This window comes from Balaenoptera borealis (assembly GCF_965194805.1).
Source record: "Balaenoptera borealis genome assembly, chromosome: 12".
In the NCBI taxonomy this organism is placed as follows: Eukaryota; Metazoa; Chordata; class Mammalia; order Artiodactyla; family Balaenopteridae; genus Balaenoptera; species Balaenoptera borealis.
Genome location: NC_138869.1, coordinates 100,679,897 through 100,824,075, shown reverse-complemented (window position 1 = coordinate 100,824,075; position 144,179 = coordinate 100,679,897). Strand labels below are relative to the sequence as shown.

The window sequence follows — 144,179 nt, the reverse complement described above, 5'->3', positions numbered from 1 at the left end:
AATTCAAGGGTAGCCCTATTCAGATCTCTGAAGCATTTTCTCTTTGTAGCTCTGATTTCTCCAATACTTTGTCCCATATGTTCTAACCACTTTAGCCTCCCTGGATTCAGATGTCTGTATTCGCAATTCATTGAGACTGCCATGCTCTGCTTGGGTTCCCTTGTCCTGTGTCAAGGTCCAGAAACTGCCTGCAGGAAGAAAGCTGGCCAAATTGTCGTGCTCGCCATACTTGCTTTTGTTCTTTGAGTGATTACAGTTTTGCACTGCCTATTTTCCAGTAACTAAAAACACTTGTTTCATACATTTTTGTCTAGGTTTATATTTGTTTACAGTGGAAGAACAAGTGTAGTACTAGATAATTAAACTTGGATGGAAGTGAAAGTCCTCTGAGTCTATTTCTTATTCAGTAAATTATAGGTTCTAACAATATTTGCCTGGCCTATTTCACTAGATAGTTGTGAAGATAAACTGAGATAATGTACATGAAATTGCTTTGTACACTGTAAAGTATTATACAAGCCGGAGGTATAATAATAACAATAACAACAACAATAACAATCATGATTAAATAAATCAGGAAGCACTTCAGTAAGACACAGCTCTTGGTGATTAAAGAATTACAAAGAAATACCTCCAATCTAGGGAGTTACGATATATACCTTGAAAGTCCACAACAAAACAAGATGGCAAATAGTATGTGCCATATAATAACATTATAGCTACTCTACATTGAATACTTAAGACATGCTAGCTAAGTTGTTTATAAACATTACTTCATGTAACCCTTGAGAATCTTGAGAGGTAGATATTAGTATCTCTTCTCCACAGATCAGGAAACAAGGTTCAGGAAGGTTAAGTAACTGAGAAAGTTTACGTAGAATGTGCTAGAGCTGGAATTTAGACATATAGTTGTATCTTGACTCTCCATTAGGAGATTAGACCATGAGTTTTATGAATTTGGAAGATAAAAAGAGATGTGTTGGCTTGAAGGCTGCGTGAATGCTTTATACAGGAAGTGGGAGTTTAGATGGATCATCGAAGAAAATTTAAATAAGAGTAAATAGGAATCCAATTTTAGAAGAAAGGGATTACAGAAGCAAAGAAATAAAGATAATGTGTTTCAGAGACAGTAACTAGAGTAATTTTACTAGTTTGTAGGAGTAGGAGTAGGAGCTAAGGTTGCAGCCACATTGAGTAAGATGGTGATAAATTAAGTTTAAGATATTAATCCATTACTTCGATCTTAACATATCTTCAAATGTAATGCAAGTGTTGGTTGTTATTCTTGTTACTTAAAAAAATAGTAACCAGTGCCAACATATTTGACTATTAAGTGCTTTCCACAGACATTATTCCATAATCTCGTAGTCTTACATAATATCCATTCGTTTTTTAATATCTATGACTGTCTACTCTGTAGTACGTGTTGCACTAGGCATGGAGGATATAAAATTAAATCTGATATTGCTCCTGCTTTCAAGGAATTCACAGTTAATTTTCAAGTGGGAAGGTCTGTCAAGCAGATAGAAATTTAGGGGTAGAATTCTGGAGAGAAGTCAAGGCTGAAAATGTAAATTTTGGAGTTGCTGACATGTGCATAGGGAACCTGTGCATCTAGAAAGAAAAACAGTGGTGAGATTTAAGGGAGCAAACAAGAGCAGCTGGAACCTTTAAAAAAGTCTCTGAGTCATACACACACACACACACACACACACACACACACACACACACACACCTATTTTAGATAATCTTGCACTAAGGAGGTAGTGAGAAATGTTACTTTGCGGTCACAGAGTAATTATTACAATATGCACATTTCCTTGAATCGGTGGAGTAGGGAAATGTGAATCATTTTCTCAGGACTCTCACTCTTGGGGTAGAAGAAGATAGCTCATTTCCAGAGGTAGAGCTGAACTGTACTCAGTGTATTTGGGACTCATCTCCATTTCTTCAGGAAAAGATTTTATGGGGAATTAATAGCAATAAAATCTTACCATCCACATATGACATACCCAGGGATTTCTTTATCCAACCCTATATTACGATGGAGCAGACTGTGGGAGGGTTCTGAATAAAAGGACTTGGGAGATCCAGGGGCCCTGAAACCCGCTGCAGAACTTGGCCCCTAGCCAGGGATCCTGGAGGTCATAATCATTAAGAGTAGCCAGTGAGGGAGTTATCCCCACAGGGATGCTGGGTGAAGAGATGTTCAGTCTGGGACAGAAAAAGTGAGGCGAGGCAAAGGTGAGGGCCAGAACACTGGGGAAGGCCTGTGATTAGGATGTGGGAAAGACAAAGGGATGGAGTGAAACAGAAGATGAGAGCAGTTTCAGGAAAGTGTTGAATCAGAAGATGAGGAAAAGAGATTTCATCAGAATCAAATACGGCTAAGTGAAAGAACACAACAGGTTTATAAAGATCTTAGATCCGGCTTTTCAAAGTCATTAGCAAAATTTTGGAATATAGTTTCTGATCTTAACTTTCTGAGATCACCAAGGTGTTTTGTTAGCTGCCTTTTTGTTTCAGAAAGCTGATCCTACAGATCAAATCAATTTATATATATATATACATATAAACTAGTAATAAGCATATTTGCTACTTAAAGATCATCTTACAGAGATCAATATGGGAGAAAAGAGGTTAAATATTAATGCATATGTAAGTTTATAACAATTGATAAAAGCAAGTTCAGGTGCCTTCTGTGTCCAGAAGCCAGTGGCTCCCCTTTGTCTGTAAGCCAGAGCACTCCTTCTTCCATCTGAAAATCAAAACCCTGCCATTTGAGCTTTGTCTCCCAGGACAATGACCCTGAACCCACTTATTCTTCCCACATGTGTACCTTTGCTTACCCCTCCGCTTAGACTTTCTTTGACACGTTCATTCAACAAGTATTTAGATGCCTTCTGTTTACCAGGTAAGGGGATTACTATGGAAACTAAGATGGCAGTGGTCTCTGTCCGTGTGAAGCTTGACATCTTGTGGGAGAGGAAGACATTAAATAACACATATAAGCTGTGTACAGAGGAAATTGATATAAAACTATGAAGGTTAAATAAAAAGAGCTGGACTCAATTTGGAGTAGAGGGGGAACCCTAAGCTGAGATCTGAAGGGTATGTAGTAGTTAATTTGGTAAAAGGTGGGGGAGATGTTGGAGGTAGAGAGAACAGTGTGAAGGGGCACAGAAGAAAAGAAGAAAACAGCACAAGATGAGATAGTGAGGAAGGCAGGGGCCAGGTTTTGCCACAACCTGGGCCAGAATGAGGCTTTGATCTTTTTCCAGCTGGTAATTGGAAGTAACTCAAGGATATAAGCAGAGTGATTACACAGTCATATTTATGTTTTAAAAGATCATTCTGGGGCAGTATGCATGAATAATAAAATTACTTTTGTATAACAGCAATGGTAAATGAAATTTAGAAGAATTATATACCATGACCAACAGGGGTTTGTTCTGTGATGAAAGCCTGGTTCAATATGAAAACTAGTCAGTGTAATCCACCATGTTAACAGGTTAAAGGAGAAAAGTCTCATGATCATATCAATCAATGGAGGATAAGTACTTGCCAAAATCCGACACCCATTCATCATAAAAACTATCAGCAAAATAGGAAAAGAGGGGAACTTCCTCAATCTAGTAAAGAATGTTCATAAAAAAGCCTATAGCTAACATCAGACAATGGTGAGAAGCTGAATATTTTCCTTCTAGGATGGGGGACAAGCAAGGATATCCACTCTGACAACTGCTGTTCAACATAGAACTGGAAGCTCTAGCCAGCGCAGTAAGGAAGAAAAGGAACTAAAAGGCGTATGGATTGGAAAGGAAGAAATAAAACTGTCCCTATTTTCAGATTACATGTTGTTCCACATGGAAATCCCAAGGAACGTACAGAATAACTCCTGCAGCTATTTAGTGAGTTCAGTATAGATACAAGGTCAACATAAGAAACCTATTGTATTTCTATATACTAGCAATTAACACGTGGAACCTGAAATTAAAAATACAATACTATTTACAATTTCTAAAAAAAATAAATAAATTACTTAGATGTAAATCTAACAAGGCATGTACAAGATTCATATGCTCAAAACTACCAGACAGTGATGAAAGAAATCAAAGGAAATCTAGATAAATGGAGAGATATTCCATGTTAATGAATTGAAAGACTCAACATAGTAAAGATGTGAATTCTCTCCAAATTGATATACAGATTAAATACAATTCCTATCAAAATTACAGCAAGAATTTTTGTAGATAGAGACAATATTTTTCTAAAATGTTCATGGAAAGGCAAAGGAACTAGAACGTGTAAGACAACTTTAAAGAGAAAAAATAGGCTTATACCCAACAGGCCCCATAAGAATTAGGGCTTCCAGGCCCCTATCTGCAGGGCAGCCCGAGGCAACAGGTCAGGCGTCTGTTCTGTGCTACTGTTATGGCATCTAGTGAGACCAGTGGTGGTGGCTCTAAAGAAGAACTGAGTTTTCTTGAGGAGCTGTAGGCTGAAGAGAATCAGTTCTGTTTTTCCCTTCATCTTGGATTTGTGCTTTGAAATCTGCCTGAAATTTTAAATATTTATAACATTCTTTGCATAGAAATTGTCTCTCTCTTTGGATGTAGTAATCTGTTTGTGTTTTTTGTTTATTAATTCATTTGGGGTATGTTTTAAACACTTTACCATGAAATAATTTTAGTCCTATAACCAAATTGTAAAAATAGTCCCAAAAGTTTTCACATGCTCTTCTTCTAGCTTCCACAAATGTAACCATAGTACAATGACCAAAACCAGGAAAATTAAAACAGTACACACAATATCTTTGATTAGTTGACAGACCTTATTCAAACTTTACGAGTTGTCACACTAATGTTCTTTCTAAGATCTCGGATCCAAGACAGCATCAACAATTGTGTTTAGTTGTTATGGCTCCAGTCTGGAACAGTTCATCAGTGTCTTTTTGTCTTTCATGACCTTGATACTTTTGAGACCTGTCTCTCAATTTGAGTTTTATCTGATTTTTACTCATGGCTAAATTCAGTTTTGCATGCTTCTCCCTTTTAGGCACTGGGTCTTACAAGCTTGGGAACAGGAATGTATATACTATTCAGTCATTATGAGCCTGTGTTCTTAGTGAAGGGCACATTCATTTAGAGGAAGAAGAATCTGCTTCTGGTTCCACCTCTAGAGCTATGAAATTAATTCTCAATGCAACTAATACAACACTTATAGTTCACCTCCTGGGTTTTCATAAAATATTTTTTAAGGCACATGAACTTTAAGTGTTATATTGTTTAATGTGCTATTTAAAACAGCTAAATACCTGGGGTGTCAGTTCTAAATCCCTATCATTAGTCAACATTAATTCACAAAGAACACAGCTAAATCATCAAAAACTAATGCTTAGACCAGTTATTGGATCCACTGAAATTCCTAAAGACTAGAGTCACCCATAAATAACCTCAGAGCATAACAGTTCTTTAGGCCAAATGCACCAGCAACTAATCATGGGACATGGAAGGACTGACTCTTTAAGAGATTTACAGGCTGGGTATCATTACTGACATCTCCAAAACAGATACGAGAGGCTGACAGCAGTTAAGAAGTTCTTTCAAGCTTTTAATTCAAATGCCACATGAAACCTATAACTGGGCCAGGAATCAGAAGCCCAATTCCAGTTTCCCAACTTATTGCCATGTCACCGTAGTCAAGGAACTTAACCTAGCTCATTCATTTATTCATTTTTGGAAAATATGGAGTGTCTTCTGTGTGCTCAACTCTATGCCAGGTGCTGGGTATCTTATGTTGAGTCAAAATAGATAAAGAATCGCCCCAAAGGGGTAAGGAATAGTGCTCTAGGTGGGGGGAACAGCGTGAATAAGAGCCTTTGGCAGAAGAGAGCAAGGGTTCTGAAAAAAGTCTACTGTAGCTGGATGGCAGAGAAAGAGGCAAGCAGGGTTGAAGCTGGGTGGGGAAGGGCAAGGCCTTGGGGAGCACTGCAGGCATTTTAAGGAGTTTTGTCTCACCTATCTACCTATCTATCTATCTATCTATCCAAACTTACACTATTACTATTAAAAAGATGTTTAAGTGATAAAACTGACAGGACCAGGAAATAAATTGAGTATATGAGATAAGCAAGAGGTACATGTGTATGTGTTTGAATTCTTATTTGCGAACAATAGATAGTGCCTCTGTCATATTTAAGTTGAAAGGAATTGACAAGAAGGGTATTGGCAGAATGAAGTTCTCCTTGGAGCCAAAATGGAGTAATAGCGACAAGATTTCCCCTCCTGCCTGAAACAACTAAGAAATTAGAAAAAATATATGAAGCAATGGATTTCAAGATGTTGGACATTAAGCAATGAAGGACAGTTATCCCTGAAAGATGATAAAAAGAAAATAGGAGATAAGCCTTACAAATGCCCCACCTTGCTGCCTTGAGAGTTTCTAGGCTACAGCGCAAGGAGGAGGAGCCACCTGGACACCCTGAGTTGAGGAGGTGGAGCTTCTAGGGAGTCCAAGGTAGCTAGAGTTTTCAGGTTGCAGTACCAGAACGGAGAGAGCTGTACAGAAAGATAACTCTGGAGGTATGCATAAGGGCCCCTTGAGTATTCAGATGAGTACTGAGCAGCACTCATGGTTACAAACATTACCTGAGGCCAGAGAATGAACTCCTCAAAGGTTAAAGGGTGGTTAGAGGAAACAATATCTAGAGCTCATAGAATGCCGCAAATAGTTCCTGTGTTCAGCCTGACTGGAAAATGGGTCATTGAATAGATTGCTTAGAAGGGTCTTACCTCAGTAGGAGGGAAAATAATTAGCCCTAGACTAAATTACTAAAAAGTAGACTGTGATAAGTTTAAGATGTATACTGTATACTATAAATGCCAAAGTACTGCTAAAATAACAAAACAAAGAGATCTAGCTAAGATGCCAACACAGGAGATAATGTAGAATTATAAAAATGTTCAATTAATTCAAAAGAACACAGAAAAATAGGAGCTATGTAACAAAGAATAGGTAGAAAACAAATAGCAAGATGATGGCTTTAAACCTAATCATATCAGTCATCACATTAACTGTCTGAATACCTCAATTTAAAAACAGAAATTGTCCAATTGTCTGCTGCCTACAAATATAATGATACAAATAGATTAAAAATAAAATCATGGAAAAAGATATACCATACTAACATTAATTAAAAGAAAGCTAGAGTGATAATGTTAAATAAAGTAGATTTCACAGCAAAGAATAATCAAGAAATAAAGTCATTTTCTAATGAAAAAATGTCAATTTATGAAGAGAACATAATAATCCTAAACTTTTATGCCAATAGTAACAAATTTTCAAAATGCAAAAGCAAGGAGAAATAGACAAATCCACATTTTTAGTTGCAGATTTCAATACCCAACTCTCAATATTTGACAGAACAAGAAGAGAGATAATCAGTAAAGGTATAGAAAGTGAGAAAGCCACTATCAACCCACTTGACATATTTAACGTTGATAGAAGACCCACTATACAACAGTAGAATAGACATTCTTTTAAAATGCATGTGGAATCTACCAAGATAGGCAATATTCTGGGCAATAAAACAAGTGTCAATTTTCAAAGGATTCAGGTAATGCAGAGTATGTTATTTTGCTCAAAAGAGTTAAATTAGAAATCAATAAGAGAAAGAAATCTGAAAACTGTGCAAATATTTGGAAATAAAGTAGTACTTCTAAGTAAACCATGAGTCAAAGAAAAATTAAAAAATGTGTTAAACTAAATGAAAATGAAAACACAATATATCAAAATTAGTAGGATGCCACTGTAGTAGTACTTGAAGGGAAAGTTATGGTACTAAATGCCTTTATAAGTAAAGAGAAAGGTCTTTACTTACTTTAAAGCTAGAGTGATAAAAATTGTCATGAAGATAGATAAAAGTGTCAGTGAAGCAGAATAGAGTCCAGAAATGGACCTACACATATTTAGACACCTGATTTTTTATCAAGGTACAAAGGAGAAAGAATAGTGTTTTCAGCAAATGCTACTAGAACAGTCAAATACCCAAATACTTGTGTGCACACACACACTCAGAAGAACTTCATATCTCACACCATATACAAAAATTTACTCCAAAAGGATCATAGAGCTAAATGTAACACCTTAGATTATAAAACTTTTAGAAGTTAATATAGGAGAAAATCTTTGAGACCTTGAGTTAGGCAAAGATTTCTTGGATGTGATACTAAAAGCAATTTATAATGGAAAAAATTATAAAGTAAATTTCATCAAAATTAAAAACTTCTGATTTTTAAAAGAAATTCTTAAGATAATAAAATGGCAAGTCACAGGCTGGAGAAAATGTGAAAATATTTGTATCCTGAATATGTAAAGAGCTCTCAAAACTCAATCATAAGGAAGCAGACAACTCAATTAAAAATGGGCAAATATTGGAACAGATACTTCAGCAAAGAATATATATGGATAGTAAATAAGCACATGAAAAGATACTCAACATCATTAGTCATTAGGGAAGTACAAATTAAACCACAATGAGATATCATTTAATACCTATTAGAAAGGCTAAAATTTAAGAAGACTTATCATACCAAATGTTGCAGAGAATATGAAGAAACTGGAACTCTCTTATTGCTGGCGGGAATGTAAAATGGTACAGTCACTTTGGAAAGTTCTTTGCAGTTTCTTAAGGTAAATATTATCTACCATATTATCCAGCCATTCCACCCTAGGTATGTACTCAGAGGAAACAAAAGCATATGCTCCTATAAAGACTTATATGTGAGTCTTCATAGAAGCTTTATTTATAATAGCCGAAACCTGGAAACAACCCAAATGCCCGTCAGCAGATGAATAGATGAATTGTGGTCTCTCTTTACAATGGAATACTACTCGGCAATAAGAAGGAATTAATTATTGATACCTGCAACAAGCTGAATCACAGAATAATTATGCTGGGTGAAAAAAGCCAGACAAAAAGTGTGTACTTTGAAACAGAGGCTGGGAACAGAGACATACTTACCTTATAAGATGGAGGATTCTCCACATGCTACAAGGGTAATCAGATGCTGCGTAGACAAGAGGAAGAATGGCCAACATCAAGAGTCAGGAAAAAAAAAAAAAGAGTCAGGGATGCCCTTCAGTTTACCCTCAATGTCCTAGTTTCCTTAGCCAATAAAGGAGTATTTAAGATTTCTGTAACAATCAAACGAGGTCATATATATGGAAATACTTGGCAATTTTCAGTATAATGTAAAATGTTATTTTTAAAAAACCCAAAAACTTTGGAACTGAACCTTTCTGGGGGCCAACTAAAGCCTTTTTTTTAAAGGAATAAGCAAGAGTTAAATGGCTGAGGGAGGCGGCCCAGTGAACAAATAGCAGGAGACTCCAGGAGATAGAGGAAGGCCTAGATAACAGGGTGTGGTAAGAAAATCACAGAGGTAAAGTGCCATTTTCATCACATCATATCAAGCACACATGTTATCAACATGAGTTATCACAGTTGATATGAACCTTGGTCACCCAAGTTAGATATGTTCTGTAATTTGTGTTGTTTACTCTGTGCTATAGCCATTCTGTCTGCCATTTATTTTTTCATTGTTTTCCAATATTTTGAGAATTTGAAAACATACAGAAAAGTTGAAGTTTTAAGTTTTTAAAATAGTTTTTTACATACACCCCCAACCTAGATTCTACTGTTGGTCTTTTACCACACTCACTTTATCACATACTTGTCTGTTCATTCTGCCATCTATCACATCAATCCACCTTGTTTTTCTGATGCTGTCATTTATTTTAGATTCTGCCAGTTTTGCCCTTTAACATAATAGGGAATAGAATCAGCCTTGTTGCAAAGAAACAAAGGAAGAGAATCATGCTGGATTTTAAAATCCAAGTTTTATAGATGAGAGGGAAGGGGCACATTTAAAAGAATGTGAAGGATAAAAATTAGCCTGCAATTTAAGAACTGGTAGAAGTCCTTTGACATTGTGAAGGGTGTCAGAAATATCACTGCAACCGCAAAGATTGCCAAACATTTGCATGGAAAGAAGCTAAAGGAAACTGTGGTCCAAAGCATGCATGCCCTTAGGACATTTGAAAAGAATGGAAGAGCAGTTGCCAGTTTTAGATACCCAGGAGCATGTCTCCAAAGGGATAATGCCAGGGAGACCTGGATTTGCATTCCCATTTCCAGGAAACCATTCCCGGCACTAAACAGGGAATGCTGGGATACTGCATTTTAATTATCCATTCCCCTAATGCAAAGAATGAAGCAGTAATGTCCCTTTATATTTCTCCTTGTCTACAAGTGAGAGAGTTTCTCCAGGAGAGTGGTCTTTGTATATGGTTTGCTAGGGCTGCTATAAGAAAGTATCACAGACTGGAAGGCTTATACAACAGAAATTTATTTCCCACAGTTTTGGAGGGTAGAAGCCAAAATCAAGGTGTTAGCAAGGATGGTTCCTTCTCAGGGTTATTAGGGAAAATCTGTTCTAGGCCTTTCTCCTCGGCTTGTTGATGGCTGTTTTATCCCTGTGTCTCTTCATATTGTCATTCCTGTCTATCTCTGTGTCCAAATTTTCCTTTTTATAAGGACACCAGTCATATTGGATTTGGGCCCACCCTAATGACCTCATTTTAACTTGATTGCCTCTATAAAGGCCTTATCTTCAAATAAGGTCACATTCTGAAGTACTGGGATTAGGATTTAAATGCATGAATTTGGTGGGGTGACACAATTCAACCTATAAGTCTGCAAATTTATTTTTTGTATAACCCTTAAAAGAATTTAGAAAAACTATGTGCCCCTCACACAGTTTAACATTGACATTTAAGGATTTAAATCATAGGTTTAAAAAGTTCCAAAGAATAAAGTTTCTGGCATTTTGTAAATATTAACACTTTAAAATAAAACGGTTACCTGTTTAAGTGTATCTAAAGGAATCTGAATACCATAACAATTTGACTCAGTAACCATAATTCATTATGAAAAATGCATGCGTAATTTCCTGTGGAAAGTTTCTTTCTTTCCATTTTCTCCTTTCTATTCCAATTCTCCCACAGAACTTTATCTGCATGTAATATATTTTCATGCCAGAAAGTCTCTTTTTGAACCACCCTATCATACTTCTCCTTGACAAAATTGTAGATAGAAACTGAAATTTTAAAATATGTTTTATTTCCTGGATCATAAGGCTGTGTTTAAACTTTCTTGTAGATTGAGTTGTTGCAATTGTTATTGTTACACAATTGATCAAGATAAAATTTTTTTACAATATTGTAATTTGTTAAACAGAAAAAATAAAATATCATTGAAAATGCTTCTCTTGAAATGGTGCTCCTCTCTCTAATTAGTTCTTGTATCCATTGTTGAGTGGCATAATGCTAGAACAATACAGATTTCTGCACTGATTTTATTTCTGCCCCAACCCCATTTTTATAGCTGAGAATTGGAAAGACTTGGGCCCTTTGCACTAGAAGGTGAAGTGAACTCACAGGTGGGCCATTAGGATACACAGCGGGATATCAGTAATTCCTGAACTAGCTGAAAAATAAAAAAGTTAACTTTATTACTGATAAAAATATTTCTCTTACTATGTTTTAAAATATATTTTCATCAAACCTGAAGCTGCAGATTTATCTAATTTAATTTACAAAACAGTATCCTCCCCATGTAAACAAAACCAATACCCTTTTTAAACCTATCATCAAAATAAGGCTTATTTTCTGACGGAAATAGTTTAACTTCATTTTTAATTCAAATGTTAATACTGGATTCAAAATCTCATTAAGTATTCCTTGAATTTAATTTGCATCTAATATTGAATAAATATTAAATGCTACTAAAACTACTAAGAAATAAATTTCAAAATGCGTATTGTAAAGAGATTTAAGTGATGCAGATGTACTATAATTAATTTATTTACCTTATAGTAAGTTATACAAACAAGAAAATGTATTGAGATATTATTTCTCATTATTTAATTTATAATAATGTAACATACTATTTAGCAAAAATCATAAGTTATTTTTGAAGTGAGGTATATGATAAAAAGCATGGTGTTTCTTTAACAGACGTGTTCGTGTGCATATATTGATTGTTGGTATTCTGCTATGAGAATAATTAAATTAGAACCAACTATAAATATCATAAATAATGCTATTAATTTCTAGACCTCAGGATAAAACTTTTCCTAGTATTTAAAGGAAGAGAAAGCTACCTACTGCTAAAACTCATTGGTCTAGAAGCAAACATATAATTTTATTATTTTTTGTTACAGGAGTAGAAAGCATTAAGTGTTTTATAAGTAAAATTAGATGAGAATTAACTTCAACTGGAATACATGTTTAATGATACGCTTTTATCATGTGAATTTTAACTGCTTTAGTGAAGCACACACAGCAGATAAGAAATTATGAACATGTTTCATATGTGAATTTTATTCAGTTTACTTTGGGCAGTTTGGTAGTTCCAGGAAAACATTTCAAGTGCATTTAAAAAAATCAGAGTCACTAACATATACTCCTTTGGCTAGTCAAAGCTGCTTTTCTTTCCAGCTGAGGATACATTTTAGACATAAATATTGAGGATAGCCTAAAGGAATTGCCTACCCCTGAAATTGCCTATACATGAAAAAGTTAGAGTATTAAAAATATCTTACCCATTATTTGTTCTTATGAACTGCCCCTACCCCACCACTGCCAATAGTGTTGCAATTTTTGACATTAGTCTAGGAATAATAGAGGCAAAATAATAGAGGTAAAAAAGAATAGAAGTTATCACTTCCATGCCTCTCTACTACGTAAGAGAGTATCCCATTTTAATTCCAAACTTCACTCTTAACAGAAATGTGTGTTACATAGGAAAGACTGGAAGACCGAAGGCTTTATGGTGCTCTTAAGTAATCATTAAAGGAGGCTTCTCTTTTGTTTAGTTAACAAAAGGTTTTGGAACTCAGGAGCAGTGCACTGAAGATTTGGGATGGATGTGGAAAGGGCTTTTGCGAACATTTGCAGGCTCTTAGGCCAATTCAGTAAAACTCTCTATATTTGTGAACTCTTTGAATAGCTCTGGTGTGAAGACCACCAAATTCTTGGATATGCACATGCTCAATTTTAATAAATATTGCCAAATTGCCCTGCAAGGTGTTTGGCCAATTTACACTTCCACCACCTGTGTATGGGCATTCCCATCACCCTAGATGCTTGCCAACATCTGATATCATCAGACTGAAATTTTTGCCACCTTAATAGGTGAGAAATGTTATTTCATGGATTTTGCTTTACATTTTCCAAATTATTAATAAGCTTGGGTTTAAACATTTGTTGGCTATTTGAGTTTCTACTGCAATGAATTGCCTTTTATTTCTTTTCCTCATTTTTTGATATTATTTTTTAAAATTGAAGTTTGAAGTTCTTTATGTATATATATTTTATATGCTATTCCTTTGTTTCATACGTTGCAACTATTGTATTCCAGTATGTCACTGTCTTATAACTTCAGTTAGAGTCATTGTCATCATCATCATTATCACATCATCATCAGCATCATTTTAATGCTATTAATAATAACCATATAGTTAAAATATATTGAGTGCTTACCTTGTGCCGGGCCCGCTTAAGTACTGTATGTGTATTACCTCATTTAATTTTCACAGTAGCCCTATGAAATTCATGCTTATTATATATCACCATCTTAATAGATACAAAAACTGAGGTATGAAAAGGCCTAAGGAAATTGATCAAGGTTGTTCAGCCAGTAAGTGGCAGAAGCAGGATTAGCACCAAGGCCGACTCATTCCAGAGCACTCATCCTTAATCACGATACTGTCTCATGTAACTTCACCTCAATACAATACAAATAGTATTGCAGTCTTCAAGTAACTTCATTTTGTTATAGTATAAATGTTGTTAAAAGCTATTGTCCACTTCATTTTGAGAGTTGACATGAAGTTCCCACAATGGGTTATATATTATGCTAGACATGTGGATTACAAATAAAAAGAAAAAAGACAGTCCCCACCCTCAGAGAATTTACAGTGTACTAGGGAAGATAGACAATTGCAGTACTGTGTGATGAGCATTGTAATAGGGTTCAGCCCAAAGCACTGAGAGAACCCATAGCAGGGGTCCCTAACATGCAATCATGTGTGATCATATAAATAACCATGTCATATGAATGATTCATATTGACTCTTCAGTCAATAAAACTGCCTCATCTGTATCACATGTGCCCACCTTCCTTTATTTTACACATTAGTTTGGACCTGAATGTCCTAATTAATCTTGTTGATCTGCTCGTTGAGATCTTTTTGGACTCTCATTTGCCCATGGAAAGTTTTAGCTAGCATTTCTACCAATTGCCATTTACAGGTGCTTAGAACATTATTGACATCCTTATTCAAGTCATTTAACCCTGAAAAATTGATAAGAGCCCTAGGGTAGATTTCTCAGACAACTCTGGGGGCAACAACCAGGCTGCTGATCCGCATTCTGAAGGTTGTTCATCAGTTTTCCATCTACTTCTAGAGCACAGAAAGGTGGTGAGGGGGAGGGGAGCACAGCGCAAGGCGGAGCTCACCTGGTAAGCAACTCAGGCAGCAGTGTCAGTCGCTGCTGCTGCTTTTATTTTTCCTTTTTCTTTACACACCGCCCCCCCCAAAAGCTGCATAATCTCTTCAAGAAATTAATGAAGCTTTAAGTTTTCATTTGAGCTGAAAATTATGAGATTTACACTAAAACTGCTGGCACCTCAGTGTATTCCTCTTTCAAATGGAATAAGTAATGCTGGACACTAAGTGAAAAATTTTAATTGCTCAGTGTGTTTTGGAGAGAAGGAAGATTAAGGAATGCAGGAGATTATTTTTGCTTTTAAATATTTGTGGTACCATCAGGAAAAAGTGCATCCAGCAGTAAAGTTACTTGTGACTTCATAGCAGGGCAATTGTTGTTTTATCTGGATTTTTCCAATTATGTCATTCCAGATTGGTTATTTTTAAGCACACAAGCACAAATATTTAGTTCTTGGCTGCTAGTTTTTCGTCTCACCTCAGTTGCTGTTTTAGCGATTGTTCTATACACAGACAGTGCTGTGATCTCACAGTGCTGAAAAAGGGAGAGAAGAAAGGGAAGAGGCAAGCATGATGACATGACTGGAAGGAGAGCAGCGTGTTTGCCGTGAGTGCTGTTAGCGAGCAAAAGTGAACAGGAGAGCAAGCGATGAAGATGCTGCCCCACGGGGATGGGCTCTTTGCCATTTATGGGAGAGTTAGGTTCTTTAGAATTACCAAGAAGTGAGGCTGGGTGACACTGACACCAATGGTAAACAAACAAGGAGCAAGTCCCTTGTTATTCTATTATGCCCTAATGGAAGAGGCAGACTTGAAGGGAATGGCAAAGCAGAAATGGAGTTTGCAGAGTCAGTGCCAGAATCACAAAGCCAAGTATGGAAGGATGGATTTGACGTAGAGAGAGAGTAGCTTAAGCACTGGCTCACTAGCAAAGTGCACTAGGATGAAATCCTAGCCATTTATCATTAGTACACTTATAGACATGATGAGAGTCAGGACAGTAATTAGGCAAGTAGGAGAGGACATATACCTTCCCTAGGAAGGAAAATATTAGTTTCCCTGTGAAAATGTTTATTTCTGAAATAGCCTCCATGAGATTACTCACTTATACTATGAACATTATTTATTAGCTCATGCATTTATTTAACACATGTCAAGATGTACCTTCTAGGTTTACGGTGTTGCTTCCTGGGGATTGTCTCCCGAAAAGAAGGCTCATTTAAAGTTGAGATTTCCACTGTGGCAGTAGCAAATTTGTGTGAAGCCAAGCAGTTTGTTTTGTTTTTTTACCATGGCCCATTCTTTATCATCAGAAGGGGTGTGTGTGTGTGTGTTTGTGTGTGTGTGTGTGTGTGTGTGTGTGTATGAGAGAGAGAGAGAGATTGATTTTAAAATATTAAAAAATAGAAACACTACCTAATCCCTGCTACTTAATCCATTTTTGCAATCTCTCAGGAAATTTGAGAGAGGGAAGGAAGTTTGAGTCTCTCTCTTTAGGCACTGATTATATAGGGTGAGATTAATTCTCCCATATGGCGCGTGGAATCCAGCTCATTGCTTTGCAGTCATACTTCTGCCTCACTTAAGTCTGTTTGCATCTAGCTAAGCACACAGAATAGGGTGTAGCTTAGAATAGAAAAAAGGTGTTGGGAAGGTAAAAGGAGAAAGAAATGTGTGGAGGGCAAAGAGGGAGATAGTGGGTAATTTATTTCTAAGCTTATCTTTCAGAATGAGTTCAACCTATTCGGGTCCAGTCATTCATTCAGGCATGTACCGTTTATTAAACATTTACATGCCAAGTGTTGCAGGATACAAAGTCTGTAGACACCAGGCATACAAAGACAAATAAAACATGACCCTTACCCTCAAGAAGCTTTCTGTCCAGTGGAGAAGCTGCATGAGTGAAATAAGCCACAGTACGATGTGTCAAGAGCCCTGTAGAGGGTTGCACAGGGCACTGAGAAGAAGAAAGGGTTCAAAATCACGCTAAAAGTCTGGAAGCCTTCCTGGAGGAAATAGTGCTTTTAGCTGGTTGAAAACAAAGGAAATAAGATTTGGGGTAGAGAGACTAGCATCTTTCAAGGCACAGGGGCAGGAAATAGTTCAGTACAACTGGAGCATAGGACAAGAGATAGAACAAGAGACAGGAGGAGGTAGGGCTATCAAAAAGTGAAGGATATGGAATTTCCCCCTATTTGCAAGCTAATAAGTTAGCTTGGTACAGACTTGTGGATGCTGGCAGATGACACAAGGCTACTGACTCAGAGACAAAGGACTTCATTATTAATGGTATAGCAAGCATATCATGAGCATCAGCATATTTGCATTGGTTTCCCTTCCCCTCAATGTCCCACACGGGTGATGTGATGGACCTAGGTGGTTGCTACATATTCAGTGGGTTTGCATAGCAGCTGAGAAACCCAGAGCCAGGGGCACAGCACTTTTTATGCAAGCAGCCAGCTGTCCAGTCCCCCTCTCCAAGGGAGTGAGCAGTTACACACTAGTCATGCTGTGGTTGCCTTATGCGAAGACTAGCTATAGGAGCTGCTCAGGACCAGGAGATGGCTGAGTCTTGCAGTTTGGCATCCTCAGCAGAGGGCAGAGACACTTAGCACCCATGGTAGACTGTCTCTTCCAACAGGGGCTAGAGAGTTAAGCACGGGCTATACCATGAAGGGAATTTTAGGCAATGCTAAGGAATTTGAACGATGTTCGAAAGCATGAGGTGCCACTGAAGACTTCTGACCAGAGAACTGTGATGATGATAAGCAAAATTTGAAAAGATTACTCACATAGCTATGTGTGGAAAGGATTAGATAGATAGCTGAGAGAATGCAGAAAAACTAGTTAGGAGGCAATTCCAGTATACCGTGTGTGCAGTGAACTGCCCAAAACCAAGGTAGTAGAGATAGGCTAGGGCTGGGGAAAGTTTGCAAGTCAAAGAATATTATGTAAGGTAAGATCTCAAACATTTTTGTGGGGTTAGTAAAAAGAAGAAATTTAAGAAAAAGTGTGATAGGCAACATTACCGATAACTTACTTTGTGTCCTGTATTTTATTAGCATTTTACATGTATTGACTTATTTAATCTCATTCTCTGTGAAGTCGATACTGTTAGTATCCTTAGTTTACAGGTGAGAATACAGGCTTGGAGAACCTAGAAGGTGGCCCCCGGTTACCAGTTAGGCAACTGGGTGGGTGATGCTGTCCTGCATGGAGATGAGGCACAGCAGAGGCGGAGCATATGTAAGAGGGAAGGGTAAGGCATTTGGTTTTGGCCCATGTTATGGACTGAACGTTTGTGTCCCCTCCAAATTCATATGTTGAAGCCATCATCCCCAATGTGATGGTATTTAGAGATGGGGCCTCTGGGATGTGATTAGGGTTACATGAGGTCATGAGGGTGTGATGAGATCAGCGCTCTTGAAAGAAGAGGAAGACAAAAAATCTCTCTCTCTTTCTCCACACACACACACACACACACACACACACACACACCCCCAAGTAAAGGCCGTGTGAGCTTACAGCAAGAGGTGCCATCTACCAGCCAGGAAGAGGGCCCTCACTAGGAACTGAATCAGGTGGCAGTTGGATCTTAGACTTTCCAGCCTCCAGAACTGTGAGAAATAAATTTCTGTTGTTTAAGCCACCCATTCTGTGGTATTTTGTTATGACAGCCTGAGCACACTAAAACAGCCCAGTTGAGTGTGAGGTATCTGGGGAATATCTTAATGGTGATTTCTAGTAGGTATTTCAGTACATAATTGTGGACTCCAGAAGGGAGGTCTTTGTTGGAGAAATACATTTAGAAGCAGTCATTGAGTGGGTGGTAAGTGAAACCATGAGTTTGGATGTAATCCTGAAGAGTGTGAAGAATGAGAGGAGCAGAGGGCCATGGGATGGAGCTCTGAAGAATGCCTACATTTTCAGGGCAGGCGGAGGAAGAAAACCCCCCAAAAGACAGAAAAGGAGTGGTCAGGGTGGTAGAAGGGAAGAGAAGGAGAAGGCACCGAATCCAAAGGAGGAGAGAATTTCACAAAGGAGGCAGTGCTTAACAGTGACTTGACCTCAGACTGGGTAGTGAAAGCACATGTCCACTGAGTAAGGCAATTTGTAGGTAATTTCCGGCTGTGAAGAGAATAGTGTAAGATAGTACACAAGTAGGGCGTCATTGAAATTTGAATTATAGATCAAGTTGAAATACCATTTGTTAAGTGAGGAAGTTACCTCAATGAAAAAGACTTTACAGGATGTTCTGTCTGTGTTGGTTGGAGGAATATGTGAAGCAGAAATGACAACAAAATGGAAAGTCTATTTTTCTTTTCCTAAAAAATGTGTTTCCATATCTCTTTGGAAAAGAATACAGTTGGCTTTTAAGAAGGTCTTAGCAAGAATATGCATTCCTCTTGCATAGTTTGGAAAAACAAAATGGGCACAAATCCCAGATACTCCACTTATGTTTCAGACAGAGTTTGGACGCTGGTCTAGCATTCCTGTGCCTTGTTCTTCTGCAATAAAAATTGAACACGAGGGGTTAAGAGAAGAGAAGAGAGCTGGCTATCTTGTTGGTTATGCTAAAATGTACCACTGTTCATAAACGTGTTGGGAGTCTTTTAAGATAGTAGAGAGCAGACAGGCCAAAAAGACCATGTGATGGAGATCTTTAATCTTTCACTGCAGTTAATTAACAGCCTAAAGGAGGAAAGAAATGCTAAAAAAAAGTAAGTAAAACATAGGCATAGGGTCAAACAGTATACTTGTTGTAGAAGGAGATGATTGTTATAATTAATGGTGATGCATATGGATAATGTCAATTTGTGAAAGCTGTGTACTATTTCTTCTATTTTTCTCTCCTTCTGCAGATCTCTGCTAACTCAGCTACTCCTCTCTTCTACTCTGTTAACCTGGTCACTAACTGTCTTTATATTTCTGGTGTGTGTTGGCGTGGGGGGAATCCAGATAGCTAGATATATGGCTATGATAAGTATTTCTACAGTAGACAAATATCCCAAAATGATGAAAGGGACTGGAAAATGTTCTTAGCTGAATATAATTCAAAATGTAACCAAGTTCATGGTCACCTGTGATTAAAGTGAACTAACATCCTTCCATCTAAAGATGGTCTTCCCCAAATATTGACTATTCCACATTATCTAGCCAATTGAAGAATTACCAAATTTTAAAGGTGGAAGGGCTTTTAGGAATCAAATTTTCTAACTTCTTACTTATTTTTACAGTAGAAAATTGAGGCCTAGATAGGTGAAATTATATCTCCAAGATCACACAGCTGGATGGTGGCAGGGTCCAAATTAGCACAGAGGTTTTCCAGTAACTTTATTGTTACTCATTGCATGTGGTATACATGTAACTAGAAGAGGTTAAATATGTTATGTGTTCAGACACATTTGAATATTTTTTTAAAACTGCTCTCTCTACACTTAGGTTTTTCATACAGAGACATGGGTTCAAAGACCTATTAAACTTCTACTTATATATCCTTAGACAACAAAATGTTGTTATTTGTAGAATATCAAACTAAATCATTGAGAACCTTACCCCTTGTATCCTTCTAAATCCTGCCTTTCAAAAGCTTCTTTGGTAACCTTTCACTATGATGATAAAGGAAATAACATCGTTAGCTTGACATAAACTCAAGTTCTCTTTGATAATCCTGCCCAAGGAGGGTTCCTTGGAACACAGGGTGGTCTCTGAACTGTAAAGGGGAGAACAGGAAGCAAAGAACACACAGAGGGGTAGAGCTGGTGAAAACTACAGGGCCTTGGCAGTGATCTCTCTAGCTCCTGCTTGGTCTTTTCTGGAGACTTTTGTCACCTTGAATATTCACTTTTGAAACTTGCTCTCAATTGCTGCTTATAAAAATAGCAGTCATGTCACAGATGCATGTCATTCTCTCTAACATCAGACAGACAGCTTATGTTCTTTGTTGGCATTGTTTCCTGTAGCTGAAGGACGGCCTCCCCTAGCAGGCCATGGGCTCGTTAGTCATAATTCTCCATTTTTATTCTTCCTTTCTTATTTCCATCAGAACTTGTAGCATCAATTGTCAAATCATTTATTTTCATGAATGTTTATATTTACTGCTATTGTTTCCATTTGTCTTTGAAGAAAGCACTGTCAAAAGTTTGGATGTCACGTTCCAGTTTAGCTACTTCTTAATAGCTCCGTGGCTACAACCAAATCACCTGACTTCTCAGAGTCTTATTTTTTTCCTCTATAAAATTAGAAAATTTATGCCTGACTTGCTGCTCCAATGAAATGAAGTGGGATAGTTCTTGTCATTTTCTGGTAACTATGATAAACAGAATGCAAAGATGGACCCCGAGATTCCAACCCCTGGTATACACACCCTGTGTAACCCCCTCTTCTTGAGTGTGGGTGACCACCTGTGAATATGATGGGATTTCACTCCTATGAATGGGTTAATAATCAGTTGACTATGAGTTAATCGAAAGGGAGATTATCCTGGGTGGCCTTGCCCTAATCAAGTGAACTCTTAAAAGAGGAACTGGGGCCTTCCTGAAGGGAGATATGAAGCCTGAGATACCCTGATGGCCCAGACGAAGCAAGCAGCCTTGCTGTGAACTTCCCATGAGGGATGGACCTGTGGACATGGCAAGAACCTGAGTGTGGCATCTAGGAGCTGAGAATGGTCCCCACCTGACAGTTGGCAAGAAATCAGGGACCTCAGACACACAGCTGCAAATGAATGAATTGTGCCTCCACCTGTGGGAGCTAGGAAACAGATTCTTCTCCAGTTGACCCTCCAGATAAGAATGCAGCCTAGCTGACACCTTGATTACAGCCTTATGAGACCCTGAGTGGAAAGCCCAGCTGAGGCTATGCCAGAATTCCTGGCCCACAGAAACTGTGAGATAATCAATTTGTGTCATTTTACTAACTGCTAAGTCTGTGGTAATTTACTGTGCAGCAATAGAAACTAACATACTCAGTACCAAACACCAAGAGGTGAGGGCTGAAGGAAGTGCGTGTTGTCTTTTCTTACCCCCTAACGGCTAGGGCTCAGGCTTGGCCAATCAGACATGCCCACCTGGAACTTTGAATCTGGAGGGAAGAATACAAAGACTCAGGTGCTCTAAGAGGTCAGCCCCAGGGAATGGCAGCAGTGGTGGCAGATTCCCAGTGGTGGCAGAGTCTGGGGCAGCTTTCAGACCAGAAGTGACTGTGGCATGACTTTGGTTGTGCCACAAAGTCCCTTAAGTTCCTGACTGTTCTCCATGCTTTGGTGTTTATGTAAATTCTGTGAACTAGTCTTTATCCTTCTAATACATTTATTTCCACTGCAATTAGCCAGAAATAGCTTCTGTTACTTGCCACCAAGTATTTGGATTATTATACATCATATATGTAAAAGTGCTTTGTAAACTTTGACAAATAATATAAGTATAACTATCATTTTAATTATTTCTCTGCTTTCACTTTCCTTCAGGCTCATATGTTTGACTTTTGGCTCTCTTTGAGCTATTATAATTCTTGGTGTCAATCTGCATGCTGATATTCCAATAAATAAAGGTGCCTTTACTCCAAAAAAAAATGGAAGTAATATGTAAGTCTGTGTGAAAATGAGACTATTAGCAAAAAAAAAAAAAAAGAGTCAACATTTAGGAGCTCATAAGAGGGACTGTTTTCTGGGAATTTGTAGGGCTTATTTCGGCTTAAGTCACACTGAAGGGTCAGATGGAGCAATCTCTGCCTGCCTTAAACCATTTAGAAAACATGTGTCTGCTACTGTGAGGATCTCCAGGCAAGATGCTTCCTTGACCGTTCTTCTGAATGGGTTTGAGTCTTGGAAGCATATGTTGCAATTGATTCAGATTGACATCTTCACTTGCAGTGAACCACAAATCTGTACATATCTTCACAGACTTCCTGTATCCCTGCCACTGAAAGGTGCAGATTGGGGAATAAATGCAATGGAAAAAATCATCTGTGAAAATAAATGATTGAAAAGCATGGCTTTAAAAAAGCACTGCATTTATCAGAGCCACCTCACGGGGGATAGGAGTTTGGGCAGCTAATTACACGCAGTCCTTGCAGCTATGCTCTTAGATTTACACGTTAGGGTTTTGAGGCTGTGAAAGTTTGAGAGCACCTGATGGCTGATCTATTCGTTTTGACTGTCTAAACCCAGGACCATTAGGTTAGTTCACGTATGGCCACTGGGGCTCCAGGAACCCTTTATGCAAAAAGGCCCCTGTATTTTAAGGGAAAAGACTATAACCCTGACTTTCTCCACTTAAGACATTTGCATTTAGTCTTCAGCAAAGGGAAATGAGGTTTTTGCCTCTGAGCCGTGGTCAGAGAGCTCTGGTGAAGTACAAGGCCAACTTGGGGCTGGAGGCAGTCAGAGAACAAGAGTTCTCTTTAGAGCACAGAGAACGTGGTAGGAGGAAGAGGAGTTGGGCTGTTGCGTGGAGCTTTTGCTGAATAGCTTCCCCTGTAAAACAAGCAGAGGACTTCATTGAAGAAGAGAAAAAGCTACCAACATGACCTCAATAGAGAAAGCTGGAAAAGTGAATAAACATAGCAACCTCGGGTAGCAGTTCACCTGTAGCAGTTGGAACAGAAATGATGATTGTATCAGAAAGCCAGCAACCAAGTGATAATCATTGGGGGTACCGAGTGCATTGGTGGTAAAAGCAGCAGCTGCAGGAAAAGCAGAGCAAGGGCAGGAGCCCTGCCCTCTGACCTCACTGGCATCAGACCCAAACTGAGGTGGGTGACAGGTTTAGAAGAGCAGTCTAGAGGCAGTCCCAGGCCTGGCCATATCTGTCCTGGAGGAACCTGTTACCCTGAGGTGCCTTATGTTGACTCGACATTAATGGTACATCCCCCAGCATGGGAGAAGACAGGGGGTGGCCAGGGGACTTGGCAGTGTTTAGAGTCCCATGGCATCTGTGTGGTCGCTTTATTTTGCAGGCGTAGGCTTCGCTGCGAATAACGGTTGTGTGCCAATTGATGCAGCAGAATCAACCTGGCAGTCAACCCCTCTGGTTGATGTGAGGTCAGGAGCTCTGTCTCTGTCCCTTCAGTTTGCGTTTATGAACATGGCCTGTGCTTTAGTGAGACTTGTAGCTTTTAAATTTCCTATGAAAATGATGCTTCCAGTTAAGGATAATATAATTTCAGTATTTCAAGGCTCAAAAGTTAACAAACAGCTAAACAAAGTTTAAATTATATTCCTTGGTTTATATAAAAATGAATGTGTCTATATGTGAGGCACTTTATGTTTAGAAAAATTGATCACTGATTTATACACACAGTTCACTTTATTCGCATTAGTGAAAAATCAGAACTGCAGTCTTTAAATTAAAGGTAATGAGAGAACAAAGGGCACTGATATTTGCAAATACTTTGATTATTGCTGGAACCTGATGTGATTGATAACAGACGCTTTTCTAACGGGTATTCTGATTGGTTGCTTTGGTCAAACCTTTAGTATGGCTGAGAGAGGGAGAATCATGCAGCCTGATGAGGAGCCCTCCTACCTACCAGGGAGTGACGAGTTGGCCAGGAACGAAAATATGAACAAGAACCATGGTGTGAACAAGCCAAGGCGGGCATCAGCAACAGCTCTGTATTGAGCAGTTATTCAGTGCCAGCTACTGCACTGTGCTTCATGCATGTTACATCTTCTAATCGTCATGATGCGATGTAGGCGTTATTATCCCCTTTTTGTAAGCTAACAGTAACATATCTAAGGACACGCGGTTGGTAAGTGGTCAAAAGATGATGATGATGATGGCGACGATGACGACGACAATGAAGATGAGAATTTATCTGTTTATCATGCTTTTCTGTTTAGAGAATGAATTACTACTAAATAAATGACCTCATTGGATCCCTGTAGTACATAGGTGATGCAGTTTTATTATTATCATTCCAGTTTTTGTGTAGAAAAACTTGGACTGAAACTGTTTTCAAAAGTAATACTTACTAACATAATAAGACAAAACTTCTTCATATTCATTGCAGATCCGCCAATTTTTAGCTGTGTGACGTTAAGCAAGTTACTTAATTTCTGTAAGCCTTGGTTCCTTGTACCTACTTTTTGGAGCACAAGGAATGAATGTGATGATTATTGTAAATTGTTTAGTATTGTTAGGGGTCAGTAAATATTAGTCATTTAAAAATAGTTATCACTACAAGTTCAAAATTCCTTGGGCCTTTTTCATGGGATTTATTTTACAAAATTGTCAAAAGGACTTTTTTTTCTTTTTCTTTAATTTATTTTATTGAAGTATAGTTGATTTACAATGTTGTGTTAATTTCTACTGTGCAGCAAAATGATTCAGTTACAATAAGGTGTTCATATCCTTGAAACAGTACCAAGGTGTAACCAAGACAAGCTGGATTGAAGATATATTGTCTGCTTATATTTTTTGTGTTTTTAAATACTTTTTCCTCAATATGTTGACTCAAGAGCTACATGGTTAATGCCTCTTGTGTGCCCTTTACAGTGCAAGACATTGGAGATAAGCCAATGCACCAAACCTGGTCCTACTTTCAAAGAGCTTGCAGTTCAGTGGGGCAGCCATTTATGTGGATAATTACAATACGGTGTGGTGAGTGCATTTTGACCCCGAAGTTGCACTTCTAAGTATTTCCCTAAGAGAAAGGAGAACATATGTCCACAAGAGTACTTGTACGGGACTGTTCATAGCAAATTTATAATGGTTCAAACTGAAGTTCACCCAAATGTCTACAGTAGGAAAATGGATAAACAGATTATGATATATGCATACATACTAAAGGCAATAAAAAGAATGAAACACGGACGCAAAGACATGGATAACCTCAAAAACATCATGCCCATGCTGAGGGAAAGAAGCCAGACACAAAAGAATACATACCATCTGATATAATTTCTATGAAATTCTGTAGTAGACAACACTATGGTGAAAGGAGTCAGAAACGTGGTTGCCTGGAGTTGGAGGTGGAGCACAGGTTGACTGGGAGGGGCAGGAGGGAGCTTTCTGCAGTGAGAAAAATGTTTTGTATCTTGATTGGGGACAGGAGTTGTGGGATAACATATGCAGGTGTATGCATTTGTCAGAACTCATCAAACTGAACACTTAAATGCATTTCACTGTATATAAATCCTACCTTAATTTTAAAAAATTCTAAATACTTTGTTTTTATACTACTGTAAATAATATTTTTGAACATTTTATTTTCTGAATTTTGCTATTATTAAATAGCAAGATAATTTATCAATATTTCTAATATTGATAAATTCATTAATTAGTTCTGGTAGTGGGTTTTTTATATAATTTCCTCTGGGTTCTACATACGGTAGATCTCCTTTAATCTTCCATTTCCCTTAACTGCTGCCTTATGTTTTCCAATTTTGTCTCTCCATGCTACAGTTGGGATAATTTCTTTTGATCTGTAGTCTGTTTCTCTCTAGCTTTGTCGATTCTGCTCTCAAACCTATCAGTTGAGTTTTTAATTTATGTTTTTGTATTTTTCATTTCTAGATGTTCTATTTGATTCTTTTTCAAATCTGCTAGGTGATTTTTTCAAGTTCCTATTTGCTGCAGATTTTACGTTTTTATTTTTTTAAACATAGATATTTTATAACTTGCCTCTGATTATTCCAGGATCTGAAGTCTTTCAGGGTCTGTTTATACAGTTTTGTATTTTTCTTTTGCTGCTGTTTCTTTCTCATCATAACTTTTTTCCTGTGACTTGGTTGCCATTGACTTCTCACCGCTCACTCTCCATGAGACATCGTTTTTGGTGATTCCTGTGGCTTGGGTGAGGAGCCAGACAGTCTTGCATTTGCCTCTCCAGACATTTAGGATTCAATTCAAACTAAAGTAATAGCTTGAAGTTTTCTGAACCACTCCTGGGTTTTGAATTTATGCTATAAATTCTCAGAGGGCTGGTCACTGGGTAGAACTATGCGAGGACAGATTTTGTGTGTGTGTGTGTGTGTGTGTGTGTGTGTGTGTGTGTGTGTGTGTGTGTGTTCCCTTCTTTGCTCTATTAAGACATCTCTGTCTTTGGACTGTTGGGTTTTTTTGGGAAATGGGGAGTGAGGGGTAGGTAGTTTTACTTCTGGTTTACCTTTCTCCTGTAGGGTCTCCCTTTGGGATTCTAGGTTAACATAAGAGGTGGTGTCTAATATTAACTTTTCACCCTGGGTGGACCCTGAGCTTTGACTTGTCTCTCTTATTCTGTGAGATCTTCAAAACAGTAACACAAGTCCCCCAGCATATGTCCTCAGAGCAAAAGGTTTAGGTTGTTTTTCTTGCCTTTCTGGGTTCTTGGAGTCTCTTAGAACTTGGTCTCGTAATTCCTCATTATCTTGTCCTTCCTTTGATGCTTTTAAGGAGATTGGAAAATTATCTTATAAATTTTTAGGAAAATTATCTGACACATTTTTAGCAGGAGGGTTGGTGCAAATGGCCCAGCTCTTTATTATTGGAAAAGGGGGAAAAGGAAATTTGGAACATTTTTTAATGGTCTCTTTTTCACCATTTCTGAGTATAAAAGTATTCCCCTAAATTGGTAAATTTCACTATGTTTACATATGTCTACATAGTGAATTTTAAAAATTGTGCATGGCAGGAAAGAAAAGAAATAAAAAAGAAATCACAAAGAAGACCAGGAATAAACATTCAACAAATGGAGAGAAGTATTTGAAACTCATATAAATAAGCTCAAACTCAAAGGAAAGAAAGGACTGGTTTTTTAAAATATATTTAGAGCTCTACATTATTATTGATTGAAGTATAATAAATTACTTCAAAACTTAACAGCTTAGAACAACAAACATTTATTATCTCTCAGTTCCTGAGGATCAGGAATCTGGGAGCAGCTAGCTTAGCTGGGTGGCTCAGGCTCAGTGTTTCTCATGATGGGATTGCAGTCAAGCTGTTGGCTGGGGCTACAGTCTCATCTAAAAGCTCAGCTGGGGCTAGAGGACCCACTTCTAAGGTCATTCATGTGACTCTTGGCAGGAAACCTCAGTTCCTCACTGGCCACTTGCTGGAGGCCTAGGTTCCTCGGCACTGGCCTTCTCCATCAGCAGCTAGCTGAGATGGCAGCTTGTTTCCTTCAGAGTAAGGAACTCAAAAGAGGCGCACCTCCAAGAGAGAAGTACAGCATCTTTTACAAGCTCATCTTGAAAATGACATACCATCACTTCTGCCATATTGTATTGGTTCACTCAGACCAACCCTGGTACAGCACGAGCGGGGACTGCACAAGGATGTGAATATCAGGACGTGGGGGTCATCTGGGGCTATCTTGGAGGCTGCCTGCTACAAGTGCCTACAGTTCAATAAGGAAAAAAAACCCCTCAAAACAGAAAAATGGAAAAGAGATATAAAGTCTGTTCATAGAAATATATATAAATTATACATACTAAAATATCTTAAACATAAAAAGATGCTCATCCTCACTCAAAATAAGAATAATGTAAATTAAAACTATATTGAGATACTGTTTCTACCCATGAGATTGTATAACCCACTGTATTGTTGAGGATTTGGGGAAACAGGGTCTCATATCTTGTCAGTGAGTGTAGATATTGGTAAAACCTCTATGAAGAGTGATTTGGCAATAACTATCAATAGTAAAAAAAAAAACCACATTTCCTTTGATCCAACAATTCCACTTCTAGGAATTTATCCTAAATATATGCTGGCACATATGCAAAATGGTGTCTGTATGAAGATCTTTATTGCAGCATCCACTTATAATAGCAAAAGATTGGAAACCATCTGAATTTCCATCAATAGGGAACTGATTACATAAATTATGGTAGTATACATGTAATAGAATTCTTTTAATCTCTTAAAAAAGAATGAGGCAGCCCTCTTTACACACATTTATGATTTTCTCCAACATGAACTGAAAGATGTGAAAACAAGGTGCAGAACAGCATGTCACTACTGTGAAAAAAATATGTATATGCTTGCACATGAATATAGTATCTCTAGAAGCATACGCAAGAGATTGGAATTGTAGTTTGCTTTTGTAGAGGGGAACCGGGTGGCTAGGGAATTAAGGGTATGAGAGAGACTGACTTTCTATGCATTCCTGTTGTACTTTTTGAATTTTATAATATGTGCATGCATTAACCACTCAAAAATAATTAAAATATTTTAAAAAGTATATCGTAATAACCTGAAATGATGGTGCCCTAAGCTAAACTGGTGTCAGTAGAGACAAAGAGAAGTAGAATTGGCAGGACGTGGTGAGTAATTGGAGTGGTGAGTAGGAGAAGGAAGTGTCCAGAAAGGTGCTCAGATTCCTGCTACAGGCACCCAAGAGGATAGAAAGGTAGAGAACCTAAGGCTATAACTCTTAGAAGAAAAAATGTATATTTTATAAGACAATTAAGTTTTATAGAAAAACCGCATTTTAAAAAGCTAAAGGCTCTTGTTTTCTGTACTGTTCAATAAGCTTCTTGTAATTAGAGATTATATTTTAAATTTCCTTGTATCTCTTACAGTACATAGTATGGTCTTTGACTTGTTATAGATGCCCAATAGATATTTGTTAGATAAATGTCTGAAAATTAATTTTTAAAAATGTGTTTTAACTTTTCAGAAGGATTTATCTGCCCAAATATTTGCAGAGTGTGAGCATCAAATAAATTGAAAATAAAATATCTCATCTTCTCTTTATCCGAGGGTGAGGGGTCACAGGTGGAGAAAAGGTGAAGTTCATGCAGCAAGTTGCTCATGAGAACAATGCATAGGGCTTTCAAAACATAAGATAATTTGTTTTAATATCTCTAAGAAAAGGGAAGAGTAAATTTAGCCAGCAGAGGGCTCTCATCATTGCATTTAATTGTAGGCCTAGAACTATTCATGAGATAGAGAAAAGTGCAGTTGAAGACCAGAAGAGGGTATATCTCCTTTCCCACTCCATTAACTTTATACACTACCATTGTAAGGACATCCTGCCAAGTCATCTTATTACAAGATGAGAGAATTGAAACTAGCAAACTTGTTTTAAATACTCCATCTCCAAATGGCAAGGAGGGGCTCCTTGTCTTTTGTTAATTGAAAAATGAATTTATCTCTCATGCCCTATAATAAGGCAAGGACTGCTTGGGAGGTATTCCCATATGTCAGGTGGAAAGAAGTGGGGAGTTACAGTGAGGCCTAATGTAAGCCTACCTGAAGTGGTGATGTTTGCTGAAATTTTAGTGCTTTGTGAAGACTTAGAGGGTTCTAAAACCTAGGATTGCTGGAGTCTATGGCATTTACGATTTTTCATTGCCTTCTCTCATTTTTATATTGTTGGGTCATTTGTAATGGTCTTCTGTTTGTATTTTAAGTTAGGGAATGATTGGGACCCTTTTGTGGATTTTGTGAAGTCATGCAGACAATAAGTTAGATTTCCCATTAAAATCTTCTGACTCCTGGTACCCCCATTGACTGCTTTGTGCTCTGTGATTTGACACTGAATCCACCAAGGTCACAAGTGACAACCTATAAATATATCCCTCCTTGGATTAATAGAGCCTTTGAGTTAAGAGAGCAGAGAAGGAAATGGATGTTTGTTGAGTGCCACACACTGGGCTGTGTTCTAGGTTCATTATTATAGTCCATCCCTAAAGTAACTCTAACACAAGGTAAGTATTGCTCCCCCAACTTACATAGGAGGAAACCCAGACCCGAAAGGTGGAATGAGTCACCCAAGATGGTAAATGCTGTGGGCGAACTGAATTTTGCCTACCCGTGAAGCTCATCTTCTTTCTGACATTGCAGTAGCCCTCATAATATGAGCTTATACCTTGGGTTTTCTTTATCCTCTGGCTGCCCAAGGATTCCTCTCCCCAGGCCATTCAGGGGTCTTTGGAAGTGTGCTCATTGGTTGGGCAGCGTGTTCCATAGCCTCTGCAGTGTGTGCCGAGCGTGTGGTTTAAGGGTGATTGCAGCAACATCACAAGGCCCCTCCACACAGGTGGTGGGAAAGGGAGGGGTAGTGTCCCCCAGTGCTCCGTCATCCGGAGTGCAGGGGGCAGTGACAATGCCCTTGCAGGTCTCTTGCAGTAACCGCCATGGTCTGGCCATGGCTATTCTCATCCCAGACACTAACGTTCTCTGACCGTGGGATGGTCTGCAGGTAAACACAGGCAGGGTTGATGAGCCACCAGAATGATTGCACGTATTGATCATTTGTGTTGAGCTTGTGTAAGAATGGGCTTTGCCCCCAGGAGGAAGGCAAGAGGACATATGCTTATGGATTTGTCCTGACCCCTTTACACCTTCTCACCCAGTTCATCTGGTAAATAGTGTCACATGAGCAGGAGGGTAATGTGAGGTTGGTTGTAAAATCTGTAGCCATGGAGGGCAGTGGCCTTCAGCACCTCAGTCCGGAAGCCACACCCAAGACCATGGCCTCGTGAGCATCATTAGCACGTGTGAAGATGTGCCAAAGACAAACCTCTGCAGTGCAGACCCAGCCTCTTGCAGCCTGGCCCCTAAAGCAGAGAATTTTGAAACACCAAGTCCCCTTATGGTCATGTGTGCAACAGTCTCAGAATTTAATTTTCAAAGCAAAACTCATACTATTAGATTTTTTTCAGAAATCTGTTCCACTGAATGGACTCATCTGAGGGAGGACAGACTGTTGTTTCCTTGATTGGATGATGTGGGATTTTGGGAGACTCTTGAATGAAGAGACGGGGGAGAGAGTTTGTCACACGGAAGCTGAGGGCTTATTACAGGCCTGTGAGTCACAGGGGCTGCAGGCAGGTGATGGGGAGAGGGGTGAGTGAGTGCGGGCCAGCGTGGAGCAGAGCCTGGGAAGGGTGGGGTGCAGACAGGGAGGGAGGGAGCGAGGCCAGGGAAGAGGAAAGGCAGAGGAGTGAATGAGGCTAGCCAGGATGCTCCAGAGAAGCAGAACCAAGAGGGCTCTGTGTGTGTGTGGAGAGAAGGAGGGAGGGAGATCGAGAGGGAGAGGTTTCAGGGAGGTTGGTTCACGCTGTTGTGGAGGTTGGCAAGACCTAAATCTGCAGGGAGGGCCGCCGGGCTGGAGACCCAGGAGAGCCCGTGCAGCAGTCAAGGCCAAAGGCGGACTGCTGGCGGAGTTCCCCGCAGGAGCGGCGGCTGCGGCTGTGTTCTAGCAGTCTGGAGTTTGTCACCGCTAGGGAGCTGCGCTGAGATCGACGGATAGACGGATAGACGTGAGAAAGCCCAACCAGGACGCTCCGGAGAGGACTGTGAACCATCCTCAGAGCCTGGCCACACTCTGCCTCGGGGTCACCTCTGATGCTGCGTGCGAAGCGAGCAGACAGTCAATTATGCCACCAGGTCTGCCGAGCACTAGGATGGCGGGGTTTCAGAAGGCAGCTAGGGTAGAAGGCGGTGGCTCTCCCAGGCGATGTGTAAAGCAACTGCAACTTCTTATATTCAATCAGACCTCAGCTGCTGCCATTTCCAAATAATATTCGATCAGAGTTCCCATATATCAGTGCTTCCAACTTTGGCTGCACATTGGAATGACCTAGAAGTGTTTTTAAAACTCCCAATGCCTAATCCATAGCCTAGAACAATTCAGAATTTCTGGAGGAGGGATCTGGGCATAAGTACTTTTATAAGCTCCCCAGGTGACTCCAGATATACAGGCAAGGCTGAATAGCTCTGCCATATACAGCTCCAGCAGCTTTGTTCTACGGTTGACCCTGCGTAACACAGATTTGAACTGCACATGTCCACGTTTATATGGATGTTTTTCTGTAGTAAATACTACAGTACTACATGATCTGCTGTTGGTTGAATCTGTGGATGTGGAATAGTGAATACAGAGGAACCTTGGATACAGAGTGCTGACTATAAGTGATATACAGATTTTCCACTGTGTGGAGTGTCGGCGCCCCTAATCCCTGCATTGTTCAAGGGTCAGCTGCATTTCCTTTCCCACCTCCCCTATGTGAGGCTCCCCCAATGTCCATTTAACCCGTTTCCATGGCCATTCGAGCTGCTAGGGCTCTGGAAAGGGAGTTTTCCACAATAATGTGATTTTCTTGGGGCCTGCACTTTCTCACATTGTATCAGAGGGTTTAAAATGAAAATGTTTAACGTTTTGACCTTGAGGAGCCAGCAGGAAGGGTTCATCTTGTAGACATCATGAAGGAACCAGAAGCAAAATTTGGTAGAAGTTACGTGGTATAAAGAAAAGGGGGCATCTGAACTGACCAGACTGGGCTTGGGCTCCATTTTTCTGGGGTAATTCTTCCTTGGGCAAATTCATCAGCCTCACTGAGCCTGTTTCTTTATCCTTAACATTGGGATGATAATGTCTGCTTTTCAGATAGGGAAGGACTAGAGATAATGAATAAGTAAATGGCTATCCTGTAGTGGGCGTTCAATAGATGGTATAAACTGTTGGTGACTGCTTGACTTAAGACAGACAAGACAGAGGAATTAAAAGCCAAAATTTGATGTCCAATGACCTCTGACCCTCAGTTCTCTCATTTGTAAAACTGGGATAATGTGTTGGGTTGAATAGCATCCCCCCAGTATTAATGTCCACTTGGAACCTCAGAATGTGACCTTATTAGGAAATGGGGTCTTTGCAGGTGTGATTAGTGAAGGATCTCGAAATGGAATCATCCTAGATTTAGGGTGGGCCCTAAAACCAATGACTGATGTCTTTATACGAGAAAGGAGAGGGGAATTTGGACACAGATTCCAGATTTCCTCTAAGGTAAGAGACACAAAGACATACAAAGTAGAATGCCATATGAAGATGGAAGCAGAGGAGTGATGTGGCCACAGGTCAAGGATTATTAGAAGCCACCAGAAGGAAGGATTCTTCCCTAGAGCTTTCAGAGGGCACATGGTGCTGCTGACACCTTAATTTCAGACTGTTAGCCTCTGGAACTGTGAGAGGATAAACTTCTGGGGTTTTTAATCCACCTGGTTTGTGGTCCTTTGTTATGGTAGCTCTAGGAAACCAATTCAGGTAGTAATATAGTACTTCTGGGCTATTGCAACTATACCTGAATTTATACTGTAAATATTAAATTTAGAAATGGTAAAGTTTTAGCTAACTGTTAATTAGGATTATTTAGATATTGGATAAACAGCCTAGTCTGATGATATTCTGTGCTAGGAGCCAAGGCCGCTGGTGCTTGGAGGGTCTTTCAAGGGTGACCGTTTGAGAGATGGAGTGAAATAACGAGTGTTGCATGTAGCAGGGGGCCACGTGAGAGGCAGTAAGGCAATAAGTAAAAATCAAATTGCGGCCTGCCCTGGGCACATCCACCCACCAATCAGGGGAAAAGGGCTCCCTGCCCTTTGATCTCAGGAGCACAAGCACAGCCCCTTGTGACGCACACATAAACACACGCACGCTCAACTAGTTTAGACTTTGCTGGCTCTCATCCTTGGACACCCGCTCCTGGAGTTGTGATTTCAATCTCTGTCCCAATAAGCAGCCACAGAACAGAGATTCATGTGCACATGACATTTTTGTTAAACCCACTGGAATGTACAGCAGAGTCTCCCTTTATCATTGTTGATACAGTCACACAAGTAAGCCCTGCAAATACTCCATGCCTAGGGTCTAATGTGGCGCCCAGGTGGGCCCAGGAGAGGTTCATCTGTATGTTGGAAGAATATTTTGCAACAGGTCTTTTCTTTCTCTTGACGTGAAGCTTACCCGGAAATCCACTTTGCTGGGCGTGGAGACTGTGACTGAATTGGTTGCAGGTAGATATCTTGGCCTCTTCCTCTGAGTTGGGTGATATAAGGGCACTAAAAGGTCACGATGGCAGGAAGTCTAGCAGAGGAAAATATAGGCAGTGCCAATGCAATTTATTTTACAGTAAAAAGAATATTATTTAACCCCATGACTTTAAAAATTGGCAAAGTTGAGTTAATGCATGTACATAAAATGTCAACACGAGTGCATTTTAGAATTTAGTTAGAAAATTTTTCAAATGGAATAAAACGTGCCTAGATTGAGAGTTTTCAGAACACTGTACCAGATTCCTGGCAAAGTAGAAGTCGTATAGCATTTGTTTCCCTAACTCTACGTCATCTAACTTCATAATTTGAATCTTAATAAAATTAAGTGTTGAGTGAAAACAAATCCCAAAAGTATAACCAAATATATTGGCTCAGGCCGGATTAAGCCTCAGCGGAAGGTTTTGTAAGCTCTTGTAGTGGAAGTGTTTTTTCTCTTCTTCCTGTCAGCATCTCAGAGGAGCTGAGTCTGGCAGAGCAGCTGCTAACAGAATGAGCTGGAAAAACAAGGCTTGGTTCTGCATTCCCAAAGGTGCTGCACGATGAAAGGATACAAATCCCAAACCCTAATGCAAGTGGCCTGGCTGATGGCCACCATGTTCCTGTCCTCAGGCCATGACGTGCATATGGCCAGGGCCATACACGTAGTAGGCACTTTACCATTACTTGTTCAGTGAGTGAATGAATCCTACAGTACGGTGGAGTACAGTGTTGATCAACTTATTGGTTGCAACCCTATTGTTGTTGTATTAAGAAATCAGTTTAAAGGACTTCCCTGGTGGCGCAGTGGTTAAGAATCCGCCTGCCAATGCAGGGGACACGGGTTCAAGCCCTGGTCCGGGAAGATCCCACATGCCGTGGAGTAACTAAGCCTGTGCGCCACAACTACTGAGCCTGCGTGCTGCAACTACTGAAGCCCGTGCACCTAGAGCCCGTGCTCCACAACAAGAGAAGCCGCCGCAATGAGAAGCCCGTGCACCGCAACAAAGAGTAGCCCCGGCTCACCGCAACTAGAGAAAGCCCACACGCAGCAATGAAGACCCAACGCAGCCAAAAAAAAAAAAATCAATTTAATGGTCACAATATCTTTCTTTTTAAAAATTTTTATTTATTTATTTATTTTTGGCTGCGTTGGGTCTTTGTTGCTGCACGCGGGCTTTCTCTAGCTGCGGTGAGCCGGGGCTACTCTTTGTTGCAGTGCACGGGCTTCCCATTGCGGCAGCTTCTCTATTGCGGAGCACGGGCTCTAGACGCACGGGCTTCAGTAGTTGTGGCACATGGGCTCAGTAGGTGTGGCTCACGGGCTCTAGAGCGCAGGCTCAGTAGTTGTGGCTCACGGGCTTAGTTGCTCCACGGCATGTGGGATCTTCCTGGACCAGGGCTCGAACCCGTTTTCCCCTGCATTGGCAGACGGATTCTTAACCAGTGCGCCACCAGGGAAGTCCCACAATATCTTTCAAACAATAGGATAGAAAATAATAGGATAGAAAATAAAGTGGTCTATCACACGTGTTAAAAGTGTGTGTGTGTGTGTGTGTGTGTTTCTACTAAGCCATGATGTAAAATGTATTTCTGAAGGCATCAGAAGCTCTTCAGGAGCCAATGGAATCTATTTTTCTCTTTGCTGTCTTCTCTCTTCTTAGGTATGGTGACAACCCAACAGTAACTTCTCTCCCCAGCCATAAAGCAGGTTTAAATTCTTGTAGTGCCAGCTAGTTAGTCAAGACTGGAATCATAAAGTGTGGCATGTCACAGCTGTGCCTCCTCTTTCCACTCCTTCAAAGGGATGCAGAATTTTGCTGACCCATCAGTGGCTAAGATCACTGTCTACTCTATATTGCGGTACTCTAACCATAGATTAGCTCTCTTAGGGAGGAGTGAGAGTCAAGACACACATACCTAGCCATTTCTTGGCAGCCACGTGGTAAAACACTGTGAACTCGGTAAGGTTTGTCCTCCAAGTCTGCAGCTGACCCTTTCTATACCGTTCCTTTTCTCACAATATCCCCATTTTTATTCTTCCAAGCATGCTTCCTCCCATGTTAAAACTTGCTTTTAAATAATCAAATAACAGGTATCATCTGTGAGGAAGGGGTTAGCAGGCACCTAAAGGAAAATAAATTCAGATCTAAACGAGATTTTAAAGATCAATCTCCCTGATTTTGGACCCTTGTGCCCTATAGGCTCTCCTTGGGGTAATCAGGGTCATTCTAATAGTCCAATCTGGAGTGTCACCTGCATGCAATCTTTATTCTGCAGGCCTTCCCTCATCTTTTTTTCTTTATCAAAATTTATTTGTCCTGTGTCTCATTCTATCAGTATGCTTTCCACTGCTGGATCACATGAAATTATAATTTGATCATCATTGTCAATAGGATTCTGGGATTTAAGATGGAGAGAGTATCTTAAATGAAACAGTGAGTCTCATGTTGGGAATCTCAGCTTCTGGGAAAGAAGGAAGGTATTTGGTGATTAAGCCTGTAAAATTAATAAGTTCTTAGTAATTCTCAAGTCAGTCTGTATGTATTTTCAGTGCTTCCTAATGGCACGGAGTTAGGCCTTATTGGGGAAACAGACAACTACCTGGCCTCAAGGAGTTTGCAGTTAAGCGAGTGGAATGGGGAGTCTTGGATCCCAAGCACTTGGATCCGTCACTTTAAATAATATTTAATCGCAGTAGGGATTATCTTATGACTTTAAGGAACCAAGGCTGAGAAAAATGAACTGCTTTCCCCAGGTTCTATATAAATAGTGAGTGGTGGAGTCAGGATTTAAATTCAGATCTGGTCTGGTTCTGATGCCTATGTTCTTTTCAGCATTCCATATTGTTATGGACACAGAAGCCGAGAGGGAGAGGTGAAGAGAGCTATAGAAGGCTGTATGGGGCGGATGTGGCCTGCTGTGGGAGTTTAGAGGAGGAAGCGCCCAATGCCCTGGACCAGTAAGAGAAAACTTTCTAGGAGAACTGGGAAGTGGCACTCAAATAGGGTCAGAAGCCATGAAGGACAACTTATTTGATAGTAGCTGGAAGAAGAGAGGTCTTTCCAGGTAGGATGACCAATAAAGGAAAGGCTTGGGAGTAAGAATAAAAATGTGCTGAAGGACAAAAGGGGGGAGATCTGATTAAGGGAATGAAAATTATTCCTGTGGGCTGCCTTCTCTTTTACTGCATCTTAATTCAGTTGAGAGAGGGGGAGTCATCGCAGGAGATGGTTTCCCTCTAAGGGACAAGAGCTCAGGAAGCTCAGCCTTCCACACAGTCTTACCTGGAACCACTGCCTCTGAGAGGATGTTCAGGGTCCCCAAGGAGAGGGGCCTTTCTCAAAAGTCCCTGATGATGTAAGTGGTGAGCTTCCAGGGAGCTAGGGCAAGGGAGCCAGGTGTTTCTCCCTTCCCTTTTTGGAATCCAGGCCAGTTTCAATTTACATTACACAGCTTAATCCACAGAAACAGGAGCCAGAGGCTGGTTCTTTCTCTCTCTTTTTTTTTTTTTTTTTCTCTCCAAGACACAGAAACCTTTATTTTCTCCCTACACCACAAACCAGTGCTGTTAAATAATATTGGATAATTGCACCTGTCGTACTCCCCATATTGTGCTGAAGAAAAATAATTGCCGGTTTTCTGCTTTGCAGTTTAGCTGTGACTCCGTCATTTGACTTGGAGCATGTCATTTTCTCCCATTTTAGACTGTGTACAGTCAAACTGTGTGAAAGGACTCATAGATAGCGGCCCTGGGTGTGTGAGTGGGCGCGGGCCTCATTCAGCAATGATTTCTAATTTATACAGCATTGAAAATCCACAGCTATAAATAAACAGTTCTGACTGGCTTTGCTGCCTACTCAAATGCTTTATTAAAAAAAAAAAAAAAAAGGAACCACCAACTGCATGAGAATGGAAAATAAGATCTGGCTATGGATTCTGGTTGCTGACACTTGTGCCCGCGGAGGGGGGGGTACCCAGACTTGGGATGGGTTCAGTGCTCATCCAGGCAGCCTTCTGGGAGGCCCAGCCTCCCCACTCTTTCCTTGCCCCGCCTCACACTCCCCATGTGCAGGCGCAGCGTGTTTGGGGATTACGGTATATGAAACTGACTTCCTGTTATGACAAGTATTGCAAGCGAGTAGGTGCAGAGGAGCCAAAAATAGCTTGAAAAATGTATGACCCATTTGCAGGGAGCATGGGGCTAATGTATTGTTTAGGCAAACAAGGTTAAGTCTTCTCCCCAAACTCAAAATTGGTGTCACATGTGAGATAGCAACTCCAGAATATAAGCACAGGTATGGACCAGTCCGTGAAGCAGTAATGTAGCTCCTCCCCCTGCCTGTATAGGTGAGCGTTTCCACCCAGTTGGGGTCCCTAACCCCTTCTTTTGTGTAACCTTGCAGATGTGCATACGTTTTTGCTTTTTAAAATAAAGGCTTCCAGATGCTCAGTTCCTGCTTTGTTCTGTAATAAAGAGGAAGGAAAGTTGGCTTGGGAATCAACCATCTGTGTGACCTTGGATCGGTTTTTTCCCTTTCTCTGAACCCAGTGGTGTGCTGGAGAGAGTTTGTACAGGCTCACAAGGATTCAGTGGTTCTGTGTCTCTCTTCCCAACTCTGCATTCAGTGACACGTTGGTAGCTTGAAAAAGGTCATGTTGGAGTGTTTACACCATGGCAATGGGCAAACTATAAATCAAGGCCTTAAAGTTTTCTTTTTTCCAGAGAGTTGGATTTTAAACATTTACAGAACACCAACATCAGAAACTCAGTTTGCTCGTTTGTAAAATGAGGACATAATGCATTTTCTACTTTTAAGACTTTTGTGAAGATAAAACGAGGTCGTGGAGGTGAGAGTGGCTCTAAATTACATGACACTGTACAAGTATTACTGCTGGTTTTCTCATCATTTGGTTTGTATTGTTGTTTTCTAACCACTAAGGGCCAAACACAGCCTTATGTAGGCAGCTAATACTGTCTCCCTTTTAATGAATGTTTAGTCAGTGTTCATTACAGGTGTTTTGTTGCTTCTCCTTTCTTAAGCTACACCAGCACCAAGGAAGCACTGTGTGCTTACGTATGTGCTCAATGGGGAATGGTTCTGGGGTATTTCTGGTGTTGGAATAGATATTGCACAGCGACCAGTCATGCAGCAATCCCAGTTTGATTTGGTCCTGGGGACAGTGAAACCACAAATAGAAATCTGCAGGCTCATCGCAGCCAAGAGCTTACTATGACTCCGAGAAGTATGCAGCCCGAGTCATCTTTGGGTGTGGAAAATCTGGGTGATCCCCTGCAGGCTTCACGTTTGGAGAATTTCCACTGTGACAACTGCTTCTGGGCTCCTGCTGAGACAGGTGCTAGGAGCAGTCAAGAAGCAGCAGGTGTGGGAAAAGAGGTGGTGTTCCCAACTTAATCCAAAAAGACTTGAGGCTCTTATTTGTATAACTGTAAGAGTAGGTTTCAAGCAGTTTTCTTGGTGCCTGTCCTAGTCTTCCCTTGGACTACCTGCCCTGTTGGGATAGTCTGCTCTCTTCTCTAACCCTATCAGACTGCCCTTGGTGTCCATTTCAACCAGATTTCTCCTCTATAATGTTAGATTGGGAAGCCCAAGTACAATTTACTCTGGTGCCCACACCCAACCCACATGGGCCTGTTGACCCATCGATGGACTTGAACATGTTTACCTACCACTAGTCATTTGTGTTCTTTACAAAATATGTCTGTAAATAAAGACCCAGAAAAATCCTCTAGGAAAATTAAAGCAGTGTTCATGAATGTGCTTGTTAATCATCTGACAATCAGCTTTGTTAAACCGTAAACTAATGCAGCAAAGTGCTTTGTACTTAAAGCAGTGTCAGCAGTCATCATAATCATATCACTTCCCATCCAGATTATTCCCCAAGTAAAATGTACATTTATTTGACAAATTAATCAGTATACCAATGGAAGAGATTTTGACAATATCAGTGTGTTCAGTGTTTACCTGCCCCAAATGCTTGCTCACAAGAGGGACAGATTTACCAGTATTTTTTATAACTTATTTTCTCATCGCCCCAGTTAATTTGCTATTATACTAGGTAGACAGACAACTTCAAAAGCAACCATCTCCCTACATTTCCATTTGGACTGAGAAAAAAATAGATGAGAAGTCCATGAAAATAACTAGCTTATGAAAGTGCCTCTGTTTAGGAAAATTGGGATTATTCAAAAATGGCCCAGGACTGGGAGTTAGAAGATATGGGAGACAAAAGCTTTTATTTTGGTTCTGATGCTAATTCTTTGGCCTCATGCAGGTGACTTCTCATCTAGGTCCTCAGCATCCTCCTCTGTAAAGTGAATAGTTTGGATGATCCTAAGTTTCTTTCTCTCTCTAAACATTCTCTAACACCACATTTACGTGAGTTTCTTTGGCTTTGGGCCAGATGTTGACCACAGACCATCCTCCACAGAGGTCAGACGGATGTAACAAATTCTGTGACAGCAGGAATTGTTTTGGGTGTGTCCAGTAAAAGTTTTAAAAAAACAAGAGTCCTCAAATTCAGCTACCTTCATGGCTGTCTTATTAAATTTAAATATCATTCCCTGTCCTTTTTACCTTCCTTTGTTGCTCCACCACCTCCCTGCACCAGGAAGAAAAAAGATGAAAAAAACTCTCATGTTTTCTTCTTCCTCGGTTCTTGGAAAATGTTGTCTAATCACTTCCTCTTCTTCCTCGGCTGCATCGTGTCACCTGCACAAACAAGAACAGAAAGAGACCTTAGCCTTCAGGCTTTCCCTAATGGGTATTCTTGTGTGGGTGGACATTCACCCTGACTTGGGACAGTGGAAAGTTGAGGAAGCTTTTCTGAAGGCAAGATGATGTATTTTAAAGAGTTCTGGGAAACCACCAGCACCGCCGCAAGGGCAAGAAGGGACATCTTGCTGTCCTACTTGGTGCCTGGCTCACAGCCGGCCAGCTGACCAGCGGTGCAGTTCATATCGCGTGGCTCTGAATACGTCCTGTGAACCACTGATGGCTGTTGCTTTTGGCCATGTGTTTGTAGGCTGCACACAGTTCATCAACAAACTTTGAGACTTTGCAGATGGAGATGAACAAACCACATCAAATGAGAGAGGAAAGAGAAGAATGGATATTCACCTAACTAGGGGCCATTCTGTGACCTCTCACCAAATCAGCTTATTGGCCTGGGTAGAAAAGTACTGGCATATTGATTTAGTTTTTAGTAAGCTTATTACTAATTGTAATAAGTAATAAGCTTACTACTAATTAGGAATTACTAATTACCAATCTAATTGTAGCATTAGATTTCTAGAATGACTTCCATTTAGCCAACCATGGGTACCCCCATATTTAATGATCACAAATCTTTACATAAACTTTGAAACTTTGAAAACTTCATTAACTCATTGTCCTTCCTGTCTGTTGCCAAATGCAGTCTTTTTTCAGCTCAGCCTCTTCTCATCCATTCTGGAAGTTAGAGCCCTATTACTTCCGGCTCGGTATTACCATAGCAATCTCAGCTCCCAATTCCATACTTTATGCTTCAGACCCTGCCCCCTCCATCAGTTATATCTTTAATAGTAAATTTTAAATATCTTATAATTTTATTTGCTGAAACTCCCCTTCTCAGAGGCTTTAGTGACTGATGACTTGAAGTCCTCCTGTGGTCCCCTCATCACACTGATTTTCTAGGGCAGACAGCTCCTAATCACACAGCCCTCGTGGCCACACTTGAATTCATGTCTCTCAACATTTTTAGGCACAGTCCTCTCCTTTCTTCTACTCCTCATCAATCCATACTATATCCAGTCACTCCGGTGAAGCCTAGCTGATTTATCCAGCTTTACATGCTTCATGTTCTTTTCATTTATGCTTCCACTTGTTTTTCATTTTTCCCCCTTTAGGTCTTCTCTACATTAGGTCTATAAGGACAAACACAGTATCTTCTCTTTTCTGAAATATACCCTTAGGGCCTTTAATGAATCAGTTTTCAGATAAATAACACGTTAATTCTCCTGTGTTCAAGAGCTTGGTCAGTATAAACTTCTCAAAGTTGTTCCCTCTGTGGTCACTCTGAGGGCACCTAAAACTTTGTTTATCCATGTTGTTACCAACCCTCAACACTTCGAATCTAACTGTAATCAAAACCTCGCTTCTTCAACCCAGGGTTCCAAGGATTGGAGATTCCTTCTCCAGTTAAGAAACACAACAGAGCATGATGGCTTAGAGAGAAACAGCAGAAGCAGCAACAGAAGTGGTGGTGGGAAGTTCCTCTGGGGGAGGAGGGCAGATGGCTTCTTCCAGTGGATCAGGGTCTCCCCTGTCCAACACCTTGAAGCTAGATAGAGCACCAGGAAATTCCCACATGCCCACCCGTGTGCTAGAGAAGGCACCATCCCCAGATGTGTCTCTGTGTGGAGCTCTAACAGTCATTTCATTCTGTAGAGACGTACACGGTGTGACTATCACAGAAATCACATTTTTCTTTTTGTTTCTAGCAGGTGGGGATGGTTCCTTAGTCCTGAATTCTTATGAGGCTGAGCAGTCTCTAGACTTCTTTGAGTCTTCAGAATTTATCTCTGACCGTGTTTCCACAGTGCATGGCTGGAGATAAGGGAAGTGTTGACTTAGTAATAGACCATATTATCTTACCCAAAGTTCACAAAATGGATTTCAAACTGGTTGAGAAATAATGTTCCTTGTTATCACTCTTTTCCTCATTGAAGGGAGTCTTTCCCAGTGGAACACCTCCTAGTTGGTGGTTAGGGGGTTAGGTCCACCCTGATTTCGTTTGTTTCAGTTTTTGTTTTACTGAAGTATATTTGATTTACAATGTTATATTAGTTTTAGGTATACAACATAGTGATTCAATATTTTTATAGATTATACTTCATTCAAAATTATTGTGAAATATTAGTTATATTTCCTGTGCTGTACACTACATCCTTGTATCTTATTTATTTTATACATAGTAGTTTGTACCTCTTAATCTCCTTCCCCTATCTTTCTCCTCCCCCACCCCTTTCCCCACTGGTAACCACTAGTTTGTTTTGTGTATCTATGAGTCTTTTTCTGTTTTATTATATTCATTCGTTTTATTTTTCAGATTCCACATATAAGTAAAAAGATACAGTATTTGTCTTTCTCTGTCTGACTTACTTCACTAAGTGTAATACCCTCCAGGTCCATCCATGTTGCTGTAAATGGCAAAATTTCATTCTTTTTTCTGGCTGAGTAATATTCATATGTTATCTTCTTTATCCATTCTTCTGATGATGGACACTTAGGTTGCTTCCATATCTTGGCTATTGTAAATAGTGCTTCTATAAATATTGGGGTGCATATATCTTTTCAAATTAGTGTTTTCCTTTTCTTTGGATGTATACCTAGGAGTGGAATTGCTGGGTCATATGGTAGTTCTATTTTTAATTTTTTGAGGAGCCAATTTACATTCCCACCAGTGTGTACTAGAGTTGCCTTGTCTCTCCATCCTTGCCAGCATTTATTATTATTTGTCTTTTTGACAATAATAGCTGTTCTAACAGGCGTGAGCTGATATCTCACTATGGTTTTGATTAGCATTCCCCTGATGATTAGTGATGCTGAGCATCTTTTCATGTGCTGGTTGGCCACCTGTATGACTTCTTTGGAAAAAAGTCTATTGAGGTCTTCTGCCCATTTTTTAATTGGATTGTTTGTTTTCTTGATATTGAGTCATATGAGCTCTTTAATATTTTGGATATTAACCTGTTATCAGACAAATCATTTGCAAATATCTTCTCTCATTCAGTAGGTTGTCTTTTCATGTTGTTGTTGGTTTCCTTCACTGTGCAAAAGCTTTCAAGTTTAATTTGATGTAGTCTTATTTACTTATTTTTGCTTTTGTTTCTCTTGCCTGAGGAGACAGATCCAAAGAAAATATTGCTAAGATTTATGTCAAGGAATGTACTGCCTGTGTTTTCTTCTAGGAGTTTTATGGTTTCCGGTCTTACATTTAGGTCTTTAATCCATTTTGAATTTATTTTTCTGTATGGTGTGAGAAAATGCTCTAATTTCATTCTTTCACATACACCTGTCCAGTTTTCCCAACACCACTTACTGAAGAGACTGTCTTTTTCCTGCTTTATATTTTTGCCTCCTTTGTTGTAGATTAATAGGCCATATGTGCATGGGCTTATTTCTGGGCTATTTATTCTGTTCCATTGATCTGTGTGTCTGTTTTTGTGCCAGTATCATACTGTTTTGATGACTATAGCTTTGTAGTATAGTCTAAAGTCTGGGCACATGATGCTTCCAGATTTGTTCTTTTTTCTCAAGATTACTTTGGCTCTTCAGGGACTTTTGTTCTTCCATACAAATTTTGGAAATTTTTGTTCTAGTTCTGTGAAAATGTCATGTGAGTGTTTCAATAGGGATTGTATTGAATTTGTAGATTGCTTTGGGCAGTATGGACATTTTAACAATATTAATCCATGAACACAGAATCTTTCCATTTAATAGTATCATCTTCAGTTTCTTTTATCAGTGCCTTATGTTTTTAGGGAATAGGTCTTTTCACTTCACTGGGTGAGTTTATTCCTAGATATTTTATTGTTTTTGATGTGATTGTAAATGGGATGATTTCTTACTTTCTCTGTCCGATAGTTCATTATTAGTGTATAGAAAAGCAATAGATTTCTGTATTCATCTTGTATCCTGAAACTTTAGTGAATTCATTTATTTGTTCTAATAGGTTTTTTTGGTGGAGACTTTAGTGTTTTCTATATATAGTATCATGTCTGCAAATAGTAACAGTTTGACTTCTTCCATTCCAATTTGAATGCCTTTTAATTCTTTTTCTTGTCTGAGTGCTGTGGCTAGGACTTCCAATACTATGTTAAATAGAAATGGTGAGAGTGGACATCCTTGTCTTGATCCTGATTGTAGAGGAAAAACTTTGCTTTTCACTGTTGTATATGATGTTAGCTGTGGGCCTTTATTATGTTGAGATATGTTCCCTCTGTACCAACTTTGTTGAGAGTTTTTATTATGAATGAGCGTTGAATTTTGTCAGATGCTTTTTTTTGCATCCATTGAGATTATCATGTGATTTTTATCCTTCATTTTGTTAATGTGGTATATCACATTGATTGATTTGCAGATATTGAATCATTCTTGCATCCCTGGAATAAATCCCACTTGATTATGGTGTGTGATCATTTGTATATGTTATTGAATTCAATTTGCTAATATTTTGTTGAGAGTTTTTGTGTCTATATTTATCAGGAATATTGGCCTGTAATTTTCTTTTTGTGTAGTGTCTTTGTCTAGTTTTGGTGTCAGAGTAATGGTGGCCTCATAGAATGAATTTGGGAGTGTTCTCTCCTCTTCAATTTTCTGGAATAGTTTGAGAAGGATAGGTATTGACTCTTGTTTATTTGTTTGGTAGAATTCCCCCTGTGAAGTTGTCCAGTCCTGGACTTTTGTTTGTTTTGGGAGTATTTTGATTACTGAGTCAATTACAATACTAGTAATCGGTCTGTTCAGATGATCTATTTCTTCCTGATTTTGTCTTGGAAGATTGCATGTTTCTAGGAATTTATCCATTTCTTCTACATTGTCCAATTTGTTGGCATACAACTGTTTGTAGTGATTTCTTATGATTTTTTGTATCTCTGTGATATAGTTTGTTATTTCTCCTCTTTGGTTTCTTATTTTATTTGGGTCCTTTCTTTTCTTCTTGATGAGCCTAGCTAAAAGCTTATAAATTTTGTTTATCTTTTCAAAAAACCATCTTTTGGTTTTATCGATCTCTTCTATTTTTTAATCTCTATTTTATTTTCTCTCTGATCTTTATTATTTCCTTCCTTCTGCTGATTTTGGGCTTTTTGTTCTTTGTCTAATCCCTTCAGATGGTAGATTAGGTTGTATGAGATTTTTTGCTTGTTTCTTTCTTGAGATGTGCCTGTATCACTGTTAACTTTCCTCTTAGGACTGCTTTTGCTGTGTCCCATAGATTTTGGAAAGTTGTGTTTTTATTTTCATTTGTCTCGAGGCATTTTCTGATTTCCTCTTCAATTTTTTTGTTGACCCCTTGGTTTTTCAGTAGCAGGTAGTTTAGCCTCCATGTGTTTGTGTTTTTCTAAGTTTTCTTCCTGTAATTGGTTTCTAGTTTCATACTGCTGTGGTCAGAAAGGATGCTTGATACAATTTCTATCCTCTTAAATTTTGTTGAGACTTGTTTTGTGGCCTGGAATGTGATCTATCCTGGAGTACACTCTATGTGCACTTAAAAAGAAAGTGTATTCTGCTTTTTTGGATGGAATGTCCTGTAGTTATAAGTCCAACTACTCTAATGTGTCACTTAAGTCTACTGTTTCCTCATTGATTTTCTTTCTGGATGATCTGTCCATTGATGTACATGGGGTGTTGAAGTCCCCTATTATTTTATTATTGTCAATTTCTCTTTTTATGTCTGTTAACATTTGCTTTATAAATTTAGGTGCTCCTATACTAGATGCATATATGTTTATGAACATTATAGCTTCTTCTTGTATTGATCCCTTTATCATTATGTAATGTTCTTCTTTGTCTTTTATTACAGACTTTGTTTTAAAGTCTACTTTGTCTGATATGAGCATTGCTACCCCAGCTTTCTATTCATTTCCATTTGCATGCAATATCTTTTTCCATCCCCTAACTTGCAGTCTGTGTTTCCTTAGCTCTGAAGTGAGTCTCTTGTAGGCAGCATGTTTTTTTATTCAGTCAGCTACTCTATGTCTTTTGATTGGAGCATTTAGTGCATTTTTATTTAAAGTGATTGTTGATAGGTATGTACTTAATGCCATTTTGTTATTTGTTTTCTGATTGTTTTTGTAGTTCTTCTCTATTCTTTTCTTCTTCCTATGGTCTCTTCCCTTGTGATTTGATGATTTTCTTTAATGTTATGTTTATGTTCCTTTCTAGTTTTTGTATATATATTGTAGTTTTTTGACTTGTGGTTATCATGCAGTTCATATATATTGATCTATAACTATATCTATTTATTTTAAACTGGTAGTCCTTTAAGTTCAAACACATTCTAAAAGGTCTACATTTTTTCTCCCCCCACACCATGTTTTGTATTTTTGATGTAATATTTTACATCTTCATGTCTGTCCCTTACCTGTTTATTATAGTTACAGTTGATTTTACATTTTTGTCTTTTAACCTTCATACAAACTTATTTCAGTGGTTGATCCACAGTCTTTATATTTGTCTTTACTAGTAGGATTTTCCCCTTCCTATAATTTCTTATCTCTTGATATAGCCTTTTCATTTTCATTTAAAGACTCCTTAACACTTCTTGTAATATTGGTTTAATATTGATGAATGTTAGTTTTTGCTTGTCTGAGAAACTCTTTCTCTCTCCTTCAATTCTGAATGATAACCTTGCTGGGAGGAGTATCCCAGGTTGTAAGTTTTTTCCTTTCAGCACTTTATCTATATCATGCCACTCCCTTCTAGCCTGCAAAGTTTCTGCTGCAAAATCAGTTGATAGCCTTATGGGGGTTCCCTTGTAGGTGACTCTTTGTTTTTCTCTTGCCACCTTTAGAATTCTCTTTTTATCTTTAACTTTTGCCATTTTAATTATGATATGTTTTGGTGTGGGTCTCTTTGAGTTCATCTTGTTTGGAACTCTCTGTGCTTCTTGTACCTGGATATCTGTTTCCTTCTTCAGGTTTGGGAAGTTTTGAGTCCCAGTTTTATCAGTTACATTTTCTACCCTTTTTTCTCTCTCTTCTCCTTTTGGGAACTCTATAAGTCAAATGTTAGTACGATTGATGTTGTCCCAGAGGTCCCTTAGACCATTCTCATTTTTAAAGATTTGTTCTCCTTTTTGCTGTTCTGATTGGGTGACTTCCATTATTCTATCTTTCAGATTGCTTATGCATTGTTCTATATCACCTAATCTCCTGTTCATGCCATCTAGTGTGTTTTTCATTTCAGTTATTGTATTCTTCAACTCTGACTGGTTCTTTCCTGTATTTTCTAGTTCTTTGTTGAATTCTCATTGTGTTCATCTGTTCTTTTCCCCAGTTCAGTTAATATTTTTATTACTATTTCTTTGTACTCTTTGTCAGATAAATTATTTATCTCTGTTTCATTAGCATTTTTTCAGGTATTTTTTTCTTGTTTCATATTGTCTTCCCATTTTGTTTAACTTTCTTCATCTGTGTGAAATCAGGTGAAACAGTTGCCTGTCCTAGTCTTGATGTCATGTCCTCGTGTGGGACCATTCCCGTGCAGTCTGTGTGAGCCCAGTGGCTTTGGTGGGACAGCTGGATTTGAGGTGAGCATCTGCATCTTCCCCCAGGGTGTGCTGGTAGCCACGGCCTTGGTGGGAGGTAGGCCTGGAGTTGGAGGGGCTAGAGCCAGAGCCAGGTGCAAGCCAGGGCTGCTTCTGTGCTCAATGACTGTCACTGCTCTGTTGGGGGTTGGGGTGAGGGCGGAGGGGCTGGAGCAGGAGCCCTGAGGGAGCTGGGTTTCTCTTGGGTATGATGGCAGTCTCCATCTTGGTTTGGGACAAGGTCAGGGCCTAAGGTCTTGGGGCCGCACTTCTGTGCTGGTTTTACTTTTTCCCCAGTGTGTGCCCTCAGTTAGAGGCTGGGTCAGGGCTGGAGGGGTTAGTGCCATGCCACTGAGCTGACCCCACCCCTCCTCCCCCCAGTGTGCACAGAGATCTGTGCTCCAGCGATGGCATTCTCCATCCGGAGTGTGGGCAGGGATTCGTGAGCTGGTAATGGTTGCCTCTACCCTGGGCAGAGGCAGGGCCAGGGTCCAAGCCAGCTCCATTCCCTCCAAGTGTGCACATTCTCGTGGGCAGTGGCAGCCTCTGCCTTAGTGGAGAGCAGTGCTGGAGCAAGAGGGGCTGGAGCAGGTGCCTGGTGCAGGCTCGGGGGCACACTGGGATGGTCCCTAGGCATTTTTCAATCAGCTGCCTCTTTGCTGTCACTGGGAGTAAGCAGATCTGTGCGTGTGCTCTTCAAGAGTGGAGTCTCAGTTTCTTACAGCCCTTATTAGTAAATCCCACTGGTTTTCAAGCCAGCCAAGGGGGCTCGTCTTCCCCATGTCAGACCCAAGGGCTGAGGTGCCTAATATATGGCTCGCACCCCTCGTTCCCCAGGGAGGCTCCCTTAGCTTGTGATAGCCCCCTCCTCCTCTGTGTCCCCCACCAGCGGTGCGGGTCCTGACCAGATGGCTTCTTCTCCCTTCCTACTCAACTGCGTGTGGACCTTTCTTTACAGCCTTGGTTGTAGAATAGCTATTCTGCTAGTCCCCAGGTCAGTTTCAGTGAGAGAAGCTCTATATGCAGTTGTAGTTTTGATGTGTTCATGAGGGAAGGTGAGCCCAGTGTCGTCCTACTACACCATTTTGATCTCCTCCCACCCTGGATTATTTTAGTCCTTTCTTTATCCTATGTTAGTACCAAGGAGTAGAGGTATTTTAGGCCAAACATTTAATGTTCGTCTTGTGCAAGATTCAAACATTTTCTGCTGGCGTGGTAAGGGAAACCATTCCTTTAGTCAACATCACTATGGATACATACGTAATTATATACCTTATTATTCCAATAGTTGGAACACAGGATAAGTAAAAGCTACTATTAAAAAAAAAGATTTACACCTATGTATCTACCATCACAAAAGCTACTGCTAGACTTTGAACTGAAAATTTGAAGAACATTTGCCTGGTTTTAGAGGCTTGGCTTGGAAAAGGGTGAGAAGGCAGATTGTGGGGGGGGATATGAGGTGTTAGAAGAATGAGATTTGAACATAGTACAAGTGAGTACAAGATTTGAATGTAGTTGAGTACAAGAACATGAGTACAAGTCACAGTGCAGAAGTAGTAGGAGGAGATGGAGTTGAGAGCTGGCTGGAGAAACCCTAGTGGGGAAAGAGGCTGCGGAAGAGGGAGAAGTAATGATCCCTAGTGGACTCTCTGAGCTTAGGGAGATGAAGTTAGGACAAGAAATGCAAAAAGGAGATGTATTTTTCTAATGGACTAAATGGTGCCCAGTGAGGCCATGCTTTATAAATACATGTGGAGTCAACTCATGATAAGATTTTTTTTAATGAAATGAGTAGGGACAACATGCAAGATAGACCTTATAATAAATTTCTTTATGGGTAAAACTAAGTAGGTAAACTAGATGGCCTCTAAGCAGCTTTCAACAATAAAATCTCTTTTAAATAAATCTGATCTGTAGGAAATAGTATTAAAGGAAGGTTTTAATATCATTCTATCCAAGGCACTGTCACAAGGTCACTTGGCCAGATTGGAATTTTCAGCTTATAAACTATCCTGGGTGAAAAGGATCTGTGGTCTTGGGCCCTGACAAAGGATACCCCTGGCATATATCCCTCAGTGAATGTAAGGAGAGGGGCTGTGGGCCACAGGTAAGCTGACTGCGTCTCCAGCTACACCTACATATAAGAGGCCGTCCATTTTGGCCTGGAGGCACTTAGTCCCTTTCAGTGCCTGGTATATCTTGTAGATTGGGTTTCTCTTCCTGATGGACTTGTGTCCTGGTGTCGGCATCCTTATGTCTTATCAAGAAGGAAAAAAAAAAGAGAGAAAATTAAGTAGTTAAGTGGCAGAGAAGGAGGCCTATACTGGGACCCCCTGACAGCCCCTTTCTCCCATTCAGAGTGGAAATAATCTGTCTGGAGTATCCCTAGATGCTCAGCCATGGTGAGCCAAGTTTTCAGTGATCTACCAAAGACTGCTTCCCCCTGCCGGCTTCCATCATTGTTTGAAATCAGTGTTTCACCTAGCTCTGCCTGAAAAGTAGAAATTGACTCTTTCCTGGTGGGTATCTGGTCCCAGTAATTGACTCAGTGTTTGTCCACCCTTCTGTTCCATGATACAGAAAAGCTAGCACAGGTCAGGAAATGAGATGGTGACAAGTCAAGCAGGGTGGCCCTCTGGAACCTTTTGAGAGCTTTTTGAAGGCCAGCAGGACCTTCCTGAGGGCTTGACAACAGTTGTCTCCCTGGCGCACAGGGTCAGCTCTCTGCATCTGTATACCCCTGGAGAATGTCACACACTTTCCAAGTTTACATTTGATTCCTGGTATCACTCCTTATTATTGCCCGTCTCAATCTCTTCTTCATTTTCACCCACTGACATGACACACGAGGAAGTATAAAGTGGGTAGACGTGACCATCATTTCCAACACCCTTCTCAGCCAAGCAGCTGACTTGGGAGAACACCACATTGGACAAGGAGGCTTGTAGACATAACTATTTAAACTGAAAGGAGTCCAGGGTCCTGTGGCACATAGGGCCTTGCTCTCGGACCAGCAGTGTCAGTCTCTCTGGGGCACATGTTAGAAGGACAGAATCCCAAGCTATCCTCCAGATCTACTGAATGAGAATCTACATTTTAACAAGATCCTAATTTTAACAAGATTTTCAGGCACATACAAGTTTGAGAAGCGCTGTTCTGTGACAGTGGTTCTTGACCCTGACTGCAAATTAAAATAACTGGGAAGTTTTTAAAAATACCAATGCTGAGTCCCCATCTCCATAGATAGATTTAATTGGTCTGGGGTGGACCTGGGAGTTAGTATTCTTAAAATTCCCCTAGTGATTTTGTAATGTGCAGTCAAGATCGAGCATTACTGCTAGAGAGATACTTGCATATTACCTGGGTCTTGACCGATACTTCTTGATCACTTGGTTAGTTGGCTGGCGACTCCCAACCAGGCCGCACTGTGGCTCAGAAATTTCAGAAGCAGAGATTCTAATCAATTCTAATCTCAATTAGCCCAGCCTCCTGCTTCACTCTGTAAGTTCTTCAGGAACTACACCCTCTCTGTCAGTTTGCATTCAGTTAGGTGGCTGTTACTTTTAATCACCTTCAGCTGGGGAAACTGATAATTTATGCATGAAGTTGAAGGGGATGATTGGAATATCCACATAGAAAAGAAGGTTACTGATTTTTCCTTGGAAAGAATGAAATTAACAGCAATAGTGACTAACCCTGTGTGCCAGACCCTATACTTGGCAGTTGACACGTCCCAAGTCATTTATTATCCTCCAGAATCCCACGAGGAGGGTACTAATATTGTCTCCATGATATGTAAGAGAAAACTGGAACATGAAGACATTGAGTGCCTCGCCCAGTGAAACAGGTCTATAAGTGGTAAGCCCAAGGTAGGAACCCAGGCAATCAGGCACAGAACTTTTCTCCAAACCACAGCTGCCCACTGCATCACTAAAGCACTCCTTTGAATTTCTGCTCTCATCCAAGGAAGCTCAGGCTGTGGGAAAAGGTGAGAAAGTAGAATTAGCCCTGAATTTGGACAGAGTAGGTGGCCACTTAACATGTTTCCATAGATCCAGAACAGAGGGTCTAGAGGCGGACTCAGAGATAGAGGGACCGCACAGTGTGTTGTCCAAGCCTAGACAATGTAAAATTCTATTCACACTGGCACAGCTGGCATTAACCAGGACTGTCCTAGGCAAACTGAGATGTGCAATTGCCTTTCTTATAGGTCGTCTCATCAGCGAGGAGTTGAAGTGCATTAATACAGGATACATGGTTGGTTTGTGGCCAGGTGAAGGACATATCCTAGTTTTCTTGATTCCTATTCCGATGCTCTTCTCCTGTTTTGTATTGCCTGCCCTAATTTTCATCTCTTTTTTGGCAACTCTCTAACCAGTATACTGTATCATACCCTCCTATTCTCCTTAAACTCCCTGTCCCACACTTTAATCTCCAACCAGTAGAGTCACTCCTTGACCACTGTCTCCAGAACAACTTTGCACAAAGTCCCATTTAATGCCTAGAGAGAAGAGGCCTTGAATATTCTCTATTTGTGTTGATTGATCCATTTAATATTGGGGAAGCTAATGGAAATGGGGGATTCAAAGATGGATAAGACATACTTCTACCCCTTAAGAAACTCAGGGTCTAGTGTAAAAACAAATCTTGGGGCAGACCAGGGTAGGCTTCCTAGAAGAGGTGAGTTGAAATGAATGAGTGGGTGTGAGACAGGCAAAGACTGGGGGAAGTGAGAGAGCCCATGGAGGTGAGAAACATCAATGTGTAGGGGAAACAAGCGGTTCCGTGCTGCTGGGGCACAAGTTTAGAAGAAGGAGAGTAAGAGTCAAGGCAGGGACTGGGTCACAGTGTGCCATTCCAAGGGCTTGGATTTTCATCTGATGAGGGAAGGCTGACAGTGCTTTCAGTGGAATAGGACACGGGAAAATGTGTTCACATATACAGCTCTGTTTAGTTTTAGGTGATTTAAGTGTTCACTGCCATTGGAATTTTAAATGATCTAATTTCTCTTTTTAATTTCTTATTTAACCATTTATAATTAAGATCAGTTCAGAATGTAACACATTTATGATCCTATTCTGATGCTATATAGAACTTTTTACCCATTCTATTCTTAAGGAGTTTAAAATCTAGAGAGAAGAGAGAGACACATAGCCACTGACGGTAGTGTCCATCGTTCACATGAACATTCACATATGCATGATGCAAATGAGGGTCCACACGTTGATGCCAGCCTGCTTGCTCATTGGGATTCAACTGTAGTAGACAATGGATGTAGCACTTAAACAATGAGGCTTATTAAAAAGAGCTTTGTGTTGAAAATAGTATTGATTTAAAAAGTTATTGTTCTCTAAGCACTGAGTAATCACTTTTTTCTCTGCACATTTTCTGCCAAGTTTTAAATGGATTAGTGTCTTGCTTTATTTCTTTTTTTTTTTTTAATATAGATTTGGGGAAGGCATCAACAATCTACCCAGAACTTCAAGGAGCCAAAACTAGTTAGAATTAGATGTCAGCACATCTGAAATGTCAACACATTTTTTTCTGGATAATTTCCTGTGATTTGAAATCCTGATTTTTTGAGTCATTTTTAGTATTCCATTTTTTAAGTGTTTGCTTTCAAGGAGGATATTGCCTCTGAGGCTTTCTCAACCAGTTAAATTCTCCAAGAGCAGAAAATATGTGAAAAAGCCAAGTTGCATGCTTATTTCTCCAGGGTCTCAGTCTCCTCTCAGAAGTACAGACTCTTATACTGAACCTTCTGAGACTGTCGTTTTTTTTGCATACACAGGCTTATGTTTTCACACCAGTTCATAGATTGGGCGGAAGATGCCACTTCTATTTTAATAGAACAGAATGGCATGTGGGTGTGTGATGTGGGGGACTGTGTGTGACTCTTGCCTTCCTTATATACAAAATCAGAGTGGAGTTCCTGCACTTCTCCTTGGATAGGTAAAAAATCCTGGCTATTTTGCAACCTGACTTTTTGGTGGTTACTTTTCCGACAGAAAATATTCTGGGAGGTGAGGGCAGTAGGGGAAGCAGGGAGAGAATAAAATCTTCCACTTTGAAATCAACTAAGTTAAGATTGCTTTTTTTCTATGAAGAAGCAACATGGTTCTGCCTACCTATAATTAGAAAGCTTAGCTTACGGGCATATTCACATTGCCTAAACCCCAAGTGAGAATTTCAGTCTCAAGTACAGGGTGTGATTCTACCTGGTAAACACTTTACTAAAGGTTGAGAAGCAACCTCATGAGAGAGGGATGGAAACACATCAGGGAAGGCACTGCTGAGGGTGGAAGAGCTAAGAGGGTCATCTGGATCCATTTCTTTCAAAGAGGAATTCTCGGTATTTAATAACTTGTGAACCTCAAGTCCTCACTTAAGGGAGGGAGACACCTTGAGTCGGTTTTTTCATGCAGGGGTTGGTGATACCCGTGCTCTCTGGGTCCTGAGCTCTCTAAACAAGATGATTTTTAGCCTTAAAGTTAAATGAGGTGTTGTTTGGAGGAGAAGGGGAGATAATTTGATGGGGTCCTTTGAGAAAGTATGAACTTCCCCCAGGCTTTTCCTTTGCCGGCTTTGGACAAAGGCATCAAACATCACTGCTTTCTGCGTTACTGGTTTCTCCTTTTGTTTCCAGGAGGAGTCAAGAGAGCATAAGGAAGAAGTGTTTCTGTAGGTAAGAGAGAGATGAACTGACCCCATTTCCAGTGGTTGAGCTTCTCTCCAAATAGGTAGATGCCGACGCTAAAGACGTAGCTGAGAGAGAAGAAGGCTGCTAGACCCACTGGGCTGAGTTTGGCAAACACGGGATACACCCATGTACCAGTCTCAGAGTAGATCCATAGAACCCTGCAGAAAAGGACAAATCACAATGATTAGGACAGCAGGGGAAAAAAGCCGTAGTCTCTCTTCAAGATCATTGGGGTTCTGGAGTCCAGGCAGAGGAAAAGAAGCCACAGGGGACATTTAACAGCCGAGGTGTTTCCCGAACCTACAGAAGTGAGTATTCTCTGGATAAATAGACTGATTCATTGAGACATTCTGTTTCAGGTGCTGGGCTTGGCTATTTTACCTAATCCATTAAAATTCAATGATGGTAAAAGACTATGGGAGAACACTGAACACATCATTAGCCAAACAAAATGTATAAGAACATGAATTATTTCTTTCTCTGAAAGATATGACCTGCTGAGACATTGAACTTGCTAAGATGGTGCCCATTTGCTCACTCTCAGCCAGACAAGTGGGGTTTGCTTTTCTGTGCCTAAGAGTTAAGTGTAGCTTTCCATTAGCTCTCCAAGCCTGTTGGGGTAGGAGAGGCAGAGATTGAGCATTATTACTATAATACAGTAGACCTGGGGTTTAATTGTGGGCCTAGATTTCAGCTCATGGAAATAGCCACGGATAGAGTATTAAGTAGGAATAGATGGATCTACAGGAGGCTCAGATCTTGCTCATGTGAGGATAGAATATAAATCATTTCTGTCAGCCAAGAGAAGGAAAAGAAATGCTAGGAGAGGAGCCACAATGTCTAAGTGAAGCCTAAAAATGCAGTTTGCTGGAAACAAACTGCACCGGAAGATGCCAAAGTCTGAAATAACTTTTAAAATTAAATACGGGGAAGATGATGTATCAGCTACAGTTTATAATCGGTTAAGAGTACGGAATATGGAACCAGGCTTCTGTGATTCGAATCCTAGTTGTGCTACCTGCTAGCTGTGTTACCGTCACTAATTTATTCAACTTTTCTCTCCCCCTACCCTCATGTATAAAGTAGGGGTACAAACAGCATACAGCTTACAAGGCTATTGTAAAGATTAAGGGAGTTAATTTAGCACATGTAAATTACATAGAACAGTGCCTGGCAGATTGTAATCATTTTATAAGAGTTTAAAAGCTTCTCTCCTCTGAGGGAATACACAGTGGGTGTCGCCTCAGCAATCTTTCTTTGAGGCTATTCATCTCTTGTAAAAATTAGGGTAGCCTAGGTTATGCTTCAGAAACAACGTTCATATGTGGATATCCCAAGTTGTCAAACGAGTTCAGATGGAAGAATGAAATTCTGTGCTTAATTAAACTTTCAGAACCCAAGTGCAATATTGGTTGTTTCAAATACTTTAAGTTTGTCAAATGCTTTGCTGGAAGAGAGGGGCTAACATCAGGGCCAGGACTAGGGTGAGGCAAGGGAGGCACCTATGGCATAAAATTTAAGAAGTCATCTCTGTGCATCAAAGGACACAGTCAACAGAATAAAAAGGCAACTTATAGAATGGGAAAAATATTTGCAAATCATGCATCTGATATGGGATTATTATCCAGAATATATAAAGAACTCCTAGAACTCAACAACAAAAAATAAACAATCCAATTAAAAATGGACACAGGACTTGAAGAGACATTTCTATGAAGAAGATATACAAATGGCCAACAAACACATGAAAAGATACTCAGTGTCACTAGTCATTAGGGAAATGTGAATCAAAACTATAATGAGATTCCACTTCACACCTATTAGGGTATCTTCTATCAAAAAACCCCCAGAGAATATCAAGTGTTGAAGAGGGTGTGGAGAAATTGGAACCCCTGTGCACTGTTGGTAGGAATGTAAGGTGGTGTAACTGCTGTGGAAAACAGTATAGCAGTTCCTCAAAAAATTAAACCTAGAATTACCATATGATCCAGCAATTCCATTTCTGGGTACATACTCCAAAGTATTAAAAGCAAGGACTCAAAGAGATATTTGTACTCTCATGTTCACAGCAGCATTATTTACAATCGGTAAAATATGGGAGCAACCCAAGTGTCCATTTAAGGACGAACAGATAAATAAAATGTGGTACAGTTATATACACACAATGGAATGTTATGCAACCTTTAAAAGGAAGGAAATCCTGGGACTTCCCTGGTGGTGCAGTGGTTAAGAATCGCCTGCCAATGCAGGGGACACGGGTTCGAGCCCTGGTCCAGGAAGATCCCACATGCCACGGAGCAACTAAGCCTGTGTGCCACAACTACTGAGGCTGTGCTCTAGGACCTGCGTGCCACAACTCCTGAGCCCGCATGCTGCAACTACTGAAGCCTGCGCGCCTAGAGCCCATGCTCAGCAGCAAGAGAAGCCAGCGCACCTCAACGAAGAGTAGCCCCCATTCGCCGCAACTAGAGAAAGCCCATGCGCAGCAACGAAGACCCAACGCAGCCAAAAATAAATTAAAAAAAAAAAAAAAGGAAGGAAATCCTGACATACGCTATAACTTGAATGAAACTTGAGGATATTATGTTAGGTAAAATAAGCCAGTCACAAAAGGACAAATACTGTATGATTTCACTTATATGAAGTACTTAGAGTCATCAAATTCATAGAGACAAAGTAGAATGGAGCTGGGGGGAAGGAGGAAATGGGGAGTTTGGGAAGAAAAGCATTCTGGAGAAGGATAGTGGTGATGGCTGCACAACCATGTTAATGTCCTTAATGCCACTAAACTGTATACTTAAAAATTGTAAATTTTGCGTTATGTGTATTTTACCACAATAAAAAAGAAAATTTAAGGAGGCATCAGTCTCAGGTTTCTGCATGTGTAGTATTGTCCCTTGGGCCCTAGTCCTGGCCCTGCTGGTATCACTCTGCTGCCCCAGACTTGTCTAGATGCTACTCTCATGTACTCAAAACTGCACTAGATTGAAAACAAGTAATAATTGTTATCATTGTTACTAATATTAGAATTCTGTGAGATGTGCATCCATGGATGCATTTTAGAAGGATATCTACAGCACTTCTTTCCTGTGTGCCTGTCTCTCCTGACAGGCCGGAGGAAGTATAAGGGACAGAAAGTAAATATCCTCAAGTAGCTAAGGCCAGAAGTTTGGCGTCAGCGAGGAGATCTAAATACACTCCAAACGGGTTGCATTAATTAGTTCACTTTGTTTTCTTTATGTACTTGAAATTAGGGCTTCCTAGTTTCCATGCACATTTATATTAGATAGTCTACAAATAAGGACATTCCTCTAGAAGCCTGGAAAGTTTCTGTTTATTTACTTCATTTTTGTTTCCTCCAGCATAAGGTTTGTAAAGGAAGGTTCCTGAAGTAAGCTAATGAAGTCTGCACTTTCACAGAGAAGGTGCAAAGAAAGTTATAGGTGTGTTAACTGACAGTGGGAAAAGTAATGCAAATACAATTAGAGCGTGAGGCATGATTGCAGTCATTTAATGAAGGGCAGTCAGCAGAGAGGCCTGAGTGCAGAGATAGTCATGGTCAGGTGCTATCACCTCTTTATGGCTTCTGGAATATATGTTAAAAGGGGGGAGAGAGAGAGAGGGAGGGAAGGGGAGAAGGAAGGAGGGGGGGAAAGAAGGAAGGGAGGGGGGGAGGGAGGGAAAGGCACTGAGCACGTGTGCAGCCGAATTGTCCTTGTCCTCCTCCTCAGTCAATGTCAGCTCTCCCCTAGCTGCCATATATGATCCCATGGAATCGTATGTAAATATTGCTGCAGTGCGCTCATTTCATGATCTCAATCCAGGCTCCTTCATCTCGTATACGTTTCTATAATTGTCTCCTCACTGGGCTTTCTTGCTCACGTCAATCCACTTTCCACAATGCAGTAACCCAATAATCTCTCTGAAAGAAAACACTCTGTTCATGGTGCTCCTGTGCTTCCAGTGGATCCATGTTGCTTTAGGAAAACACCCAAGCTCCTTCGCCTGGCCTGCCTGGCCCTGCCCTGCCTACCCATCCACCCATCCACCCTCAGCTCTGCAGTCTAAGCCTTTCTGTTTCTTGAATGAACCCAGCTCTACAGCTTCTGGTCTTCACACAGGCTATTGTCTCTGCTTGGAACACCTCTGCCTTTACCCTTCCTAGGACATACTTCTTGCTCTGTCCCTGGCTGAATCTTACTCATGCTTTGAATTTCAGCTTAAAAGTTAATTTCTCCAGAAAAAATTTCCTGACCATTCTTCCCACAACCCACATTTGGTTAGGTTGTTATGTGCTTCCCCTACCATGAATTTACCCTTGTTGCATATTTGACTGTCTTTCTCCAGAGCTTCTGGAAGCTTTGTAAGGACTGGGATTTTATCTATTATGTGCATCTGTTTCCCAAGTGCTAGGAACATGGCAGGTTCTTTATTTTTAAATAAATGGCTGTTTGGGTGGCACTACCAGCACCTTGGTTCCTTTTAACTGCTGTTAGCTGTGGCTTCTATAGACAGGTCTCAGCTGCCTGACCCACCGAGAACACTGCAGCCTCTGAAAACTGGAAAGTGTAACCGGTAGCCTTCCAAATGGTAGTTAATTGGGTGCTCACATTAATGGAATCACCATCTTCCCAATCCACCAGCTGAAAATTCTGAGAGTTATCCTTGATGTTTCCTTTTCATTTGCCCACTACACACCAATTAATCCATAAAACCTATTCTGTTACACCAATAGTGTGTCTCAGGTATGTCCCTCATTCCTAATCGTACAGCTATATCCCTCTTCAGGCTCTTCTTATTTCTAAGTTCTGTAACAGGCATTTTGGGTGAGCAGGAGCTGAGATTTGGACAGGAAGGATGAGAAGTGTAGATAATCATTTCCATTCTTAGCCCTCCACCTCCACCCGTCTTCAATTTGCATGCTGGCTGGCCTGGACCCCAGATGCTGATAATAGAGGAAGTTGTGTGGCATCTTCATATTTATTTTCATATATTAATTTACATGAGGGCTAGGGAGTCTTTCTGTGGAAAATGAGGCTGGGATTCTGATCCCCACTAAGATTTTAGGTTGTAAAACAATGGTGCCATCTAGATGGTCCCAGACTAAGGTCATATTTCAGGAAAGGGTAACAGTGGCTCTAGGAGTGAATTCACATAGTGCGCTAGTGGGAGTAGGAGAGGATTGTTGGTAGCGGGTATGACCAGGTGGCTGGTCCTGGAACTCAGCTTAGTCTGCCCCTCTGGCAGTTTCTGATGGCTTCTGGGGGTTAGATGTCTATATGTGTAAGTGTGCACGTGTAAACGGGTGCACGAATTTAGAGGGTTATTACGCTTGGGGTGTCCAGGCAGCTTTGCTCTGGGGCCTCACTTGAGTGAGCACAGAATAGAAGAAAGGAATCATCTCTCTTGCCCCATAGGAACTGCTATTGAGAGGTGACTTTAAAAGTATCTTTCCCCAGGCTGGGTTACAGCTGTATATCTGTATGACACTTGCACTTAGCATGCAGTACCCTACACGCTAGCAGAGACAAATACAGCATCAGCTGATTTCTGGTCTACCAAGAGCAAGGCGGTGGTGCCGTGCAGGCCAGCTGGGGCTGTTGCACTAGCCAGTAGCATTGTTCGACTTCCACCAGCATAGGAGACTAATGGGCAGTGGCATTGTTGGCAGTGACAGCAGCGGGGGAGGCGTGCTAACCTTAAAGCAAGCGCCGTGGAGGTGTTGGATCCAGGAGGCTGGGTATTGTGGCTTCACAGTCTGTGTGGGAGAGTGATTCTCAGGACTGTGCACTACCTGGGCATGTGTGAGCCCTCACTGGATTATTAAAATATTTTAGAGATGGAGGTCTTGGAGGACTGGACCCCCTGCAGAAGGGTGTTCCAAGCATCCAGACATGGGATGACACTGGAACTGTGAAATATCCGTGGATGAAGAATAAACCATTGTGATTGAACTAGATGACTTAAGAGTATTCCGGCTAACCTTTATTCGTATATTGCTTTATTCTGTTTTGCTTCCCATGTCTTGCCACTTCAATCCATTTTAAGCACTATAGTCAAGATAGTCATTTTAAAGCATAATTCTCTGTCCATGTTACTAAGAATTCTCACTCCTACCTCCATGGCAAACAAACACATCTCACATTGTCTGTACCGTGTCCAGCCTCCTCCAGCCTGCCGCCTGCAAGGCTCTGTGAGTGGGCAGTTTCAGGGTGATTTCCTGTTAGTCTCTTTCACTAGCAGGTCCAGCGAAAGTGAATTGCTAGCCATTGCTTTAACGTGATGTGTGCCCTCTTGGCTTTGCGACTGTGCAGTGTTCGCTTTCTCCCAGTTTTTGCTACTCCAATCCAGGCAGTCCTTCAGGGCCCAGATCCAACAACACCTTTCATGAAGTCCTTCCCACACTGCCCAGTCAGGTGTAACTGCTTCCTCCTCGTGTTCCCTTTGGCTCCTCGTTTTTGTAATGACATTTTATCACTTCCCATCTCGTGTTCTTATAATTTGTATGCATGGCTCATCTCCACTTATTAGGTACAAACTCCCTATGGGCTGGGGCCTGGCCTTATATAACTTTGCTTTTCCCAGCAGGACCAGCCCTGTGTTAGGGGAAATATTTGTTCAATAAAAGAATGAATAAGAGCCAGCAGTAGGAGCGTTTCTATTTTCCTGCTCCTTAGGAAGAGCTCGGTGATGTGTTTTGGGGTGAGAGAGAAGGGGGGAGTAAGTGAGCTGCCATATATATAGATGACTAATGCTTTCCAAAGGAAATGAAAGATTTACAGTTATTACTACTTTGCAAAGCTTTATTTTCCCGCTTAGGGGCCAGCCCTCCAATTTTGCAATCTGAAAAATAACAAAAAGCAAGTGCCACATATGAGGCAGTCCCCATGGTCTTGGTGGATATTTTTAGGTCATTGTAACATGGTTTCAGCAGTGAAATGCTTCTCCGGCTCAGGGTTATTGCCATTTTTTTGAGTCATGTTTGTTTCTCACGCTCTCTCTGGCCCGGGACCGTATTCTTTACCTCATTCCTCCTATGCTGTTTCCCTATTTGAGCATCCAAACTGGCACGCCTAACAGCTGACCTATAGCCGCTTCCCTAAAATATCTCCGTGGACATCCACAGTTTGTGGAACTTGTTGCTGACCATCCGTGGCCATGAAGGTGCATGTGCCCCCAGAGTGTTGTGTAAGGGTGGAGGCAGCTGGCAGCAAGGAGGCTGAGCTCCCCTAATCATGCAACGGGCGGGGAGGGAAGCTTCAATCAATAGGGCAGCATAAAATGCCTGCGTACACGTGTGTTTGCTTCACTCCAGCAAAAATGAGGCCTACTGGACAGAATGCTGATTCTGTACTTCATTAATGATAAGAAAGTCCAAATCCCAAACCACTTCAGCTCCCTGCCAGGGTCTACCCAGTCACATCCCTGCTAGCGATAGGTCTCCAGCCCTTCCCTTCATTTGCCCCATTACATCACTTTAACATACAGTCAGAGCACAGAGCTGGAAGGAACAACATCGTGAAAGCTTTTAGACTGTAGAGATGATGGTAAGCTTTTTTGTGTTCTCACCCCTTCAGCATTTAGCAGAGTGTGTTTTACACAAACAGGGAGCTGAACAAATACCTGACCATCTGAATACACTGAAAAGAGAACTGGATTTGGAAATAGAAGTCCTTGATTTAAGTCTCAGCTTTCATTTTCCCCAGCCACACGACCTTGGACATGTCATGTAGCCCACTGGGGCTTCAGGTCTCCAAAGCTGGATGATCTCTGAGTCTCCTTCCACCACCCACCCTCTCTGATTCTATTGGCAGATTGATATTGTCATCTGTGGGCCAACATCAACTCTCTTGAGTTACCACAAATGCCACCAACTGATCTCCCTGTCTGATTCCTCTTTAATTTCCATACTTCAGCCAGCATCATCTTTCTTTTTAATTTTTTTTTAATTTTTTTTTATTTTATGGCTGTGTTGGGTCTTCGTTTCTGTGCGAGGGCTTTCTCTAGTTGTGGCAAGCGGGGGCCACTCTTCATCGCGGTGCGCGGGCCTCTCACTATCGCGGCCCCTCCTGTTGCGGAGCACAGGCTCCAGACGCGCAGGCTCAGTAATTGTGGCTCACGGGCCCAGCTGTTCCGCAGCATGTGGGATCTTCCCAGACCAGGGCTCGAACCCGTGTCCCCTGCATTGGCAGGCAGACTCCCAACCACTGCGCCACCAGGGAAGCCCCAGCATCATCTTTCTAATCATCTTTCTTACATAAGCCATGTTATTTCACTTCTCTGCTTATAACTTTTGCAAAGAAAAGCCCTCATTTTAAAAGTCCAAATTCACTAACTTCTCCCTGTCCTACAGTTCAGCCACGCCCTCAGCTCCTCCAGCCTTTCACAGATGCTGTTCCCTCTGCCTGAAAGTCTTTTCCCTATCTCTTTTGCCTTATTTCTCCTTATTCTTTGCATCTCAGCTTAGACACCACCTCCTTTAAGAAGCCAGTCCTCCACATCCCCCAGCACCCCGTGCTTTTCCCTGTTAGAGTCTCACCACCCTGTCTTCCCGTTGTTTCTGTACTTTCCTCTCTCCCAGGCAGTCCCTAAAGGCAGCACGGTGTCTTGTACATCTCTATATCCTCATACCTTAGCACAGTGCCTGGCACTGAGGAACAATTGACTGGACGTGTGACGTGTTCACTCCTGACCATCTTGCTGCACCTCCTTTCTCCAGCACCCCAGTTCCCTGCATTGTCAGAGCTCATGCCCAGGCACCAGTGAGCCAAACCCTCTTGACCACTGCTTTTCATCCTTACGGGCACCACAATTTTCCCCAAATACCAGTCACCTTAGGTGCTCTATTACCTTCTTGGTTTCTGAGGAAGAAAAGAGCAAGGGTAGATATGAGGATTGATGATCAACTTCCAAGTCCTTAGGTAGAAGAAAATTAATAGACCAAAAGTACTATCTCATATATGAACTCTGAAAGTTATATTTGGCAAGAAAGAATAAATCAGATGAAAGTCCACCAAAAAAAACAGAGTATGGAAATTCATGTGCATAATCAACCAGCTACCACCCTGCTTCTCCTCAACACATAAAAGAAAAAAATATATCTTTTGTGTATACCTTACCCGACCCCAGGTCCTAGATATTCTGTCTTTAGCGATTTATTCCTTTGGGTTAAGCCAGACTTGGAATATACATGGCGCATGTCCCACCACTCTCCATTCACATGCTATAGGCAGATATTGCTAAATGATAGCACAGCTCTTTTGGTAGGGCCTCAGAATCCTTCTCAACACAGTGCTCCAGACCTCAACTACCAGTAGGTCCCCAACTTATGCCTTATTCTCTAAAAGTGTCCTTTGTTAAAATGCAAAGGCCCCAGGCTAGTGAACAGTGTAAATCAACTGAGTCTTGGGGTGGATTTACTGAACAAGTGCTTTCTTTAAGACAGGTGAAACATGAAAGACTTTAGGCACTCGGGGAAAGAAGGGTGCAGAAGGGTGGGAGGAACATACCTTGCAAAAGGGAAGGAAAGGCTAGGGAGGAACCGTCACCTGAGTTCTGGGCACAAAGGTTACTGGCTCTAAGACAAAGGCTGGTGAAGCACATGAAGCAGGCACTGCTGGAGACCAGTCCTTTGGAATGTGTTCTTTCCCTGGCTTCCGTCTCTGCCAGAGCACTGCCCTGAGTGAAACTACCCCTCACATAGGGATTGGGGGATTATCCGGATTGGCAGATGTGAAAAGCTTATGTGAGGCTAGGCTAGAGTAGGAACATCATGATTCGCTTCCAATCTGCAGGTATTATGCTTGGCATGCCCCTCCCGGTAGAACAAGAGCATGGCTGTGGGTGAGAAGGCTGTAGAATAGAAAGGGGGGTTTTTCCAGTTGCTAGGTGGAAGGCCAAGCACTTTGCCTTGATTACAGACATTGGGCAGAATTTCTGAGAATTAGTGTCACCAGGTGGTTGAATGATGAAATCTAGGCCAGCTACTTAAGTTATCTCTCATGCCTCCAGTTAGGCTGTTCTGCAGGCCCCTGGGCAATTGCCCAAATGCCCTTTCGGTGCTCCAGTGCCAGATGTTGATGCAGCTAAGCCCATAATAATACAGGCAACAGGAATGGACCAAACCTTGCCTGCTCAACCTGTCAAGCACCCTTTTAGATGGAATATATTTAGATGCCTTAGATCATTCAACCATTCAAACATTTTAATTACAAATGAAACCAAAGATTAATGTTTTCCTAGGGAAAGTAACATGTGTAGCTTTACAACAATTCTTCATGAGAGGGAGGGGGAGCTCATGACTTGCTGTGTGTGTGCACGCATACCTGTGTATTCTTGGGCATTTGATGTTTCCATGAGTATCAAAAGGAAACACTAAGATTCCTTTTTTCCTGAAATTTAAAGATGGTAAAATCCCTGTTAACCCAAGATAAAGGCACTCTTATAGAACAGTGTGCTTCTTCTGGAATATTCCTCTGAGTCTGGAATGACAAGTCTAAGTTGATTTTCTCTCTGCAACTCTTACCTGCTGACATAAACAAGGCTAGCAGCAGCCAACAAGGCGAGTCCTTTCTTCTTCAGTGGGTAGCAGTGTGGCCTGAGGATGACTTCAGCCAGAGAGAAGGGCAATATGGACGTGTGCTGCAGGAGAAAAGACGACAAATCATCAAGTCAAGTTGCCCCGGCTGCCTCCAGCACCCCTAATTCTCTCTTCCCCTCCAGTCTACCTTCTTACACAAGTACCAGATGAAACTTTCCAAAACTTGGCTTGAATCGTACTCCTTGGATGCCAAGGACCTACAGCAGGTCCCTACTGCCTACCATATTGATCCAGACTCCTTCATCTGGCTACCAAGGCTCTTTATAATATGCTGTCACCCCCTTCCTGACACACACACTCACACACTCACACACACACACACACACACTCCTTCATAGAACAAGGCTGTCTCCTTCATTCTTTGCACTTGGCATGCTTGCTCCCCCTTCACACTCCTGTTCATGCTTCAGCTGTGTGGAGTGTGTCTTTTCTCCCTGTATTTATATCGTCCATGGTGTTCACAGCCAGTGCAATCTTCCATGATGCTGTCTCTGTATTTTCCTCTTGCTAATTTCTCTCACTCAGTTCTGCTGCATTTATATCCTGTGCCATGTAGTCTAACACTTACGGTGTGTATTGGTAAGCTCGGTGCGGGGAGAGGCCGAGAACACATTTAGCAGTGCCCTTGGCACCGTGGAACTGTCCTGTCGACAGGTGATGGGTGCTGTAGGGGGTGTGAGAGTCTCCCTCTGAAACCTCTATATTCTCCCCCCTCCTTCCCTGCTTCACCTCCTTCTTTATAACCATCTGTTTTCTCACATCTTTCCAACTCTTAACACTAGATTTTTTCAAATGACATAATCAAGGAATAGTGGTGTTTTCAGGTATGAAGACTACTGAGTCCCACTCCTCTCTTGGTTATGGGAACTGATCTGGGAAAGGTGACTTGAGTGTCTTTGCAATGTCCTTTCATTTCTTAAACACATTTATTAAGTTCCTCTGCCACACTCTGTGCTTACTGGTAACATCTCACAGTGTTAGTATTTTATACTTTTTACATTGACATCATTCCTCTTTCATCCCTGCTCCCCAATTTCCTCAGCTCTTGGAAGCCTCTTGCATCCATAGCTTCCACTTGCAAGCTCCCTCCCAGTCCCATTCTTGAGCCCCGAGACAGCTGCGTCAGCACCTCAATTACAATAGGGGCTGGGGCTTAGGCATGTCACAGTGCCCATGCCACCATGCTCCCATGCCCAGCTGTGCTGCTGGAACCCTGGGTGCTGACTCTGGCTGGCCTTTGCTGTCAGTCATACCGGTCTTGTGCTCAGAAGCGTCCACAGGAGGTGGTAGCTTCTTCTTGCTCTACCTGTGCTGGCGTGGGTCCAGGCAGGAGATCAGAACCCTCTGATGACAAGACACATGACAGGTTTTAATGGAGCAGGGGTGGGATGAGGAAGAACAGGTCTTAAATATAGGGCCGTGCTGGGCAGAGGGAGCCTGCACTTCAGTGGCACAGAGCAGTCAGGCTTCTTGAAGGCCCTGGGTACCCACATTTTAGCTGCAGAGCTTGGAGGAAGAGCACTGTGGACAAACCACAGCTTTTATAGACTTTCTGCAAGGTTGGTCCTGAATATACTGACTGGTTGACCACACAATGGAAAGACTTCCAGGCCCACTGTCATATCCTGCATCTTTCTTTGGTCTAATTTTAGGGACCAAAATCTACAGTTTCTCTGTCTCTCCCTCCAGTAAAGGAGCGTGGTGTTTAAGGGCACGTATTTTCGAATCTGACCCTGGACTAGTTACTGAATCTGTCTGAGCTTCAGCTTCCTCGGTTATAAAACGTGACAGTAAATAGTACACATGTCATAGAGGTACTGCTCTGAGGATTGAGATTAGTGCACGTAAAGGGCTTAGTGCTTAGCCCAGGAGAGCTTCCAGTGAGCATTAGCTGTGATGATCACTGTTATCCTTGTGATTGTCACGCTTCCTCTCATTGGTGGCCCAGTGTGGAGTGGGGTGAGGCCAGCTTCTGGGGTGTCCACAGCACCAGGTGTCTGGATGCACCCTTGCCTGTGGCCTGCAGGCGGCTGGAGTGTGGTAGCAGGGCCATCCGTATGGCTGTCCCATGGGTCCCTCTCCACCCACAGCTGGTGCCTGCGCTCCCAGTGACGGCCACCTCAGAGCCCTGGCGATACTCTGTGACGGACACTGATGCTCCTTTAATCCAGAGGCCGCTTCAGGAGGCCAGAGATGGGGCTGTCTGCCCAGTACAGTTGCCTGCCTTTCTGCCCACCTTCGCTCTATCAGGAAGGTCCGACTTCTATCAGGAACCATTAACAGTCCCATTATACTGGCCATTGACCTGACAGGCTCTATTATCCCTGCTCACAGTCAGCAGCTTCTGTTCTCTACATTAATGATCATTTGGAACAGAATTCCTCTGGGATAGTGTAGCGCGTTTGCATTAGGAGCAAATGAGTTCACAGTGATTAATGCTTTTATAACAAATAACTCAGGAATGCATGACTGGTCACCTCTTCTAGGAGCCTGCCCTTTGCAAGTGACATTCAGTTGGGTTTCCAAATGAATTCTCCCTGATGGCTTCTGGGAAGTTTACTTCAGTGATGCCATTAGTGATGGGCCATATACTATGGCTTAATACCAGCTAAAAGGTCTCTAAAAGAACCACATCGTTTTGGCCAGGGCTGGGGGTATGAAAGAGGAAAGGAGGAAGATTGTATTCTGTGAGCTTTCTAAATATTGAGCTACTGTGAAGAGCCAAGCATGACACAGTAAACCTCCTGGTATTTCACCTCACGTTGATATAAATTATATAACCTTTGTCAGGCAGCACATATTTTTCAAAAAAGGAGAAAAAATTTAGTAAGAGAAAAATCAAATATGCTTTCTGCTTCCAAAAAATCTAATAATTAGGCTGGGATTGACACAAATTAGAATGCTGCCAAAAATTACTGAAAACAGTGACTCATTCTGTATTTCAGTTAACAGTTTTTCAGTTTCCCTTATAAACAGTGAAGCTGACAAAAATTAATTATCTCAGAGGGGGTAAAATATTTCCTTCCAAAGTAAACAAAACATCATGGGCTGAAACAATAGTATGTGTAAACAGAGGGGATGGAAGGAAGCTATCTTTCCTTGTTAACTGAGCCATCATTTTGGTAGATTTTTCTTTAAATACCTCATTCCAAAAGCATTGGTTAAAAGGAAAAGTGTTGTTCTTTTTTCATCCTTTTCTACTAAATTACACCTTTCCTCCTGTCCTTTGTGTGATGCCTACTTCCATCGGAATATCTTGGAGACAGAACTATAAGCATGAAAGATTGATTTAAGTGTTAGTATAATAGTTGCCCTGTAGATTCCTTGGTTGCAAAACAGCCTTGTAGATAAGTACTACAATTTACTAGCCCATAGAGAATTCCTATAAGGTTATATGAGTGGCAACATGGAAAGTAATGAGCACTTATTTTTACTAGCCTCATACCAGTAGATAAGTAGCTGCTCTAAACAGCTTCCCTATGTCTGAGGCTCAAATTAAAATGAGATGCATTTGCCTGACTCTTGAGAAAGAGCCAAGCCTCGATCACTCAGATAACCCATGGAGCCGACAGTCTTCCATCCTTGTTGTGCAGCCTCCAGAGACTGACTCCAGAAGGCGAGGACGGCCACACTCTTATCTCTAAGATTCTTGGAGGTCCAAGAGCACTTAATTGTCTTCAGTGAAAAAAATTCAGAGAGCCTACACATTGTAAAAATCAGACGATAACACTTTAAAATAAGTTCTCTGCCTCTCTCCTCTGTTTCATTTCCTTATTGCACCAGCTCTTATGTTGAGTGGACCAATATAAATACATCAGCCTTTGCCTTCTCAGGCTGGTCATTGAAAGGCTTTCTCCTTCATGTGCTGTTCCTAATCATGAGCTTATGTACTATTGCCCACTTCACATCTGCTTCAGTCTTCTCCTTCCTTCCTCTGTTCAGGCAACGCTTGGATCTGAGAATTCATTCCTTACACTGGCTCTTCCCAAACTGAGTTTCTTTCTCTCAAGTCTCTAAGATAATGTCTTTGGTTTGTTTATGGTGCTACTGGATAGATATTTTAAAATGAAGTTTTAGTGCACGGACAAGATTTTACTTCTGGGTACATTAAGGAGGATATTTTTGCTTACTGTATATTAAATATATCATTTTTAAAATTTATTTAAAAATGAAAGCCTTCACAAAACCTCCTCGGGGCAAACACATGGTCAAAACATCAATTAAAACTTAAACATAAATACAACAACAGACATGAAAATGGAGGCAAAACAAACCTTAATAGAACGCCATTGTACCCAGGCTTGTTATTACAATGGTGGATCATGTTCCTTAAGCTTGAAAACTACACACAGTTAAAACATGCAGTAATAGTTGTTTTGTAAATCCTAGTAAGGCAATCTCTGGTTTTGATAATATCCATTTACCAGCTAAAAAACTTTACCTCACTTCTCACCAACTTCCCCCACTGCAGTTTCTGCCTCTAACTCTTACAGTTTGGGACAGTGGTGATGGTCTTTCTGGGAATATTTTGTATCCAAAAGCAGAGACCATCTGTATTCTCTATGCCCCACCCCCATGTTACTAAAGGTGCAGTTTTGCTTTAAGTCAATCCAATATATGGTAATCTGGATATGTAGACACAGGTTATAATGCTTACATATCTAGGGGACCTGTTTTTTCACTCTTCCACCTGCACTACCTGCAGGAGTCTTTTCCATCTCAAATACTAGAGTTTAGAAGATAATTGGATTTGTAAAAACTTCCTTTTCTACTTTCTAGGAACTTAAGTGCACAGACTAAGCATCACTGTAATTAAAGAGTCAGGGCCTGGGGATGAGGGATTGGGAGGATAAACCACCCATAGATAGAGCCAAAGGCTTCTCTTTGATCTCCAGTCTACCTAGGTGGGCTGACACAGCCCAGTCAGGTAAAAATTCAGAGAACAGAAGTTAAAAACCAATAGTTTTATTTATTGCAGAAGAGTAGTAATGTTTGCAACTTCCTCTGATATGCACCACAAATAAGATGGTGGTTGGATGGATAGATGCATAGATTTGTGATAAAGCAAATACAGTAAACTATCAATAGCAGAACCTAAGTGGCAGGTAATACAGGTGTTCACTGTAAAATTCATTCAACTGTGCTTTATGTTTGAAAATGTTCATAATAAAATGTTGGGAGAAATATGAATAGTCTTACTGACCTGGAAAGAGAAACGAATGCTCCATTGGGCTGAGGAAGAAAAGCATGCCATTATTTATGAACTTGTATGTGAAATGAACAGGTGGTTAAATGATAACTTTCTGAATCTTTTATGGTTAAATGATAACTTTCTGAATCTCTGAACTTCCTATGTGATTTTTTACTTGCTACACTATTGTCCTTTGGGTTAATATGTAGTTTAGCCAACATTTCAAAGTAGCATTCTTCTAGGAAGCTAGTCGGCTTTGATGGTGTCCAGCCTGGTGAAGAAGTGGTTTAGATTCTATTCAGTTAAGGGTAAGACAAAAGAAAGATCTGGGCTCTTGAGAGCCTGCAGTCAGGAATATATCTGCCTCTTCCCATTCTCCTCCTCTCTGTCCCTGCCTCTCCAAAGCACCAAACCCCTTCCTCTAATTTAACTCTCTCCAGCAATAATAACACCCTAGACACCAGCTGTAATCAGTGACTCATTTCTTTCCTTCTCGATCCAAACTTGATTCACTTTCCTCCTCAGATGCTTCCCGTAGCTGTCTATTCTTTTATCTTCCCCAACATCACCTCCCTAGCTTTCTTCTATTTTGGTCCATACTCAACATGGCAATTAGACCAACCTTCTTCAAACAAGTTTTCATGTTACGACTCCCCCCAAAACCTTCTGTGGCTCCCTGTTGCCTCAGTCCGCTGTCTACTCCTCTAATCTTATCTCTCTCCCGTTTTCCACGGTATCTCCACAGGCTCCATCCCTTCCACTCAATCCAGTCTCCTCATTATTCCTGTGTTTCATTCTGTTTCCTTCCCTAGAACGCCTCCCTCTTTTCATACACCTAACTCTTTTCTTTAATTCTTCTCTCCCAGTCAGACCCACACACTTTTGAGATGCCTTCCAACCAAAAGCACACACATTAACATGAGGAGATGTAAAAGAACATCAGGACCCAGGAGAACACTGAAACAGAAACACGCCAACCAGAGGCTTGCTGGGTTGCTGCTGTCGAGATTTAAATTTAGCAATTTCTTTCCAGACAGCCAAAGTGAAAAGAGAGAAATGGAATGTATACAGTTCCTGTTTTTTTTTTTTTTTTAAGGGGAAATTAAGTTTTTCCACTAGTAAGTAGGCCTCAAAGAAATGTTCACTGTTGCATCTCATTTAGGGAACACTCAGTAATAGTAGGCAGTGCTCTTACCAGTGTCCCCATAGCAAAACATTTCAGAGATCTAAGTTCCATAAAATGATAATATCTGATAAAATTTGAAGACAAAATAATAAAACATATTTTGAAGGGGATTCTGCCAGTAAGGACATAACATTGTATGATTATGTAGGCTTCTGATGATCAGAGCATTAGAGGGACTCCAGAAATAACATTTCCCTCCACGAGAGTTTTTGTTTGTTTTTACTCTAATTGTGAGTCACAAAACAGCCAGTATTTTATTCTGTGTTTAGAGCCTAGAGTGTAGGTATTATACACTGTTGATGACATGGAGATATAAATGCTTGCAGGAATTCAGAGAGTCAGTGGTAATGTTGACACCCTTTCACTGCAGATCAGAAGCCTCACCAAGGAAACCATCCTGCCTCTAGGAGCTGAGCACCCAGCGCTTTCTGCAACCTCTGGGGCCCGTGTCACATGCATGTCACACTCGTGTCACATCCTGCCTTTGCATTAGATGCTGACTCTCTCCTGTCCTTCCTGCAGCTGTTTTGGTTTGCATTAAACTCTTCTGTGCTTAATTCCATTCAGTTTTCACTTTTACACTGTCAATTTTGTGTACTTTTTCTTCTATTCTCAGTTAGATTATAAACAATTTGAGGTCAAAGCTTTCATCTCCTATTTTTTCAGGATTCCCCTCCACCCTCTGATTAATAACTACTTTTCGACCAATTTTCTTCATTCAAACCTATGTGTTACACAGTATTATAGAATTAAGCCCTTAATATGGCCTGCAAAGCCCCTGGTGATCTGGTTACCTGTCCCATCTTTATTTCCATACCCTGCTCCGCATCCTGTGGCCTTCACCCAGCCCTCACCCCCTGATTACGCTGCCCTCCCCCCACAGTTCCCTTTCTCACCACTGGTACATTACACACACTTATGTCTCCCCGTCCTCAGCCCCCTCCACCTTCTTCTCACCTTATAGGGCTCAAGGTGGATACCCCTGCCTCCAGGGCAGCATCTGGACCTCCGGCAGGTGCCCTTCCTTGGCACGGCTGGACCTCCCTGTGCTCGTCCCCATCACAGCATCACACTATTGTGTTCACCCAGTACCGGCCAAACCTCCCAGAGATGGAAGCAACTCGAGGCTAGGACTGTCACCATTTCATCTCCAGGGCTTAGAACGGTGCTTAACCTCTCTGGCCACTTACTATCCGTGGCATTAATGAATGAATCAGTGAAACAGTGCAGTGGGGCAAAAGAGGAAGAAGAGTTCCTCTGCATAGCCTGGGAAGATAATCAGTGTCCCAGAGTGAGAAGCCAACAGCTGCAGGCCACACTCACCTGGCTTGGCAGCCACATGTCGGGCTGTGCCCATGGTTAGCAGGGCCACAGAGTCAATCCCACTTCAGGCTGGTCACCTATACCCTTTGTCATGGCTATAGATGGCACCCCAAATCCTGAAAATGGGTGTTGTGGGTCACGGGGAAACCTGTGAGAAAATGTGACTCCTGGGAACAATCTCCGGGTGCCAACATTACAGCAACTAAACTATAGACTCAGTAAAGGGGTGTCACCATCCCTGCAGCCCTGCAGGAGTCGGCAGCCCTGGAAGAAGTCAGGAAATTTTTATCCAGCAAAGGCTGTTCTTTGGGACCCACTGGCCTGTGGCCCTCCATTCTTTTTTTTTTTTTTTTAAACATCTTTATTGAAGTATAATTGCCTTACAATGTTGTGCCAGTTTCTGCTTTATAACAAAGTGAATCAGTTATACATATACATATGTTCCCATATCTCTTCCCTCTTGCATCTCCCTCCCTCCCCCCCTCCCCATCCCACCCCTCTAGGTGGTCACAAAGCACCGAGCTGATCTCCCTGTGCTATGCGGCTGCTTCCCACTAGCTATCTATTTTACATTTGGTAGTGTATATATGTCCATGACACTCTCTCACCCTGTCACATCTCACCCCTCCCCCTCCCCATATCCTCAAGTCCATTCTCTAGTAGGTCTGTGTCTTTATTCCCGTCTTGCCACTAGGTTCTTCATGGCCTTTTTTTTTTTTCCCTTAGATTCCGTATATATGTGTTAGCATACTGTATTTGTTTTTCTCTTTCTGATTTACTTCACTCTGTATGACAGACTGTAACTCCATCCACCTCATTACAAATACCTCCATTTCATTTCTTTTTATGGCTGAGTAATATTCCATTGTATATATGTGCCACATCTTCTTTATCCATTCATCTGTCGATGGACATTTAGGTTGCTTCCATGTCCTGGCTATTGTAAATAGAGCTGCAATGAACATTTTGGTACATGACTCTTTTTGAACTATGGTTTTCTCAGAGTATATGCCCAGTAGTGGGATTGCTGGGTCGTAATCCTTGCATTCCTGGGATAAACCCCACTTGATCATGGTGTATGATCCTTTTAATGTGCTGTTGGATTCTGTTTGCTAGTATTTTGTTGAGGATTTTTGCATCTATGTTCATCAGTGATATTGGCCTGTAGTTTTCTTTCTTTGTGACATCTTTGTCTGGTTTTGGTATCAGGGTGATGGTGGCCTCGTAGAATGAGTTTGGGAGTGTTCCTCCCTCTGCAATATTTTGGAAGAGTTTGAGAAGGATAGGTGTTAGCTCTTCTCTAAATGTTTGATAGAATTCACCTGTGAAGCCATCTGGTCCTGGGCTTTTGTTTGTTGGAAGGTTTTTAATCACAGTTTCAATTTCAGTGCTTGTGATTGGTCTGTTCATATTTTCTATTTCTTCCTGGTTCAGTCTCGGCAGGTTGTGCATTTCTAAGAATCTGTCCATTTCTTCCAGGTTGTCCATTTTATTGGCATAGAGTTGCTTGTAGTAATCTCTCATGATCTTTTGTATTTCTGCAGTGTCAGTGGTTACTTCTCCTTTTTCATTTCTAATTCTATTGATTTGAGTCTTCTCCCTTTTTCTCTTGATGAGTCTGGCTAATGGTTTATCAATTTTGTTTATCTTCTCAAAGAACCAGCTTTTAGTTTCATTGATTTTTCCTATTGTTTCCTTCATTTCTTTTTCATTTATTTCTGACCTGATCTTTATGATTTCTTTCCTTCTGCTAGCTTTGGGGTTTTTTTGTTCTTCTTTCTCTAATTGCTTTAGGTGCAAGGTTAGGTTGTTTATTCGAGATGTTTCCTGTTTCTTGAGGTAGGCTTGTATTGCTATAAACTTCCCTCTTAGCACTGCTTTTGCTGCGTCCCATAGGTTTTGGGTCGTCGTGTCTCCATTGTCATTTGTTTCTAGGTATTTTTTGATTTCCCCTTTGATTTCTTCAGTGATCACTTCGTTATTAAGTAGTGTATTGTGTAGCCTCCATGTGTTTGTAGTTTTTACAGATCTTTTCCTGTAATTGATATCTAGTCTCATAGAGTTGTGGTCGGAAAAGATACTTGATACGATTTCAATTTTCTTAAATTTACCAAGGCTTGATTTGTGACCCAAGATATGATCTATCCTGGAGAATGTTCCATGAGCACTTGAGAAAAATGTGTATTCTGTTGTTTTTGGGTGGAATGTCCTATAAATATCAATTAAGTCCATCTTGTTTAATGTATCATTTAAAGCTTGTGTTTCCTTATTTATTTTCATTTTGGATGATCTGTCCATTGGTGAAAGTGGGGTGTTAAAGTCCCCTACTATGATTGTGTTGCTGTCGATTTCCCCTTTTATGGCTGTTAGTATTTGCCTTATGTATTGAGGTGATCCTATGTTGGGTGCATAAGTATTTACAATTGTTATACCTTCCTCTTGGATCGATCCCTTGATCATTATATAGTGTCCTTCTTTGTCTCTTGTAACAGTGTTTATTTTAAAGTCTATTTTGTCTGATATGAGAATTGCTACTCCAGCTTTCTTTTGATTTCCATTTGCGTGGAATATCTTTTTCCATCCCCTCACTTTCAGTCTGTATGTGTCTCTAGGTCTGAAGTGGGTCTCTTGTAGACAGCATATATATGGGTCTTGTTTTTGTATCCATTCAGCCAGTCTGTGTCTTTTGGTGGGAGCATTTAATCCATTTACATTTAAGGTAATTATCGAAATGTATGTTCCTATTCCCATTTTCTTAAATATTTTGGGTTTGTTATTGTAGGTGCTTTCCTCCTCTTGTGTTTCTTGCCTATAGAAGTTCCTTTAGCATTTGTTGTAAAGCTGGTTTGGTGGTGCTGAACTCTCTCAGCTTTTGCTTGTCTGTAAAGGTTTTAATTTCTCCATCAAATCTGAATGAGATCCTTGCTGGGTAGAGTAACCTTGGTTGTAGGTTTTTCTCCTTCATCACTTTAAGTATATCCTGCCACTCCCTTCTGGCTTGCAGAGTTTCTGCTGAAAGATCAGATGTTAGCCTTATGGGGATTCCCTTGTGTGTTATTTGTTGTTTTTCCCTTGCTGCTTTTAATATGTTTTCTTTGTATTTAATTTTTGACAGTTTGATTAATATGTGTCTTGGCGTGTTTCTCCTTGAATTTATCCTGTATGGGACTCTCTGTGCTTCCAGGACTTGATTAACTATTTCCTTTCCCATATTAGGGAAGTTTTCAACTATAATCTCTTCAATTCTCAGTCCCTTTCTTTTTCTCTTCTTCTTCTGGGACCCCTATAATTCAAATGTTGGTGCATTTAATGTTGTCCCAGAGGTCTCTGAGACTGTCCTCAGTTCTTTTCATTCTTTTTTCTTTATCCTGCTCTGCAGTAGTTATTTCCACCATTTTATCTTCCAGGTCACTTATCCTTTCTTCTGCCTCAGTTATTCTGCTATTGATCCCATCTAGAGTATTTTTAATTTCATTAATTGTGTTTTTCATCGTTGCTTGGTTCCTCTTTAGTTCTTCTACGTCCTTGTTAAATGTTTCTTGCATTTTGTCTATTCTATTTCCAAGATTTTGGATCATCCTTAATATCATTATTCTGAATTCTTTTTCAGGTAGACTACCTATTTCCTCTTCATTTGTTAGGTCTGGTGGGTTTTGACCCTGCTCCTTCATCTGCTGTGTGTTTTTCTGTCATCTCATTTTGCTTATCTTACTGTGTTTGGGGTCTCCTTTTCACAGGCTGCAGATTCGTAGTTCCCGTTGTTTTTGGTATCTGTCCCCAGTGGCTAAGGTTGGTTCAGTGGGTTGTGTAGGCTTCCTGGCGTAGTTCCCGTTGTTTTTGGTATCTGTCCCCAGTGGCTAAGGTTGGTTCAGTGGGTTGTGTAGGCTTCCTGGTGGAGGGAACTAGTGCCTGTGTTCTGGTGGATGAGGCTGGATCTTGTCTTTCTGGTGGGCACGTCCACATCTGGTGGTGTATTTTGGGGTGTCTGTGGCCTTATTATGATTTTAGGCAGCCTCTCTGCTAATGGATGGGGCTGTGTTCCTGTCTTGCTAGTTGTTTGGCATAGGGTGTCCAGCACTGTAGCTTGCTGGTCATTGAGTGAAGCTGGGTCTTGATGTTGAGATGGAGATCTCTGAGAGATTTTCGCCGTTTGGTATTACGTGGAGCTGGGAGGTCTCTTGTGGACCAGTGTCCTGAAGTTGGCTCTCCCACCTCAGAGGCACAGCCCTGATGCCTGGCTGGAGCACCAAGAGCCTTTCATCCACACGGCTCAGAGTAAAAGGGAGAAAAAATAAAAAGAAAGAAAGAAAGAGGATATAATATAGTGAAGTAAAATAAAGCTATTATAAAGCAAAGCTCTACAGACAAAATCTCACCCAGAAGCATATACATATACACTCACAAAAAAAGGAAAAGGGGAAAAATTAATATATCCTGCTCCCAAAGTCCACCTCCTGAATTTGGGATGATTCGTTGTCTATTCAGCTATTCAACAGATGCAGGCATATCAAGTTGTTTGTGGAGTTTTAATCCGCTGCTTCTGAGGCTGCTGGGAGAGATTTCCCTTTCTCTTTGTTCGCACAGCTCCCTGGGTTCAGCTTTGGATTTGGACCCGCCTCTGCGTGTAGGTCACCTGAGGGCGTCTGTTCCCCGCCCTGACAGAACGGGGTTAAAGGAGCAGCTGCTTCGGGGGCTCTGGCTCACTCAGGCCGGGGGGATGGCCCTCCATTCTGAGATTGGGCCAGGTGTAAACAAAGTCCCCAGGTTTTGTTTGGTGTCTTCTCTGTGCCCCCTCCTCTGTATCAGTCTGTAATCCGCGCTTCCTCCGCGCTTCTGCGCCTGGCTCCCCAGAGCACACGTGGAGACTTGTTTCGAAGACACAGACGGATGGGCAGCGCTCTAGAAAGCTGCTCCGAGCTGGAGAAAGGAGACTGTTCTTCTCAAGAAAGAGAAAGTTTCAGAAGCATAGGAATCTGCTCTTGCTTTAGAGCCACCATCTCTCAGGGCACCTTCCTTCCTCTCAGCTGTCTCATCTCCATGTCAATAAAGGACTCAGTATGTAGGCACCTGGTTTCCCTGGGAGATAAAACAGTGAATCAGGAAAGTACCCTGTAAGCACAAGCACCAGGGCAGAGTTCCAGATTCTCCATGTGACGGATCCCATGATGGACCAGTTTCCACACTTTCTCCTTCCTGCCTCTGGCTTTCCCTTGCTGACCCATCAGGGTATTCCTAGAAGGACTCACCAGCTGTTCTGCAAGAATGGCAGTTGCTCACTGGTGATTTTCCCAGATGTGTGTACTTGGTTGATTTAGGGTCTGTCTGCATGAGGGGCACATGAACTCACTGTGGGGTTTCGGTGGGGGGGGGGGTCTTCCCAGTAGAGGGAGGGGATGGACGGGAGTGGCGCCTAGAGGTAAAAGAAAAGTTTGCTTGGGAAATGCCCTCATTTGCTATCCATCAAATATCTCATGAAAAGCAGTTATGTTTCAGCACTCCAGGCAATTAAAAGGTCCATAAGATATGGTCTTGGAACTCAAAAATATATTAATGAATTTCAACTTACATTTACTGTAACCCTACAGGTTTTACACTACGCCTGGGCTAGTTCTAAAGCATTATGTAGTGGAGGCTCTGAAAGTGTTAGACAGCAGTAGGCAGCACTGGGTTGAGCCTTTGAAGTCCACAACCAAAGAGAACAAGTTCTCATTTACTGCAAAGGCCTGCTTCTCCTTCACGCACTTCGTAAAAATTCTTCACACCTAAGAGACTCAAGGGTTTCTCCTCATCAGCTTTTGTGGCATCCCAAACTGTCTTAATATCTCATAGGCAGTCACTAAGCTGTGTTTTGTTCTTTCAAAATAAAAGTCAATTTTAATTCTCTTTTATTAAAAGCAGGTAGCTATAATCACAGACTACTTTTTCAATTATGAACAATTATTTTTCTGGCTGAGAATCAAAAAGCAAAACAAAATGAAAACAAAAGGGGCATCTGTAGGATATCAAACTGAGGAAGTCCTGTAAGATAGCAGATACACAAGTTTGGTGCTCAGAAGAGAAATCTAGCTGGAGAGAGAGATATGGGAGCAGAGTGTAGAACTTGTTTTAGTGGTAGTAGTTGAGATGACCCAAAGGGAGTGTGTGAGTGAGAAGAATAATAAAGGATCTAGAAGTAAACAGTGTGAAAGGCAGGGTTTCTCAGTCTCTGAACGATTGATGTTGAAGAACAGATAATTCTTTGTTGTGGAGGGCTGCCTCTGCCTGTAGGATGTGTGGCATCATCCTTGGCTTCTACTCACTAGAAGCCAGGAGCACCTGCCCACCCACAGTTGTGACAATCAAATCCATCTCCAGATACTGCCATGCATTCCCTGGAGAGCAAAAGCAATCCCAGTTGAAAATCCCTGATTTAAGTGATGGACAAAAGAAGAACGTCTTGCAAAGGTAGTTGACAAGGAGTGTCAGAGAGTCTGGAGGTAAAGGAAGAGAATATTTTGAGAAAAAGATGTGGTAAATTTGTGTCAAAGATCAAGGAAAGGTATTAAGACATGAGCACCAGCACCCCTGGTTTTAGGGAAGAGAATGTGTGGTGAGCAGAGAGGAGCTTGCTCCTTGTGTCCCTGATCGCTCCTTCTTCCTTCTAGGCTGACTCCCATGTTCCTTGTCCAGTCTCCTGCATCTTTGGGTTTCAACCTCCCGTTCATAGTATTTTTAGACCTGGACCTTGGAGCCCCTGGGCTCTGGGAGGAGGTTAATACAGAGATGTCTCCAGGGCTGCCATTGCCTTCTGTTCTATAAACCCCAAGAGTGGGTGGACATCTAGACAAGTTTTTTTTTTTTTTTTAATTAAATCAGGTTATTGTTGGCTTTCTTCTTTCTATAAGTAAGTGGTGTAATGATAATTACCGTAGGTCTTTCTTTTTTTTTTTTTTTAAAAGATTTATTGATTGATTGATTCATTGATTGATTGCTATGTTGGGTCTTCATTTCTGTGCTAGGGCTTTCTATAGTTGCGACAAGCGGGGGCCACTCTTCATCGCGATGCGCGGGCCTCTCACTATCGCGGCCTCTCTTGTTGCGGAGCACAGGCTCCAGACGCGCAGGCTCAGTAGTTGTGGCTCACGGGCCTAGTTGCTCCGCGGCATGTGGGATCCTCCCAGACCAGGGCGCAAACCCGTGTCCCCTGCATTAGCAGGCAGATTCTCAACCACTGCGCCACCAGGGAAGCCCCTAGACAAGTTTTTAAGTGTAAAATTTGGGAACCTACATGTGGCACAAGTTGATGACAAGTCCACTTGCTCAGAGCCCTCTACACTCCTGGGAATGCAAGCCTGGGGCATTGAACTTCTCCCATTGCCGGGAAATTTGGCTTACTTCCTTATCGTGGTCCTCTTAGGAAAAATAGAACAGAATTTCTCAAAAGGTCACAAAATTCCGTCTCACCAGAGAATAGTAAAAATGTGGCTTTTATGAGTTCCTAGATGTGTTTGGAGAGAGATGTCAAAAACACACAAGCTTTTATTCCCAAGCAGTTTGTACAGGAGAGCTCTCCAGAATACCCCTCTGAAATGATCATGCATTTTTTGGTTTCCAAACTCAGGGGGGAAAAGCACAAAGGTTTTTGTTTTGTTTTAGTTTGGTTTTTATAGCTTTCAGATCTGAATTTTCACTGGTAAAATCTGTTCTGATTAAGGGAAGTGAAATGCTGAAATCTCCCCTGACTTTATGAGGGGTTTTTTTGTTTGTTTGTTTGTTTTCCAAATCTGCCCTCAACATAGGACTCTTGATTACTACTGAACTCTTAAAACATTAGGTTCTGGCTTTATGGAAGAGGGGCTACAAAAAGTTGCTGCTGCAGGTGGCCCGGCTTTAGGAAGACCAGTATAAGTGCCATGAAGCCACACATTCTTGACTGCTTTTTACTACTGAAATCCATGGATCTACATTAGTTCCTGGTTCATAATTTTCAGAAGGACTGGAGAAGAGCAGAGATTAGAAAGACTCTCAGAATTATAGCAGCTTGGAAATCCTGAACAGAAGCCAGTCTAACAAGGTAGAAAGGTTTGCTTTTACCATTTGTCCTAGGTTCTGACTGTTTGGGGTTTTTTTGTTGTTGTTGTTTGTTTGTTTTCTTTTTATGAGTGTGTGTATGTATGTTTCTTTGTGTGATTTTTTTTTCCGTTTAGTTTTGCTTTTACCATTTGGCTTGGGGTTCTATCGTTCATTTTCTTTTTTTTTTTTTCCTTTTTTTCCCTTCCTTTTCTTCCAAGCCTTGTGACTGGCAGGGTCTTGGTGCTCTGGCCAGGTGTCAGGCCTGAGCCTCCGAGGTGGGAGAGCCAAGTCCAGGACATTGGACCACCAGAGACCTTCTGGCCCCATGTAATACCAATTGGTGAGAGCTCGCCCAGAGATCTCTGTCTCAGTGCTAAGACTCAGCTCCACCCAATGGCCAGCAAGCTCCAGTACTGGACACCCCATGCCAAAAAACTAGCAAGACAGGAACACAGCCCCACGTATTAGCAGAGAGGCTGCCTAAAGTCATACTAAGTTCACAGACACCCCAAAACACACCACTGGATGCGGTCCAGGACCACCAGAAGAACAAGGTCCAGCCCCACCCACCAGAACACAGACACAAGTCCCCTACACCAGGAAGCCTACACAAGCCATTGAACCAACCTAACCCACTGGAGGCAAACACCAAAAACAACAGGAACTACAAACCTGCAGCCTGCAAAAAGGAGACCCCAAACACAGTAAGTTAAACAAAATGAGAAGACAGAGAAGTATGCAGCAGATGAAGGAGTAAGGTAAAAACCCACCAGACCAAACAAATGAAGAGGAAATAGGCAGTCTACCTGAAAAAGAATTCAGAGTAATAATAGTAAAGATAATCCAAAATCTTGGAAATAGAATGGAGAAAATGCAAGAAACGTTTAACAAGGACCTAGAAGGACTAAAGAGCAAACAAACAGTGATGAACAACACAATAAATGAAATTAAAAATTCTCTAGAAGGAATCAATAGCAGAATAACTGAGGCAGAAGAACGGAAAAGTGACCTGGAAGATAAAATAGTGGAAGTAACTGCCACAGAGCAGAATAAAGAAAAAAGAATGAAAAGAATTGAGGACAGTCTCAGAGACCTCTGGGACAACATTAAATGCACCAACATTCAAATAATAGGGGTCGCAGAAGAAGAGAAAAAGAAAGGGTCTGAGAAAATATTTGAAGAGATAATAGTTGAAAACTTCCCTAACATGGGAAAGGAAATAGTCAAGTCCAGGAAGCACAGAGAGTCCCATACAGGATAAATCCAAGGAGAAACACAGGAAGACACATATTAATCAAAGTATCAAAAATTAAATACAGAGAAAAAATATTAAGAGCAGTAAGGGAAAAGCAACAAATAACATGCAAGGGAATGCCCATAAGGTTAACAGCTGATCTTTCAGCAAAAACTCTGCAAGCCAGAAAGGAGTGGCAGGACATATTTAAACTGAGAAAGGGAAAAACCTACAACCAAGATTACTCTGCCCAGCAAGGATCTCATTCAGATTCCACGGATAAATTAAAACCTTTACAGACAAGCAAAAGTTAAGAGAATTCAGCACCGCCAAACCAGCTTTACAACAAATGCTAAAGGAACTTCTCTAAGCAGGAGACACAAGAGAAGGAAAAGACCTACAAAAACAAACCCAAAACAATTAAGAAAATGGTTATAGGAACATATGTATCGATAATTACCTTAAATGTAAATGGATTAAATGCTCCCACCAAAAGACACAGACTGGCTGAGTGGATACAAAAACAGGACCCGTATATGTGGTGTCTACAAGAGACTCACTTCAGACCTAGGGACATGCACAGACTGAAAGTGAGGGGATGGAAAAAGATATTCCATGCAAATGGACATCAAAAGAAAGCTGGAATAGCAATACTCATATCAGACAAAACAGACTTTAAAATAAAGACTATTACAAGAGACAAAGAAGGACACTACATAATGATCAAGGGATCAGTCCAAGAAGAAGATATAACAATTGAAAATATGTATGCACCCAACATAGGAGCACCTCAATACATAAGACAAATGCTAACAGCCATAAAAGGGGAAATTGACAGTAACACAATAATAGTAGGGGATTTTAACACCCCACTTTCACCAATGGACAGATCATCCAAAATGAAAATAAATAAGGAAACAAGCTTTAAATGACACATTAGACCAGATGGACTTAATTGATATTTATAGGACATTCCATCCAAAAACAACAGAATACACTTTCTTCTCAGGTGCTCATGGAACATTCTCCAAGATAGATCACATCTTGGGTCACAAATCAAGCCTCGGTAAATTTAAGAAAATAGAAATCGTATCAAGTATCTTTTCCAACCACAACGCTATGATACTAGATATCAATTATACGAAAAAAACTTTAAAAAATACAAACACGTGGAGGCTAAACAATACGCTACTAAATAACCAAGAGATCACTGAAGAAATCAAAGAGGAAATCAAAAAATACCTAGGAATAAATGACAATGAAAACATGATGACCCAAAATCTATGGGATGCAGCAAAAGCAGTTGTAAGAGGGAAGTTTATAGCAACAGTCCTACCTCAAGAAACAAGAAAAATCTCAAATAAACGACCTAACCTTACACCTAAAACAATTAGAGAAAGAAGAACAAAAAAACCCCCAAAGTTAGCAGAAGGAAAGAAATCATAAAGATCAGATCAGAAATAAATGAAAAAGAAATGAAGGAAATAATAGCAAAGATCAATAAAACTAAAAGCTGTTTCTTTGAGAAGATAAACAAAATTCATAAGCCATTAGCCAGACTCATCAAGAAAGAAAGGGAGAAGACTCAAATGAAAAGAATTAGAAATGAAAAAGGAGAAGTAACAACTGATACTGCAGAAATACAAAGGATCATGAGAGATTACTATAAGCAACTATATGCCAATAAGACGGACACCCTGGAAGAAATGGACAAATTCTTAGAAAAGTACAACCTTCTAAGACTGAACCAGGAAGAAAGAGAAAATATGAACGGACCAATCACAAGCACTGAAATTGAAACTATGATTAAAAATCTTCCAACAAACAAAAGCCCAGGACCAGATGGCTTCATGGGTGAATTCTATCAAACATTTAGAGAAGAGCTAACACCTATCTTTCTCAAACTCTGCCAAAATATAGCAGAGGGAGGAACACTCCCAAACTCATTCTACGAGGCCGCCATCACCCTGATACCAAAATCAGACAAAGATGTCACAAAGAAAGAAAACTACAGGCCAATATCACTGATGAACATAGATGCAAAAATCCTCAACAAAATACTAGCAAACAGAATCCAACAGCACATTTAAAGGATCATACACCAGGATCAAGTGGGGTTTATCCCAGGAATGCAAGGATTCTTCAGTATACGCAAATCAGTCAATGTGATACACCATATTAACAAATTGAAGGATAAAAACCATATGGTAATCTCAGTAGATGCAGAAAAAGCTTTTGACAAAATTCAACAACAATTTATGATAAAAACTCTCCAGAAAGTAGGCATAGAGGGAACCTACCTCAACATAATAAAGGCCATATACGACAAACCCACTGCCAACATCGTGCTCAATGGTGAAAAACTGAAACCATTTCCTCTAAGATCAGGAAGAAGGCAAGGTTGCCGACTCTCACCACAATTATACAACACTGTTTTGGATGTTTTAGCCACAGCAATCAGAGAAGAAAAAGAAATAAAAGGAATCCAAATCGGAAAAGAAGAAGTAAAACTGTCACTGTTTGCAGATGACATGATGCTATACATAGAGAATCGTAAAGGTGCTACCAGAAAACTACTAGAGCTAATCAATGAATTTGGTAGAGTAGCAGGATACAAAATTAATGCACAGAAATCTCTTGCATTCCTGTACACTAATGGCAAAAATTCTGAAAGAGAAATTAAGGAAACACTCCCTTTTACCATTGCAACAAAAAGAATAAAATACCTAGGAATAAACCTACCTAAGGGGACAAAAGACATGTATGCAGAAAACTATAAGACACTGATGAAAGAAATTAAAGATGATACGAACAGATGGAGAGATATACCAGGTTCTTGGATTGGAAGACTCAACATTGTGAAAATGACTATACTACCCAAAGCAATCTACAGATTCGGTGCAATCCCTATCAAACTACCAGTGGCATTTGTCACAGAACTAGAACAAAAAAATTTCACAATTTGTATGGAAACACAAAAGACCCCAAATAGCCAAAGCAATCTTGAGAAAGAAAAACAGAGCTGGAGGAATCAGACTCCGTGACTTCAGACTCTACTACAAAGCTACAGTAATCAAGACAGTATGGTACTGGCACAAAAACCAAAATATAGATCAATGGAACAGGGTCGAAAGCCCAGAGGTAAACCCACACACATATGGTCATCTTATCTTTGATAAAGGAGGCAAGAATATACAGTGGAGAAAAGACAGCCTCTTCAATAAGTGATGATGGGAAAACTGGACAGCTACATGTAAAAGAATGAAATTAGAACACTTCCTAACACCATACACAAAAATAAACTCAAAATGGATTAAAGACCTAAATGTAAGGCCAGACACTATAAAACTCTTAGAGGAAAACATAGGCAGAACACTCTATGACATAAATCACAGCAAGATCCTTTTTGACCTACCTACTAGAGAAATGGAAATAAAAACAAAAATTAACAAATAGGACCTACTTAAACTTAAAAGCTTTTGCATAGCAAAGGAAACCATACACAAGACGAAAAGACAACCCACAAAATGGGAGAAAATATTTGCAAATGAAGCAACTGACAAAGTATTAACCTCCAAAATATACAAGCAGCTCATACAGCTCAACATCAAAAAAACGAACAACCCAATCCAAAAATGGGCGGAAGACCTAAATAGGCATTTCTCTAAAGAAGATGTACAGATTGCCAACAAACACATGAAAGGATGCTCAACATCACTAATCATTAGAGAAATGCAAATCAAAACCACAATGAGGTATCACCTCACACTGGTCAGAATGGCCATCATCACAAAATCTACAAACAACAAATGCTGGAGAGGGTGTGGAGAAAAGGGAACTCTCTTGCACTGTTGGTTGGAATGTAAATTGATACAGCCACTATGGAGAATAGTATGGAGGTTCCTTATAAAACTAAAAATTGAACTACCATATGATCCAGCAATCCCACTACTGCACATATACCCTGAGAAAACCATAATTCAAAAAGAGACATGTACCCCAGTGTTCATTGCAGCACTATTTACAATAGCCAGGACATGGAAGCAACCTAAGGTCCATCGACAGATGAATGGATAAAGAAGATGCGGCACATATATACAATGGAATATTACTCAGCCTTAAAAAGAAATGAAATTAAGTTATTTGTAGTGAGGTGGATGGACCTAGAGTCTGTCATACAGAGTGAAGTAAGTCAGAAAGAGGAAAACAAATACCGTATGCTAACACATGTATTTGGAATCTAAAAAAAAAAAAATGGTTCTGATGAACCTAGGGGCAGAACAGGAGTAAAGACGGAGACAGAGAGAATGGTCTTGATGACACGGGGAGAGGGAAGGGTAAGCTGGGATGAAGTGAGAGAGTAGCACTGATATATATACAGTACCAAATGTAAAATAGATAGCTAGTGGGAAGCAGCTGCGTAGCACAGGAAGCTCAGCTGAGTGCTTTGTGACCACCTAGAGGGGTGGGATAGGGAAGGTGGGAGGGAGGCGCAAGAGGGAGGAGATATGGGGATGGATATATATATACATACAGCTGATTCACTTTGTTATACAGCAGGAACTAACACAACATTGTAAAGCAATTATACTCCAGTAAAGATGTTAAAGGAAAGAAAAAACATTAGGTTCAGTGGCAGCCACCGAAGTAGTTATTCTCTTTCTATCGGTGGAATTCCACATTCGTGGGTTCACTTTTCACAAATACTAATGCACCCCATTACTAGCTTCTGCTCATCAGTAGGAATCCTTGGTTGTATGTTATCAAGAATCTCTCTCAGAGGGATTTCCCTGGTGGTCCAGTGGTTAAGACTTCACCTTCCAATGCAGGGGGTGTGGGTTTGATCCCTGGTCATGGAGCTAAGATCCCACATGCCTTGGGGCCAAAAAACTAAAACATAAAACAGAAGCAATATTGTAACAAATTCAATAAAGACTTCTTAAAAAATGGTCTGCATTAAAAAAAAAAAAAAATCTATCTCTCTCAGAGCCACTGCTAGCCCACCAACAAAACTGGGGGAAATTGGCCTTCCACACACTTTCACAGAGATAAAAAGAGGCAGTTTTTGCAACCAATGCTTCTCTTTCTTTTGACCACTTTTCTTTCATCTGGTTTTTTCTGTGGTCATGTCTTCATTCCTTTTCTTAAATTCAGCCTCTGCCACCCTTCTTCCTTGATTTAATGGTTTTTTGAACTCTCTTTGGCTACATGAATACTCAGTTACCTAATTAACATCTGAGAATGGTGATAACAGAGGAAGGTGTAGGCCTGGAAATGGTTTTTCCAGAACCGCTTTTGAGCCCCAGTCCAGTCCAAATCAGAATAAACATCATCTCTCCTTTAACAAAATATATGTAATTGCTATGACTCTGTGCATCTCTTTGAACATAAATCAGTCACTAATATAGCATACGTCTCAGATGCAACAACTAAAAGCTCCATAGATATTTCAAGGTACCAATAATCTCTCTAGAATTTTCCTCACTTGTAACTTTCTGTACAAAAGAACACCTCAAAGTTTCAAACGTGTCATGTCATCCACAGATTGTAAAGGCAGGGCTGCTAAAGGCTTTCTCTCTGCCTCCAGTGCCCTTTGGTCCCAGCACACCTCACTCTACCCCTGAGGAGGAACTCTGGGGTCAGTCTAGGGCACAGAGAAGCTACCAGAGCAAGAGGAAAAGACTTCATTCTTCCGTGCGGCCATCTTCATTAGGTGCCTACCCCATGCCAGGTGCTGTGTGAGGTGCTGGGGATTAAACGGTAAACAAATATGGGCCCTGCCCTTGTAGACCTTACAGTCTAATCAGCAAGATTTTCTGTAAACAAGTAAACAGCCACATAGATACCAGTCACGATATGGGCTATAAAGGAAACAAACAGGAATCTGCTCATTGGAAGGAAAGTGGAGGCACATGCTTTACATAAGGCAGTCAGGGAAGGTCATTCTGAGGAGGTCATTTTTAAGCTGGGACCTAAATGTAAGGGAAGGTCATTCTGAGGAGGTCATTTTTAAGCTGGGACCTAAATTTAAGAGCAAAGCCAGGGAAGAGCAAATGGAGAACATTCCAGGCAAAGGGGACAGCATATGCAGAGGTCCTGGTGTGGGAAGGAGCTCTCATAGTTACAGAAACAAAGCGGAGGCCAGAAGAGCTGTAACATAGTGTAGTGGGGGGACAGGCTCCGCTGGAGTCTGGAGCATTAAGCAGGGACCGGGTTCCTCAGGCCTGTAGGCCATGGGAGGGAGTTCCCATAAGCGTAGTTTCCACTACACCTATTCCAAGTGTAGTGGAAAGCCACTGCAGAGCACTAGGAAGGGGGACACTATTTCCTGTGGATCGTGCTGCTGTATGGAGAAGGTTGAGCATGGAAGCAGGAAGACCAGTTTGGAGGTATTGTATGGTTTAGATGAAAAGTGAAGGTGGACACCAGGGTGTCGGCAGTGAACAGAAAGCAAACTAGAAAGCGAACAGATTTGCTACATATTTTGGAGGTAGCATCGACGACATTCGTTCATAGATGGCATATGAGGTGGTGGGATGGAGGGAGGTGGGAAGGTCAATGCTGGTTTCTGTCTTGAGCTGTTGGGAGGATGGGGGCTCCATTTTCTGAGATGGAGGTGCCCAGGACAGGTTTGGCAGTGAGTATAACAGGTCCACTTCTGGACACGTTGATTCAGAGATGTCTGTGGCACGCCTATAGGTGTGCCTATAACAGCGATGTCAGGTAGGCAGTTGAGAAACAAATCTGGAACTCAAAGGCTATCTGAGCTATAGACTCAGCACATGGATAGAATTAAACCCATGGGGATGGATGTGAGTAGTTACTGGGAAAAGAGTACTGGCAAAGAGGGTCCAGGACAAGCCTTAAAGAGGGCATCACTTAGAGGGCAGGTAGAGGACACAACCAGAGACTGAGGTAGGAGGAAAACTAGTCAGTCTGCTATCAATAGAACCAAAAAGGCACAGTTTCAGGGAGCGAGAAGTGTAGTGTGCTGACTGCTGCTGAGAGTAAGATGGGGGCTGAAACAGGAGCCCTGGGTTTGGCAGTTTGGGGATAGTTGGTGGCTAGAATAAGAGGAATGAGTAGAATGTATAGATAATCCGTATGGGTCTGGGGCAATGTTCTTGGACTTTGTTCTGTTCGAAAAAGTATACCTGCTTGTTTTGCGTGTGGCTCAAATAGCAGTATCTGCCCTGAAGGAAACTCCTAATCAGCCAACCCCACAACCACCAGAATAGAATAGAATACAAGAACAGAAGGGATTGGGAAATTGGGGAAAAGAAAAGCAGTGCCTGTGTTGGCAAAGTCTCCATTTTGGGGCATTGCTGAGCTGGGGAGAGCTGAGAACTTGGTTTCCAGTTAGATCTCTCAGTGGGGGAAATCCTGGGTAACAAATAGAACTTGTATTTCACCCCTCCCCTCACTAGTAGGTCCAGGTTGTTGTATAGATTTGTGTGCAGAACTCCCATGTTGACATTAACAGGAAAGTAAATCAGGCAATCCGGAGACATTAAAACCCAACCCTGAAACTTTAATTATATACAAAGGAATACACAGCATGCACCACGATATAAAAAAGATACAAACTTGTGCTTAATTGTTACATTGCCTAGCATGGAAGGCAGGCAATTTGATCACCTCCAGAGATCACTTTATGGTCAAGAGCCCTTTCTTAATTGCCAGAGAACTCTACGGGCCTCCTCTCCAAGGACAGCTGCCAGGATTAGAAAGGAGAACACTCCACCAAATTCATCTATAATCACAATTTAGTATTATTAAATAGTGGCCTGTGGAATAAGCCTTCGGGAACAGGGCTCTTGTCCCTACTAAAGGGATGAACAGAAAGGATGCTTTAATCATTAATTCCCTTTTCTTTTGCCTACTCCTTTAAAATGAGTACTTCAGAAGCTTAGCATTTTACTCTCAAATATGTTCTGACCTTCCCATCCTGCACCCCAACCCCCATCATATCAACTACATTATTACCTGGAACAGCTCAATTAGGGGTTAGTTGCATCATTTAGAGATCTGTGCCTGCAGGAACAGTAGACATGATTCTCAGGGGAAGGTAACTTAATCCTTCAGGAAAGGCCTTTCCACCATAAGCCACTTCCCATATTCATGGGTTTGAATCTACCTCATACCAGGTCCTGTTCCCATGCTTTTCTCCACACCTTAGAACAGTCTCTGACCATGGATTCGAACTCTCTTCAGTTTATTTTTTTTTCTGTTCATTTTTTCCTTTTCTACTGATGCGTAAGTCATACAGTCCATTTGTATGTGGCTATTCTAGACATTAAAACACACGTATTTAATGTGGTAACGGCTAATATAAGTCATTATTTCTAGCCCCTCCCCACCAGCAATCCAGGGGGGCTTAGCGTGCCTTAATTCTAATCAGCCCTCTCTCAATTTACATTCTGTTTTCATCCAGGATTTTAATTCTTTCTTTTTTAGAGTCACCATAAACCGAACACATTGCTTGCCATTGTTTTTGGTATCTCGTACCTCCCTTCTGAGATCATTTTCCTTCTTCCTGAAGTACGACCTTTAGCATTTTCCATTACTGAGGGTCTGTGGGTGATAACGTCTGTTTTAATGTGCCTGAAAATGTCTTTACTTTGTCCCTGTTTCAGAAGATACTTTCGGAGAGTAAATAGGTTGGCTCTTTTTTTCTTCAATACTTTGAAGCTGTTATTCCACTTCTTCTGGCTTCTTTGTTGGTATTGAGAAATCAGCTATCAGTGTAACAGTGGTTACTTTTTGGGAAATCCATTTTATCAATCTGGCTGGTTCTAGGATCTTTTTGTCTAAGGTGTCTGGGATGTCATACAAGTGACTAGATGTCTGCACTGTGTCCTGTGTGTCTTTTTTTTTTTTTTTTTGGCACTTCTTGACTCTGAGGATTCATTTTTCATAAATTCCAAGAAATAATCAGTGATTCTCTCTTCAGATATTGCCTGCATCTCACTCTCTTTCTTAGCTCCTCTTCTGTTTTATTTTAACTTTGGGGAATTTCCATTATTTTCTTGTCCGTAAGTCAGATGTTTACAAATATTTTAAAAATATTTTTTTCAGCGTTGGAGGTGCCTTGTACTGTTTATATGTTTGTTTGTTTCAGGCTACTGTTGTTCTCTATGGCCAGAAATGGACGTCACTCGGGACCTTGTTTCCTTTGGATGGATAACTTTCTCCTCCTGCTAAGGGTTGTGGGCATGATTTGGAAGGATGCAGGAATTTATGGTCATTATCAGTCAGGATCCCATCAGGAACAGGGAAGCCCATTGAGGGATTCCAAGGATGAAGGTTTTAGAGGCTTTGGCAGTTATTGGAAAGGTCAAAGCAGTAAAAGTCAGGGAAACTTCTACTACAAGGGGAGGGTTTGAGGGAGCTGGCTCAGAAGGTGTGGTAAATCTCAGAAGTCTCTGGGAACTGCCGCCTCGCTGCTTGTAGTATAAAGCCTGTGATTCCTGGGTGCTTGTCCAGCAGTTGATGCTACCCTCGTGTCTGCACATCTGTTCTCAACTGCCACTAGAGAAAAAGGCGTCCTCACTTTCACGTCTCATGAGAGTGCCTGTCATTGGCTGACTCTCACCTGGAACCATATGGAGAAAGGGATTCTAGGACCTTGTGTGTGATTCCAGGCTTACCCCTTGCTATGCAGAGGAGAATGGAGAAGGGGTGACGGTGATTCCAAGCTGACAACAATTTGGCATAGGTTGTTACAGATCACGGATAGCACTTTATGTTGCACACATATTATTTTATTTGCTCCTAATAGCATCACTGAGAATTAAGAACAGTAAACATACCTATTTCAAGGAACCAATACCCAGTGTAGGTCTGTTAGCTTTTCCAAAAATCACACAGCAAGACAGTGGCAGAAATGGGACCAGAATTGAGGTTTTCTGGTACCTGTCAATTCTTTTCATGAAATCAAAAATTAGCTTGTAGAAAACATCTGAGATCAATTATTTTTGCAACTGAGACACAGGGCTAAGACATTTTGCTTCCACTCATCCCAAACTAACTCTTAGGGATCAAGCTCCAGCACTTTTCTTCCTAGTAATTTATCCCTTCCAACTTTTTAGCCCAAGAAGAACCTTAACAGATGTGAAAGGACATTTGTGAAGATAGAATATGATTCACCAGATGGTCCATTTCCTGATGACCTGTACCTGGAGATGTCTTGGACTGTCTGCACCATGCTCTAAAAGTCACCGCCTCAAAAGATACCACTAAGATTGTGTCATTCCCTTTGCATATGCAGCTTAATATTCCAGTTGTCAAATATCATTCAACAAATATTTCTTAAGCACCTTTTTTGCTAGGCTTACAATTTCTGTGATCATCATGATATTTTAATGCCACTAACTCTGACATTATTAGGTTAGCAAAGTATTTTAAAATATGTCAGAAAAAGTATGCATATTAATTAAAATGTTCCCACATATAAGCCTTAAACTAAAGTCCCTGGGTTGATTGGAGACAAAAGACTTTTATTAAATACTATTTGATAGGTTAAGTGTTTTAGTGTCTCTGCCAATCATTGCTACTAAAGAATATTTATCGTCAAGCATGAATTGGGTAAAAAGGGAAATACCCCTATATTATTGTCTGTTAGTCATATGTACTAAGACAATAGCAAGAACAGCATTTTCAAGCAATGGCCATGCCCTCTTGCCCCTGATCAGCAAGCTTGTTTCTAACATCAGGTTTTTATTGTTTCTCAGCATTTAGAATTAGATAGCTGATTCTTTTTTTTTTTTTTTAATTTATTTGTTTTATTTATTTAATTTTGGCTGTGTTGGGTCTTTGTTGCCATGTGCGGGCTTTCTCTAGTTGCGGCAAGCAGGGTCTACTCTTTGTTGTGGTGCATGGGCTTCTCATTGCCGTGGCTTCTCTTGTTGTGGAGCACAGGTTCTAGGCACGTGGGCTTCAGTAGTTACAGCACGCGGGCTCACTAGTTGTGGCGCACGGGCTTAGTTGCTCTGCGGCATGTGGGATCTTCCCAGACCAGGGCTCGAACCCGTGTCCCCTGCATTAGCAGGCGGATTCCTAACCACTACGCCACCAGGGAAGCCCTAGATAGCTGATTCTTTGAGTGAATACATGGAGCGTGCACCAACATGCCTATAGATTTTAGTATTAATGGAGATGCTCTTTAGTGGCATCTGGGCCCTTTCATCAGACCACTGTTAAAAGACTGCAAGTATACACTCAGTGTAGAATCACTGAGCGTAAAAGCAGGGTCTCCACTTTGAGCAAACCTTTTGCTCACACTCTCAGACTCTGGCAGTTGCCCCTGTCTCACATGGCTCAACATGCATGAACTCCCTAGAGAAAGAGCTCATTCTTGTTCCCATGTTCTCACTCTTCTTTAGCTTTGCTCTAATTATAAACTTTTAGAGAAAACAAATGAGTCTAGTGAATACATGAAGGTGATAGAAAAAGGATGAAGCTGGTAAGTGAGTAAGGCTGGTGGTAGGTTGGAAGAGTTGTTGAGATTTAGGAAGCAGTTGGGAACGCAGGCACCTATATATTAATGAATGTGCCCATTGGATTGAGAGGAATGAAAGGCAGGGCTGAGAATTCAAAACTTAGGACATAAGCATGTGAGAGCTAGGAATCCATGTGATGGGTGTATAATATGTGGGCAAGTGGAATAAAGCAGACTAGATAACGCCCTACAGAAATCATCTACTGGCTGATAATCCAAGGATCTGGAGGTGAGAGTAAGATTAGAGGACTTGGAAAAGCTCAATTCCCAATTAGGCACAAGTGGTTGCTCTGTAGGCAGAGAAGATAAAGAGACCAGGGAAAAAGATGTGGAGGCTGGTTGAGAGCCTGTCAGCGGCTCCCTGTTCAAGGACAGGACTCCGCAGCTGTCAGAGTGTCTGCCTGTGGGGTTATGAAGTAACTAGAAGCACGAAGGGGGCTTTTCTGTGCTGGCTCTCTAATCAGGAAGGGGATGTCCATTCAAATGTGTGGAGAAGGCTCTCACAGCCTCCACCAGGCTGCTCGTGGGCATTTTCACTTCTGCTCTGAGATCATGAGACTTTCGCCCTCTCCTACCCACTTAGATTTTATTTCTTTTGGTATTTCAGAGAGGTTTAGGATCTTCTGTTGTGAGTTTCTCCATCTTGGTTATTCTCCAGCATAAAGTCATTCTTCCTGTTGGTCATATTACCCGTGGTTGCCATGGAAGTGGAGACTAATTACATCACACAGGAGGGGAGACCTGCTAGCGAACCCTCAAGGACACCGAATGATTTCAATTATTCAAATTCCCAGTAACTTCTTAGAAGACATGTATAGGTTTTGATCATTAAAAACCTTTGACTTTGATTTTGAAATTGGGATGTATTTTCTACTGGTATTCTTCTATTTCAAAAGCAGCCCATTGATAGAGCATCACTGGATAATGGAATTGTAAAAGCAAGCTACTCTTCAGCACACACTGGAAATTCTCAGAACTGGGATTTTTTTTTAAAAAGATATACTTCCACCATTCTGGTTTCTGCTCTCAAGAGATGAAGAAAGCAGGCACTGTGATTGCTTGGTTCTAGTTATATAAAACCTTCAGTGGACTGGTGATCCTTTGGCAGTTCATTATCAGAATCTCCTGTGTTTACCTTAAGGCTTCCTGAGGGGCAAGATGGCTTTACTGTCCTTACCCAGCTAACTCTGCTTCCTCATCCCAGCTTAGCTTCTGATTTCACTGCGGAGCTTTAAGCATTCATTTAACTCAGTGTTTCTCCAGTGCCACCAGAGAGTCTAACCTACCTTAGATTAGGAAGCGAATGGAATGAATAAAGTGTTTTAAAACAAGAGGCCAACTTTTTATAACACTGTAGTGATTAAACCTGAAAAAAAATCCAAGTAAATTTCAGGGTTTGGTAAATGATTCTATCTTCATTCTTGCTCAGAGCTTTAGAACAATTCTCTGAGAAAGGATCTTTCCTGTGGTACACCATCGGCTTAACTAGTGCAACTCTTCCCTCTCCAGAGTCACATGATGAGTTTTTTCCCAGCACCATTTTCTGGTCATTGTTGGCAGTCATAGTTTCTCTTTCTGATGTGGACTTGGTCTAGAGTAGAAAATGGCCAGAGAAGATTTTAGAATTTAATGGTACAACAGATTTGAAGGAGGAAGAGACCATGAATCAAAGAAGGCAGACAGACTGTAGGTGGAAGAGGGAAGGAAACAGATTCTCCTCTAGAGCTTCCAGAAGGAATGCTGCTCTGCTGACACCTTGATTTTATCCCGTAAGACCCATTTTGAACTTCTGACGTCTACAACTGTAAGATAATTTGTATTGCTTTAAGCCATTTAAGTTTGCATTAATTTGTTACAGTAGCAGCAGGCAACTAATACGTACAGCACTACCAAGGCTCTCCCCTCCCCCAATCAAACTGCTCTTGTACAAGTCACCAGAGAGTTCATTACTGCAAATCCAGTGATCATCTTACAGTGTCGTTCTTACTTGACCTCTCAGCAGCTTTTGACATAGAAGACTTCCTCTTGAAACATTTTTATACTTGACTTCCAGGAGACTAAACTGCACTGGATTTCCTCCTCACTCACTGGCATCTCCTTTTCAATCTCCTTTGTTGAATTCTCCTGTTTTTCCTCCCAAGTACTGAAAGTTGGAATGTTCTAAGGCTTAGTCCTGGGATATCTTCTCTAACCATACTTACTCCCTAGATGATCTTATTTAACTTTAAAAACAATCTTTATAATGAAGACAGCCAAATTTATGTCACCAGCCCAGAAATCTCCCCTAGGCTTATATGTCCAGCTGCCTATTCTGCATCTAAAGTTTGTTGTCTAATTGGCACCTCAAACATGTCCAGACAAAACAATTTCCTTCTCCACAATCCTTGCACCTCCCCTACCATCTCTATCCATACCTCCCCTGTGTCTTAAGCTGATAATCTTATCTCCCTTTTTTTTCTTGCCAGATGTTCAGTAAACCCTGATGGCTCTACATTCCAGATCTATACTGAACACAAGCACAGCATGTCTGCGGACTTAGACCAAGCCTCCAGAGGATCTCACTTACCACCTTGTGAGTGACATGGGCCGGGACACTGCTGTATCAGCAGAACGTACTCTGGCTGTTGTCTTGTATCATATGGAAACAGAAGTAGATGGGAGGTGGAGTTCCCCATAGGAACCGTGACCAGGAGCCTCTTCCTTTTCAGGCATGGACTTTCTGGGGAATAATACTGGAGGGGCGGGGGGCTGTTTTTAACTGTGGCAGATGTTCTGCCAGAGTTCCTTCAGAACACAGCCTCTACTTACAGCAAGTTAAAAGGCTGGGTGGGAGTATGTATATAGATAAAACTATAATTTAAGTTTCTTGAGGTTAGGAATCATACCTCAAATTTCTGTTGTCACCCCATGAATAATTCTTGATTTTGTATTAGAACTCATCTGGGGGCCCAGTTTTCAAGTATATGTTCAGTTATGTCAGGAGATTTTAACCTGCGGTCCATAAATGGAATTTTGAGGGTCTATGAACCTTCTAAGATTGTACACAAAATTTTATGGTTATTTGTGCTTTCCTTGGGAAAGTGTTCATAGATTTCCTCAGATTCACAAAGGGTTCTGTTTCCTAAAGGCTGAAAACCACTGAGCTATCCAGAGATATCTAGACTGTGGGTCCTCTCTGCCCAGAAGCACTGGGGGAAAGAACCAAGGAGGCATGGGCGAGGGGTTTGTAATGTTGAGGACAAAGAGCGGCCATTTGATGCTGATGTCCCCACAGGTGACCTTCTGTACTCATTAGGACTCACCTACCTCTACCTAGCAGCCCGACAGTTTCACACCAAGCTTACGGGTGGGAGAGAAAAATCTGAGACGGGGCCTGAATTTAGTGATGGACAACATCTGGCATACTGTGAGTGAGGAAGAAACTGGAAGGTTTAGAGTTTCACTCCCTTGACATTTTGACCCCCAGCAAGCCCCCAGAGAGGGCTAAAAGGCCTTCCAGGTTGTCCAGTCATGACCCACGTGCCTGTCACAGCCAGGCTGGGACACAAGGGGCATAGCAGCCCTCCTGTCTATGTCATTCACTTGGCAATAATAGCATACCGCTGCATGACACCACCTATGTCAATGTCTTATATTAGTATTAACTGTTATTTTTATTATTTCAACTTTGTGTGTGTATACTAGGCTCAACCACATTTAAGGGTGCCAGAAGTCAAAACCCTTGTCAAATATCCATCCTGGTGTTACCCTTATAGTTGGTACTTAATAATTATTTTTTTCAAGTGAATAAATGACAACACATTAAATAACTAGGTAGCTGGTATTTGCTCCAACATTAAATAACTAGGTAGCTGGTATTTGCTCCAATTTAAAGAGCCAAGATAAGGCCTGTCTCTTAAGAGCAGATTGTTTTGAAATCTCTATTAATATAAATGAAGCCTTTCCAGTTCTAAAACTCTGTGATCATGGATTGAGAGTCTTACATGATAATAACTATTTATGCAGTCCTTGGTAGTTTATAAGGTGCTTGTATGCACATGCTCAATAATCGTGTACTGATTTCAAATGTAGAGGGCCTCTGAGGGGGTTCTCTGATCTTTTACCTCTCCTTTAGGGAAACCTGAATGGTTTAGGTTGATTTCCGGAGAAATAAGTTCCCCAGCTCCCTTCAGGGTAGGATCTGAGCGTTTCTTCAGTTACTGAGTCCTCTTCCTGCTGTTTGAATCTATCTGTTCTGGTTCTGTCTTTAGTAGTCATTTAGATAATGCCTGAGGAGTTAATGTTTTCCTGGCAAAACCTGGAGGAGTACTTTGCTATTCTTTCCCTTCTTTCTTGAAGACTGGAGAACAGCTTAGCAATAAAACAGTCCAGTTGATCTACTTTAAATAAGGCAGGCTGCCCACGGTTGATGCAGATATTACACTGATGTTACTGTTTGGTTTGAATATATAACAAGGATAGAAAAATGTCCATTAGAGATGATAGTCAGCTTTGAATGATCTATTGCAATGGCAAGTCTATAATGAGCTAGAAGGGTTGGGCTGGGAGGAGCCCAAAGGCTTGATGAATCATGAAGGTTTTAGAACTACACTGTGTCAAAGGGGAGAGTGGTGTTTCTTAATTTGACAAATTCTACTCATAAAACCCAGGGCAGCAATGCAAATGGCAACAGGGAGAATATTCCAAAGCTAAGGCTAGAATAGTAAACATAAAGACTGTTGTGAAATGAAAGAACCTTCAGGAAAGCGTGACCCTGGCTTTGTACAGCAGTAATTCTTATATTGTGGAAGAAAAAAAGGAGCAATACAGGAAGTGATTCCTTTTAAGATCAGGCCCAGCCCCACATGGAAGCAACTAGTACCAGTGACCTCCCATCCTCACTTTGGCTGCCACAGTGGTGGTTTCTGGGTATTTACTCATTTGAGTTGTCGTGGAAGGACACTGTTAAAATGCAGAAAGTGTCAACAAATTAAGCCAGTAACAGCCATTTCCATATTCTTTTATACTAGTATTTAAAAAGTTAGCAGAGAGCCTTCCTTGAGGTAATAGACCAGGAGTATTTGATAGTGAGGACAGAAAATGTCCAGAGTAAGGGACACAGTTTGGGGCAGAGGGATGAGATGCAGTGACGAGCACACTGGCTTTGGAGCAGACACCACGAGGAAGCATGGACGTCTGGGGATGACCCCATTAGGAGCACCCAGTGCTGCTTTTGCTGATGCCAACATTTTCACTAGAAATGGCTCTGTTGGGAGTTTCTCCAATTAAATTAACAGAATCACAGAAGAGTCTGTGTCTGACCCAAGGCAGGTTGCCTCTTCTTTTCTCTTTTTCACTGTCGTTCCACCTTTTTTGACCCTAGCCCCTTCTCCCTAAGGGATTCAGTTTACTTGATTGACCAAAAGGCAAAGAGCAGAGTCAAAAGAAACCCCCAGGTTGTGAAGGCACACGAATATTTTATGTTCTCTGTTGTATATTATCTGCCTTGCTAATTAACTGATGGATATGACATACATTATCAAGCTGTCTGCTTCCAAAATTACCAAAAATCCATATGGCTGTTTAGCAAGGTCACAAATGCTGGGCATCACCATCACAACTATTTGGAAGAAATCTAACCTTACTTCCATGTGGAAAACGGTACCCCAAAGAGGTAGGAAGCTTGTAATAGTTGTAGGAAAACTACTAGCTGAGCTAACAAAACCTTGAAAAGGTATTTGATATATGTGTTTGGCTCCAAATAAAAGACACTTTCAATACTCTGCCTTTTTATTTTAGTAACATCTAGCTCAGTCAGTTGTCCCAAATCGCTTCATTTTCTTAAGTAGAGTTTTGGCTTATTAGCATACAGATGGGGATTTTGGATTTTTTTAAGTGAGAATTCTCACTTTGCTTTGTTAATCAAGCAAAGTGACATCCTTTTTGATTGCCTGGTGAATTATGAAACTAGATTGAACCACAAGTTCTGCACTTACTATAGTACAAGGCAAGGAAGAGTGAATTATGAGCTCAGTGGCCCCAGGCAAATCACTTAACCTTTCTGAGTTTTTATTTTTTTAACTTGGAAAAATTCAGGATTGTAATTGTTATCTAAAGAAAGTTGTATGAATTAAATGGGCTTCTATTTGAGGAACATACTTAATATAGTCTAAGTGCCATAAAAAGCCACAATATTCCCTGTGTAGGGGTTTCAGATTAATGTTAATGGGAAACTAGGAAGATGAGGAGGTGATCTGACAAAAAGAAGCTGGTAGGACGGGTCTCTGGGAGGCGGGACTTATTAAATATATAGTTTTTGGTCCTGAACTCTAAATGAGATCGGAACTTGTATACCTTAGTTAATTAGTTAGTGTCTCACTGAGCACCTATTTAAAGTGAAAGTATGTTTTTCTGAGGGGTGGGGGGCAGGGCACATGGTGGACTGAGCTGCTTTTCCAGATTGGTAATCATGTGAGTTTTAAGACAGTGGAAACGTTGGAGGTAGAAGAAAGTCTGTGAACCTGAGGAGCCTTGATATGCTACTACTCCCTGGTGACTTCCCCCTGGTTTTTAAATGTCATTTGCTTCACAGACTCTCAGACCTCCTTCTGAACTCCTGACTAATGCGGAAATACATTTGTAAATATTGAGGAGCGGAGCAGGTACTTTGAATGATTACTTTGTGCATGTGGTGCTGATGACTCAGACCTCCTCCTTCATCCAAGACCTGGACAGTCCTGCTCCAGCTCTGCTTTCCAGACCACTGTCACTGGTATTGAGATACAGTGCCCTGAATAACTCAGAACAGGTTCTGGTTACTCTTCAGCCCCTCAGAAATAAATACATGAATAAAAACCCAGGTGGGAAACAGAAATATGTAAATCATTTGTGATAAATAGTCCTGATCAAGTGTTACGTAAGAAACTGCTTCTGAGCCGTGAGTTATTCTTTGGACATTTGGGTGGATTTTTTTGAGGTATAATTGACACGTATAGCGTATTAGTTTCAGGTGTACAACATAATGATTTGATATTTGTATGTATTGGGAAATGTTCACCACCACAAGTCTAGTTAACATCCAGGGTGGATTATTTTTAAAGCTTGCTTGATTCCATTCCTAGATAGGAATTCATTACATGTTGTTTGCTGAAGTTACTTCTCTTTCAGGACTGCAGACTCCAAGAGTTTGCTTGCCCTTATGGTTTCACGTCTTTTCAATAACTTCATAAGCAACTTGGCAAAGAGTCTTGCCTGGACATCCCATCTGCTCTCCGTATCTCCAATTACAGCACCACTTTTTGTTCATTTCGTATTCTCAATGTGTTCTTTAAATAAATAGTGACGGGATGAAGAGGGAGGAGTGAACGGGATTTTGGGGGTTGAGGAGAAGTTTGGAAACATAAATAAGGCACTTGGAGTTCTCAGAACAGAGGCTATTGCCGTTCTGTATTCACTAAATTTTCCTTTTACTCACCATTGCATGATTCAACCACACTGGAAAGATACCATCTAGGGCCTTAGGGTAAACGAGTTCTCGATCATAGAGAAAGAGGATCCAGAATGACAAAAATACAAACTGGAAAATAGAACACAAAAATAGTATCATTAGGTTTATTTTCAATCAGTGCTTCCTAAGATAATCAAGGAAACATAGCAAAATAAAAATAGATAACCAGTTTTAAAGATACAGTCCTATATATACATAATGAAATACTAAATGAAGGAAAAAAATATTTATTGTAGAATTACGATACCCAGTCTCTGGGGATTTCAGAGAGTTAGGGATCAATTATTTGTCATTGTGGCAGGCAGAGAGGATGTAGATAAATAGGATTCACAGACCATTTCATGTTAACCAATGACTTCTCTCTTCTCTGAGCTTTACCAGGAGTGCCGAGAGCAGCCACATGGAATGGCTTGAGTCTTCCACTTGCTTTGCCCACCCTCTAAATAGGCATGGCAAGGGGAAGCAGGAAGGCTGGGGCGAGGAGAGGTGACAAGCTCCCAGGGTAATTCACAAGCTAGTTAATGGAGAGTTGGATCTCTTTATTGCTCAGAACTTTGGATTGATCCCCATCCTCTTGTAGCCCTTGGCTATCTTTTCAAGGTGTCTGTCTTCCATGCTACAAAATCAATGTAGAGATGGAAAAACATAACTATTAATCTTCCGATCATCTTCTTAAATTCGAAAGGCTCAATTTCTAAGTCTTAAAAAATGAATAAACTCCATTGATACAAAAAAACTTAGCCTTTAGAAGATTTATGGGGGTGGAGGAGGAGGTGTCCTGCAAAGTAAAACTGGAATGCCAGTACTCGCTCCGTTATCTGAGAACTCATTAGTGTTTGGAGAGTTCCATTTTGGATTTAAGTTTGAGGTCTCAATACTATAGGAAGCGGAACGATGGCGGGTAGAAAGAGGTAATCATTTCTAATTATAGGCCCTGCTGGTCAGTCCGTGTGCCTGGTCTCAGTTTGTTTCCATTCCAACTAATGAATGAAAACATGAGCAATGTTGTAGAAATGTGGACAGTATCAGCAACAAGCCGACTGTCCCTTGCATATATATGTCTTGCTTCTTCCCAATGTCCATTCATTCAACAGAATGCATGAGTCACCCACCATGTGTCCCACACCAGGTATTTCAAACAGCCTGTCTCTCTCTCCTCAATTTCAAAGTGTCAACTTTGAAAGTTTTCATACCTTTTTTTTTAATGGTTTCCACTTGCAGAAGTAACAAATGCTTATTGCAGCAAGTGAAACAAGGTGTCTGAAAGGGAAATTAGTCATCTCCCTCCTCCGCACCCTCCATTCCCATCACCCTGATGGAACCAAGGTTATCGCAGTTGTATTTTGGTTAAGAAAGGTCCTTCAGACTTCCCTGTTAGACAGTAATAAGGATCTTGTATCAGACGTTCACAAAGATACAAAAGTTAATGATAAATCTTGTCAGTTAATGTGCCTTATGTCCCGAAGACACTGGGCAGTGCTCTGCAGTCCTCAGGCCTTTTATGCAAATGCAGTTGCCCTGGATAACAATAATGGGCTCCTTGCTGCCCAGGAGAAGTGTCAGTCCATATGACATGTGTATTATATTACCTGCACATCTTTGTAACTTACTGCAGATATCGGAAAAGCCAGTGTGGTGAAAAGCAGGTCTCTGAAGGCAGTTATGAACTTAATGTCTTTTTGCCCTTTAGCTCTTTTCAGCACATCTTCCAGGCAGGCCACCCCGTAGAAAATGGCCTGCAAGAACTAAATTCATTACAACAAATGAGGACCTTTTCATTTCCTTTAATTAATACATTCTTCACTGATGTGACGCGCCATCCCTCTGGGAGCAGTGTTGATTTGAGAAGGAGGGGCTGCTGGCTGTTTCGGTTGGGAGCCCATTCGAAGGTTGGTCTTGCAACTTGCTGGGCCCTGACCGTGATCACTAAAACCGACTGTGTAAAGTTGTTTAGGGGATAATGATGTGTACAGTATTTAGCATAATGGACTTGAGCTAAAATGGAAACAGAATAGAGTCAGCTTAAAAGGAGAATGTAATGAGATAGATACCTTGGCTGCACAGAGGTGGGAAAAACCAAGTAAGCAGCACAAGGGCAGAGCACCAGACACAATGGTAGATATATTCTGGCCTCTTCCTAGGAAGAAAAAAATTTTTAAATGCCTAGTGTTGCAATCTCATTAGAGAAGCCAGAATCAGGGTCAAGAGCACCATGCAGGAGCTCTGTGCTCCCCTGAGGGCGACCCACAAAATGGCATCTTGCCTATCTGAGGGAGAAGCCAGAGGAGAAGGCCCCTGAAGCCCTTACAGAGACAGTCTGTGTGAGGGAGTGACTTAAATCCACAGGGCTATAGAGCAAACCGTGGGCTCAGGTGCATCTCTAGGTACCTGAGGGCCTTGAAGGAAAAAAAGAAGCAGGGCCTTTTTCAAGGACGTAAGATCACAATCAGAACAGACTTTGTCCATTCTTACAGTTTTCCACAAACCCACGGCTTCTAATTTAAGGGTCACAATAGTACAGAGTTGGAGTTTGTTTTGAGTTATTGCTTCAGAATCAATCCTGTTCCTTGAAAGCTCTGACTGGTACAAAAGGAACAGTCTGGACTCTGCTCTGAGCCCGAGTCAGACAAGTTCTGGAACCTGGGCATCTGGACTAATGATGAACCAAGTCGGCTTTGGGGGAACAAGCTCTGAGCTCTGAACCCTAGGAAACCTCTAGCAGAGTTGGCCTCCTGCCACTGCTCAGGCTGAAGGGTGGGCAGGAGAGAGGACACAGAGGCGGATGAGGCCAGCGATGTCCCCACCGGGGTCCTCAGACCAGCAGTACCAGCATCACCCCAAAGCTTGTTAGAAATGCAGGACCTCAGCCCCACCCCAGACTACGGAATCAGAATCTCTGCGAATGGGGCCCAGGAATTTGTTTTTCAATAAACTCCCAGGTGCTCTGTGTATATGCTAAAGTTCTAGAACCACTGGATTAGACATAAATTTATCACTTAAAAATCTTACTGACTACTCAAAACTATAATAGCTGACTTTTTTTTTTTGGTAATAGCTGACTTTTATTGATTTCTTGTTATGTGCTGGGCACTGATCTAAGCTTTTAATTTCTTATAACAACCTTATGAGGTAAGTCCTATTATTCCTTCCCCACTTCCCATTTTACAGATGAGGAAACTGAGGCACAGAGAGATAAACAAACTTGTCTAAAGTCTGATGGTTGATAAATATCAAGGCCAGGATTTGAAACCCAAAGTCTGCTTCTTGAGCCAGACTTTAAAAAAACCACACACACCATGTGATGTGTCAGGTTTCTAAGAATAAGGATAAAGCACTGTGGGAGTTCAGAAAAAGAGACCGTTATCTCCAGGTGGGAGAATTAAAAATGACTTCAGGGCTTCCCTGGTGGCGCAGTGGTTGAGAATCTGCCTGCTAATGCGGGGGACACGGGTTCGAGCCCTGGTCTGGGAGGATCCCACATGCCGCGGAGCGGCTGGGCCCGTGAGCCACGGCTACTGAGCCTGCGCGTCTGGAGCCTGTGCCCCGCAACGGGAGGGGCCGCGATAGTGAAAGGCCCGCGCACCGCGATGAAGAGCGGTCCCTGCACCGCGATGAAGAGTGGCCCCCACTGCCGCAACTGGAGAAAGCCCTCGCACGAACCGAAGACCCAGCACAGCCAAAAATAAATAAATAAATAAAAATAAAAGTAGCTATAAAAATGACTTCAAAAAATACCGATGCCTGATTCTCACCCCCAAAGATTCTAATTTAATTTAATGAGTCTGAGGGTGCAGCCTAGGCTTCAGGATCTTAAGACATTCTCCCAGGTGATTGTAATCAGGGCAGCCAAGGTTGAGAACCACTTGCCTAGAGGAGCTTCCATTTGGAAATGCAGACCTGGTAGTCTCCAGGGAGGCGGGGCTGCGGAGATGAGCCCGCATGGTGGGATGAGGGTTCTAAAGAGAAGACGAAGGGAAGAGGAGAGAGAAGTGGGAAGCAAATGCTGAGGAAATGCCCTCCTCTAAGGGACAGAAGGGCTAAGGGGGAAGCAAAGTAGCAAAGAATGATCAGATGGTAGAAAATCAGGAATGTGCAAGAACCCCATGGCCCTGAGGGAGGAGGAAGCTTCAAGCCAGAAGGGGCCATTCCAGGGAGGGTGGGCTACAGTTTTAAATGCCATGAAGAGACTGCCACCCCAATACGCATCATTTACTTTTGCCGTTCAGCCCTGAGCGCTGCAGAATTGGAGTGCAGCCTCTGCACTGGGTGCAAGGAGAAGTCTCCTTCTCTCCCCTTCTTCCCCAGCAGCTCTCAGCTCACCCCTGAGGCCATAGCAGGCAGCTGCTGGAGTTAGGAAAGGCAGACGAGGGGCCTGGGCCCCGGTGAGGAGGCCTGCACCGGTCTATCAACACGGCAATTAATCCACACAGCAATTAATCTCGCACTGAGCGCTGAGCGCCTGCCAGGTTTTCCCTCCTTGGGGAGAGGCCGCCTCCACCCAGCATGTGAAGTCCATGTGACCACTTTCCTTAGCGAGAGCTTCCTAGCATCAGCATGAGTCAAGCTCGTCCTGACTTTCTCTTGCCTTTCCCAGTCGCAGAATGTGGAAATTGGACTGGGGAGAGAACACATTACTCAGAGCCTCCGTGGCTTCTCCTTCACCGATAAAAATTTGCTCCACACCACAAACTTGCCAATCACTTCTCCCCCTCTACCCTCAGCTCACACGTTATTTCCCAGGCATATGTCACTTTGGAGAGATGCCAGCTGTGTGCATGAGGCAGCCTTGTCTGCACTGATCTTAATCCACGTTGACGTGCCATCATCTGTATCAACAAGGAATATTTATGAGCCCCTACATAGGAGCCCAGGGGGGAGGCGCTAGGGTGTTGCCAAAAGAAATAAATAGGCAAGAACTAGGGCACAGAGGAACCACACAGCAGAGCTGGAGAGCAAGGAGAGGGAGGTGGCATCGGCTTACTCAATGGGGAGGCTTCCTGGAGGGCCTCAAGGACAGGTTTGCATCAGCTCACAAAACCAGACGCTGGTCTGCTCATTCTGTAAGGACAGTACACTGGAACGTTTGTAAGACATTCGCAGAAAGAATAGTCGAGGGGGAAAATGGCAGCTGTTAGGGACTGAATTGTATCCCCCCAAAATTCATATTTGAAGTTATAACCCTCAGTACCTCAGGAAGTGGCTGTATTTGGAGACAGGATCTTTAAAGAGGTGATTAAGTTAAAACAAGGACAGTAGGGTGGGCCCTAATCCAGTAGGACTGGTGTCCTTATAAGAAGAGGAGATCAGGACCCAGACCCACACAGAGGGTAGACCACGTGAAGACACAGGGAGAAGGCAGCCATCCACAAGCCAAGGAGAGAGCCTTGTAGAAACCAACCCTGCTAACAACACCTTGATCTTGGACTGCTGGCCTCTAGAACTCTGAGGAAGTTTCTGTTGTGTAAGCTCCCCAGTCTGTGGTAGGTTTTTATGGCAGCCCCAGCAAACTAATACAGTAGCATTCAAAGAAGATAGCAACAACTGGCCTTCTTTTACGACTCTTACAGCAAAATTACTGTTGTTTACATTTCTCAACTGTTTGGGCTGCTCAGAAAAGCAGAGTTAATGGTATCTTCTTGGTCAGGGTTTACTTCAGAGCTGCTGCTGTCTGATTTATCTTTTTTCTACCAGTTCTTCCCTAATTCCGTTTGTTCTTTTGTGCCTTCTTCTGAAATACTGCTGATCTAAGTTTGTTAGCTGTCTTCCATTTTTGTTGCTAGCTGACAAACTTACCACCTGGGAGAGCTTAATTTACATTTTTTTTATAACTAGTGCAATTTGAGAAACCATAGCTAAAGGATGTTTCGTTTTTACATTCACGTGTCTTCACAAAATTCACAAAAATCTTGAAAACACAGAAGCTTAACCTTTCTAAGTCGTCAAGTTTATTTTCCTTGCTTTAAGCCAGAACCCTCTTAAGCTATCCCAGGAAATGAGAATTTCTTCATTTAAAAATAATTCCAGAGAGGGAGATTCCACAAGTTTCCTGAGCAAGACATTACAACTCTGATTGAATGAGTCAAGTAATCCAACGCCCAGCTCAGCTCTCTGTGCCTGACTCAGACAGGCCGGGACTTTCTCAGGTCTCGCCTTCAAAATGATGCAACACTTGCAGTGGAGATTAATTCAGAATAAAACAGCACATGGGGACTCATTGTGATGGGCATTTTGTATAACTGTGGTGGTAAGGGTGGTGGCACTTGGGACAGGTAGAGGAAGTCTTTGTCAAATATGTCTGTATTATGTGTAATATTCTATTTCAGACATTATTCATGTGCATTGAGCTTATGAAACAGATGAAAGAATGAGATAAAGAACATGGGAGAAGAAATGATATGAAGAACACAAGAAAAAAAAGAGAAGGAACTAAGAACACTGAGGGACAGGTTGGAAGGAAGATTTGTGAGAATGCTTGGCCAGTGCTGTGTAGCTGGTAACAGCTGGCTTCACTGTAGCAGTAGGGTGGCCGTGGGGTAGGCTGTCTTACAGGTGGGATGGGGTTCTCTAGAAAGTGGCTCTTACCAGTTAAGAGTTACGTTCTGATCATTTATTCATGCAGCCAACATTCACAGAATGTCTCTTAGGTGTCAGAAAGCAGGCATAATACAAACCAGGGCAGGTTCTATGTGACTATGTCTTTATTAGGAAGAAGAAGAGGCAGCAGAAGAGGAGGACCCTATTCGGTACATTTCCCATTTTACGTTTTGTAGGCCAGGTTCCTTGGGAAACAGAATCTGAGATGCTGAGATCTGCCTGGAGAGTGTTCATGGAGGAGTGCTCTCAGAGCATCCGTGAGCGGGAGGGAGGGAGGGAGAAGGACTGAGCAGGAGGGAAACCGGAAGGGCAGTACAGTTGCACGGAAGCAGCTAATCCCTGAAGGAGCGCTGGCACTGAGCCGTCCCTTCAGAGTTGTCCTGGAGCCCAGCCTTTGTAGCCCAGCTCCGCCAGGCTTTGCACGCAGCACCCTCAGGGAGGCCTTAAGCCTTGGTCCAGGTAGCTCCCTTCTGCTGAGGACAGCTGTGGGATGAGAGCTCCGCTGTGAGTCATCAGCAGCCGACACCCCTTCCCCCAGGAGCTGGGGAATGAGTACCTTGACGCTGAGGAGGTAGGGGAATCTGTGTGCCACCCCACGGATCCACTACGTATGAGGCACAGAGAAGTTAGGTAACTCACTCAAGAGCACACAGCAAGTGAGCGGCACCCAGGCCGTCTGGCTCCAGAAGCTAGGCCTTCAGTCACTAATCTTTATACCGTGTGCAAAGAGCCTACCAAAATGCTGTCGTGGTTACTCAGTAAACCACAGCTGTTTTATTTTGGGTGCTGGTGGTGACTCTTCCCTTCTCTCAGCCCTCACTCTTTCAACTATCTGAGAGGTAAAAACAGTGATCTTAAGCATTTTTGTGGAATAGACAGTTAAGTGTATTTCTGACTCTGTTGAGCTTAAGAGTTCCACAGATGAACATATTAACCCGATGATGGAAATTAAATGTTGGCCCCAAGTATCGCAGTGGGTTCTATATACTACAAATGGATCCCTGTCTTCTCACTGTTCATGGGCTACCTTGGAGTTTGGACGATGGAACGTCCCCAAGGATCTCTCAAGGATCTCTCTTCCCCTGGCCTTGCTTTGACCTATGTAATGAAGTGGCTGTTGTCATCCTGAGAGCTTGACGATAATGAGGTCACAGCTGCCTGCGGCTTGGGCAACTTTATATGAAGAGGGGAGGGAAATGTCGTGCCTCTGTTGGTGAAGTTGGGGGAGGGAAACAGGGAGGGGCCCGCCCAGAATCTCCCCTGGAGGTCCCCGTTATGAGGCACCAACCTCTAACCATGTTTCAGAAGGAAGTTTTTTTTTTTTTTTAATTTTTTATTTTTTTTTTAAGATTTTTTTTTTTTGATGTGGACCATTTTAAAATTTATTTATTTATTTATTTATGGCTGTGTTGGGTCTTCGTTTCTGTGTGAGGGCTTTCTCTAGTTGTGGCAAGCAGGGGCCACTCTTCATCGCGGTGCGCGGGCCTCTCACTATCGCGGCCTCTCTTGTTGCGGAGCACAGGCTCCAGACGCGTAGGCTCAGCAATTGTGGCTCACGGGCCCAGTTGCTCTGCGGCATGTGGGATCCTCCCAGACCAGGGCTCGAACCCATGTCCCCTGCATTGGCAGGCAGATTCTCAACCACTGCGCCACCAGGGAAGCCCGGAAGTTTATTTTTAAAAAGAGGAAAACCCAGCAAACTCTATGAATTCTGCAAGCCGATTTCAATTGTAGCTGAAAATCCCCTTTATCCCCTCTCCGCAGCTTGAATTCCCTGGGGTCAGGGACAGTCCCTGGGTGGAAGTGGAGTGGATGGAGAGGAGGGAACACAACATTGTGGAAGACCCAGGCCCTGGAAGCCTGAGCCAACATGAGCACCCGGAGGATGTCCACAGCACTGCCTTGTCTCCATGCCCAGCTCCTGGGGGCTGCCCCATTCAGCAGGATTCACTGCCCTCTGCCTGAGCTTGCAGACTCTACCTCTAGGGCTTCCCCAGTGCCTGAGGGCATCCACCTAGGCAACTATTATATAGGGAAAGCATTGACTCCACAGTGGTCCTCCTCTAGCTGGGAAGCTGAAGTATGAAGCCTGTGGAGGGAAGTACTTGAGCAGTGAGGCAGTTGGGTGACCCTTGCCTGAATCCATGACCCACCACCCATGGTGCTCAGTGAGGGGACTGATGTCCCAAAAAATTACCCTCCCCTCTGCACCATCCCTTCTGTACTCAAAGATGAGATGGCCTGAAGCTCACCAGCACTCTCCTATCTCCTCATTCCATTGTCCACTGCTTACACCATTCTGAGTGCTTCCCTCATGTCCTTTGTCCCTTACAGTCACTCTGTGGTTATGCACTATTTGACAGATTTGGAAATAGAAGACAAATACCCAGACCAGGGTCAGTAGGAGGTGGAACTGAGGAACCATCCCAGAGAGCTCATGATCCTAGAGCTCATGTTTATAACCACTAAGCTGTACTGCCTTCCCTCCCAACAGGGAATTGGCTGCCTCTTCCCTGGGGTCAGTTTACTCCCTCATTAGACAGAGACTCACATCTCTCCTCTTCTTCCTTTACTCTCCTTAGGCACTAGGCAGGAATTGGTCACCATTCCTCAGTGGCACCCCCCCTAACTCACCTCATGCCCCAGGCGTCAATCCTTTGAAGCCCCTGGGGTAGCTTCAGGAGGAAATGGGGCCCACTTAGAATGCTGACTTGCATTAAGTTGGACTTTGTTCTTAGGGACCATGACGGATATTCAGCCAACTAGAAATGAAAGCTGTTTAAAGGGGCGGGGTGTAAATTTCCTGGAAAGCAGGTTGGGGTACTGACTTCAATATGTTTACATAAAATAAATTTAAGAGTGTTATAGCAAGTTATGAGACCTCTGTGACTTTATAAATGCAACCATTAACTAATTATTCGTTAGTTAACACTAATTAATCATTAGGAAACACAACCATTAATCAGCCCACAAGACCTCAAGAGCTAGAAATTTTAAGGCGCAGTATTTCACGTGATGTCACATATTTGAAGTCTGACCTTAAATTGATCCTCTAAAACACATTCAACCCATCTTCACCAGTTGGAAAACGTTGCATTAAGTCACAATTTCAGGATGACACCTAACAGCAGAAAGGAAACAGCCATAGGGAAGCCCCTCTCTGCCCATTTCAAGGACCAGAAGATGTCAGAAGAGACTATACTGCTCAGGAATACGGAAGAGTCTGAGGTCAAGTCCAGTCAACATACCAAGTCAGCCAGCTTTTATTATGGGGATAATCTGTGCCAGCCACTGTAGCAAATACAGTGTAGAATCAGAGAACGTTAGGGCTGGCACAGACTTAGGAGACAAAACTTCTGTTTTGGAGCCACTTACAATTTGATTGAAATGTTGAGAATCACATGTGGGTGGAAATGAGAAAACAATACTATACATAAATAAGCGGAGACTGAGAGAAGCTGTAAAAATTCAAGGAAAGGAAAAAACGAATTTGGGCTAGAGTTGGTCAGCAGAGATTTTAAGGAGAATATGGGATTTCAGGTGGTCTGTGAAAGCAGCAATGTGGTGTAGAAGCAGGTAGGCCTTTCATTCAAGGATAGTGTGAATATGGGTAGAACAGTGACAGCAAAACCCTAGGGACCGACACTGGAGAAGACACAGGCCTTCCTGGAGAATAGACCAACCTTCCTAGGGAGGCGAGCGCCCGACGGCTAAGTAGGCAGGTGAGCTCTTAAATCAGGAGTTTGGATTGGTCCTGTAAGGTAGGAGGGAGCCCCTGTGGTTTCTTGAGTAGCTGACCACACTTCTCACGCAGGCTTATGATGTTTGAAGCAAAACCAAACCAAAAACAGTTCTTTGGGAAGATTAATCTGAAATCTGAGCGATGGATGGACTGATAATGGGAGGACAGTGAGGAGCTGATCTGGTCATCTAGGTACCAGTTAATAAACACCTCCAGTGAGAGGGGCAGTAAGACTGGGGAAGAAGGGATGAACCTAGCAAGAGGGAAGACATAGGATTTGGTGGCTGATTAGTCAGGGAATTAACACTAGGAAATAAGTGTCTTGGACAGATGAGTGTCTTTTTCCATTCTTGGAAATATGATGACTCTGGGACATGTAACCGAGCTATAATTAAGAAGCCAGGGAGTGGGTTTTGGGAATAGGTGATGAATCTGCTATTAGCCATGCTTAGTGTGAGGGAGGACAACCATACTAGAATTTGGATTTGATTAGACCATCAATCCTGGCTGACACTGCTCTCTTTACCTTGACTATTCTTAATGTGAAGCTAATAGATACATAAAGCTGAGACTTTTAGTGTATTATTCTAATTCCACAAAATCATTTTTTGTTATTGTTTTCTATTTACTTGTTTTCTCATAAAATTCTATGATTGAAACAAGCCATCACCTTGATATTTTTCAAGCACAGTAGAACTGTACTCAGGGCTCAAATCTCAAAATCAAAAGCCAGCAAATTACCAGAGAGGAGGAAGCTGAACTTCCAGGCTTCTTTGATTTGAACCTTCTGAATTTCCTCTCCTTAGCATTACAGAGAGTCATCTTTTTTTTCTTTTTTTTTTCTTTTTACCATGCATTACCTCTGCCTAGGATTATGATGCCAAAGAACTGGAATATTTTGTCTAGTTTCTGAATTCAGATGTTTATATGGTACCCTACATTTAGGTTAAAAATCTCAAAACTTTAATTAGCATCCCCAAAGGCTGCAGCATTTTTAGCTTTTAACTCTAAAAATAATTTTACATATTTCAAAAACATTTTTTAAAAACCTATTTTTCTCCCATTCATTCACACTTCATCACTTCATTCATCAGATTGTGGTCAGCTGGGCTAGGGAGACAAGAAAGGATCAAGTGATGTGATTGGTTTGTAAATAGTTGAAAATGTGTATTTGCCATTTGGTTGGGTGATTTGTCCTTTAAGATGGAGCCTGAGCCTATAAAAAATTGAAGTGGGATCCGAACATGGCAAAATGTATTTGCTTTTCTTAGATAAATCTGTTAGTCTGTGTGTGCTGTAAAATGGCATTATTCCTCCACTGGAAATTGCACTTCCCACGTAGCATACACCACTCTGCCTTCCCTCACAGACTTCCCCCAAGCAAAGTTCAGAATCCCTCCTGCATATATAGTCAGTCCCATGGTGAAACCATTAGTTTAGCTCCCCATTTGGGCTCATCTGAGAAGAACTTCAAGACAAGATTCTTTTCAAAAGAGCATTTAACAATTAGCCAGCACAAAAGGTAGCTATGGATAACTCCCAAATGGGGTTTCTCAGAGCAAATTGTCAAGTAAGAGAGAATGCCAAAACTCACAAACAGTGAAGAAGAAAGACAAATATTGGAATTTTGTACTTGATAAAATCAAAAGGTGTTATGTATAGAGGCACTGATATTACAGACAAATAGCTTGCTTCCTGATACAGCCGAATGGACTTACCAGATTAAGGAATGTTAAGTACTTCCATTGTCCACCACTTAGAAAGACTTTGGATTTCCGCCGATCCTCTCCTTGTTGTGAGATATAAAAATTGAGGAAAATATACCAGCTCAAAACAAAAAAGTGGTATATGCACGTAGAAGTCCTCGTCATGGCTAGCTCTGACCAGGGAACTGTAACCGTCTCAAAGCAGCTTCCCTCTGGCGTACTTGCGCAGGTCACGGCGCAAGTCCTGTGGCAGGCCAGGCCGGAGAAGGAGAACTGAGTAACACACCGCTCCGGGACTGAGAGTTCCAACATGGCTGAATTTCGCTTCTCTCATAGGCTCCTTTCCTGATAAACGTGGGAGACAGGATTATTGCTGATTTTCAGATGTCTTCATTTAGATACTAGCAGGTAATCCGCAAATTTGCATATGTTTCAGTATTTAGGCTTTGAAGAGGGCAGGGAGCAATGTAGAAGTGCACTTGGCACTGTTTGACTGGGTCGGGGCATGATTAAATGACCTTATCATTAAGTACCAGAGAACTCTAATGAAATACCTACCGTCATGGTCGTATTTTCTTTTCTTTGGGGCAGAATAAGGAAGTTGCCATAATATATCTTGAGAGAATGAGAAGCAGGTTGGCAGACCAGGAGGGAGAGATGGTGGGCGTGTTTATCGCGTGGAGGGAAGTAAATATTTAGAAAGGGGAAGGGTGTTGTAATCTTGCTCCTAAGGTCTCTGAGGCCCTATAAAATCTGAAACAACCTTTGATCCTCTAGGGAGCAGCCCCAGCGTTTTAGTTGGTTGTTCCCCCCCCACCCCCGCCCCCCCGCAGTTTTTTATCTGTATCCTAGAGAACCAAGAGTTACTGAGAGCTGCCCCAGACACTCCATTGAAACAGGCATTTCTGCTCCCTTGGAGGGAAGAAGCATAGCAAGAGGTCTGTGACCAAAGAATCAGAAAGAGGTGTGTGGTCACTACCCCAACATACCTGAGTTCAGACATTGCTGATTGAGAATGAGGGTCTCTGCATTGCCTTGGAGAAGACAAGAGTGTGCTTAGGCTGGGCAAAGTTTTCAGAACCGGGCCCTGCCTCGGGCTCGACAGAAGGGACCCGAGAGAGGGCTGGAAGTGTCATACCTTGTGACATCACCAGTTTGTTTCCCTGGGCAACTGACTCAGAGGGTTCTGAGCAAATCCCCAAGGGAAATGCCCCTGATGCAGTTATGTAAGTCTGTAGGTGGTGCTGTTCAGTGATTTAATCAGGGCTTACAAGTACTGGGAGAAAGAACTGCAGGCTATACATGGAGTACAAAACAAAAACAAACCTACCTCCTAAGAGTCATTGGATCCCAAACATCAGGAACTGTAAACGGGGGTAGAGCGGGCCTGAGCCAACAATATAGGGTCTGCATTGTAACCATTCCCAAAGGAGAGGATGGTCTGGGAAATGAGAGACGTAAAATGCCGTACACAACTCCATGGCCTAAGTTAAAATGGTAAATAACAATAGCGGCTAATACTTTTACAGTACTTACTATGAGGCAGGCATTGTTCCAAATGCTTTGCGCATATTAACTCAGTGAACACTCTAAACACTACTATGAAGTAAGTACTATTGTAATCCCCATTTTCAGATGAGGAAATTGAAGCCCACGCTGGATGCATTCAGAAGCTAGTAAGAGGCAGGCAGAGCTGCAGGCTGCACTCTCACCAGTGTGCCTGACCACAAAGAAGCACACCCTCAGACGCCCTTTGCAGTATTTGTCCACTCCCTGCTGAGCCCCCTTTATTCCTCTACCTCTCCCATCAGAAAATTCTCTCAGGAAGGGATCAGATATGCTTTAAAACTTGGTGTACATATGAGGTACTGTGCTATGTCTCCCAGGGTGTTTTCATGGTAAGAATCATTATAGATTTAGGGATTTTTATCCCCTTATACACAATCTCAAGCATAGGTCTGCAGATGGGTAAAGAATTGAGGAAATATTGGGAAAGGAGAGGAGGCAAAGACCTAAATCTCCCTGGTGTTTCCCAGGGACCTGGTCCAGCTCTTTGTCCATCTCACACTACATACTCACCATAGTGATTTTGCTGACTATCATGATTTCTACTACTGCTTTCTAGTTTATGACCAAAAATTTTATACCTCTAATCCCTGCCCTCTCCCCATCCCCATCAAGCTTCAAACATATCTTTGACTGCTTGTTGGACATTTCCTCAATTAGTTAGATGCACCTCAAACTCAAGATGTTTAAAATGAATTCAGTACCTTGCCCCAAACCTGACTATTTACCTCTATTCTCTGTCTGTGAGTATGGCCCTGTCTTCTAACTGGGAGTCTTCCTTGTTTCCTCTCTCTCCTTTACTCTTCAAATCCAACTAACCACCAGATCCTGCCAAGTTCATCTCCCAAATCAAGCTCAAGTCAGTCCTCTTCTTTCCATTCCTTCTACAACTGACCTAGTTCAGTACTTTAGTAACTGTCTTCTAACTGGTTTTCCTAATTCTAGTCTTATCCCCCAACTCTGTTCTTCACAAGGTCAGGGAGTGATTCTACCTAAAATGCCAGTCTTACCACATCTCTCCCCCGCTTAAGTCCCTTTACTGCATCAGTATCATTAACAGAATAACATCCAAGTTCCATAACTTGATGAACTGGCCACTCTCAGCTAGCTTTGATACTCTTTCCTGCCTTACTCTTGTCTCATAGTTGATGTTCCTCCTACAGCACCAAATTGGCAGAGTTTTCCAATCACAACTGGCTATGTCATGTCCTAATGCCTTTACTCTTACTATTTCCTCTCCCTGATGGCCTCCTTGCAGCATGTCTTTGACTGGTTATTTCATAACCATATTCAAAAATGCAGCTCAGCAGTTTCCTTCTCTAGAAACCCTTACTTGAACCTCTCCTCAACCAGGCCATATTAAATAGCCACTTCTAGTCTTCCTTAATACCCTGGGCGTCTCTGCAAATTGCATGATTATAGTGTTTTAGTCCGTTCAGGGTGCTATAACAAAAATACCATAGATTGAGTAGCTTGTAAACAACAGAAACTTATTTGTCACAGTTTTGGAGGCTGGGAAGTCCAGGATCAAGATGCTGGTAGATTCTGTCTGGTGAGAGCCTGCTTCCTAGACAGTCATCTTCTGGCTATGTCCTCACATGTGGGAAGGGGCCAGAGATCTCCCTGAAACCTTTTTTGTAATGACACTAATCCCATCATGAGTGCTCCAGCCTCATGACCTAATCACCTTCCCACCTCCTAATATCAATACTTTGGGGATTAAGATTTCAATTCATGAATTTTGGGGAAACACAGTCTGTAGCAATTAGGATTTTATCTTTTTTATATGCCATTATCTCCCATTATATCCCAACCACACAGAGATGGTGTGTTTGGATTCCTAGAGCTTAGCATATTGCTAGGCACACAGTACGAACTTAATAAATAATCTGTTGAATAAATGAATGTGTGCAAACCAGGTGTGGTTGTCTATTGAGCCTTACTATAAATAGCTGCCTCATTCATTAAAAACCTACGATGTTCAAAATGTTCAGCTGCTGGGTTCTGGGGAGGAGGTGGAATACTAAAATGAGTAAGACATAGGCTAATCCCCGTAGGAACTCACAGTCAAGTGGCAGAGACAGATATGTAAACAAAAAATTACAGCACGATGTGATAAGTACTGTAATAGAGGCATGTATAACATACTAATGGAGCCTAAATTATCCTGCAAATTATTCTGTCATTCTAAATATGCAGAAGATGGAGTTAAAGATGAACGCATTGAGTAAATCATAGGAGACTCTAGGTGACATGTAGGAGAAGGTAAGAATTAATGTAATCTCACTGAGTAAAGTTGTGATAACCACCAGCACAGATAACAGTTTTGTCTGATGGAGATTGTAACCCATTCCTTCTTAGGCCAGTCACAGAATGATGAGGTACAAAGAGCAGGGGCTCAAGCCTGGGCTTGAGTCTGCTGCATGACCTTGACCTGGTCAGACATCGGCCTCATTGGGATGTTAGTTAGTTCCCTCAAGTGTGAATTGGGGCTCAGGGAATCTGGAATGGTGATTGTCTCACTTCCCAAAGCCAGGACATCTACTGGGCTAAAGGAGTAATTGATGTGGGCTAGCCTCTGAAGAGATTGGCGGGAAGTCCCAAGCCCACACAGATACACACCCACTCCAGCACATACCGTAGAGCCAGCCATAGTGGAAGGTGTTGGAAGACCCTTCGCAGTGATGACTGCAGGTAGCACAGTGGAGAGAAGGAATTAAGGATCGTGGAGCCCAGAATTCTTGAGGTTATGGTGTTCTCACCATATGGTGTTGAGGGAGTGTGGTTTCATTCTGGCACAAGGGAGAGACCCCTCCTGCTGATGGTGCTGAACAAACTAACTGGTAAATCCCAATCATTTTAAGCTTCAAGACAAGACCTGTTGGTGGGACTTACCTGTATTCCACTTACCCTCTTAACGTACAGAGAACCATGTTGAGATGGCTCCTTCCCTGTAAAGTTGATATATACCTCCCCAGCCCTTATAGGCTCCCTTAGCTTCACCCACCCTTCGGTAAATAGTCCCATTATTAAATTCCCAGCTGGGTGGGGCTACCTTTTTCTGCTGGAACTCTAACTGATGGAGCCAATCAGACTGTGTGCTCCTCCAGGAGTATCTGATACAATTCTGGGCCCTCAGCACCGTTTATGGTAGCAGGTAAAGTCTAGATGCTAATGAAGATCTGTTTGCATGGATCAATTCTGGTATCGTGGTATTCTTAACATCTACTTGGGGCCGGGGGAGGTTCTCTAACCCTTGGGTTTCCTGATTGTTACCACTCTCATAACCCAGTGCTGTTTGTATTTCCCTAGAAGGCCTGCTGCCTCTGAGCCAATATCACCCCCACTGTCTTCTAAAGGCCCTCTCCCCAGTAAAAGGTACCTACCTTTTATTCTGGAAATAGTTAAATGTGTGAGATGCCCAGTTGAAGTCAAGGTTCAGGGAGACTAGGATCTTCCTTCCAGTGGACTTTGCATCCCTAGGATCCCTTGTCCATTTGCTGTACATGTGGCTGAAAACTGAGTTAGAATGAAGCGTTTCACCCATTGGGTTATTTATACCACATCTAACAGCACTTGATTTTCCCAGAGGTCACTGTGACTGCCCTGCTTTTTAAAAACTAGAACATTTATTAAAGGCTCCCATCTGAAGTCTGTTTGGTGAGACCATGTGTGGGTTTCCAGCCACCAAACCAAGCCAGCTCTGAAAGGCATTGGAACCTGTTTTTTTCAGTCTATGAAAACTTCCCTGGCCCATCACTTTGCCTGTTGCATTGGGAAACCTGATTCAGATCTGCCTTACTCTTTGATCTCCAGTTCTGCTTTTGCAGTGGAATGCAATGTCTGTGTTAATCTTCTCAGACTCACTCAGAGCAGCAGAGTTCTCTGTTGGTAGTTTTGATGGTGCATTTTCAGTTGGGAGGTCAAAGAACTCTTCCTGTTTACAAGCATGAAATTGACTCACATTGTCTTAAAAGTTTAGAGCAGGAGAGAACAGTTTGAGGTCAGTTAATTCAACCTCTTCATCTTTCAGATGAGAAAATTAAAGCTCAGAGAGGTTAAAGGACTTGCCCCAAATCACACAGCTGTTAATGGGGGAGGAATGACCAGAACACAAGTGTCTTAACAGTCAGGCCAGTGAGCTTTCACTGTTTCTTGAATTGCTTTGTTTTGTACCCAAGCTCTGAAATTTTCAGGTGAATTTCTCTTGCTTGAATTAGTTTGTGTGTCACTTGATTATGTGAGGTCTGATGAAGTTATTAAAGAGAAACTGTCTACCTAGAAATGACTTTTTTAGATGCCATGTCAGATTTCATGTTTTGCAAAATTGTGTTAATGAGAAATACATGAGTTTTCTCATGAAAGTACTCAGATATTTCAGATAGATTTTTATATGCTGAACTAATCAACAAAGTTAAAAAACACATTCAGTGCTGACCAATCAGCAATTCCAGTTTCAATCATTTAAAACTCTCATGTAAATGCCTGTTTTCTTGGGAAGTTCACCACAAGAAGATCAGCAGTTAAGCTCTGGTTATCTTGTTTCAGTAGTCTATATAGTACCATGTGTGAATCATGTATATTCATATACCTAAACTGCACTTTGCTGATTTTCTATCTAATAATTATGTCATTTGCTGAAAGAGCAGTATTGAAGTCCCTAACAATAATTATGGATTAGTCTATTTCTCCTTTCAGTTCTATCAGTTTTTGCTTTATGTGTTTGAGACTCTATTATTTGGTACATGTATCTTTCGGATCGCTATGTCTTCCTGGTGATTAATCCTTTTCACATTATGTAATGTCTCTCGTTGTCTCTAGTAAGTTTCTTTGCTCAGATAAAGTCTGCCTTAACTGATAGTAATATTATTATTTCTTCTTTTTTAAATTAATGCTTACATGGTACATATTTTCAATCTTTTTACTGTCAATCTACCTATTTTGTTGAAATTAAAGCAAGTTTCTTGTAAACAGCATAGATGAGTTGTGAGGTTTTTCTTAACCCACTGTGCCAATCTCTGCCTTTTAATAGTTGTGTTTAGACACTTACATTTAAGGTAGTTGTTGGTATGTTAGGACTTCAGTCTTCCATTTAGTTATTTTCTTTCTCCTTGTTTCCTCTGATTTTTTTTTTTTTTACACCTCTGTTCCTCCTTTCTTGCCTCCCATGTATTAATTAAACACTTAGGATTCCATCTTGATTTAATTATAGTATTTTTGAGTGTATCTCTTTGTATAGTTTTCTTAACAATTGCTCTGGGTATGACAATATACATATGTGACTTATTACAGCCTACTTGCATTACAGTTTACCACTTGGACTCCTTACTTCCATTTTAGTCCCTTTACTTTTCCCATTTTTAAATATCATAGTCTTGGAAATCAGATAGTGTTGCAATTTTTGTTCTACTTATTAAATGATTTATAAAACTCATGAGAAGAGTTAGTGTATTGTATATACCATATTTCTGCTCTTTGCATTTGTTCTTTCATCCTTTCTGATGCTTCAAGTTTCATCCTTTTGTCATTGTCTTCCAGTTTGAATTAAGTCATCCTTCAGGATCCTTGGGGGATTGGTTCCAAGACCTCTTGCAGATACCAAAATCCAAAGATGCTCAAGTCCCTTATATAAAATGGTGTAGTATTTGCCTATAACCTAGGTACATCTTCCTGTATATTTTAAATCTCTAGATTACTTACAATACCTAAAACAATGTAAATGCTATGTACAGGCAGACCTCGGAGATACTGCAGGTTCAGTTTCAGGCCACCACAATAAAGCAAATATCATAATAAAGTGAGTCACTTGCAATTTTTTGGTTTTCCAGTGCATATAAAAGTTATATTTACACTATTCTATAGTTTATTTAGTGTGCAATAGCGTTATTTCTAAAAGAATTTACATAACTTAATTAAAAAATACTTTATTGCTAAAAAATGCTAACCATCATCTGAACCTTCAGTGAGTTGTAGAAACATCAAAGATAACTGATCACAGGACACCAAACAAATATAATAATGAAAAAGTTTGAAATATTGTGAGAATTATCAAAATATAACACAGAGACACAAAGTGAGCAAGGGCCGTTGGAAAAATGGCACTGACAGACTTGCTTGATGCAGGGTTGCCACAAACCTTCAATTTGTAAAAAAATGCAATATCTGCGAAGTGCAATGAAGCAAAGTGCAATAAAATGAGGTATGCCTGTGAATAATTGTAAATACAGTATAAATGTTATGTAAATAATTGCTGTGTGGCAAATTCAAGTTTTGCTTTTTGGAACTTTCTGGAATTTTTTCTTGGAATATCTTTGATCTGCAGTTGGTTGAATCTGTGGATGTGGAGATATGGAGGGCTGACTGTATTTCCTTTAGCCGTTTTTTAAAGGTAATTCTGCTAGTAACAAAATTCTTTAAGTTTTCCTTCATCTGAGAATGTCTTTATTTCCCTTTCATTCCTGAAGAATAGCTTTGTAAGATATAGAATTCACTGTTGACAGTTCTTTTCTTTCAGCACTTGAAAAATACTGTGCAGCTTCCTTCTGGCCTCCATGGTTTCAGATAAGAAATATGCTTTTATTTGAATTTGTGCTCCCTTACGTTTAATGTGTCATTTCTCTCTGGTTGCTTTGAAGACTATCTTTAGTTTTCAGAAGTTTATTTATGATGTGTTGTGGCTTGAATTTCTTTGGGCTTATCATATTTGGAGATTGTGCAATTTCTTAAATCTGTAGATTTACACCTTTCACCAAATTTGAGAGATTTTCAGCCATTTTTAAAAAATATTCTTTCAATCTAACTCTTTTTCTACTCCCCTTCTGGAACTCCGGTGGTATGAATTTTGGATCCTTAGTTGTTGTCTCACAGTTCCCGGAGGCTCTTCTAATTCAGTTTTTTTTTTTTTCAGTCTATTTTCTCTCTGGTTTTCAACGTGAGTAAATTGCTCCAGAATTTCATTGATTCTATCCTCTGTTATCTCCACTCTGCTACTGAGCCCATTCAGTGAGGTTTTTTGTTTTTGTCTGTTTTTCTGTTACTGTTATCTTTCAGTTCTATATTTCCAGTTGAGTTTTTTTACAACTTCTATTTCTTTGTGGATATTTTCTGTTTTTCATTTGTTTCAAGAGAATTTTTAATTGTTCATTAAAGCATTTTTATAATAACTGCTTTACAGTCTTTGTCAGATAATTCCAATATATGATTCATCTTTGTGTTGGTGGCAGTTGATTGTCCTTTTTTATTCAAGCTGTGCTTTTTCTGGTTCTTGGTATGGCTGGGATTTTCAGTTGTATCCTAGAGATTTTGATTATTATCTTAAGAGTCTCTGAGTCTTATTTAAATCTTTTAGCAATCAATCACCCTGTTTAGGGTTAGCACACGGGTCCTGGCCTGACTTTTGTAGGCTATGGTTCCAATGACAATTTAATTTCCTGAGCCTTTGAGATGCTACTTTGATTTGCTTTGTTTATTTGGTATCACTGGGGGTCCCAGTATTACAACCAGAAATATCTATAGACGTTATCAAAAGTCCCTGGGGAGAAAATCACCCCCAAGTGAGGACCATTACTCTATAGAAATCAAAAGAGTTCAACACGCTCCATATAGAACAGGCCATGATCCTGTAGGGAGATGGGAATATGTTCTCCCCTAAAGCTTTATGGAAGCACTTTAGGATCCCAATCTGTGTTTACGTGCGCTGACTCCTTCGGCTTGGGATGAGGGAAGGCTTTATTTGCCTCTTACTACATTCCAAATTTGTACTCAGGGAGGATATTGATAATGGCTCCTATAATGGAACAGAATTTGATTTCCTGTATAACCCAGCTCAGAAGTTAATCTAGCCCTTGACAAACAAGTGGTCTTTATTAAGGAATTACAGCTATCAAGTTTCAAGGTGAAATCCTCTTAGCCTTACATATATAGCATGCATGTTTATATATTCTGCTTTAAGACATCTGCCAAAGATCGTTATCAAATACATCCTTTTTTTCATGTTAGTTGGTTTTCTTATTTCTGCATTGCTGAAATGACATCACATGACCTTTTGAAAGTTTTTGCTTTTCTGCCTGGAAACATAGGGCAGTGTTTCATAAAAGCAAGGAAAAGGTTGCTGTGCTTTTAAAAAAAAAAATCCCCTTAACACAAAAAGTAAACCAAAAAATCCAAAAAACACACAAACTGCCAGATTGTTTATTGCAGAGTTGACTCATTTGGTCAAAAGGAGTTGTTTTGGCTAATCATTTACTTGACTGCCCTCTGAATAGAAATGCCATCCTCAACGTGTATGAAAATGAAATGAAACCTCACAGAACACTTGTTTACAAAATGGCTGAAGTTTAAGGTCAAATCTGTTAGCCTCCTTGGCATTTTCTTCCTGCCAAGCACATCTGAATCATTACATACTAATTATTCATCTAGAATTGCTTTACGTTATCTGGTTGGTTGAGGTGCAGTTTCCACCGTTCTCCTCCAGAAGGTTCATAGCATTTGGGGCTACTCAAAGTGATTCCAGTTTTTGTTGGTGCCTGAAATAAATCACATGCCAATACAGAATAAACTCAGCATCTCTCTTTTGCCTTCAGCAACAATAGTTCTCTTTGAAACCTGGCCTCTCAGGATAAGAATGTTTCATAGATTGTAAGCTCCTGGAGACAGAAGCACAGCTGCTTCTCAGCTATTTAGAGGGAATGTCTCCTCCTGACCCTCTTCTCAAGTACCAACCCTTTGCATTCTTGTCTTCAAAGATGTCAGAACTTTTTCCATGATATTCTGCCTTTTCCCCTTCTCTGTCCCCCGTCCAAAATTCAGAGGGAGTAACGTTGAAATGATTTGGAAAAGGCCTACATAGGGAGTAGATGAAGCATAATCAGTTGTCTTCAAGATTGTCCTCAAACCATGAGGCCTCTTTGCCAATGAACTTACTTGAAGTGCTGAGGTGCTGACTTTTTTGTGTTCTTGGAAACAATGATTATTTCACTGCAGGCCTAATGACACCCTCCCCTACCGCTGTAATAAGATAGAACAGTTTTTACGAAGTTATTGGCTCTTTAGTGGTGTTAGTATGAGCATCCCTGGTTCCATAAATCTGGCTGTAGCTTTCAAAGTGAGCACTGGTTCAGGAGCTAAGAGAGAATACACTGGGCCTAGAAGCCACTGGGCAAAGTGCCACGTAGGAAAATCCAGTGCTCAGTCCTGGCACTGCCATTTTTCTACCATCAGTGACATCGTTATGGGGATACTAAGAGGGGATGACTAAGGAAATGTTTGCAAGATGCTGGATGATTTGAGTGGTCCTCAGGTTGCTTTCTGTTTGGTGAGGCTGCTGGTCTGCAGCTAAATGTTGGCTTCCAAAGAAGCATGGACTCCAAAGTGAAGTGAGGCAAAGCCTTGTCACTTAGTGGCCAAGACTGTGGGCTCCAAAGTCAGCATGCCCTGCTTCAAATCCTAGTTTCACTTCTTTCTACCTGTGTGACAGTGAGCAAGTTAATGAAACTCTGAGTCTCGGTTTCTTCAACTGTAAAATGGGGATAATAATAGTGCCCAACTCATAGTATGGCCATGCAAGTTGAATGAGACAGTACATGTGAAGTGCTAAGGATAGAACTTGTAAGGTAGTAAGTACTCAATAAGTGTTAGGTTTTATGATAGGAATTACTCACAGCCTGTCCTCACGGCCACCACCTGATCAGAATGCCCATCTGGCCGACAACAAGTACCCCACCACTAGCAAGAATGGTCACAGGAACAACTTTTGCAGTGTGTCTTTGGTGAATAGCATGTTGAGGTGCTAAATCTATCAATAGGTTCTTCATTGCAAAAAGCCTGAATTCTTTCCAGAAAACATTTGATGGGAACAATTTTCACACATATTTCAGAGTTCTCTTAAGGTCAACATTAGCTTTTAAACTGAAGAAAAGCTGTTACTCTTGACCTGGGGCTTTCCATTAAGACTGCAACTCAGAATTTCCCAATGCCCCCTGCTTAGTTTCTTAGAAATTGAAAAGACCAACTGAAATAGACCTAAAGTCCAAGGTTTGTGGATTATCATCACCTCTTTCTTTGTGTGTGAGTGTGTGTGTGTGTGTGTGTGTGTGTGTGTGTGTGTGTGTACATAGTGGGGGCAGGTTCATGTGGGCAAGGGTGGGTAAGAAGAAAAGTCAACACTCAGTGTTGAATTGGTGTCTTTGTTTTAATCAAGGGGAATGCTAAGTGATGATTAGAAGTGTCTTCTGGTAGCAGAGAGAAATATGGAAAAATTAGAGTGTGTTCAACTGTTTACCAAATTTTGAAGCCTCAGAAAACTGATTTTGAATTCATAACCCAAATATTTTTAGTTAAAAGTATTTTCTTCTAAAGAAATCAGACAGCAGGAGTGACTGTTTCTCAGTGATGGAGATAAATGTGCATGGCTCTCTAATGGACCACACAGAGGCCCAAGGATCCTGGGAGTTCTCTGTGTTCGAGAAGTAGAGACACAGCCTTCAGTACCTCAGAGATCATAGAACGAGAAGAAAAGGGGGAAGAAGGTGCTTGGTCCTCCAGTTTCTCTGCCCTTCTGCTTCCATCCCCGGCTCAGCAGGGAGACAACGGGACGCTGAGTTACGGATCATTCACCAACCCCATAGAAGAAGGAGTCCCTGTACCCGTGCCTAGAGCTCCTAAGAAGGTGCTCTGTGAGCCCCGTCAGTGAGCCCCAATTGAACAGACCAGAGCAGAATGTTTCAGCTTCCCATCCTGGATGGGTGCTGTGGACTGTTGGTGTCCTCTCAAAATTCACTTGTTGAAACCCTAATCCCCCATTTGATGGTATTTGGAGATGGCAGCCTTTGGGGGGTAATTAGGTCATGAGGATGGAGCCCTCAAGATGGGATTACTGCTCTTATAAGAATATACAGGAGAGTTTGCTTCCTCTCTCTGCTCTCTGCCTTGTGCAGATACAATAAGACAGCCATCTACAAGCCAGAGAATGGGCTCTCACCAGACACTGGATCTGCTGGCACCTTGATCTTGGACTTCCAGCCTCCAGACCATGAGGAATAAATATCTGTGTTTAAGCCACCCAGTCTATGGTATTTTTGTTATAACAGCCTGAAATGTCTAAGACAGTGGGTATACCCACTCCATCTTCCTTCCATTTCTTTAGGTGGGGAGAGACATGTTTACAATGTGAGACCAAAATGGTGGTGCATCCATCTGGCCTGGTATAGACTGAGCCTGGGTGAAGGTTAGAACTGAGAACCCCTTCAACTGCCTGAGAAAAGGAACAAGATAAGGAAATGGAACTTGTCCTTTGAAGTGCTAAAACTATAGTTAATTAGATATTGGCCATTTAAAATTATTATAACATTTAAATTTAACAAATTTCATTAATTTGTTAAAGATGTCATCCACATAAATAATAATGTGCTAATGTTGATTAAGCACAACAGTGGCCCAAGCATGTACAAACCACTTTACACAAATTCTCTCATTTTCTTTCTTTCCCACAACCCTCTAAAGCAAGTTCTGTTGTGCCATTTTACAATTGAGGAAGCCACATCTGAGGGTATGAGTGGTTAAATAACTGATCCAAGGACACAGTAATAAATAACGACTTGGGACTTGAAGCCGTTTCTGTCTGACTCAGAAACCAGTTATCATACGGGGATTCTGCATACTTCCTTTGAAACTATTCCATGAATCTAAAGTCATTCCAAAATAAAAAAGGTTATTTAAAAAATAAAATCCATTACCTAAATTGCTTTACTAGGCTACTTGTTCAAGCAGCTTGTGAGAGTTTTTCTTTATCTGCTAAATTTCTTGGAAATTTTGAAAAACAGTGTGTTATATTTTCACCTGGGGATCCTTCCAGCATCTGTGTTCCTGAAGTATCCTTCTTGTATTTCTTCATGTAAAGCACTCAGAGTAGAGCTTGCCACCTGGAAAGCGCCCAGTGAATGTTAGTGGTCATCATCATCATCACTATCTTCACAAATAACCATTTGTTACATTATCCTTTACAAATCAGTGAACATTATTAATCTCCCCTACTGGACTGTGAATGACTCACGAGTAGGGACCTATTGAGTAGGTGCTCGATAACTCCTATAAAACAAATACATCCCTGTGCTCACAGTTAGATCTTTCAGCAGTGAATCTTCAAACCGACAGCAATTTGTTCCTGTTTCTGTTTCTAATTCTCCTTTGCCCTGGGGGAACAGGGATGTTGCCAAAGTGCTGTCCTCTCTGTGACTCCTGGCCACTTTGTAAGAGGAGAAGCCCCGTTGCTGCATCCAGCTGATGCTTGGGGTAGGGATGCGACCGACTTAAAGGCACCCACTCCTAAGGTGGTTTTCCTAGGCATGTCCTCTTCAGTTCTAACTCAGCTAGGTCCGGCTATCCTCTCTGCTATGCTGCGCATCAAGGGAAAATCCGCAAATGGGAACAAAATTAGTGTGACCCTCATGCCTCATGGACACAATTTAAAAGGAGTCAAATTGTCTTTTCTTGCTGTCGTGTTAAATGTTTCTTAATGCCATATTCCCATTTTCACTAAATGGGAACAACTGTTTATAAATCCCTGGGGGCTGGGAAGATTGAGGGCATGGTTCCAGAAGCCTGATGCATCAGGAAATGTGAACTCTGAAAAACAAAAGTTTTCACTGAGGCTTTGCTGAGCCAGCATGCTCTGTGCGTTCACTGAGATGGCAGGCCCCATCACATGAGTTTGCTCAACCAACTGGTGACACTTGACCAGGGTACTGTTTTAAAAGATGTTAGTTCTAGGTACTTGCTGGAAAAACCCTCTAGCTCAGCACTATCCAACAGAACTTTCTGCTGATGGAGGTTTTTACATCTACGCTGGCCAGTAAGGTAGCCAGAAGCCACATGTAGTTATTAAGCCCTTGAAATATAGCTAGTGCAACTGAGGAACTGTTTTATCTATTTTAACTTACTGAGATTTAACTCACCCCTTGTGGCTAGTGGCTACAATATTGGATAGTGCAGTTCTGGGTGAAGAGGACTGAGGGGCTTCCTGGGATGCAGGACGTTCAGTGTGAAAACAAGACAATCCCAGGCAAACGAGGACAGTTGGTCACTCTAAAGCAGATTCCTTTGTGAAATATGTTTGGCGTATTTGGAAGTGAGAATTAGACATGTGCTAGCTACATGTAGAGTGAAAGGGAGAGAAACGCAGAGGCAAGATAAAGAACTGAGTTTTCCTTCCCAAGCAGAACACCTATAAAATATTCTTTCAAATGAATGAATTGATGTGATCACAGAGTTGATTATTAAAACTGAGGTAGTCTATGTAAAACTGCAATAAAAATATGAATATAGAAAACACCAACAAGACACTTATCCTCAGACTACCTGACGAAACCACCAGTAACCTACTTGACCATATTTTGAATCCCACTCAGGTGGGAAAATAGAAGGTAATTAGTGAGTTCACTGAAAAATCATAACTGCCCTGATTTCCTCATCCCAGACAAGGATGTGGTTAAGAACCCTTAGAAGTTTCTTCTTGGATATGCTTCTCCTGGGAAAGGCTTCTCTACCCCATCATCTCATCTACCTGCCAACCAGAGAGCCAGAAGCTCTCCTTGAGTGGATTCCTCTGGAGTAAGCATTGTCCTCTATGAAAATACAGATATCTTCTAAGAGGGGGCACATGGGACCATATATTAGTATCCTGTTGTATTTTTAAAGTTTATCAGATTCATCTCAACTATCGAGATCCTGAAGGAATGAAATAAAGCAGTGGTTCCCAAACACTTTTGATTATGTCTCCTTATCAGCAAAAATTTTGAGCTCTGTCCCCAATATATGTATATTTATTGGTAACTACTGTCTATCCATACATTTTAATAAAGGATTTTTTTTTATATTTTGAAGAAGAAGCCCACTTTTTATTTTATTTTGCTTTGCTTTACTGTTCTCATGTCTCTAGTTCAATTGATCTAAATCAGCATCCATATTAAAATGTATACGTAATTTCAGTCATATTGGTTACCTGAATCACGATGACTTTAGAAGTAGTGATGTCTTGGGTGTCTTTGTGTCATTAAAGAGAGTTAAAAATTACCTATTTCAGCATTCTAGCATTTATTACTTAGACTTTTATTTCTCTTATTTTGGTCCTTAACATTTAAACCTTTCTTGTGCATTTCTTTTTCTTATAATGCATTGGGCCATTGGAAGGTGGTGGTGAAGTCTAGAGCTCCAGTTGCTGAGATAAATATAAGAATGAAATCAAGGCCTTGGGTCTGGTTCCTTTACGAACCAATTTCCTTGCCATCTTGCTGTCAGTGGTTACTGAACTTTATTGTGCATAAGCATTAGCTGGGGATCTTGTTTTTTTAAAAAATAAAACAATTCCTAATTCCAACCCAAGAGATTCTGTTTCAGTAGGTCTGGGGAAGAATCAGTGTTTGGAATAGGGCCCCCTCCATGCAGGCAGCCCACAGCTGGACTGTACTCGTATCTGTAGAAGTACTGGAGGAGACAGTGGGAATGGGCGATCACCAGGGCACCCTCAGGAGTGAGTAAAACAGCCTCGACTTTATTACAGGGTGGCAACTGCTCAGAAGCATGATCTTTTTCACAGAATTGCTAGGAATGGGGAAATGGGCGGGGGAGTGGATGTGGGTGTAGATGTGTGCAGATGTAACACCAGGTCCTGTCTATGAAGCTAAACACTTAGAATTGGTTTTCTTTCCCTCTCTCAAGAAGCAAGCTTGTTTTGAATGGATCCATTTTCAATACACTAAATCCTTTAGAAATCACTTAGTCTTATACCTCCAAAGAATTATTTGTAAATTCATGTGTCATTAACAACTCTGCCATTCCCCACCCCCTCAAAAAACAATTGTTTAAATTGGTCATCTTGATTCATGGTTCACAATGAGACTTAGGTCAGGTGTGGATCTTGGTCCCAAAGTAAACTTATTACTGGGGCACCAAAAGAACACAAACATCATATGACATCCAACTATACACTTTCTTGATTGCCACTGATAAGTTATGTAATCGGGAGGGCAGAGGCAGTTGAATAATTTACTTCTTAGAAACCTCTTAAGCCCCAGAAAATAGACCCTAAATAGGTGAGCCTGCTTCCGGGATCCTAAGCGTATACAGACCTGTCTGTAGCCAGCATGAACACAGGGTGTGGTTCTGAAGGTAGGATTCTAGATATGCTCACTGATTAAGAGAATGGTAGTTACTGTTGAAATAGAAATAAAACATCATTTCAGATTCAGGCCCTTCATAAAGTCTTATTGCAATGTTCAGTCTTCACCTTCACCTTCACCATTTTCTTTTCTTTGTTTTGAGGCATGCATGACCTTGAAAAATCATTGAGCGTAATTAGTCAGAAAATTGAACTTTTTCTTTGCTTATAGAAATTAATTTGGCAAGCTGTGGTTAATTTAACAAGAATGTTTGCACTGACTATATTCTGTGTATCTAACCCTCTGTATGCGATTGTGCCCTGTGATCACTTTGAAATGCTGCCTACAGTTTATGTTTTGAAGGCTCAGAGTTGCAGGAGGGTTTTAGGGAGACCCTTCTGGTGTGAGAAAGGAGGGTTTCTTGTTTCTTATTTCACATAAGGCATATCCTTAAGCATAATTCTGTTATTTGCTGCTCATTGAAATCATGTCAGTCCTGAGAGAAAAGTATTCTGGAAATCATTGTAAATCAAATTCATGGGATTTATGATCTAGGATCCCTGAGATTTGCTAGTTTAGTTCAAAAGGAAGATCTAACAGCAAAGGCACCCCTAGCCATCAAGGGTACACTGGGATATAGAGGGTTTACATGAATTTAGCACCTCATCTTACTGCCTTCCCTCCAGAGCTACCTTGCTCCCCGATGAGATCCCATCCCCCCTCTCTTGTATACCTTCAGAACGTTTTTCAGTGTTTCCCAAGCGCTTATCAGTTTCACCCCTTGTAAATGGAGAGGCTAAAGAACTGTGATGGGCCGGAGCAGATCACCTTAGGCTTGACTGAATGGCACAACTTAGTGGCCAGTAGTGTGTGTGGGGATGCCCTTTTCTTCCCCTCTGCCACTCCCATCTGGAAACTTTGCCACCAAAAGGTCTCCCTCACTGGTAGGTGGTCATTTATTTTGCTGATTGAAAAATAAAAGAACCGCACCACAGCGCATATAAATATCTGAGGCATTGGGAAATAATGCCGGCTAGACAGTCCTAAACGCCTCTTAGTTTTATTCTTTCTCAGGGTATAGGGAAAACTTTTTCTGATTGTAAAGAAGAGAATAAATTACAGCTGGACCCCTAGGCTCTGAAAGAAAGAAGGATGAAGGAAAGGGACATTTTCTCAACTTCCAGGCATTCAGTGTTCCAGAGATGATTCACTGAGTATTCAAATGGCTGGTGCCTGGGGCACCTCCACCCCCCCACCCCCACCCCCGCTGCTGCTTACCTGGGTAGGTGAGTTGGGTGTAGCCCAGCAAGGGTGTGCACACCAAAACAGCAAGTGGCAGGACAAACCTGGGCTTGCTCTTATCTGTGTCTCATTGGATCCGTGTGGTCTAGATCTTCCAGAGACAGGCCACTGAGCAGCTGAGTCTGCAGTGCCAGGTGTACTTTGCCAGGGGCCTTCCGGCAGCAAAAGTGCCATATTGGTAGGCTAACCTACTAGTGACTTTAGTGGTTTAAAGTTTAGGAAAGTTTTGGCTAGATTAGAGGAGAGGGGGTAGTACTTGAGGAAGGCACTGAGGAGGATGTGGAGGTGAGGAAGGCCTTTCAGTGTTTTGGAAAACACATCATCCTGCTGACACCATTTACCCTATAGGAGTATGATAATTAATACCCACTCTCAGTTGGGTAACTTTTAAGAACAGAAGGAAACAGGATGCCCTGCGTCGTGTTTACGTGGAGAAAACTGAAAGTGGAGGATGAAAGGGCATTCCGCTCTTAGATCTCAGTTTCACTCGTGGGCAGGAAGATTCCTCATCACCCCTCCTCTCCCCTCCATTATCTTTGACCAAAGCAGTAAATGGCATTAAACCTCTCCGTGTGAGTTCACACTAGAACTGTAATTGAGCAGGCATCTGGCAGCACTTCACTGGCACGGAGAATAAATGGTCAGAAACCCAAGCCGCGGTTCTGAGAAGCTGCCCGAATGCACGTCCCTGTCCGCCCACTGCAAGGCCCCTTACCCTCTCTGCAACTCTTCATCCTCACCCAGTGCTGGAGCTCAAATGCCGACTCTCATGTGCACGTAGCTCGCCTCAGGCTGCCCGAGTTTCCTGAGAACGAAAGGCAGGGGGCTCGAGACCAAGCCCAGCTTCCTGCACACGGGATTTCCGGCCCAGAGCTCTGCCTGCTGCTGGCCGCCTCTTCCCCTGAGATCAGAAATGCTGTGTGGGAAAGGCACTCCGCTCGCCTCCTTACCTGGCCACACCAAGCCAGCTGTCAGTCTGGGAAGGTAGGCACCTGCAAGCTGTTTTTCTTAAGATTTGGCCTCACCTTGGGTGGTTTCCACAGGATGGCTCTGTTCCTAAGCACGGTCCTCATGCTAAGTTGCAAAATAAAAAACAAGAAAGGTGGCTCTGGTTTGGCTGCTTGGCTGTGAGAATGCCCTCAAAGGTGAGCAGGCAGCATACCTGACTGATGAACGGTGACAGTTGTGCTGCCAGACAGTGTGGGTGCGCTCGCCAGGAAGAGCCACTTTTTTTTTTTTTTTTGGTGAGTGGGAGTTCAGCGGCAACGCCCTCCGGAGCTGGCATCACCCACCTGAAGTAGGAAAGTACAGGAATGGGGCGATGAGGGAGAGTGGGTGCATCTTTGGGGGTGGGTGTGTGCGAGTGCAACACAAAAGGTTTCTATCAATGAAGCCAAGGAGTGGTTTTCCTTTTTTTTTGAAATTGCTTCATTGAGGTATAAGCGATATACAGAGAACTGCACATATCTAATGTGTACAAATTGATGAGTTCAGACATATGCAAAGTCTTATGATACCATCACTGTAATCAAGGTAATAGACATTTCCAACACCTCCCAACTTTTCCTTGTATCCCTTAGGCTTTTTTTTTTTAATTGTTTGTGTTTTTTTTGTGGTAAGAACATTTAACACGAGATCTGTACTCTTAACAAAATGTTAAGCGCACAACACTATATTGTTAACTATAGGCAAGTACAGCAGATCTCTAGAGCTTATTAATTTAACATAACTGAAACTTTATACCTATTGAACAACAACTCCCCATTTAGAACTGATTTTCCTTTAACTAAACCTCTGTTTTACAAGAAGCTGCAAGAGCTTTGGGTTTTCCTCCCATGAAGCAGCATGATTTAGCAGTGGTTTTCAAACATTTTTTTTAAAGCACCGGAAGCCTCTTTTTTTTCAAAGTTCTACCCCTGAGCCCCAAATTATAAAAGAGATCAAAGCAGAGCTGCTCTGGTTGGAGTGGGTGCTGGCCCCAGAGACCCATACCCTCCACTGATCCTCCTCTCTATGTCCAGGAAGGCCCCAGAGGCACCCACATGGAGGCCCTAAAGCTCCCCAGAACAAAATTTAACAAACCTGTGGGTGAGTAGGAAGGGGTCTGACAGACCTGGCTTTGGAGTCTGACTCTGTTGTTTGTGAGCATTGAGACCTTTGGTCATTCATTAACACCTCTGCACCGCAGTTTCCTCATCTGTAAAATGGGAGTAATAACACTTAATGTTGCAGGGTAGCTACAAGGATGGGAGAAAGTGCAGTTAAGGCACTCGGCACCCTGTCTGGCACATGGAGTCTTTACACAACTTACTGTTGCTCTAGTTATTTCAGGGAGACGTCGGAGGCCTCCTACTGGAGGCCAGGAGAGTGAAAAAGTGACAGCATGGAGACTTTCCTTAGCTCAGAACTGTTATGACTGTTACTGTCTTATTTGGTACTCCTTTCTTAAAAGCATCTGAGTGCTTTGTTTGGTATCTTCTCTTTAAAAACAGGACAATGAAGAGAGTACATAAACAACCCATTAAATGGGAGAAAATTACTTGTAAATCACATATCTGATGAGTCTAATATTTAGAATATATTTTTTAAAAACTCCTACAACTCAACAACAACAAAAAATTTTTAAATAGGCAAAGGACTTGAATAGTTATTTGTATATCTCCAAAGAAGATATACAAATAGCCATCAAGCACTTGAAAATATGCTCAACATCCTTAGTCATTAGGGAAATGCAAATCAAAACCATAATGAGATACCATTTCAAATTCACAAGAATGGCAATAATAAAACAGAAAATAACAAGTGTGGTGAGAATGTGGAGCAGTTGGAAACTTCCTATATTGCTGGTGGGAATGTAAAATGGTACAGTATCTACAGAAAATAGTTTAGTAGTCCCTTAAAAAGTTAAATATAGAATTGTCATATGGACCTAGCAATTCCACTTGTAGGCATGTACTCAAAGGAATTGAAAACAAATGTTCAAACAAAAACTAGTACACAAATGTTCATAGCAGCATTATTCACAGTATGCAAAAGGTGGAAGCAACCCAAATGTCCATCAACTGATGGGTGGATAAACCAAATGGGCTTTATCCATACAATGGAATATTAGTGATCCATAAAAGGAATAAAGTACATGCCAAAACATGGATGAACCTTGAAAACATTATGCAAAGTGAAAGAAGCCAGACACGAAAGGCCAGATATGTGTAATTCTATTTATATGAAACATAGGAAGAGGCAAATCTATAGAAATAGAATTCAGATTAGTGAATGCCAGGGGCTGGGGGAGGTAGGAATGAGGGAGTTATTGCCAGTGGGTACAAGTTTCCTTTCGTGGTGATGAAAAAGTTCTGAAACCAGATGGTGGTGATGGTTGAGCAGCATTATGAATGTACTTGATGCCACTGAATTGTACACTTCAAAATGATTGAAATATAAGTTTTCTGTTATGTGTATTTTACCACAATGAAAAAAATAGGACAAGTGTTCATCCAGCCAAAATACAGCCTGTGCATTTTTAAAGTGATTTTGAAGGCTTGGTTTTCCTTTTTTCTTTGACCTTCTAGCATAGACATAGCAAAACACAGCCCTAAAATGCCAGGACATTTGTGCTAAAGAAGGCTCATTCTTGTTTCAGGGGCTCATCTCCCTCCAGAGGGCCAAGGAGAACTGTACTGGAGAATATGAGTGCCCATTCCTCCCTCGAAAGACAACTTGAAAGGGAAACTTTCCAGGATCTCAGCCAAGAGCCTGATTGGGGCATGACCAAGCACCCCAGCTTGTTTGCTTGGACATAGCTACCCTAGGCTTAGTGGGAGCTGCCACAGTTCAGGTCTTGCCTTGTCACGTTGCCCTATTAAGCTCAGAATCCTTTCCCCGGGCTCCTTCCCTAGGAAGGGGACGTGTCAGGAACTGCAGTCTCAGGGACATTCTTTGGGATTTCAAATGAGATCCAGCCCTAGGGCAGGTTTTGGAATCCTGTGGGCTGTGTTTGGCCCAGATACCTCCCCTTTGGCCACTTTGCTGTTGCTATTATTTTTAATTGGTGGGGCAATCATTGTACCCCTTTGCATGGCTTTCATCTGGAGAATCTTAAAGCTCTTTACCTCCACTCCATTCTGTCACAGCCCTTTTAGCAATGATCATTCTTTTGCATTCCAAACTATAAAAACAAAATTCTTGGTGAGGCAAACAAACTCCCTTCAGCCAAGTAAAGGACACTCTTTGGGGAGGGAAACTCCTGCCCACTCACCTGGGATGACCTTAACTCAGATCTGCCCATTACACACAAATGCTGGTCCTATTCTGAGTCAATCTCTTGGGTCCCAAGCTCTTCTCTTTAAGAGAGAGTTTGATTTGATTTTGTTCTTTTGTCTCTTTTTTCGGAGTATAATTGCTTTACAATGTTGAGTTAGTTTCTGCTGTACAATGAAGCAAATCAGCTATATGTATACCTATATCCCCTCTCTTGGACCTCCCTCCCACCCCACCCCACCCACCTAGGTCATCACAGAGCACCGAGCTGAGCTTCCTGTTCTTTATAGCATGTTCCCAGTTGCTGTCTGTTTTACACATGGTAGTGTATATTTGTCAATCCTAATCTCTCAGTTCGTCCCACCCCCTCCTTCCCCCCGTGTGCACATGTCCATTCTCTACGTCTGCATCTTTATTGCTGCCCTGCAAATAAGTTCATCTGTATCATTTTTCTACATTCCACATATATGCGTTAATATACGATATTTTTTTTTCTCTTTCTGGCTTACTTCGCTCTGTATGACAGACTCTAGGTCCATCCATATGTCTACAGATGACCTAATTTCATTCCTTTTTATGGCTGAGTGATATTCCATTGTATATATGTACCACATCTTCTTTATCCATTCATCTGTCATTGGACATTTAGGTTGTTTCCATGTCCTGGCTATTGTAAATAGTGCTGCAGTGAACATTGGGGTACATGTGGCCTTTTGAATTATGGTTTTCTCAGGGTATATGCCCAGTAGTGGGATTGCTGGGTCATATGGTAGTTCTATTTTTAGTTTCTAAGGAACCTCCATACTGTTCTCCATAGTGGCTGTATCAATTTACATTCCCACCAACAGTGCAAGAGGGTTCCCTTTTCTCCACACCCTCTCCAGCATTTAGTGTTTGTAGATTTTTTGATGATGGCCATTCTGACCGGGGTGAGGTGATACCTCACTGTAGTTTTGATTTGCATTTCTCCAATAAAGTGATGTTGAGCATCCTTTCATGTGCCCCTTGCCCATCTGTATGTCCTCCTTGGGGAGATGTCTATTTAAGTCTTCTGCCCATTTTTTGGTTGGGTTGTTTGTTTTTTTGATATTGCACTCCATGAGCTGTTCTTGTATATTTTGGAAATTAATCCTTTGTCTGTTGCTTTGTTTGCAAATATTTTCTCCCATTTTGTGGGTTGTCTTTTCGTCTTGTGTAGGGTTTCCTTTGCTGTGCAAAAGCCTTTAAGTTTAATTAGGTACCATTTGTTTATTTTTGTTTTTATTTTCATTACTCTAGGAGGTGCGTTGAAAAAGATCTTGCTGTGGTTTATGTCAACAAGTGTTTTTCCTATGTTTTCCTCTAAGAGTTTTATATTGTCCAGTCTTACATTTAGGTCTTTAATCCATTTTGAGTTTATTTTTGTGTATGGTGTTATGGAGTGTTCTAATTTCATTCTTTTACATATAGCTGTCCAGTTTTCCCAGCACCACTTATTAAAGAGGCTGTCTTTTCTCTATTGTATGTTCTTGCCTCCTTTGTGATTAATTAGGTGGCCATATATATGTGTGTAATCTCTGGGCTTTCTATCCTGTACCATTGATCTATATTTCTTTTTTTGTGCCAGTACCATATGGTCTTGATTACTGTAGCTTTGTAGTATAGTTTGAAGTTGGGGAGCCTGATTCCTTCAGCTCTGTTTTTCTTTCTCAAGATTGCTTTGGCTATTCAGGGTCTTTTGTGTTTCCATACAAATTGTAAAATTTTTTGTTCTAATTCTGTGAGAATGCCATTGGTAGTTTGATAGGGATTGCATTGAATCTGTAGATTGCTTTGGGTAGTATAGTCATTTTCACAGTATTGATTCTTCCAATCCAAGGACATGGTACATTTCTCCATCTATTTGTCATCTTTGATTTCTTTCATCAGTGTTTTATAGTTTTCTGAGTACAGGTCTTTTGCCTCCTTAGGTAGGTTTATTCCTAGGTATTTTTTTCTTTTTGTTGCGATGGTAGCTGGGATTGTTTCCTTAATTTCTCTTTCTTATCTTGCCTTGTTACTGTATAGGAATGCAAGAGATTTCTGTGCATTAATTTTGTATCCTGTAACTTTAACAAATTCATTGATTAGCTCTAGTAGTTTTCTGGCAGCATCTTTAGGATTTTCTATGTATAGTGTCATGTCATCTGCAAACAGTGACAGTTTTACTTCTTCTTTTCCAATTTGTATTCCTTTTATTTCTTTGTCTTCTCTGATTGCCGTGGCTAGGACTTACAAAACTATGTTGAATAAGAGTGGCGAGAGTGGACATCCTTGTCTTGTTCCTGATCTTAGTGAAAATGCTTACAATTTTTCACCATTAAGAATGATGTTTGCTGTGGGCTTGTCATATATGGCCTTTATCATGTTGAGGTAGGTTCCCTCTGTGCTCACTTTCTGGAGAGTTTTGATCATAAATGGGTGTGGAATTTTGTCAAAAGCTTTTTCTGCATCTATTGAGATGATCATATGGTTTTTATTCCTTGATTTGTTAATATGGTGTATCACATTGATTGATTTGCATATATTGAAGAATCCTTGCATTCCTGGGACAAATCCCACTTGGTCATGGTGTATGATCCTTTTAATGTGTTGTTGGATTCTGTTTGCTAGTATTTTGTTGAGGATTTTTGGATTATGTTCATCAGTGATATTGGTCTGTAATTTTATTTTTTTAATGATATCTTTGTCTGGTTTTGGTATCAGGGTGTTGGTGGCCTCATAGAATGAATTTGGGAGTGTTCCTCCCTCTGCAATTTTTTGGAAGAGTTTGAGAAGGATAGGTATTAGCTCTTCTCTAAATGTTTGATAGAATTCACCTGTGAAGCCATCTGGTCCTGGACTTTTGTTTGTTGGAAGATTTTTAATTACAGTTTCAATTTCATTACTTGTGATAGGTCTGTTTATATTTTCTAATTCTTCCTGGTTCAGTCTTGGAAAATTGTACCTTTCCAAGAATTTGTCAATTTCTTCCAGGTTGTCCATTTTATTGGCATATAGTTGTTTGTAGTAGTCTCTTATAATCCTTTGTATTTTGGTGGTGTCAGTTGTAATTTCTCCTTTTTCATTTCTAATTTTATTGATTTGCATCCTCTCCCTTTTTCTCTTGATGAGTCTGGCTAAAGGTTTATCAATTTTGTTCATCTTCTCAAAGAACCAACTTCTTGTTTTATTGATCTTTGCTATTGTTTTCTTCATTTTTATTTCATTTATTTCTGCTCTGATCTTTATGATTTCTTTCCTTCTACTGACTTGTTCTTTTGTCTTTAGCTAATTCCTGCTTTATCATTTAACAGCCTAAATTTAGTTCAACACTCCATCTTTATAGTACACATTTCCAGTGTGCTCTCAGAAGCAGCAGTATCTATGAGTGGGAGGCATTGGAGAGGGATGGGTGTGGGGCATGGGGGCGTGGGGAGTGCAGGTACATAAGGTCCAGTAGGTCAGAGGGGAATCTACCATATTAGCAGAGCTGCTCCTGACATTCTTAGGTTGCCCTTAGACACATAACGGACCCAAGTACCACAGTAGTCCTCTGATTCAGCTGAAAGGAGGTACAGAGCTGCCTGTAACGAAATAACTCATCAGTTCCTTCCTTCCTACAGCCATTCAGCAGTAGGTGTATTGGCACAATGCACAGTACGTGTTAACCACTCGAAGAAAAGAAAGAGCCACTCACTCTGATTAGCTGTCAGAACTAATTTTCAGCCATGTTATTATATGGTAAAGAGGAAAAAGGAAATCCAAGGAAACTGTGCTTAAGGCCAGTGCCTAATCAGGGTTTTTCCCCTTCCTCTGTTTCATACAAAAGCTGCCTAGAATCACTGGTGTGAGCCATTAGGTTCCTCTCTTCAAGTGTTAATTAAATGTGATATTTTAAAATATACACTCTTCTCTCCAGGTAGAACACACTGAGCCTTTTGTGAATTGTTCAATGCCCATTGGTCCCCCTTGCAGCTCTACCTTATTGCCTTTTGTACCTTCTGTTCCCCTGTTGAGCCACAACTCCAGCAGCAATAAGTATAGGGCAATTATTTCTGCCAGAAGTGTTCCCCCTTTCAGTGTCTGAAAGGGGCTTGCCTTATTTTGGTTGTGTGTATGTGTGTGCTTGAAAGAAAGGCCTATTATAATATCAGGCCTCTTTGTCTTCCCTCTTTTAATACCCACTGGTTCTCCAAGATGTCATTGGCAAACACGACACCATTTGCTTTTTGTTCCCTTTATAAATATTTTCCACTTGAGCCCTATTTCTTACTTATAACCACTGCGTGTCTTGCTCTGGAAAGCAACTGTTCCAAAGTAGTAGACTGAATGAATGCAGTCTGTGTGGTTTTGATTTAGCAATATTTACTATGTTTTTGGTTTGAAATGCCTCAGAATCTGAAGCAGCTTATAGTCTCTTGGGCCTTTGAAGGCAACTCAAATGGTAGGTACGTGTGTGTAAGATGGGAGCTGGGGGCAGATGGGGAGACCTGGGAAGTCCAATTAATCAGTTGTGTCTGTTCCAATCGTGAAATTATCCATTCAGTAGCAATTGCTGAATGCCTATTATGTGTTTGCTGTTCCCACACAAGTTAGGATGCCCAAGGGTGACCATTCAATCCAAGTAGGAAGCTTGTACTAGACACTCCATGTCAGGAAGTTCAAAGGACCAAATCTCATCATTGTCATAAATCTATGTAAGATATAAACTCTATCCAGAAATCTGGAGACATGGACCCTTTCCCTATCTTGGAAGAACGCTTACCATAAGACACTTACATAATTATGTACTTTTTTATTTTAAAAAATGAATAGATTTTATATTATGCCAACAGCAAATCATATTATTGTCTGTTACTCTGATAAAAATGCCCAGGTTACTTTACAGAGTTCCAGCTGTACTCTTGCCAGAGTTTATTGTAACAAGGTGCTTGAAAATGTTATTTTTGTCCAGGTTCAGATCATCCAACAAAGCTTCTGATCCTACACCAGGTTGTTAATGACAAGGGGCCAGGCAATTGGGAGTCACATGCCTGGATAACATCTTCAAGATTCTGCCTTCTCCCTCTGAACCTGCATATAGCCTCCAATTTTAATTTGATCATGCTACTATGACTTGTTCCTCCAGAAGAGTGGTCTGTACCTCACCCTAGATCAGGTTCCACCAACCATTCCTTTTTTTAAAGCATTGTAGCAAGATAAGCAGTGATTCCTTAAGTGACTCAAGAGTTTGTTAAACTCAGAAGTATGTGACTAGGTAGACTTTTGGGAGCTCCATCCAAATGGGATTCTCATTTCAAACATACATCTAAGTATGCAAGTGCTAGAGGGCAAGGACTGGCCCTTTTCTTCCTATGCAGCCGACTATACTTAGTCTAGTGCTAGCGGTGGGGAGTGCACACCATGTATTGCTATAGGGTAATACACTTGCAGTGCTCCATTAGTTGGCAATACCAACTGATAATTTCAATCAAGTAGTGAAAATGAACCCTGACCTTTCTTCACCCCGTACACTGATTAGGAATGTGTTGGATCCGTTGAGTAGGAATGTACCTCTATAACACATTTGAGGGCTATCAAAATCTCAGGCATCCCACCCTCTATTTTCTTAAAGTGATATCGTAATCTTTATCCTGCTGTTGTTGTTTTGTTTTGTTTTCAAATGCTATTGTCCTTATAATCGTCTTTCCTGCTGTTTTAAACAGTTCGTGTCGTGCAAGAGGACTTTTAAAATGGCGTGTGGTAGATCATGTTTTCAAGGTGTCTCCAACAATATCTCTCATTCTACAGCTCTCTTGCACTGTGATCTTGCTACTCTCTCATAAAGAGGTGGAGCTTATTTCCCTCTCTACCCTCTTTGGATCTAGGCTGGGGCAGTGACCTCTTTTGACTAATATGATGTTTCATAATTACACTGTGTACCTCCAAGGCAAGGTCTTAACTTTTACTTGCCTTTACTTTTTGGAAGGCTCCTTGTTAGAATCTAACAACCATACTGTTAGGAAGCCCAAGCAGACACGTGGACAAACCCATATGGAAGAGAACTGAAGCTCCCAGCTAATAGCCTAGTTGAGCTCCCAGGCAGCCACCAGCACCAATTAGCATCCGTGTGACTGAGGCCATTTTGAATCTTCTAGCTGTCCCAGCACCCTAGCCAATGTCATGAAAAGGAGAACTATTCCAATTGTGAGAAATAAAAAAATTACCTAGAGCAGAAACACTAATTAATAGAATTCCTGGAATTGGAGGACAGGTGATGGCAGGGGTGTGGGGTGCATTTTGCATAATTGGACTTTCCCAATCTCTGAAATCATGCCGTTTGGTTTCCTGACTACTTCTTTGGGAAAGTGGGAAGGATAGAAGGTGAAAAGACTCCAGAAACATTTTTATTTGGATTATGACACCTTAAAGGCAGACCCTAAGTGGCCTGTTCAGCCCTCTTTTGTAGGGGATGCTCAGTGAGCAGGAGAATGAAGTCAGAGGCAGCTTTCGTCCTTGTTCCCGTGGGAGTCTTTACAGCCCTCTCCCCCAAACCCTTTCGCATTCCCTACAGCTACCAGTTAACTTTTGTTCAAGCAAAAATCACTATTGCTTATCTGTGAATATCTCCAACAGTATTCAAGCTAAATAGGTTTTCTTAAAAGTGACATCAACTAGGACTCCATATGAGCAGGCGAGATGAGCCTCTTTTCATTAGGGATCTTCAGAAAGATTCACATGGAAACAATGCTTCCCATCCCCCCCATCACAAGCAGAGGCATTGAGCAGAGGTCCATCTGCCCCGGAGAGGGTGAGATTCTGTTTTACTAGACTTGGAAGAGCTGGAGGGATTTAAATTTTGGGGTTAACTACAGATGAATAATACAAAATTAGCATGAGCTTGCCGTAGTGTTCCTCCTAGGGACACATCCCTCTCATTTGGTTACTCTGCATTTGGAGCTTCAGCTGAGCTTCCCCTTGGCTGGAGATAGTTATTTTGTAGAGCAGTACGTCTTGCACTTTACTGTGCATACAGACTTCCTGGGATCTAGATAAAATGCAGATTCAGCAGTTCTGGGGAGTGCCTAAGACTCTGCATTTCTAGCAAACTCCCAGGTGATGCTGATGCTGCTGGCCCACAGAACATGCTTTGAAGGATGTGGTGAGTTTATTCCATTGTCAGCGAGCCGTGAGACATGGGTTCAGTCCAAGTTCTACCTGACTTTGTGCAAGTTACTTTTTTTTTTTTAATAAATTTATTTTATTTATTTATTTTTGGCTGTATTGGGTCTTTGTTGCTGTGTGTGCGCTTCCACTAGTTGCAGTGAGCAGGGGCTACTCTTTGTTGTGGTGCGCGGGCTTCTCATTACAATGGCTTCTCTCGTTGCAGAGCAGGGGCTCTAGGCACGCGGGCTTCAGTAGTTGCGGCACGTGGGCTCAGTAGTTGTGGCGCACGGGCCGAGCTGCTCCGCGGCATGTGGGATCTTCCCGGACCAGGGCTCGAACCCGTGTCCCCTGCATTGGCAGGCGGACTCTCAACCACTGCGCCACCAGGGAAGCCCGCAAGTTACTTCCAATCTCACTAAAATTCTGACCTTTCGTCTATAAAATGACAATAATATCTGCCCCAAAGCATTGTTTTAAGAGTTCAGTGAGGTAACCAGTAAAGCACTTTATAAGTCTGAATTGGCTGGTGATCTTGAGGCTTGCTTGGTTTCTCCACCAACACAGCAGAACCAAGAAGTGGAAGGTGGAGGGAGCCCCGCTTCTCAGTGACTGACAATCCTTGTGGCTGCTCCCTTGGGTCTGAGTGGAAGGGTAAGCAAAAGTTAAAACTGATCACGGTGACATCACCAAGGGCTGGTTGAGACCTCCGCCCTTTGAAGGACGCAACAGCTAGCTGTGTCCCCTCTGCATTTCTGAAGGGATGACAAGAATACATATTTCCCTTTTGCTTCTTTTTCTTATTAAAGGGAAA

The 144,179-nt window shown here is 41.5% G+C and overlaps 1 protein-coding gene across 48 annotated transcripts; it reads right to left on the bottom strand.

Annotated features, from left to right (window-relative positions):
- Positions 1 to 31,102: 31,102 nt before the first annotated feature.
- On the bottom strand, positions 31,103 to 143,921 carry ADTRP (androgen dependent TFPI regulating protein). Of its 48 annotated transcripts, none has more exons than XR_014232087.1 (12): positions 132,681 to 132,909; positions 130,634 to 130,837; positions 127,347 to 127,429; positions 118,898 to 119,030; positions 118,150 to 118,199; positions 113,958 to 114,290; positions 103,514 to 103,648; positions 101,871 to 101,972; positions 65,857 to 65,972; positions 55,338 to 55,489; positions 40,915 to 41,049; positions 31,103 to 34,370 (listed from the first exon to the last, which is right to left on the bottom strand). XR_014232087.1 is itself a non-coding variant. In XM_082344551.1 (12 exons), exons 7-12 carry the CDS (start codon positions 114,255 to 114,257, stop codon positions 41,015 to 41,017), a joined length of 840 nt encoding a protein of 279 aa, XP_082200677.1. In that variant the 5' UTR covers positions 114,258 to 114,290; positions 118,150 to 118,199; positions 118,898 to 119,030; positions 127,347 to 127,429; positions 130,634 to 130,837; positions 132,681 to 132,770; positions 132,916 to 143,921; the 3' UTR covers positions 40,336 to 41,014. The 48 variants fall into 48 exon arrangements, 46 of the variants coding, with proteins under 46 accessions (XP_082200677.1, XP_082200653.1, XP_082200674.1 ...); XR_014232088.1 differs by having other exon boundaries at positions 31,103 to 34,322; XM_082344551.1 differs by lacking the exon at positions 31,103 to 34,370 and adding an exon at positions 132,916 to 143,921 and having other exon boundaries at positions 40,336 to 41,049; positions 132,681 to 132,770.
- Positions 143,922 to 144,179: the final 258 nt, after the last annotated feature.

Bases quoted from the DNA above. Each gene is read 5' to 3' on its own strand.
- ADTRP (XM_082344529.1), bottom strand. From the start codon at position 114,257: ATGTTGGAACTCTCAGTCCCGGAGCGGTGTGTTACTCAGTTCTCCTTC. The intron at 101,973-103,492 runs GTAATATAATAC...TCTATTTTCCAG, and splicing joins TAAGTTACAAAGATGTGCAG to TTTGTATTTTTGTCATTCTG. The intron at 65,973-101,870 runs GTGAGTAAAAGG...TTTCTCCTGCAG, and splicing joins TGTGGTTGAATCATGCAATG to CACACGTCCATATTGCCCTT.